General features: G+C 49.3%; 24 protein-coding genes across 24 annotated transcripts; 10 read left to right on the forward strand and 14 right to left on the reverse strand.

Moving 5' to 3' along the window:
- Positions 1-3,308: 3,308 nt before the first annotated feature.
- Positions 3,309-5,448, reverse strand: KVR01_005787 (uncharacterized protein). The gene is made up of 3 exons (XM_044790448.1): positions 5,207-5,448; positions 3,780-5,115; positions 3,309-3,656 (listed from the first exon to the last, which is right to left on the reverse strand). Exons 1-3 carry the CDS (start codon positions 5,322-5,324, stop codon positions 3,467-3,469), a joined length of 1,644 nt encoding a protein of 547 aa, XP_044644590.1. The 5' UTR covers positions 5,325-5,448; the 3' UTR covers positions 3,309-3,466.
- A 978-nt stretch (positions 5,449-6,426) lies between these two features.
- KVR01_005863 (uncharacterized protein) lies at positions 6,427-10,319 on the reverse strand. Its single transcript, XM_044794682.1, has 3 exons — positions 9,735-10,319; positions 9,505-9,685; positions 6,427-9,447 (listed from the first exon to the last, which is right to left on the reverse strand). The coding sequence occupies exons 1-3, from the start codon at positions 10,105-10,107 to the stop codon at positions 6,432-6,434; spliced, it is 3,570 nt and encodes a 1,189-aa protein (XP_044644666.1). The 5' UTR covers positions 10,108-10,319; the 3' UTR covers positions 6,427-6,431.
- A 185-nt stretch (positions 10,320-10,504) lies between these two features.
- Positions 10,505-12,455, forward strand: KVR01_005882 (uncharacterized protein). The gene is made up of 3 exons (XM_044790167.1): positions 10,505-10,689; positions 10,843-11,465; positions 11,657-12,455. Exons 2-3 carry the CDS (start codon positions 10,884-10,886, stop codon positions 11,990-11,992), a joined length of 918 nt encoding a protein of 305 aa, XP_044644685.1. The 5' UTR covers positions 10,505-10,689; positions 10,843-10,883; the 3' UTR covers positions 11,993-12,455.
- A 362-nt stretch (positions 12,456-12,817) lies between these two features.
- Positions 12,818-15,725, reverse strand: KVR01_005771 (uncharacterized protein; the record flags this gene model as incomplete). Its single annotated transcript, XM_044784268.1, has 2 exons — positions 13,572-15,725; positions 12,818-13,416 (listed from the first exon to the last, which is right to left on the reverse strand). Exons 1-2 carry the CDS (start codon positions 13,858-13,860, stop codon positions 12,818-12,820), a joined length of 888 nt encoding a protein of 295 aa, XP_044644574.1. The 5' UTR covers positions 13,861-15,725.
- Positions 15,726-15,894: 169 nt separating this feature from the next.
- KVR01_006363 (uncharacterized protein) lies at positions 15,895-18,129 on the forward strand. Its single transcript, XM_044790343.1, has 3 exons — positions 15,895-16,495; positions 16,560-16,899; positions 16,971-18,129. The coding sequence occupies exons 1-3, from the start codon at positions 16,127-16,129 to the stop codon at positions 17,666-17,668; spliced, it is 1,407 nt and encodes a 468-aa protein (XP_044645166.1). The 5' UTR covers positions 15,895-16,126; the 3' UTR covers positions 17,669-18,129.
- A 644-nt stretch (positions 18,130-18,773) lies between these two features.
- On the reverse strand, positions 18,774-19,316 carry KVR01_005760 (uncharacterized protein; the record flags this gene model as incomplete). The annotated part of the gene is made up of 2 exons (XM_044784365.1): positions 18,774-18,795; positions 18,856-19,316. The coding sequence occupies 2 exons, from the start codon at positions 19,314-19,316 to the stop codon at positions 18,774-18,776; spliced, it is 483 nt and encodes a 160-aa protein (XP_044644563.1).
- A 1,658-nt stretch (positions 19,317-20,974) lies between these two features.
- On the forward strand, positions 20,975-22,220 carry KVR01_005972 (uncharacterized protein; the record flags this gene model as incomplete). Its single annotated transcript, XM_044789766.1, has 2 exons — positions 20,975-21,311; positions 21,388-22,220. 2 exons carry the CDS (start codon positions 20,975-20,977, stop codon positions 22,218-22,220), a joined length of 1,170 nt encoding a protein of 389 aa, XP_044644775.1.
- A 3,643-nt stretch (positions 22,221-25,863) lies between these two features.
- KVR01_005731 (uncharacterized protein) lies at positions 25,864-26,532 on the reverse strand (the record flags this gene model as incomplete). Its single annotated transcript, XM_044786003.1, has 1 exon — positions 25,864-26,532. The coding sequence occupies one exon, from the start codon at positions 26,530-26,532 to the stop codon at positions 25,864-25,866; it is 669 nt and encodes a 222-aa protein (XP_044644534.1).
- Positions 26,533-38,354: 11,822 nt separating this feature from the next.
- KVR01_006063 (uncharacterized protein) lies at positions 38,355-50,231 on the forward strand. The gene is made up of 2 exons (XM_044786638.1): positions 38,355-38,563; positions 38,644-50,231. The coding sequence occupies exon 2, from the start codon at positions 39,117-39,119 to the stop codon at positions 49,653-49,655; it is 10,539 nt and encodes a 3,512-aa protein (XP_044644866.1). The 5' UTR covers positions 38,355-38,563; positions 38,644-39,116; the 3' UTR covers positions 49,656-50,231.
- Positions 50,232-50,561: 330 nt separating this feature from the next.
- Positions 50,562-51,838, forward strand: KVR01_006097 (uncharacterized protein; the record flags this gene model as incomplete). Its single annotated transcript, XM_044790561.1, has 4 exons — positions 50,562-51,016; positions 51,082-51,192; positions 51,286-51,429; positions 51,494-51,838. The coding sequence occupies exons 1-4, from the start codon at positions 50,663-50,665 to the stop codon at positions 51,836-51,838; spliced, it is 954 nt and encodes a 317-aa protein (XP_044644900.1). The 5' UTR covers positions 50,562-50,662.
- Positions 51,839-52,278: 440 nt separating this feature from the next.
- On the reverse strand, positions 52,279-53,419 carry KVR01_006312 (uncharacterized protein; the record flags this gene model as incomplete). Its single annotated transcript, XM_044789382.1, has 2 exons — positions 52,279-52,668; positions 52,730-53,419. 2 exons carry the CDS (start codon positions 53,417-53,419, stop codon positions 52,279-52,281), a joined length of 1,080 nt encoding a protein of 359 aa, XP_044645115.1.
- An 11,722-nt stretch (positions 53,420-65,141) lies between these two features.
- On the forward strand, positions 65,142-65,645 carry KVR01_006299 (uncharacterized protein; the record flags this gene model as incomplete). The annotated part of the gene is made up of 1 exon (XM_044793638.1): positions 65,142-65,645. The coding sequence occupies one exon, from the start codon at positions 65,142-65,144 to the stop codon at positions 65,643-65,645; it is 504 nt and encodes a 167-aa protein (XP_044645102.1).
- A 692-nt stretch (positions 65,646-66,337) lies between these two features.
- On the reverse strand, positions 66,338-68,952 carry KVR01_006365 (uncharacterized protein). The gene is made up of 3 exons (XM_044787618.1): positions 67,817-68,952; positions 66,923-67,739; positions 66,338-66,855 (listed from the first exon to the last, which is right to left on the reverse strand). The coding sequence occupies exons 1-2, from the start codon at positions 68,652-68,654 to the stop codon at positions 67,375-67,377; spliced, it is 1,203 nt and encodes a 400-aa protein (XP_044645168.1). The 5' UTR covers positions 68,655-68,952; the 3' UTR covers positions 66,338-66,855; positions 66,923-67,374.
- Positions 68,953-69,920: 968 nt separating this feature from the next.
- Positions 69,921-71,203, reverse strand: KVR01_006059 (uncharacterized protein; the record flags this gene model as incomplete). The annotated part of the gene is made up of 2 exons (XM_044794562.1): positions 69,921-70,849; positions 70,918-71,203. The coding sequence occupies 2 exons, from the start codon at positions 71,201-71,203 to the stop codon at positions 69,921-69,923; spliced, it is 1,215 nt and encodes a 404-aa protein (XP_044644862.1).
- Positions 71,204-72,810: 1,607 nt separating this feature from the next.
- KVR01_005968 (uncharacterized protein) lies at positions 72,811-73,448 on the reverse strand (the record flags this gene model as incomplete). The annotated part of the gene is made up of 2 exons (XM_044783773.1): positions 72,811-73,260; positions 73,332-73,448. 2 exons carry the CDS (start codon positions 73,446-73,448, stop codon positions 72,811-72,813), a joined length of 567 nt encoding a protein of 188 aa, XP_044644771.1.
- A 1,398-nt stretch (positions 73,449-74,846) lies between these two features.
- KVR01_006319 (uncharacterized protein) lies at positions 74,847-75,667 on the forward strand (the record flags this gene model as incomplete). Its single annotated transcript, XM_044785252.1, has 2 exons — positions 74,847-74,918; positions 74,984-75,667. The coding sequence occupies 2 exons, from the start codon at positions 74,847-74,849 to the stop codon at positions 75,665-75,667; spliced, it is 756 nt and encodes a 251-aa protein (XP_044645122.1).
- Positions 75,668-76,296: 629 nt separating this feature from the next.
- On the reverse strand, positions 76,297-78,160 carry KVR01_006032 (uncharacterized protein; the record flags this gene model as incomplete). The annotated part of the gene is made up of 3 exons (XM_044785208.1): positions 76,297-77,637; positions 77,689-77,723; positions 77,779-78,160. The coding sequence occupies 3 exons, from the start codon at positions 78,158-78,160 to the stop codon at positions 76,297-76,299; spliced, it is 1,758 nt and encodes a 585-aa protein (XP_044644835.1).
- Positions 78,161-79,811: 1,651 nt separating this feature from the next.
- Positions 79,812-80,455, forward strand: KVR01_006393 (uncharacterized protein; the record flags this gene model as incomplete). Its single annotated transcript, XM_044793054.1, has 2 exons — positions 79,812-79,958; positions 80,111-80,455. 2 exons carry the CDS (start codon positions 79,812-79,814, stop codon positions 80,453-80,455), a joined length of 492 nt encoding a protein of 163 aa, XP_044645196.1.
- A 972-nt stretch (positions 80,456-81,427) lies between these two features.
- On the forward strand, positions 81,428-82,981 carry KVR01_006321 (uncharacterized protein; the record flags this gene model as incomplete). Its single annotated transcript, XM_044793350.1, has 5 exons — positions 81,428-82,002; positions 82,083-82,185; positions 82,251-82,419; positions 82,497-82,704; positions 82,747-82,981. 5 exons carry the CDS (start codon positions 81,428-81,430, stop codon positions 82,979-82,981), a joined length of 1,290 nt encoding a protein of 429 aa, XP_044645124.1.
- A 3,393-nt stretch (positions 82,982-86,374) lies between these two features.
- KVR01_006188 (uncharacterized protein) lies at positions 86,375-87,079 on the reverse strand (the record flags this gene model as incomplete). Its single annotated transcript, XM_044781545.1, has 2 exons — positions 86,375-86,774; positions 86,847-87,079. The coding sequence occupies 2 exons, from the start codon at positions 87,077-87,079 to the stop codon at positions 86,375-86,377; spliced, it is 633 nt and encodes a 210-aa protein (XP_044644991.1).
- Positions 87,080-90,810: 3,731 nt separating this feature from the next.
- On the reverse strand, positions 90,811-91,670 carry KVR01_006443 (uncharacterized protein). Its single transcript, XM_044787165.1, has 2 exons — positions 91,323-91,670; positions 90,811-91,232 (listed from the first exon to the last, which is right to left on the reverse strand). Exons 1-2 carry the CDS (start codon positions 91,497-91,499, stop codon positions 90,987-90,989), a joined length of 423 nt encoding a protein of 140 aa, XP_044645246.1. The 5' UTR covers positions 91,500-91,670; the 3' UTR covers positions 90,811-90,986.
- Positions 91,671-92,198: 528 nt separating this feature from the next.
- On the reverse strand, positions 92,199-94,114 carry KVR01_006353 (uncharacterized protein; the record flags this gene model as incomplete). The annotated part of the gene is made up of 2 exons (XM_044790614.1): positions 92,199-92,543; positions 92,633-94,114. The coding sequence occupies 2 exons, from the start codon at positions 94,112-94,114 to the stop codon at positions 92,199-92,201; spliced, it is 1,827 nt and encodes a 608-aa protein (XP_044645156.1).
- Positions 94,115-94,626: 512 nt separating this feature from the next.
- On the reverse strand, positions 94,627-94,968 carry KVR01_005792 (uncharacterized protein; the record flags this gene model as incomplete). The annotated part of the gene is made up of 2 exons (XM_044791797.1): positions 94,627-94,814; positions 94,911-94,968. 2 exons carry the CDS (start codon positions 94,966-94,968, stop codon positions 94,627-94,629), a joined length of 246 nt encoding a protein of 81 aa, XP_044644595.1.
- A 2,370-nt stretch (positions 94,969-97,338) lies between these two features.
- On the forward strand, positions 97,339-98,355 carry KVR01_005789 (uncharacterized protein; the record flags this gene model as incomplete). The annotated part of the gene is made up of 1 exon (XM_044794309.1): positions 97,339-98,355. One exon carries the CDS (start codon positions 97,339-97,341, stop codon positions 98,353-98,355), a length of 1,017 nt encoding a protein of 338 aa, XP_044644592.1.
- Positions 98,356-102,404: the final 4,049 nt, after the last annotated feature.

Consider the following 102,404-nt stretch of genomic DNA (forward strand, 5'->3'; position numbering starts at 1 on the left):
ATAAAACCTATTTAAAATTAAATAGAATTTACTTAAATTAGTTAATATTAAATTAAATTTATTAATATAAATTAAGTATTAAAGTATTTTAAAAGATAATTTTATTATCTTTATTATTAATATCTTTAAATTTATTATTATCTTTATTATTATTCTTAATATTTATAAAAGTATTAATCTTTTATTTAAGATCTTTTAAACTTTCTTACTTATAAGGTTGATAATCTTATAGGCTATTATAGTTAGTTAATTAAAAAAATAAAGATTTAATTAAAATAAATATTTTTATAGCTTTCTTAAGTTATAAAATTAAATAATTTTAAATTAAAATAGTCCTTATAATTTATAATAAAAAAAGGCTTAAATTATTTATAAAGAATTATTAATTTAAAATTAAAGTTATTTAAGGAATAATATAAAGGAAGTAGTAAAGCTATAATCCCACATTATAAGAAGTATAAAGACTACTTAGGCTAATAAGATAAGTAGAGTATATAAACCTATTAATTAGTCCTATAGGTGTTTAGCTTATAGCCCTAACACTAAGTAATAAAGAGGAAAGAAATAGTAAATTACTAAACTAAAAGTAATAATAGAAGGATTAAAAGTATAGTTAATAAGTATAAATTTTAGTTTTATATAGTAAGTAAGTAGTATAAATTAAGGTTAGTATATTAAAGAGTATTTATACTTATATAAAGTAATTAACTTATATTTAAACTACTTCTTTATATAAATTACTTTATATTAATATATATAACTATTTTATATTTATATATAAAATATATTAATTTTATAAAAGAAATTTCTTTTAAAACTTTATATTTATTATAATTATTTATTAATAATAATATATAAAAATAATATATAAATAGTTTTTAAAAATATTATTAATAATATTAAGATTTAAAAATATATTAATATTAAAGTATTTTAAAAACTATTTTTTAATAATTAAAAATATTTAAAGTTATTTTAATATAATAAATTTATAAATAAAATTCTTAATTATTTAAAAATTAATTTACTTTAAGAATATTATTAATTTATTTTAAAATATAAATATTTATTATTTAATTAATTAATCTTTAACTATAATTATTACTTTTAATAAAAATAATTTGAAAACTTTTTAATAAGAAATTTAAATATTTTAAATTATTAAAGTTATTAAATATATTATATAAAGGTTAATAAATTTAAAATAAAAATAATTAAACTTTAATTTAATCTTTTAAACTTTTATTATATTTAATATTCAATTAAAAACTATTATAATATTAATAAAAATATTATTAAAGGTATTAAATTTAATAATATTATTTTAAAACTTAAAATAAAAAGTTTATAATATAAAAAGTAATAAAGGGAGGATATAAACCTTTATTATTATAATATAAAGTATTACTATTAGGTTATATATTTTAACTATCTAACTAAAAAGCTATAATAATAAATCTAAAGAACCTATTATTCTTAATAGTATATAAAAGTTAGTACTTTATTATTACTACCCTTTTTAAGGTCTTCTATAGAGCTTTAAACTTAAAGAAAAAGTAGTACTCTTATTATAAACTTAAAAATTCTAATAGTATAATAAGGTAGAAGATTTATAATTTAGTTAACTAAAAGATATTAAGTATATTTATTTAAATTTATTAATTAAGTAAAGGCTTATATAATTACTCTAAATAATATCTAACCCTTTTATTACTTAAGAAGCTTTATTAAAACCTAAGAGATTTTTAAACATAGGGGCTTGAATTTACACCCTTAGATTTATTATTATAATAGAGGGTATTACTATTAGGTTATATACTTTAACTATTTAACTAAAAGGTTATAATAATAAATTTAAAGGATCTATTATTCCTAATAATATATAAGAGTTAATACTTTATTATTATTATTATAAAGTATATTTTATTATAAATAAAGTTTATTTTTATTAATAATATTTGAAAACCTTTAAAAGTTAAATATTATCAATAAATAATAAATAAATAAATTATAATTTCTTTATAAAAATAAAAGTTAAATTAATTATTTTAATATTAATTATTATAAAAATAATATTATTAATATTTAAATATTTATAAAAATATAATCTTTATATAATATTTTTACTTTAATATATATTTAATTATAACTTAATAATTACTTTTTTAAAAAGTTAAAAAAATATATAATAAAAAAGATTAATAATTAAATATAATAGAGCTAATATCTACTTACTTAGTAATTATATCTACTTACCTAGTTTTTTTTAACTACTTACCTAATATAAGAATTTATATATAGAGCCTATATAAAACTATATATCTAACTAGGATTCTCTAAATTTTCAATACTTTTAGTATAAACCCCTTCTAGTACCCCTTTTAATACCCCTTTTAGCACGCCTTTTAGTACACCTTCTAGGCCGCCTAGCCTACACATATTTAGATACTAACTAAGCGTTTAAATACTAATTAAATACTAAAAGGCTAAAAGTTTAGAGTATTAAAGGGCTAAAAGGGGTATTAGAAAGTTAGAAAGAGTATAGTCTTTACCTTTACCTTTTTAAGTTCTAGCCTTCTAATATTTAATTAGTATCTAAATACTTAGTTAGTACCTAAATATATATAGACTAAATAGTAAAGGTAAAGGTAAAGGTAAAGATAAAGGGGTACTAGAAGGAGTGCTAAAAGGGGTACTAAAAGGTGTACTAAAAGGGGTTTATACTAAAAGTATTAAAAATTAAAGAAGGAAATCATACTATAGGGTCTTTTAGTACTAACTTAAAAGGTACTTATAAATATAAGGGAGTTACTTAAAAAAATTAATACTAAGTAAGTAGTTAGTAGGAACTAAATAAATAGATATAATTACTAGGTAAGTAAATATTAGCTTAATATAATAGTATAAAAAGTTAAATTACTTAAAGTAAAGTTAATAAAGTTAACATTTATTAATAAGTAAAAAGTTAAAATAAATTTTAATTTAAAGTTTATATAAATTAAAGATATATAAAGAATATAAATTATAATTAAAGTAATTTAAGTTAAATAAGTAAATAAAATAAATTTAAAAATATTAAAAATAATAAATACTTATATTATAATAAATAAATTAAGTATATTAAAGGAGGATAAAGAGGGTAGATAATTAATATAAAAGGGTGAATTTAAATAGTTCGAATAGAGGAGTGGTCTAAATGTGGGCCGGTTACCTTACTAGCCGTTTTTTCCTATATAAATATCTCTTCTCTTTTTTTTTTAAAAAAAAAAGAATCCCTGGGTCTTGAGTGTTTCCCACTATATGAAGGCGCCATACACGTTTTATATGTATAGGGATTAGAAACGAAACCACTATAACATGTCGCTGTCACACGAGCTGGCATGCTATGAAGCGAGAATAATCCCATTACCCATGATGAGTGAGAGCCGAGGACCCTCAGTGATATCCTGGTATTCTACACTGTTCCCTATCTAGGAGCACGACCATTGTAATCGTGCCCCGCCTCCGCTGTGTAGTTACCAAAACAGTCGTAGTCATAGTCAATCTCATCAATCCGCTTCTGCAGGACAGACACGACGTTGTCAAAGGAGCAAAGGCCGTCCGCATCGTAGTCACAACCAGGGTATGAGCCATTGACAGGGACCACGGCGTCGTTCCTATCTGATGTGTCAGCGAACGGCAAAGCCCGAATATCTCTCTTTCAAAAGCTTGGCAGAAGAAGGAAGGGTTTGGAGCGGGGAGAAAAGGAGAGGCTCCAAAAATGGGCGGACAATACTCACACAATAAAACGGATCTGCTTCGTAGGCTGATACGCAGGGCACTCGAGCACCTGCACGGTAAAGTGCGTCGCGAACGGCACGACCTTGCTCGCGACAAAGTTGTTCGACCGGCTGTTCCCCGCCGCCGAGAGCGGCTCGCCCTGGAACAGGGCGGTGAGGTTGAACGCGGTCAGCGTGTCGAGAACAACGACCTCGTGCGTCGCGTCGGCGTAGATGCTCTGGTTGAGCGGGAAGTAGGTCGGGTTGTCGTCGTACGTCTCGTTGAGGGCAGACTCGGGCGTTGGGTACCCCCCCGTGAAGCGCGCGACAAACTCCTGCAGGTACCCCTTGCCCTGGGCGGCGGAGACCGGGGACCCGGGCCCGTTGGAGTAGTAGAAGGACAGGTCGTAGTAGTACTCGTAGTTGAGGTAGTCCTGCTGGGTGAAGAGGCCGCAGAAGGCCGAGTAGCCCAGGGCGTTGGTCTCGTACGAGCAGAGCTGCAGCATGGAGATGGCGTCGGCCGGCGTGAACGTGACGCCCGTGACCAGGGAGTTGAGGCGGGCCAGCGTGGCGTTGAACGCGTTGTTTGCAAACCTGGCCGCGACGGCGCTGCCGATGGAGCCCCTGCTGGCCACGTCGGCGTTGGTGCACGTCTCGTAGGGCGCGCCGGAGTTGTTGACGCCGGCGGCCTCGACGATGATCTCGATGTTGACCTGGTCGAGGTACTCGGGCACGCCGAAGAACCCCGCGGCAAAGTTGTTGGCGGTCTTGACCATGCGGTCCTGCGACTGGGTCCGGAACACGGGGATGGTCCCTTGCTCGGTGAAGTTGTTGAGCAGTGATCCGTAGAGCTGGCGGTACTCGATGCCGAGCTGGAAGTTCTGGCTCCGGCCGAAGGGGGTGAGCAGCTCAGCGCCGAGCTTGTAAGTCCAATCAGCCAGGAAGCTCAGGTCTCCGGAGGCGCTGAAGCCGGTCTTGGTGGCGTTGTGAATCTTCTGTGCAAACTGTGCCGGGGCAGCGCCGCTCGTGGGATACCGAGCGCCGTGCCGGTAAAGCAGATGGACCTGGACTATGTCACATCCATCCGGGATGAGCGGGCTAGCATCCGGGAGGCCGTAGTCCGCAGAAGAGACTGAGTACCATGGAGACAGGTTGCCCCAGTACTTCTTGATGTCGAACTCTGACGACTCCGACTCGCCGTGCGGCACCGGGGCGACGAGGGGAAACTGGTTGGCCGGCCCGTCATTATACGGGTAAGAAGGCGCCGTCTCCGCAGCAGCGGGCTCAATGCCAGTGACGGTTGTGCCGGGATATCCGACGACGGGTTCCCCAGGGAAGAGTTCACTGTTGACGGATGCTGACAGAAAGAATTAGCAGCGAGTACCGAAATGCTGTGCCTTTCTAGACGGCCACATCAGACGAAGATCGGACAAGATTAAAGCACTCACTGGCCGAAGGAGGATAGCGATCCGACGTCGTAGAGCCGGCCTCGGGCGAGTTGGTCACCGGGCTCGCACGACTGACAGCAGCCAGGAGCCCTGCGAACGCGAACTGGACAGTCTTCATCCTGACAATGTGAACCTGAGCCGCGACGTCGTAGGCGCTGTCGGAAGTCGAACAAAATGGCGCCCTGGGGACCAAGAGTGCCAAAAAGCTTGTCCATGCTTGGCGATCTGTGGTGCTTAAATACTACCCAAACCCAGTCCCGCGCATTTCGTACCTGGCTTTGGGGAAATGAGGTGGAGTTGAGCCTGGGATGCGTAAGTTCAGTAGAGGGTGCATCCATTGACCTATCAACAGCGCCGGTTGATGCATGTGCCAAGCGGAAATAGGCCAGAACCCCGTGGGGCCCTCCAGTTGACGTAGTGACTCGTTGCTAGCGTCGAGTCGGGGTGCCTTCTACTGTGTTCTGTGTGTAGATACCGAGTGCACTGTTAGTTCCCCTCGTGTGGCTTACCAGGTTCTTGGATCCTACTCCATCACAAACTTCAGCTTGCCTTGACCGGAGCTGTAGGTAGACCCCACGTGCTGTTCCTCCGGCTCTCCGGGAAGAGGGTCGTATCTGTGAAGTTTAATGTGATTTGTCCAGGCTTTCAAATGCCTCTACATTCCGTCCCCAGCTGTCAAGCTAGAGAAATCTTTCGTCTAGCATTCCATAGTTGTCAAGCCATGCAAGATAAGGCCATTTCTTTAAGTTGTCTTGAGGCCACCAGAAGTAACGAGCTGCTGTGTGGAATTAGACTCGGACGTGACGATGATCATATACACCTCTCAGCCGGACAACATGAACTCATCAGTACATTGATCACCTGTCAGTATTCTTATCTAGCGGCATGGTCAGGCAGCAGTCTGAAGACGTGATGCCCTCCTCGCCCGATAGCAACTTGAGAACGGCGATACCCTACGTATCAACCCATTCACACCACAAGACAAGAGACGAAACCCAGATCACAAGGCACACCATAAAGTGTGGCATCTATGACATGGCATATTTAGCCGTCGCCATCGCTCCACGACAAAGTCAGCATATCACAGACCCCAAAGACCAAATTTGTCAAAACCACAACCCAGATGTAACTATTCACGCGTATATAGTGTAATCAATCACCTTACCCACCTACCTAGGTACCCAGCTATGCAACATCTATCCTCGCACCCACACACAAAACCCCCCTAAACATTCCCCCCAATCCACCTCCACATCCTCCCCACGTCCTCCCGCCCCAAAGGCCTCACATCCCGCATGGTCCCAGAGACCCTCTCCGTCCGCCGCGTATCAAACCGCGCCGTCGCAGCCGCCGAGCCCTCCCCGACACCACCTCCAAGACTCCCGCGCCTGCCTCCGTACGCCGCCTTCCACAGGTGCAGGAGCGCCCGCGCCGGGTGGTCCCGCGTCTCGAGCGCGCGCTCGAGCCGCTCCACCCACTCGGCCGCGGGGACGATGCTGACCGCGCCGGCCCCCTCCTCCTGGCCCCCTCCTCCGTCGCCGTCGCGGATCCAACCCAGCATCTCGCCCCACTCCGGCTCCTGGTGCGGGTTGAGCACGTGGTACACGGGCGTCTTGTGCAAGTGCTGCGACCGGGTCTGCGAGTAGCGTTGCCCGGGGGCGCGGGGCGGCTCCGGCGGCTCAGGCGGCGAGGTCGCGATCTCGAGCACGGAGCGCGCGGCGGTGTCGACGGGCAGCCAGCTGAGGGCCTCGCCGGGCAGGTCGGGCAGGCACCCCGACACGCGCGCGGACGAGAGCATGATGGGGTACGCCTCGGCCGCGTTCCACGCGCCGGTCCGGGTGTTCCCGCAGAGCTGCCCGACCCGGATGATGATGATCGGAGTCCTCTCCTCTGCGATCCCGGGCGAGGGGAGGCCCGAGGTGCTCGATGGTATCGGGGTCACAAAGCTGCCGCTCACCCTGGCCGAGGCGAGGATGTTCTCTGCCACCCACTTTGACCGCGAGTACCCCAGGGGCGAGGCGTCGTCTGGCTCGCAGCTCAGCATCTCGCTAATCGGGCGGTCGCCTTTGGCCCCGGAGATGACGGCTGCTGTAGAGGATATGAAGACGAATCGTGCCGCGGACCTGCGCGTTGAGTTGCGTAGCTCGAGGAGGTTGACCAGGCCACTGAGTTGGTCCTGGAAGGATCTGAGCTTGAGGCTGAAGTTCACTGACCAAGCCGAGTGGATGATCAGCGTCACCTCGCCGGCTATCCTTTCCCATTCAGAGCCCGAGAGCCCTAGCTTATCGTCTTGGAGACTGCATGGGAGTGAGATCAGTTTCGAGCCGTTGCCGATCTCGTTCGAGGGCAACAGCAGGTCGCGAGACCGAAGTGACTCCAATATTCTCGCTTGGGCTTGCTCTGGACTTCCGGCTCGCACGAGACAGTACACCCGCGAGACTTTGGGGTCCTGAAGTAAGATTTCCAGAATATGGGCTCCGAGCGCCCCGGTCGCCCCGGTCAAAACAACAACGCGGTCCCTTTGGTGGTCAAACGAGCCCGCGGGTGCATGGATCTCCCGCCGATAGTGCTCCACTAGGTCCAACATGAGCTGCTCATCTGGGTCCTCCTCATTAAGACCATCTGGTATCGCCGCCCCGGACACCCGACACCGCAGGATGTATTTTGATAAGCGTTCTATCGAACCTTGGTCATAAATGACGTTCAATGGTAACGATATATCAGAGTCGGGAAACAAAACCTTGGAGATGGACTTGCGAAGACGTGAACAGGCGAGGGAGTCGACACCCTGCGCGAAGAGGTCAGCTCCAGGGTCGATGTGTCTACCCACAATGTCGTCGAAGAGAAGGCCCAACTCTTCCATAACTTTGCTGTCGGGTATCCTTGTTCTCCTGCCATTGGCCTCGGGAACATGGTCGGCCGCCAGCTCAATTTCTTTTGCGAACATCTTCTCGGCCTGTCCTCTCAGGATAGTGCCTTTGCTGCTTTTTGGCAGCTGTGGTATCTCGCCGTGTTTCCACCTGACGACGACTATGCTTCTTTTGGCCAGGCGTGCATGGTTTTGTGTTTCCGCGTTCATCCTTTCGACAGTGGGCCACAACTCTTCGACGATCTGATCATCGTCGTCGGATTTAGTCCCCTTCTTAGGAAACAGAAGAACCCCAGGCATCTCTCGGCCAGTTCCAAAAATCATGGCATCGCGCAAAACCCTCTTTCCCACGTCTGATGCTAGTAGCTCGCCTTCCACCGGAGACGGGTCAAACTTCTTACCGTTTACAAGGGTTATTTGCGCATCCGCCCGGCTGTGATAGCGCCACGCATTCGCAATCGTTGGGTGCCGCTCGAACAAATCCGACGTGGCAAAGGAACCATCAGGACGATTTGTCTTGCCACGGTGTGGCCACTTTGGCTTGACGACAAACTCAAACAAAGGCAGTTCGCCCTCTTGTTCTGGTTGTGGCTCAAAGTCGTAGTAGTCCGGCTGCAGATCCAGGTCCGCGCGAAGGTAGGACCACCCGCGGTCGGCGCTGTAATCCCGGTGCGAGGAAAGCAGAAAGCCGCATTCTGCACTTCCGAAGCGCGAAACGAGTTTAACATTTTTTGAGGCGAGATAATCACCAAACGAGGCAGGCAGGGCAGCTCCGCCGACGCCGACCAGGTCCATTTCTTGCAGAAGCCGTAAGCCCGACTCATTCTCGGGGTCAGCCGGGTCGCCTGCGAGCATCTGGAGGATATATGGAACACTGGTGAAATATTTGACTGGGCACGCATTGGCGAGGTAACTGTTGGCTCGTTTGACAGCCCGTTGGACATTGGTGGATGTGAGGGGCTGAGTACCAGGGAACAGATGGATAGTAGCTCCGCTTGCCCATGCCCGGAAGCAGTCGGCGATGCCGCCGTGATATAAAGGCGTTGTGGAAAATGTGGCAGCGCTACCGCCGCCTGGAAGACGAGGGAGCACGCCAACTGCAGCGTGATGAGACTGTGGTATGGGCTTTGGAAGGCCGGAAGAGGTGCCTGAGGTGTGGAACAGGTAGGCTATGTCGTTGGGCTTGGCAGGTGAGACTACATTTGTAGGTATCTTCTCAGGCTTGAGGTTGTAGAGTATGTTGCTGATATTGATGGCAAGACTACCGTCTCTCAAGCGCTTGACCCTGTCGTAGTTTCTGGCGTCGGCAAAGATGACCGAGGCATTACATGTTGAACATAGGTGCTTTATAGCCGAGCGTTCTAGCTGGGGACTGCAAAACCTGGGCGATTAGTGGTGTTCGGCTGCGGATGGAGTACATGTCACGTACGCCAGGACCATGACGGAGATGCCCAGTCGCAGGAGGCCCAGCCACGTCAGGATGAACTCGGGAGTGCTCGAGCAGAGCAGGCCAACCGTGCCTGAGGCATTCCGATCCGAGACCTGAAGTCTCCGGCGCAGACGTGCTGCTGTGGCCAGGGAGTATGTCCTCAGCTCACGATAGGTGAAATCTAGAAAGGGGTTAGTCAGGGCCAGGGTGAGAAATGCTTCATCACACACCCGACTTGATCTCCCTCCCGTCCTCGGCAAAGCAGCCGCCTGGGAAGTTGACGGCAGGTCGCTGTCTCAGATCCTCGGCCTGCTCGTCGATAAGGTGGTTGACGGTGTGAAAGGGGTGTGGGTGATGAACGTTCCACGCGGCGGCCTCGCCCAGGGTGCATATGAAATAATTGAGGCCCGAATCGACCTGTGCCATATTGGCAGGTGCTGGGTCCGGCCTCCAAGCATGGACGTTGAACCGCACCCTCTTGATCATGGGCGAGGGCCCTTTTCCTCGGGGCTTGAGGGCGTCGATGTCGGCGGTGGTGTTGTCTCGGGTGCGGTAGCAGTCAAGCACGTCACAGCACTGGGCCATGGATGCGCTCACGGGCATCCACCCATGTCATGTGCTGCTGCCTTTTGCCTTGCTCACGATGGTCAACGGCGTCAACGTTGAAGTCGGACAGACGGGAAGGCGGCAGTCAGTCTTGAATGGGATTGATAGGGAGAGGCAACCACCCTGCCCTCGTGCCCTCCTGGCAACCCCCGGACCTCCCCCCAGCTCGAGGTGGGTGCATTGTGAGGGCTTGGGCCGATGGGCTTCTAGACCACGGGACTTTGGGACGGTGTCGGGCCTATCTTAGCCTGGCCTGCCTGGTGGCAGCTAAGGTGGCGAGTGGCAACTGCTGCTCCCCTTTCCCCCTGTCGACGGGCCGGTCCAGAACTAAAAGGCCAGTCACAGTCTGCCAGTCCATGAGGTCATGCTGTTTGCACTGGGTAAGGGCTGCCCAGCCAAAACCACACCAACCCACGCCAGTCAATGATTCGCATACCCGCAATTGGCAACTGCTGCTGCCCCTCCTTTCCCTCCTCCCCTTGTGAAATCGCAGCAGGCACGCCTGCTTGTGGGAGGAAGGAGGCAGCAGGTCAACATGTAGGCCATGCGCAAGAGTGAATCTCCCCCGTCTTGTTTTTGGTATGCTGCATCCACACTTTCGACTGCTTGCTGGCTCAATCACCCCCACACTCCCCAATCGCCTGCATCATCACACACACACACATTATCGTTGCCTCACATCTCATACCGCGCAGGTACACGCCCTACCCGCCCACACTAACTAATCCAAAGGCGGTCGGGACACCACCACCACCACGGCCCAACCAACCCAAATGGCCTCGACCACCCCAACCGTCGACGAGCCTGTTGAAGCAGGCTCAAACATGCCGCCCCAGTCGCCCAACTCCGTCCGCATCCCCAACACCAGAAGAATCACCGACATGCCCCAGCTCGGCCTGGGGACCTACCTCACCTTGCCCGAGTGGACCTTCTGGGCTTGCACCTCCGCCCTCAACGCCGGCTACCGCCACATCGACACGGCGCAGTACTACGGCAACGAGGCACAGGTGGGCGAGGCCATACGCAAGTCCTGGCTCAACAGGCAGGACATCTTCGTCACCACCAAGATCCTCGAGCCGGGGGACACACCTGAGGCCACCTACAACAAGTGCATCGAGAGCGTCAAAAAGATTGACCAGTGCGGCCGGTGCGGCCGGTGCGGCTGGGTCGACTGCTTCCTGATCCACTCGCCCAACGTCGACGACGCAAAGACGAAGGAGATGTGGCTCGCCCTCGAGAGGCTGTACAACGAGGGCAAGGCCAGGGCCATCGGGGTCAGTAATTTTGGCAAGGGGCAAATCGAGGGTCTCAAGGGCGTCGGCAACGTCTGGCCGCCGCACGTGAATCAGATCGAGGTGCGTCGGGCCCCTTTTGTGACGGACAGACACTTCTGCTGCAGTTGCTGCAGCCGTAGTTGCTGCAGCCGTAGTTGCTGTGCAGAGATGCATTCTTCCTCACCCCCTCCCCCTTTCCTTCGCCACAATGCCGAGACCACCAAGGAAAAACAAAATCAAAAAGGCTAACTCGTTCCTCCCAACCGCCCCAGCTACACCCATGGCACCAGCAGCGCGAGATCGTCCAGTACTGCCGCGACAACGGCATCGTCGTGCAGGCCTACTCCCCCCTCGCCAGGAACGAAAAGGCCGGCAACCGAACCCTCTGCGACATCGCGGCGCGCAACGGCGTCCTGCCCAGCCAGGTCCTGGTCCGGTGGTCCGTGCAGAAGGGCTGGGTGTCGCTGCCCAAGAGTCACCACCCCGGCCGCATCCGCGAGAACGGCGACGTCTTCGGCTTCGAGCTGAGCCCCGAGGACGAGGCGCTGCTGGACGGGCTGGACCAGGGCGCTGCGGGCTGCCTTGTGCATACTGTGGTTAATGAGTGAATGACTGACTTTTTTCGGGGTTGTGTGGTCTGGTCCAGGGACTACTTATTGGCGTGTTATTACCCAGCGGGCGTGAAGGTATGTCGTAAACAAGCATGGCTACCCTGTGTTGGTTTGTTTGTACGAGGTCTCGCCAAGCCAACAGTATCGGGATTCAGCATGGGAAATACCATTTACAAGTCAGAAGAGTAAGACTTGCATAGATAGCGAAGGGCAAAAACAGCACAGCGGTGGGCGTCGGTGATATCGGTCGCTCGGCGGAGAGCATGATTACATGTATCGTAATCATGGCCAGTGGGTTCAGGAAAGCACCGGGCTCACGCACCACAGCGCGTTTCTTGGTCTGTTTCAATATCAGGGGTTAGATGAAGGTGACCCGCCGGGTATTGGTAGGCTTTGTTAGAGGTCAGAAGGCGCCGGACTCATCGCCACATAAATAATCGTATCGCTGCTCATGAACATGGATGACAGACACCTAAGAGAATCCTGGGCGCTGTGAGTGACACTTGCACGCACGGCACACACGGTAGATATCATCGAAGGCCGGACAAGAAAGCAAGCAGCCGTAACCTAGTCAGGTTATTTCTACCCTGGTATCATTGCCATACAACCAACCCAACCCGTTTTCAAGAAACTCCCCTTTCCCACCTCCCACCTCCCAGCCAGCCAGCCGTTTACGCCCCCCCCCCCCTTTTCTCGATCCGACGAACGCACCATCACACGGCCCGACCCGATACGAGAGAACCCACCAAGAACGCCCCCCTCTGCTCTCATCTCCTGTCCTGTCCTGTCCCGACCCGACCCGACCCAACCCAGCCCACCAACCTAATCCTCCTCCACCGCCTCAGCAGGCCACAGCAGCCAGACAACAACAACAAACACCTTCATGGCACTAGCAGTCCACATGGCGCCGGCGATGCCGAACCGCGAGTGCGCAAACAGACCCCCCAGGACGGCGCCGGCGAGGCACATGGAGGGCGCGCCCAGGCGCCTGTTGCGCTCGGGGTTGGCGGCGCGGAACAGCTCCGCGTCGCTGAAGAGGTCGCAGTAGATGCTGGTGAGCACGACGCTGGTGAGGGCGTTGTACTTCAGCGCGCGGGAGGTGACGGCCTGCCCGCAGGCCTGGAAGGCCACGAGGGCGATGGGGACCAGCACGTCCCAGGTGATGGCGTCCTTGCTGTCCGGCCTGCCGCTGCCCCCGGCGCCGGGCCCAAAGGTCACGATGGAGGCGGCGGCGATGCACAGGGCCGCCTGCAGCGTGAAGGAGGCGATCAGGGTCGCGCGGCGCTTGGGGCCGAAGTGCCTGTGGAAGCGGCTGAAGAAGAAGGAGCCTATGCAGAAGAAGCCGAGCGAGGTGCCTGATTTTATCCAGCGGGTCCCTTCCGTCGGGGCTGCTAGGCCTAGACCTATGTAGACGGTGTTGCCTGGGTTTTGTGGGGGTTAGCGGTGATGCACTCTCTCTCGGGTCCGAGCAGGCGGGTGGGTGATTGAGGTTATGGGCTCGGGTTGGGGGACCAAGGCGGTGGTGGTGGGTGCTGTGGTGCTGTGCTTTGATGCATCGTGTTTGTGAACAGCTTACCTGTCTGCATGGAGACGAAGGAGCCCCAGTCAGAGATGGCCGAGCTGTCCAGCATGCCCGTGATGATGTAGCAGAAGATGAGCACGACGTCGGCCCAGTCGCGCCTGACCTCTGCGCCGGCGGCCTTGCGCAGCCGCGAGGTGAGCGACTTGGAGCTGCCGCTCTGCGCCGCGCCGACGCCGTTGAGCAGAGGTTGCTCCTCGTCGGTCGCATTGTGGCCGGCACGCTGGCGGGCGGGACCGTTGGTGGCGCCGGGCCCAGCAGTGCCGTACCCATTGACGGAGCTCATCTTGTCCGGCTGTTTTGGGGGGTTTGTTCCTGAGGAGGGTGTGAGGGGGATGATGTCGCAACCTGGCGATGACAGACTTGAGTTGAACAGCTCAGAGGCCCTTCTTCACATGCAGATGAGACGTGAGAATTCGGACAAGGCACGGCTCGCGGACGGGGGACGTCGTCGTTGGACCCCCGGACGGTCAGACAGTATTATTAGTATGAAGGAGCGCTGACTCGCCGGGGTGCTTGTGTGAAGTGAGAGTGAGCGCCGAGGGTCGAATTGGCGTCACTGCGGGGCCCTGCGCCAGCCTTTGCCCGGGGAGACAGACAGGCATGGCAGGGGTGTGTGAGCACAAGCACCAGCAGAGGACAAGCTTGCAAGTGGCAAGCTAGCAGAAAGTACTCGGACGAAGCAGCACCAAGCAGCAAGATAGGCCGTTGGGGCCGTTGGGCCGGGGACATGGGGGGATGGAGCTTTTTTTCCCCTTCAAAACCCTCGACGATGCTAATATAGCGCGGCCCAGAGTTATCAGATCGGATCTGGACTGCACACAAAAGATGCGCTGCGATTCGGCGGTTTGTCGCAGGACCCAAGGACTTGGCCCGGCGCTGCGTTTTGCTGCTGTAACCACAGCGACGGCTCGCAATGGCTGGACGACGACCGAGAGGTTGCTTCATCCATCGCTCTGCTCGCAAGTGTATCCCAGCTCCGGCTCGATTGGGCGGCGCGGCACCCGGCACTCGTCCTCGTCCGTGCTTGTTGGGGATTGGAGTCGCGGTGGGCAAGTGGCTGAGCAGCCCTGAAAGGGGCAGAAAGGATGTGTCATCGCCTGCCTTGCCTGCCTTGCTGCCCCCCCGACCAGCCCTCCCGGTCTGCCGGGTCTTGGGCGACAATCATTTCTTGGGCGGCCGTCACGGCTTGGCTGCTTGGCCATGCAGGCTGGTGCAGGCGGGTGCGCTCAGGTGGGTGGCGCTTGGTTGTCAGGTTGTGCTGCCCGCGGACCAGCACAAAGCTCAGTCATCTGATGTCCGTAGTCGAGATGGCCTATATCTCTCACACCGCGATTGCGATCTACCAACAAGGGCGCATCGTCCTTCTGCCTCCCCCGCACCTTGCACCTTGCACCCTGGCAGCTTGCACACACCGAGCATCCCCTTCTGTTCTGGCGCGACGGGCTGTTGTTGTCCTGTGGCTTCTGGAAATAGCAGCACACCCAGCCTGCCAGCTCGACAGGGCCTCTCGGACGTGCTAGGCCTGTTTCAGGGCGTCGGCAGTCGCAGCTCGACTGGGAGGCAGAGGGCTAGGGGCCGTTCCTCCAACCGGACGGGCTCGCTCGAGCTCGGTCTTGTCTCGGCAACTCGAAGGGTTGCACGCCACCATCTCCGTCGGCGTTGTTGTTGCTCGCGTGGTCATTCTGACAGGCCGACAGGGCAACCGACATGAACCATTGAATGTGGTCACACTCTGCCGGGGGCTAAAAAGGGCCAGGAGAAATGAGGTTGCAGTCCTGGTCGAGGAGGAAACGAAATGGCTGGCGGATGGCGCGAGCGAGCGTGGCAGGCGTGGTGGGGGTGGTTTTGGCCAACGTCCTTGTCCCGGGGAGAAACCGTGCGTGGGCACAGGCACAAGCGAAAGCTTAGCCATCTGCCTCCCGTCTTTGCCGTCCTGGTCCCACTCGGAGAGTTGGCAGGCCTGGCAGGCTGGCAGTGCAAGGCTGGGCATGGCATGATGAAGGCAAGGCAGGTGCGACTTGTACCTACTGTACATGTAATGGATTGAAACGGGAGGGGTAAACAAGTGCCAGGAGGGCTTGGAGCTTGGAGCTCTGGGGAGTTGGGGGCCCTCGGGTGGGTCGGTCCCCTGTCGACAACAGCTTTGGGTGGCCCTGGTTGGCAGGTTGGAGCTCCCCCTGCAAGGTACATGCAAGAGTTACATGCACAAGGTACATGCATCTGCTGCAAGCACCCAAGCTGGCACGGAAATGGTGACGCTATTAGTCGACATCCCAGACCACAAAGTCCATGCCCTGGTCCAAAGAGGAACATGCACCCGTCCCTTAAGGTCCAACCGTTTTTTTCGGGATTGACTATTGGAGTATTTGTTTTGGCATCCTCGCCTCTGCTTTTCCTCAAGTACACCACTCCCCTCACCTTCTCTACCCTACCCCATCACTACACCTTATCTTCTCCTCTTGCATCATACTCAGCACTTGGTTGTAACCCCACTTTGACTCGCAGGCGATCAAGTTCACTACATACATAAACACACATCATCACACAAGATGCTCCTCCCACAGCTTCTCGTGGTGGCCTTCGCCGCCCTGTCGAATGCCGTGCCACATCGGGACTCCCCCCAGCAGCGTCTCCAGGCAGGCCTCGAGCTGCCTGACAAGTTCCTGACCAGCAAGAAGACCTCCAAGCAGAACCCATATACCCCGGATTTCCGCGACCCATATGACGGCAAGGTCGACCCCGTCAAGGACGAGCTCGACCCCTTGCCGTGGCGCAATGGCCTGGGCGCCTCGGTCCTGGGGCCATGGAACCCGGAGCGCTCTCGCCAGAACCCAGACTTGGTCCGGCCACCAAGCACCGACCATGGCAACATGGCCAACATGCGCTGGAGTTTTGCCGACTCCCACGTGAGAATCGAGGTACGTCTGGTGGCCGACCCCCAGCTCTGAACAGCCAGCTAACATTGCTTGCCCCTGCCAACAGGAAGGGGGATGGACCCGCCAGACCACCGTCCGGGAGCTGCCCACCTCCAGTGAGCTGGCCTCCGTCAACATGCGCCTGGGCGAGGGCGTCATCCGTGAGCTGCACTGGCACAAGGAGGCCGAGTGGGCCTACGTCCTCGACGGATCCGTCCGTGTCACTGCGCTCGACTACGAGGGCGGCAACTTCATTGAGGATCTCGAGAAGGGTGACCTGTGGTACTTCCCCAGCGGTGTGCCCCACAGCTTGCAGGGCCTCAGCCCCAACGGCACAGAGTTCCTGCTTGTTTTCGACGACGGCCGCTTCTCTGAGGAGAGCACTTTCATCCTGACTGACTGGCTCGGTAAGTTTCTGGAGTGCTCACCAGCACCCCCTACTTGCCAGACCCCAACTTGCTAACCCACGAAACCTCAGCCCACACGCCCAAGTCGGTCATCGCAGAGAACTTCCACCTCGCCCCGGAGGTCTTCGCACACCTCCCCGAGGGCGAGAAGTACATCTTCCAGGGCTCCAACCCGGGCTCCATCGACGACGAGAGGCCCACCGGCAAGAACATCAAGAAGTCCAAGTACAACTTCGCCCACAAGATGCTGGCCCAGGAGCCCATCGTCACCTCGGGCGGCGAGGTGCGCATCACCGACTCCAAGAACTTCCCCATCTCCACCACCGTGGCCGCCGCCCACGCCATCATCCAGCCCGGCGCCCTGCGCGAGATGCACTGGCACCCCAACGCCGACGAGTGGAACTTCTTCATCCGCGGCCGAGCGCGCATCACCATCTTCGCCGCCGAGGGCACAGCCCGCACCTTTGACTACGTCCCCGGCGACGTCGGCATCGTCCCGCGCAACATGGGCCACTTTGTCGAGAACATCGGCGACGAGCCCGTCGAGATGCTCGAGGTCTTCCGCGCCGACGAGTTCCGCGACTTCTCCCTGTTCCAGTGGCTCGGCGAGACCCCGCAGCGCATGGTCGCCGACCACCTGTTCCAGGGCGACCCCGAGAACGCAGAGAAGTTCCTCGCCAAGATCAAGAGCGCCGCCAAGGACCCCGTCACCAAGTACTCGGACGACGAGACCTCGGCCGCCGACGGCGGCGAGGAGAAGGAGCTGTAGGGAGGGGGCGTGTCCTTGTTCAGACTGTTCGGACTTGTTCTCAGGAAAAGCAGGGCTATTTGTCGGGTATAACGTTTCATTTGTAGACATCAGGGATTCGCACGCGCAAAAACGGAGGGTGTAGTGTAGGACCACCTTCTCTGGGGCAATCTCCTACAGGATAGCCTCCTGTAAGATAACTGGTTTAGTGTTAATCTGGGAAATTTAACTCGTTCAGTTATCCTGTATCTTCTCCATCTCTTATTTGCTGCATCTACTTGCCTAGGTTGGTAGGCAGTGAGTCTTTTATGCGGGTGCCCTCTGTTTTTGTGGATGCGAATATCCGATCTCCTTATAACCTGTCACGGATTTTTGGGTGTGGTTTTAGGCATATATCTGGGTTATCGATACGGACGTAAAAGTTGTGTGTATACTCGAAGAATGCAGATCGAGAACTGTCTAATCTAACTACACGTGTCGAACAAGGCGTCCCGGAAATGTGAACCATAACGTGCTTTGGTGAGCCAGAGAGGGTCACTATTTAAGTATGAATGAGCACCCAGACCTTTACAACCACCTTGTATTCACCGCACCACTTTTTGCCTTCGAGGGTCTTGCCGTGGCGTTCTTCTCAATTTGAAAGTCAGTCCAACCCTGTGGGGTTGTTCTGAAGGCTGAGGGTGGCCGTGGGGTTGAAACGCCGTTTTAATAAATAAACGGGACCTCTCGGAGAGTCTGAAACTGGTTCCTGTTTAGGAGCTTCCTCCCCCCTACCAGGGTCCCTTTTGCGCTTTTGTCTTTCTGAGTGGTAATTTGGTGGGTTTGGACCGTTAGATCTTGATCTCTCAATCTGAATCCCCTCCCCTATTTAGTACGAGGTGTCTCTCTCCACTGCCGTTGGCGTTGTCTTTTATTTCCCCCCCCCCCCCAAGAAACGCAAGGTCTTGAGCTTTACCACTTGTATGAAGGCGCCACATGCGTTTCATATGTCTGGGGATTAGAAACGAAACCACTTTGAGCGGTCTATCATGAAAGCATTAACACCTAGGCAGATAAAGGCCGTCTCAACGTGATACGTGGTGTGGATTTCCTAGTCCATTAATCAAGATGCTTGAAGGTGAAAGTACTATCTGCCTTGGTCCCCATTGCTGCGCGCATCCAGACACAATTTGTTGTTTCGGTCACTGCCCACGAGTTCGCCCCCTCACTTCGCCTGAACTTTCTTGAGCCCCTTTACTAGGATAGCCCCCTTGGGTTGCCCGTTGATCAAGGCCAGCAGAGACATGACACATTCCGTCTTGCTTCTGATCTCCGTAAGCTCCTTCCGGCCAATCGCGCAGACACTGACATTCTGCGGCTTCCCGTCGCTCCGCATCTGTGGTGCTTCGGGGTTGCCTCCATGGAGGCCTGTGTATGTGGTGTTGATGACCTTCGGGGGCGATGTCATCTTGGCGATCTGCTGCAGCTTCTCGGGCGTGGAGACCAGGCTGTCGGGCGAGATGATCACGTAAAAGCGGGGCTCGGGCTGCCTCCAGCCAGAGTTGAATGCTTTCCGAGCCGCCTCCCAGATCTTGGGATCCTCGAGCGGGCTTCGGCTGTCCTGGTTGGCGGCACGTTGCTTCTCGAGGTTGGCCTTGGCCATGTTCTTGCGTAGGTCTTCAACGGACATGTTGAGACTGGGTTTCGTCCGAGAATGCGAAGGGTGGATTTGCTGCCGGGGGGCGGAGGGGGAATAAAGGCAGTCTGCTTGAAGACCTGAAAGCCCAGGCTCCTCTTGAGCAGCTTTCTTATGTAATCGACGATGGCAGAATGCTATGCAACAGCTAGAACACAACCGTGATGGGGTGGTTTGATGATGCTTGTGGAAAGGGATGGGATTCGGGCGCAAATGTTGTGGGTGATTGATGATGGATGGTACTGAATGACTAATCTTGCCTTGAAATGGATACGGGCCATCGGACAGCCAACACCACTCCAGGCATCAGGCTGCTTAAATACGTGCGTGGTCCAAGCTCGGCTACCTGAAGGCTGCAGCAACTGGCTCTATTTTTATCTATCATATCTCTGTGCCGCTTCCCAAGGGGCCAACGATGAGCAGCCGTTCAACGGCCGGGCCGCTCTTGGAGCCAACACATGGCCCGCATTGTTTCCATTTTCAGCACCACATGCGGAATAATGGGGTTGGGGTGGAGTTCAAGTCGACAATTGGCCAGTATCTGAGTCCCGAGTAGGACAAGAGGTATCCTGTTGCTGCATTCTGGGCCCACATTGATTGGCACGGCCTTGGAATGAAGTCCACCCAACACCGAAGTTGGGTCTGCCTAGAGCCAGCCATGAAACAGACTCACAAGGCGACCGAGTGGATAGTACAAGGACCAGCATATAATTAGATAATATCTGAGATACCTTGCCCAGGTGGGCACAGCCATGAGTTTGAGAAGAGGCATGCATACCTAAGTGCAAGTACCTAGTAGTAAGGGTTGTGAGCTCATACAGTGCATTGCGTCTCGCAATGCCAGCGAGGGAATGATGTACCGCATGTCGAAAACCAGGCACACACAGGAATTTGTTTCACTGCTCCAGTTTGCCTACAAGAACCATCATATGGACGAACTCATGAATTGACACACTGATAATTGTAAGCATTCACTCAAAAAAATGTAGCACGACCCACAAATGCGCCGCTTGCCTGCTTGAAGCTGTCCTTGACCTACCATGCAGACCCAATCCATCCCGTTACAAAAATAACCTTGACCTCGGTCAACTGTGGGGGTTTCATGCGTGCTGGCGGCATTGCGTAGCTGTGCGAAGCCATCCGTTGGTCAGGCTCGATCGTGAATCCTTCACTTTCCTACCAATATGTCAGTTGTTGGGGCGAGGCCTGGGCCATCAACATGTCCACCATGGTCGGCAGACAGGTCACTGTCAAAGGTTTGGTGGGCTGGTTTTGGGTGACGTTAGTGTGTGCAAGACGTGATTTATCCACTCTTACAGCACTGCTTAGAATGCCTTCACTATATGAAGAGGCTTCTCGCCGGATACTATTGCATCTTGAAGCAGACAGACCCCGAATCATAACACAAAGCATCACACAAAGCCATAAACTCTACTTGTACAGCATCATTTTCCACGCCACTCTGACGTTCAAGAACTTGGGCTTCAAATTTCCTGGAACTCACTATTTATCACCTGGCTGAACTCTATCTTTACTTTGTTTGTATTCCAAAGAGACTGCTCGGTTATATTGCAACAATACGTCAAATCTGAGCCATTAGGAACCACCAGCAATCATCAGTCACCAACATATCTTCTAACATACTAACAATCATGTCTTCCAAGGCAAAGCTAGCGTTTGGTGTGGAATTTGAGTTGCTTCTCAAGCCGAGCAGTACAACGCTTCTTGCTAGCCTCGAGAAAAGCTGTCCAGGTTGGGCTGAGAAACTGGAGGGCGCGAAAGCGGCCGAGAAGGCAGCGGAGGTCAAGGGTGACGCAGCAACTGTACGAAAGGCCAAGGAAGAAGTAGGGCGCCTACGGAACCTCTTCCGCGTGGAAATCGCGAACACTCTTTCCCTCATCTATGATGTATCCGCGAGCACCCGAGCCTCAAACTTTCAAGTGTGGTCAGTAATCGACGAACCCACCCTTGACGAGGTTCCGGGGTACTGTAAGTCACCTTCACTTCATCTACGAGGACATAGTTCCGCTGTTTGGCAACCTACTAACCATTTTGGTCAAACCAGGCCGGGTAGAGTTCGTGTCCAAAGTCTTTCGCTCGGATGAAGATTGGCAGTTCGAGCTCGTCCAAGTCTTCAGGTTCCTGAAAGACTGGTGCTATGTTCAGCGTACCCAAGGCTGCTCAATGCATGTCCACGTATCCCCTTCCGCCGAGCAAAGAGGTCAAGAGGACAAATGGACAACCCCGCAACTGAACAGCATAATCAAGGCTCTCTCTTACTTTGACAATCCAATCACTAGTATCATGCCCCCAGAGAGAAAGAACAACCCATTCGCGGCGTCCAACATGTTATCCGACGAAGTTGCGAAGGGGAACCCAAAACTCAAAGCCCTATATGAACAAGTTCCTCAACAGAAATGGCAGCCTCTATTCGAATACTATGACACTGAATTGAAGAGTGCCATACACAGGACAAGAGCACATCCTATCATGGGCTATTGTCGCTATGCTTCTTGGAATTTCGAACACATCACAAATGCATGTGGTACCATTGAGTTCCGAAGAAGCCCCGCGGTTGCGACTGCGGGGTCAGCAACGCATTGGGCGAGCTTTACTCTCGGTTTCATTTATGCTGCGGCCTGTCAGACGGAATCAAGCTATTGGCACGAAAAGTCTGGGACTAACACCCACCCTTCTGTCGGAGATCTTGATTCTTTCGTAAAGAAAGGTCTTCATGGGTTGGAGGCCATTAGCCGAGGAGGCTTGAGGAGCCTCAAGGCGGACACCAGTGAGCCGCGGCTTTGGTCAGCCGCCGAAATGGCCGATTTCTTGAAGAAGAAAGAGAAGCTGGGCAGCTGTGCTGATCCTGATTCTTTCGTCCAAAAGGTATGCTCCTAAGCTTAGATGGTCTGGACTTTGGACCGCAAGCAAGAAGGGAATATGCTAACACCTCGTGTAATGACGCAGTACAATAGAACTCCCGATGGAACCCCCACCACCTCTCCTAGATCTTCGGCCAACAACAGCCCGTCCAGCTCGCCGAGACCACCCAGAGGTTGAAGAAACAGTGCACGGTATGCCGTGGTACATGATGCAGTCATTGTCCATAGGTATTAAATATAAGTTCGTGGTTGGTAGCAGTGTCTGTTTGCACATTTCGGTGGGAATGAGGCTGTACGTAGATGTCATGAGTCCCGCTTTGGGATAATCTCCATTTGTTCTAGAAAGTAGTGTCATTTTTTACAACTACGTACTGTGTTGCAAGTCCTTTTTCTTTTTGCTTATGTCTTGTTTTTCTACAATGCCTATGTTCCATGTCCATCAATGCGATCGTTTTTAGATAGTTGTTTCTCTAGTGCGTCTGGACTTTTCCCACGCTTAAAAGGAGTTGTAGGAAGCCAATTCTGCAAAGCCATTGTTGGATGGAAGACTGCAGCTGGAAATCTATGTCGAACCGTATAATGTGGGCACATGATGCCTGGAACCAGTTGACAGGCATCCTAGAGGAGAGGGTTCGATTAAGAGCTGCCCCCTCAAAACCAGAGTTGAGGTTACATGGGAGTTGGACTTCAATGCCAAGTGACCGCTTCTACTTGTGGAATCTAGGGAAAAGGGCATTTGCACATAAGGAAAGTGTCCCCTTACTGTTAGTGGCCCTGAGCTGGGTTCGAACCGTGTGGTGTGGGCGTAATCGGCATACATCGTACCTAGGTAGGTGCCTAGGTAAGAATACATAACTTGAGACGGCTCATTTGAAGATCGATGGTGATTGTGAGGTCCAGAACACTTGAAATCCCCGCAGGATTTGTGGTTGATGAGCCTAGAGAAGATTGCCTGGTTCAGGGCGAGCGTGAGGACCAGACATCGCAACCTTGGAAGACCCAAAGCCAATTGACCTCCGAGTCGAGCTTGAAGTCGCCATTCACCCCGTGCCCCAACCTGATAAGCCCCGCCATCCCAATACCATACAACAAAAAAGGCAAGCTGGCGCAACGGCAAAGGCGAGCGACTTTATAAGTCCTGGTAAGACCAGCTAACGACAAGGCCCCATGTTCAGATACAGTGCTCACCGTAACGTCAATAAAAACACAGGCAGGTGAGAACAAACACTGCAAATAAATATCCCGCAACCCCTGCCCAAACATGGCAGGGAACACCGAAAGGAGGGAAGCGCTGTAGCACCTTGTAGGGGTGGCAGCGCGTGAGGAAGGGGTTGGCGACTCGTTCCTTTTTGGCTTTTTTGCTCGATTCTGGGATCGAACTCTTTCGACACGATCGATCGATTCTGCAACATGTCGCTCATGATCATACCTTCATCTACAGGTAGGGATATCGAGGGCCTTGGCCATCAGTGTCGTCATTGCTTGAAACATCTTGGAAGTGTGTCTCACAAGTTCATGTGACACCTGGGCAGCATACTCACATTCAATGAGTGCGGACTTTTTAGGCACCACAACTGCTCATAGACTTATGCATCTTATTGAAGGTTTCTCAAAAGTCCTTGAACTGTCTCCTGGAGTCTTCTTCCTGAGCGGTCGGTCAATCAGTGGAACGTGGCAAGCCACTGCCCGATGATCACAGATCAAAGCTACCTATGTTAACTGGTATTTTCCTGCTCAATGAACCTAAACTGTCAACGCGCTGATTTAGCGGCCGCTCTTCGAGCTTCCCTCTTCTTTAAATTGCGTTTTGCTGGTTGCTGATAATTCTGAGAGGAAGATGCACCAATTTGCTAGGAAACCGGCGCTTGCTCATTAATCGGCTGGACAGCACTCATTCAAAGACTCAATGTTACAAATCAAAATGCCGATAACAAGATAAACTTGTTTCGCTTCTATTCCGCATAGGTCCGAAGACATACATGGCGCCTTCATAGGGTCGTAAACGCGCAAGACCATAACAAGAAAAAAATACACAATTATTGGGCACGTGGCCTATCTAGTACTAGTAGATAAAACCTAGAAGTGATATACTGCGTCCCGCGTGGTTATGTAACCATCATCCGACAGATGTGTACTGCGACCAAGAAGGGGAATTTTTCAGTTGCTCAAGGGCCTACCGCAGTGAGGAGGTCGGCTGATCTAAGATCTAAGGCGCGGTAGGATCGAAATTGAAGCGTGTAGTACTCTGAGAATGAGTACTGGCGCTATCTTAGTTGTATCCAGGAGCCATCTGAATGGGGTAATCAAGGCCGAGGAGACAGACGTTTGACGCTCTTTACTTTAGTCAGGCCCATTCACGTTATCAATGTTACATGCCAAGAGTGAATTGAAGGATCTTATCGAGATCTTTTACAGAAGTACATGTGACCGTGTGTCCAACTTCAGAGCTGCCGACTTGCTCGCCTGGACCTATGAACCGTGTTGTAAGTTGGCGTGGTGGGATTGGGCCCACCCCCGGATTCGGTCTAAATTTCCCACTAAAATCTACTAAAATTACGATGTTTATCTCTATTAATTAAAATACTATAAATATATTATAAACATATTAAAGTATATTAATTTTATTATATTATTATATAAATAAGACGGTCTTTATAACTTATAGTAAAAAGAAGGTTTAAATTATTTATAAAGAATTATTAATTTAAAACTAAAGTTACTTAAGGAATAGTATAAAGGAAGTAGCGAAGCTATAATCTCGTGTTGTAAGAGGTAAAGAGGCTCTTTAAGCTAATAAAATAAGTGAAATATATAGACTTATTAGTTAATTCTATAAGTATTTAACTTATAGCTCTAATAATAAATATAGTAAAAAGTTTATTATAAGTTAAGTATTATTAAAAGAATTTTTAAAGTATAAAATGATTAAATATTAAAGATTTTATTTAAATATATAAAAGTTTTTAATATTTTAAAAAATTATTATAAATTTATAATAAAAATATAAATATTTAATTTAATATTTAACTTATATATATTAAAATTATATATATATTAAATAAAAGTTATAAACTTAGATTTTATTAATTAAATAAAATATAATAAATAATATAATTTTTAAATAAACTTTTTATAAATTAATATTTTATATTATAACTTTTTTAATAAATTAAGTAGAATATTTATATTTTTAAATTAAGTTTATATATATATAATTTATATATAGATAAATTCCTAGTATTCTATAATTTTAATTAGTGGAGATAAAAATAGTGATTTTAGTGAATTTTAGTGGGGAATTTAGGCTGAATGGGGGGCGGGTCGAATCCCATTACGGCAACTTATGTATGTGGATGTCAAACGTCAGCTACGCTACCAGAGCACCAGTTCACAATAAAGGGATGACCGTGTAGTAAACCATTGCGTTGCATTGAATTAAGTGCCGTGATTATAGGTTTACTGAGTCCAAGATAAAAGAAGACCGTTGAAATAACGGAATTCGTCCCAAAAATCCAAAAAGTCATTATCATCTGCAAAATGAGCTGCTCTTTCGAGTCCCTTCACTTCGCAAGATTGAAACCAAAATTCCGCTTTCTAACATTGTCTGTGCTGCCCATTCGCACCAAGCAGACGGTTCCAAGGTTTCGACCAGAAACAGATTAAGCGGCGTCGTCACTCGAGCCACAACGATGTGACGGCGCAGTTTTGAAGGATTTGTCAGAAACTTCAGAGGGTGTGGAGGACTGCTGTATGCTGGACGGGCCGGGCTGAAGGAGGGTTTGATAAGTAATTTCATTGATTGGTTGGCCTTGGCCATTGCAAAGCTGTCCAGCAGCGTTGCGGTAGTATCCCTTGGACGTTTCGTAAGCGTTGATATTTGCTCCTTGCTGCGAGTTGAATGTCGAGGCCTGGGAAGTGAAACCGGATGGATATCGCCTGGCTATTCTCATGTCTTCCGTACCGGTACCTAGGGTACCATAGCCTTGGTGGGGCGCAGCGGACCCGGAATGGGTCTCATCCTGGCCTTCCCCCCCAGTGCCATATTTCATAGGCTCTGCGGAGCGGTACTGCTGCTGCTTAGGAATGTTCCGTGGCTGGCTCGGGCCTTGGCCTCCGGAGTCGACGGACTGGAGGGACTCTTGGGAGGGAAGCGGTTGATACCCACTGGCAAGGCTCGGAGTTCTCTGTCCTTCTGAAGTGTCGGACTTTGGGTGGTGGTCACAATCACAACACTCGCCTTCCCCACAATTATGCCAACAAGCCTTGGGGCTGCAGTCACCTTGGCCGCAATTGATAGGTCCGGAGGAGGTTGAGGATGAGTCTGCCATGATTACCTAGGTATTTGGCTTACAACGAGGAGCTCTGCCGGGTACAGGGATCTACCTTCTGGCCAATGGCGAATTTAAAGGGAAGATGGCAAAGGATTGGGCTTCAAGCTGTGTCACTCCTGATGCATAAGCGAAGGTTGGGCTCTGTTTGTTGAAACTGGTGGTAATTAAGGTTCAAGGAAGCGAAAATGGCAATATTGTGTGCAATGCAGTGCATTATTTATACCCGGGCCACTATACGGTCAGAACACATAGAAATCCGGGATAAAACATTCCAGAATCATGACAAGAAGTGAACAATGCGTAGATAGCCTGAGTGTTGGCTTTCGCACTTGCCTAGGTATGTAACATTCCCAGGTGGTCACAACATGAATGGACTTCCCTGATACTGGCAAATTTGAGTGGCTGATCCTATCGGATGACTATAACATGAAGTGTTGGTTGATGAGGTTCACTGAAAGCGGGCTTTCTTCCTGCCCCATCACCGGCTTTGAGTTGGTGGATGTAAAGGCCAGCGACCGACTGGTCAAGCTCAATCACTCGCCCATGCTAACATGTGTGGACGGTTGAGTGGCAACAACTCATCAGGGAAATGTCATCTCACTATTTGATATGAATGCCCGTATAAATTGAGACTCTTTGTTGTTGTGGTTATGGTTGCTGCTGCTGTTTAGCTAAGCACTTTCACACGTTCATACAGGATACACAGACCCATCACAACAACGGCGCTGGTACGAAGCCAAGACCGGAAAACTACAGTGTTGGAAATTCCATCCAACAACAGCCCTTTCCACAAATTTTAGACAGGGCTATTCCTCAAAGGAAGGAGCAACATGTCAAGTCAACAGCAGAACAGCACTCAATCGCCTCAGGCCAACGGTGGTCAGGGACCACAGAAAAGCTTGCAACTAAGAAGAAAATAGGGCAAGGCTCTGGCCAGCGCCCGCCAAACTTCATGCCCCCCTGGGGTGGACAAAGCGGCGTTGGCACAAGAGGACACTCTCGTACTTATGTGACAACAATTCACCCCTTGTATAGGGTGTAGCAGGTGATGCTACTGTTGGCATGATTGTAGGCACAAAGAGCCCACGAGATGACCGAAGGTATGATGCTTTTTGTATTATGAGTAGTTGGATTCTTTCTTTCTGTTACCGGTTCCTTTTATGTTTTGGTTTAACATACACTTTGGATGTCATAAACCGCGAGCTAGGCCATTCTGAGACTTTAACGGGGTGTGGGTTAGTACAGCCGACCAAAATTGTCTGAACTGCTATGATACCCTGGGGTATGGTCGACGGTCCTATCTACCTAGGGTATCTACCCAAAAGCCGAAGGAATCCCCATCAGTAACAACAAGAAATCCAAATCCACCCACCCCTCCATCCGCGACCAAAAGTAACCATCAACCAGGCCCGTCCGTGCCCGTACCCCGCTGCCCGTCTATGCCCACCTGTAGACCCTCCTGCTGAAGGGAGGGGCCGCGCATGTGCACACACAACACAACACAACATCCATCCCGGCAGCCACCATGCGAGGGAATGAGGGCCGTAATAAGCAATTTTGTGAACATGTCAGACCCTCTCCCTCACCCTCTCCCTCACCCTCACCCTCACCCTCGGGTTCTGGCTGCAGACAGGCAGACAGACAGACAGGCAGGGCGCAACGCCCGGCACAACACACACACACAAACGAGGCGCGGCAAGGGAGATGAGATAGGGGAGGGCAGAGGAGAGCTGAGGTGCATGAAGTATGCAGGCAGGCAGGCGGCAGAGGACGACATCAGGAGAAGATCGGACAGGATCATCTGGTAGCCACAAATCACTCAGGCAAGCATTTGATCTGAGACAATCTACTGCCGAAAAGTGGACATTGAGATCGACTATTGCATGTACAGGAAATCCAAATGGAGGTCTCCGTTCATGTACCACTGCAAAATGTGGGCCTTATCTTACAAAGTATGCTTACTGCTTCCTACGTGTCAGCCTCGTATAGTTAGTTTTACATGCGCCTCTGGCCGTCCTTGGCAGGTGAATAGTACAGTATGAATGCTAGGACTAACAGTTCTCACAATACTCATACCATCAAAGGAAGAAGATCTGGATATAAAAGGCAGAGACTTGCCCACTCTATAGCTTTTCATTCTACATATCTATTCAAGACATCATTGAGATCCCATCAAAGCCAATCCTACTATTACATTGCACTCCCCAGCCGCGATTTCCCAACAATGAAGTCCTTCGCCATCACCTCGCTGCTCTTCCTCGGAAGCTTCCTTTCCGGCGCTCTGTCGCTTCCCCAAGATATCGCCGGTGTTGATGCGGTTATTGACAGCACAGCGGCTGCTGCCATTACTTGTCTCTCCGGCCTCGACCACACGCTGGGCGACAGTTGCCACAACAACGCCGGCTCGTTCGCCTGCTCGGGCGCTGACAGGTCCCACGTTGTACGTACTATTCCTTACGCACGGAAATGCTCCGCTTCATTGGCCCCTCACCTCCGCGCCTACACCAGTGTCACTGCCTACTTTTATGTGTACTAAGAATCTTGCAGCAACTCTGTGGGAGCAATGCCATTTGGGGTGTCTATGTCACTTGCCCAACTGGTACTGGGTGCCACAACTGTGCCTGCGCTCCGGGATACTAAGGGCAGAATCGATGGGTGTTCGTGCAAGGTGTCGGTGGCTCGTCAATTCGAGGTACCTGGGACGAGGAGCTCTCAATCTGCAACTTGAGGTGGTGGCCGCAGGAGTGACTGTGCGAACACTTTAGAAAGCAGAAGTCGTGACTCAAGAGGGGAACATGCTCGGACCCGAAGTTGCTGCTGTAGAAAATATCAACTGATCGCAAAAGTTGCAATTGTGAAGATAACCTTGTATTCAATGATCATGTAACATGCACGAAATAATTACCCTGCGCGGCTTCCCGAGGTTAGCGGCATCCATGGATTGTATCGAAATGTTCCTCTCGAGCCTCTACTATCTACCTAGGTTTCTATACAATATCTACTTCACCAATATCCCCCCGCTCCAGAGCCTATATATTAAGTCTGTTTAAGGAACTTATAATTTTCTTCTTCTAAAAACGAGAGGGTTTAGGATATGCATTGTAGGTATGTTATAGCCTAGGTATAAATCGGATATAGAATACTTATAAGAGTACTAGAAACAATATAATCAGGTAATCCCGGGGCTCTAAGTTATCTAGGGTACTAGCAAAATTAGTGATAATGGCGGACTATCATGAGCGGGACGGATCTACTGCTGTGGCCATACTATATCATACATGCTTCCCCCTGTCACTGTTATTAGTTGAGAAATTATTTTCTTGGCTTGACTCTATCTAGCCGGTTCGAATCCATGGAAAGAATACTTGAGACTAAGGATAACAAGTAAGGGTTGGGGGTCTTAGGATATGATTTACTCCAGACGTTTGCAGCCCCAGTCAGCTTAGTAGTCCACGGGTTTGCACGGCGGTCAAGAATCTCATGTAAAATACCAAGTCCATCCAGTATCCCTACTAGGGATTTACACAATAATGTAGTGCTCAAAATCCCCTTCATCCCATTTTGCAACAAGGAATCGGACGCGTCGTATTTGAGCTCCTCCCGCCCATACAGTGCTATGACCGACATGAGCCCAGGAGGCACACGACCCACTGCGCCGTCAGGCATTGACACCGGCAGGAGGTAAAAGGGGTGCTTCACAGCCGCTCAGGGCCGCAGGCACTCAGTCCCCTCGTCTTGCTTTCGTGCGCCTATTGATTCGAGATCAAGACCGTACCTACATCACAGCAGCCGTCGCATTCTCTCAGAGGGCGCGGACGTCGGCCCCAACTTTCTGCTACGCGAGCTTGACAAACATTAATCCTCGCGGTACCGCTTTCTCCAAAGCTGCTAGCCCGTGAATCACCATTGATGCTCGTCGTCTCTCGCCTCAAGGAAGTGGTCACTGGTACAAATTTTCCAAACCCTCGATTTCAGACTCTTTCGTCCAGCCGCCAAAGCCCTGGAGGTCGTCGGCCCACGGTGTGTCGGCCAGCGGTAGCCTCGTTGTCGGCCAGTCAGACACCACCTCTTCGAAGCTGACGTCCCCGGTTCGGGCGACACGACCGAGGAATCCGTGGTGGTGTCTAAGCTGCCCGCGGAAACTGGGATCTAGGATGCCCTTCTCATATAGAGGGGGCAGCGGCTTGTGCCCCGAGACGACCGTTCCAACACCGAAGCCCCCGTGTGATGAGGTTCTGCCCCCACAAACAACACGTTCGACAGGTCTACATCGTTTACAAAATTCAATGCGACGAGCGGAAGTCGGGTACCCACAAGGATCGGTGTATATGCCCTTGGTAGTCATCTATATGTGTCCTGGGTAGTCCATGAACAGCAAGGTATTTCCACGGCCGAGTACACATGTATGACCACACTCCCCGTGGCCTTGACGATACACCTAGCATAGCCCCCACAGACCCGTAGCAACGGTCTCTAAAGGCCGGACACCAGCCCTGGTGGTATCGCCCGCTTCACTGCCGTCGCACAGGCCGATCATGCTGTATAAGTACTTAGCCATGTGAGCGTGTAACTACAAAGGCGTGCTTCTCCCGTTCGTAGCAAGGCCTCGCCGAGCGCCCGCCCAGACGCGAACCCACCGGTCATCAGCCTCTCCTTCGATCTCGGCTGGGAACCTAGCCCTGTGCATGGACCCCGGCCTGCTGGACATCACAGCCCCGAGGGCAGCGAGGTGGTACGCCCCAGGCCGTGACAGCCTGGACAGCTGCATATCTGCAATGACCGGGCACGGGCGGGCGAAGCGTTCAAGGCCGAACATACATACAGCCACCTGCTACTGATGGGCACCGGCTCTGGTGACGCCACCTCCTGGACCGCCCAAGCCAGGGTCGTGTGGCTAGCTGGCTGGCACCACTGGTCCAGAAAGGCGGCAGTACGGGCACAAGAATGCTCCCTAGCAGTCTTCTACATCTCAAAATCATCCTCATTCTTCAAGTCAAAGATGCTTCGAGGGATCAATCTCTTCGCCGACCGTCCCAGATCCGAGCCAGTCCGCGACCTCCTCGAGCGAAACTGCACACCCCGTCGTGGCACTCGCGGATCTCGTCGTCATTCTCGCCTAGTCACGCGCATAACCTCATGTAGTAACCTGTGCACCTCTCATATCCAGGTTATCTCCTTCATCTTCTCCACATCGTCCCTCTGGTTGATGAGGCCGCATACAACAGGGCCCGGCCTGGACAGGCGGGCGGGGGAGGGGGACACACACATACACATACACACACACACACACACAGCGAGAGAGACAGACGCACACGCACACAACAAACCAACAGACACAACCATACAAAGAACACCACAAACCACACAAAACCAACCATAGCCGATAAGCGCCGGGCCAGCGCGGTAAAGCGGGTTGGTTGTTGGGTGGTGTGGTGTGTGTGGTTGCACACAGACACAACACCAACATACACGGGAAGTAGGCGAGGCGAGACATGCAAGTTTTTCCTTGTGCAGCAGGCCTCGCTTCCAAGGTTGCAGGCGGGATGGGATGGCGGGAGGGGCAAGTTGATTCGTCAGCGAGGGCAAGAGGGAATGGGATCCTTCGGCCGGTCTCTGTCCCTGGTCTGGGTGGTTCTCTGCGGTTTCTTTCCTTGCTGCTGCTGCTGCTGCGACCGCGCCGACCCCTCTCCCCCACGTGTCAAATATGCACGTCAAGCGACCTACCTGTGTTCCTTTCCCTTTGACTTCCTTCCCAAGGGTCGCCGCAGGACAAGGAAGGATTGAGGGAACGGCGGGGCTTGTTATCTGTCTGCCTGGAGCCGGGGGGTCGTTGGGAGGGAGGGCATGGACCTTCCTGTTCGGTAGGTCCTTTCTACGGTCGGAGGGGGGACAAAGGGCCCGCTAGGTTGCTGCCAATGCAGCTTTTAAAGTGAAAAAGGATTCGGGATGGGTGTTTCGGTGGGATGAACGGGCGGAACATGGTGGTGGTGGTGGAGGCAGAGATAGATGGGGAGGCTCTTGCGATTGGCCGTGATATCTCGGCAGCACCCGCATCCCCAGCCTGCTCGCAACGGCGCTGCTGGACATGTCGTCCTGCAGGCGAGGTAGAGCATCAACAGCAGCAAGACCGTCTTGTGGCTGCATCAGGTATTACAAAGCTCGCAGACAACACACGACGCACTGCAGTCGTGGCTGAGCCGGCACGACGTGGGAGGGCAAAAAGGGACAGAATGGGGGATATTTGCCAATGTGACGCCTGTGGCGGACCGGTCGCAGCCGAGGTACCACGGAGTACAGTTGGTCGAGTTTGGGGGCCAAATTGCAGAGGTCGTTCTGGGCACAGGGTGAGCTTGCGAATAGCGACGACCTGCGGTGGCCCCCACAACCTCGAGCGGGTTCTTCGCCCGGCAGTGGCCGCCGTGAGGCGATTGTCGTCACAGACAATTTGGTTGGAACTGATGTGCGACACCAAATCTTGCGCAGGGCGGTACAATCAAAGCTTAAAAAGAAGCCATCCACCAAGCAGGCCGTCGGCGGTGAGGCTGGACGATTGTACGCCATGCGCCCGAGGTGTTGGCGCAATCGTTCTCGAAGCGGAAGCATCATTCGGGAAGGGCAGCAAGGGGGCGCGGTGGTAGACCCGGACTTGACAGCCCTTTTGGGCTGACCTGGGCAAGCATCTGGCCAACCACGAGAGATCCCAGCAGAGATCGCGCGGCTGGCTGCAGCAAGGGAATATCGCCGGCCGGCCCTTGCCCAAGTTGCCCTTGCCCCCCAAAAGATTTTGGGCTGAGCGATTTGCTGTGACGTGGGAGAGAGCTTGAGAGGCTGCCGGGTGCTGTTGCTAGTGCATCTGGTCCCGTGCAACCATGACGGCCACTGCATCTTCTCGATATTGGCCTGGGCAGTCAAGACGGCTCACTCGCTCACTCGCTCGCTCGCTGGCAAGGCTAAGGCGTCTATTCCGGCCCCCGTCGCACGAGGGTGCCACAAGCGTGCGCGGCGCCTGCTCGAAGCGTCGGAAAGAGGATCCGACCGGGCGGGCCGGCTCTCCACGCACCGCTGCCCCGCGACCTCGATACCGAAAGCAGTGACCAGGTGCGGGCCTGGTGCAGAATGGGAGAAACCGCGCCTAAGCCCTTCGCAGCCAAATCGGAGCCCAGTGTGGAGATGCGAAGCTGCAAGCTTGGCGGGCCCCCGGAATGGTTCGTCGCGGAGTCGCGGGCTCGTGGTGGGCAAAAGTACCCTGCCTACCCGCTCACCAGCCCGTTGATTGTACAGATGTGATCGATCCACGTGGGAGGCTAGATGAAAGCAACGCCGCGGGCGGCATGTGGCAGTCTGGTAGGGGCCTAAATGTCTTACATATTAATCAAATTATCATAATGGCACGTCGCGGCGGCGGCGGTGGCAGCTTTCATTTGTCGGGAGCCCGTGAGAAACAAGATTGACGGGCTCTACAGGTGCTAGTGGCAATCGACATCGCGAATCCTTCAGAAGTATCCGAATCCTGCGGCGCAGGTACGAGGCTCAAATGCAAGCTCCCTCCGCCTTAGCAGCCGACCTGCCCCGCTCGGTGGGAGTACCAGTGGCGCTGTTGCAGGGGTGTAGAAAGGCCGAGAACACGGCGTTAGATGATCGTGGATGATATTCGCGGACAAAAGTGGATAGATGTCGACGACTACGTTAGTCCTTACCACAGTACATACCAGCCTGGTTGGCTGGCTCACCGACTGACCTGATTGATTTGGGCGCTGCCGAGAGAGGAGCACCGCTGGCCAAGTCGTGTGAGTTTAGACCCAACTGACGGAGGTGTTGGAGAGGGGAGCAGACTGTGATGCCCTCAGCCCTGGGCCCTTGTGGGCTTCCTTCAAGATGTTTGTTGCCTGGACAGGATGGGCAGGGTGACCTTGCCACCGACGGACGAGGGCGGATTCGAGAAAGCCCTGCCTGGTGATTGTGTGCCTTGTGGCGAGATGTTGGGGCCTAGAGGGAAGTTTCACCTTTTAATATCTGCCTCTCGAGTGCCGATCCTGAGGCCAGGGCGGAGAGTGATGCTGCTGCTGATGCTGCTGAGGGCCGCCCGCTGCCGCCCACTGCCGCCGCCGCCGTGGTGCTGCTGCTTGGCCATGGCCCACGGATGGCCCACGGATGGCCCACGGATGGCCTCGAGAGTCGAGACCCGTCTCGAGACCCGTCTCGAGACCCTTCTCGCGACCCTCGAGACCCCCAACTCGCAAGCGGACGGCCCACGATCCATCAACCCCGTTCCCGATGCGACTCGTGCACCGGGCAGCCGGTACGGTGCGGATGTTGTTGCATTCTGCTGTCATCACCTTGATTTTTGCCCAGCAAAGGAAGGGTTTCGGTTGGTGCCCGTGATGGAACGTGTCGTGGGTGTGCAGCTCGCAGGATGGGATGACGACAGGGCCGCAACATGGCAAGCTCTGTCATGGCACGCAACACCATCTCTGATGTGGTGTGTGTCGTGCGGCCCAGGTGCGACTCCGTATTCCGCATCACAGCACGCATACGCAGCGACGACGGGGTTCGGTGGGCAAAAGTCAGCGGGGGGGCAGGTAGCCATACGGCGACCAGGCATGCCCAGGTGTGGTGTAGACACCGATGGAGGTGTCACCGCGTAAGCCAATCTGGGAGGGGACGGCATGGCCGTTGCTGCCGCTGGTCGCTGGTCGCTGGTCGCAGGTCGCAACTCACAGGTATCCGGGCCATGCTGCCATTGCTGCCATTGCTGCCCACCACCGGTGTACATCTGTACCGTACGGCGATTGGGCCGGGCAGATGCTGTCATTGCGCAGGAGGGGCAGGGGGGATCCAGAATCCTTCGCGCAGTTTTGGGTTACCAGCAGACCAGGAGTGCAGCAGCAGAAGCAGCAGGCATTTTGCTGTGTACTCCGTACCTTGCGTGGTGGCCCTGGCTGGCCCTGCTTGCCCTGGCCTGCCTGCCTGCCCTGGCCTGCCCTTGGGTGGCTCGTGTGATTTCGTGTGGTTCCAAGGGGGGGCCCAATGTGCGTGTTGGTTGTTAGTGGCCCCGGCAATGTAGCATCGGATAAGTCAGACGTGATGTGGATTTTTTTTGGGCAAGGGCTGCTGCGCTGCCAGGCGGGAAAACAGCTCGTCAGTGTGCTGGTGTTGGTTGCTCCAAATTTGATATTGGGCTGGACCACGGTGGGGATTGATCATCGCTGTCGCGCAGGGGACTAGCTGCACGGACAATCAGACAAGATACTAATAGTACAAGAGCTGACGAGCAAGAAGACTCGAGCAAGCAGGCAAAAGCACGAGCAGGCAAGGTCGACGATGACCAGTTGGGGCTGCCCAGGGGAGGTAACACAGTACATTGTGGGCCACCACGGTATCTGGGCAAGTGGGGAAGTTCAGGCCGCTAAGGGAACAGCCGAGAAGGGCGCTTTTCTGATTGGCACAAAAGCCTTGCTTAACCGCGCGAGGTACGTACCTCGCCCATTGGCGGCACTGGATTGGGCCGACACAGCCGACCTTCCTGCCACTACTGCAGGCCTGCAGGTCCATAGGTCACTAGGTGCCGAAAGTCAGCAGCAACCTACAGCAGTTGAGCAGCGTGGCAGCCTGGACAAGTAGCATCTGGCTGTTTTTAGCTGGTCTTCAGGGCACTCTAGGCCTGCAGGGGTACTTGGTTGACCCCAGCGTGGGCACGACTGGAGGGCTAAATACAGAAAGGGCAGGGCAGGGCAGGGCAGGGCAGGGGCAGGGCAAGGGTGAGAGGTAGGGCGGGGCGGGTGGGAGACGGGCAGGGAAGGAGCTCACAGCCCCCCCGGCCCGTCATGGTCGCTGGTTGCTGCTGCCCGCTGTTGCTGTTTCTGGGTGTTTCTGTTTCTGATTCGGCTCCTCTTGGCCTCACCACCCGCTCCTCCCTGGAATTGATCACTGCATCATGACCTTACTGCGGCCTCGACGAGAGGGCAGGCACAATCATAATGATGAGTGATCAGAGTCCAGCACGTGCCCCTGCTGGGCTGAACACGAACACACACCGTCGTGGTGCATGGCTGCGACCAACTCATTCCAACAGTCTCAGTCTACCGTTCTATTTTACCACAGCACACTATTCTGGTGATGCCATGGTTGCATCGCGCGTCTAACGAGACCCACGTCCATCTCAGGTGGATGTCGCGACTCGCCACAGCCCACGGTCCACAGGCCACAGTCCACAGCATCAGCACTCGCCCATCAGATGCTGTGGTCATGGAGGCTCAAACGCCCCCCTACGCGGTAGCCGGCCCCGGACGCGGCCCAGGGCTGACTGACATGTTCTTCAGTGATGATGAGCAGCCTGCAGGGCCGTGGAATCGGCCGCCATTCGCCCACCTTCTCCGCCCCCAACCCGATTGCCACGTCCTTCGACACGCACGCCTGCATGTCTGCATCGGCTGGCATGGGGGAGAGATTGTCTGCAGCAGACAGACAGGGTCCGATGGCCCGCCTGGGTGAGATGCAATGCTGCCTCACTGCCACGGCTGTCATCTGCTGCTGCTTCGATGGGTCAACAAGACGGACAGACAGACGGACGGATTGCTGTTTAGAGTGCACACAGCCATCGTCGTCCCTGGCAAGTCGTCGCACAATCGAGGCTGAGGTGAGCTCGGCCTCGATCCCGCTTCTGACTGACTGATTGAGTCCAACTCCTCCTACCAGGCTCGAGCCCGTCTTCCCGTCGGGACAGCCACATCCTGTGCCACATCCATCCATCCTCACCAGTTCACGCCACCAAGCACACGCGGATCATCACATCAGACTTGTTCTGGTCCCTGTGTGCGCATGTCGTGCTTGAGCTTGGGGGTTTGGGTGGTCACAGCAGCGGCTTGGTCTGGGGTCCAAGGCCCAGGTCGTGGACTTTGTTCCATCACGGCGCCACGCATATGCCATGGACAAAAGTCTTCGCGAAGGCGGTGGAATTCCGGTCTTACGTGCATGCTCAGGCCCATTCAGCGTTGAGCCTCCTCCGTCTTACTGGGACTTTCTTCTAATGCCCCTGGACCACACCCGGCAGTGGCATCAGGAGGAGCTGCACCGGTGGCATCGGCGTCAGCAATAGAATAGACCTGCTACCACCGAGTATTGAACGCATCATCAGAGCCCACGCGCCTGAGCAGGCAAGGCAACCTCGTCTCGCTCGCTACTCCATGTCCGTACCCACCAGTGCTACCCACCAGCTCTGCCACCCTGGTGCCTGCTAACCAGCCCGACGCGACCCCATGCCCGGGTATCCCTGCGAAGCCCGCACCACAGCTCCCGCGGTCGGTCCCTCAACGGCCCGCTGCGATTGACCTCGAGGACAGTCGTCTTTGTCCGGCCAGCTCTACCACGCTGCCACGACGTAGCCGCCACCAGCAGATGCTATTGTTGGTGCAGGGGCGCGGCACCAACTGCTCGGCAGAGCGCAGAATTCCACAAAAATTCTGGCTCGCTCCCCACACAGGAACCGCCTTGTGCAGGTGGAGACTGCGGGCTGCAGATGGGTGCAGCGTACTCGATACAATGCGTCTGTGTCTGCGTGGGTTGCGTGGGTTGCGTGTGTGTGTGTGTGTGTGTGTCCTGCACTGCATCGTTCTGCAAGCAGCTCAGCTCAGCACAGCACAGCGCAGCACAGCTCGTTCTTCGTGTCTACTGGGCGTCATGTCATCTTGAGAAATTGAGAGACACCCCCGTGAGGCAGAGCAGCCACCCCGCCCAGCTCAGCAAGCACACTTCCGCCGCTGGGTGTACATACATACGTACATAACACACACATGGCCAGCCCGGATTACATGGTGCCTGGTCTTGTATCACCTCCCGCACACCACTCGAGTGACATTGACACCTCGGGATCCACTTCCACCACCCAACCCACATCGACACCCTAAGACGGATCCTTTCTCACCTCTGCTGTATTCCTGCGCCGCCTGCCGCCTCTCCTTCTCCAAACTGGTCCCTGGAAATCCTCCTGCTCTGCCCTTCCCCTTCCGGCCGGGCCTCTCTCTCATCAGCTGTCAGTCCCTTGTCAGCCTTCTTGTCACTTTCTCTCGCCAACCTACCACCAAACCCAATCTTGCTGACATCCTGCATTAGACTTTTTCCCTCTCTCTCCCACTCCCAACCTTCCTCCCATTCTTCCGACTGCGAGCGACTCTGCTCTGCTTCTCCCCTTACTGCCCGCCTGACGTGCCCACTGACGCCTTTTCCCTATCACTCATGTTGGCCCTATCAAACTGATAGCCGGCCGTCTCCTTTCCGTCATTTTCATTCTGCGCCCGAGGCCGCTGTACTATACCAGAGATACCCAGCCTGTCCGTTTTTGCTTGTCTGCGCCGCTCTGTCTTGCCATGACCTGCCAGTCAATACAAGGCCAGCAGTCCTCGCGTTGCATACCCTAAATTCGCATCACCTCGCCTGCGCTGACACGCGAGTACTGCTCGCCGTCTCGCCGTGGGCATCGCACGTACCCCTCCCTGCACACCCCTGTACCCTATACCCTCGTGCACGGCATTCCTCCACCTCAACACCACCCTCGCCCGAATTCGACAGCGCCGTTCATATTCGTTATGGCAGACGACCGGTCAAGGGCCAAGCGGAGCTCTCTACCCCGGATCGACACCACAGCCTTGCCTGTCAGACCGCACGAACAGCAAGTCGTCGCCGCCGCCACCGCCGACGACAACAGTCAGCAGCAGCAGCAGCAGCAGTCGCGGCCCCGCACCCTGGAGGACCGCATCCTAAACTCCGTTGCCAGCTCCCTTTCATTATCTCCGGACAAGCTGCGCGAGTCCTTCATGCCTGGTCGCAATGGGGATGAAGAGTCAGCTGCGACAAATGGGGGCACGCCCTTCGTCAAAGCTTTCGCGGAGGAAAACGTGACCATCCAGACCAAAGTGATAGCTGGCTCCAAGACACTTGCTGATGTGGAAACCCGCGTGATACCGTACTCTGCACATTCCCTGAAGGGCTCACTTGTTCAGGCCGACGACGACAACGACCAGGACCAGGACTCTTCCTCAGAAGAAGAAGAAGACGACAGCCCAGGTGCTGCGGTTGACGTCCGCTCAGCATCGGTCATGATCGCCCCGGAGCGGATACACCGAGCCAGCCGCATGGATTCGACCCGACTACGACCCAAGAGGCAAGAGCCTCAAGGACACTCGCGGAACCAGAGCGGCGCATCTGCGACGCCCTTAACCACCCTTGACAAGCCAAGCGAGGTCGAGCTTTTCCTGGGCTCAGAAAGTGCCGTATCAAAAGTAGTCGTCCTGAAGCCACGCGCTGGGCTCTTTGATGAGAAGCTTGTCGCCTGTCTGACACTTAGCAGTATCCCACCCCGGGAACCGGACTCCCCCAAGATCGAGCTTGTGTCACCCTCGCAGATGTTCTTTGCCGGATCCCAGATAGCCACTATCAAACACAATCTTATATCACAGCCAACCGTCGAACCCAAGGTCATACCGGAGGTCTGGGTGCCACTGGATGACCTCCCCTCCTTGCCAGACTCTGACGAGATTGACCGGAGGAAACTTCGCACATGGGTGCAGAATGCGAATCAAGACGTCTACGAGAAGGTCATGAGCCTGTGCACTGATCAGCCCCTGCAGCCACCGGCAACCGAGATGGAGAAGAGCATACAGAAGCTGGTCGCAAGGGTCCTGCAGGTGCCACCAGACCAGGTCGGCATGAACTTCACCTTTTCGCAATTTGGAGGTGACGAGGTAACTGCTATGGCCCTCGTCACAAACGCCAGGGTGGAATCGATATTCCTAGAGAGCCACGAGATCCTGCAGTCGAATAACACGCTGGCTCACCTCGCCAACCTGGCAACCCAGAGAGGCGGGCTGGCGCACAAGTGGGCCGCCGAGGAGGAGGAGAAGATCGCCGTCGATGGTGAGGATAGCTCGCCATACCACTACTTCGAGCTCTCTCCGATGCAGAAGCTGTATTTCAACACCGCCATGGGCGGCGATTCGGCCAGTCGTGCTGCCGCCGATGGGAGCTACCGTTTCAACCAATCTCTTCTACTGCGCGTTGCCAAGTGTTTCTCCGTGCAGGATATCTCGGCCGCTACCGATGCAGTCGTCGGTCATCACTCCATGCTGAGAGCAAGGTTTTCCCATGTTCGGAACGAGTGGATCCAGAGAATATTACCCGAGATCGACAGCTCATACGCCTTTACGCACTACACTGTCAGCACGAACGAACAGCTCGAGTCCGCGGTTTACCAGGTTCAGACATCTCTCGATATTGAAGATGGACCCGTCTTTGCTGTAGCGCATTTCTCAACGGCAGACGGGCACCAGATGGTGTACCTTGCTGCACATCATCTCGTTGTCGACCTGGTATCGTGGCGGCTGATCATCCGGGATTTGGACGAGCTCCTCCAAAGCGGCAGCCTACTGTCTCAGAGGTCGATGCCCTTCCAGAAGTGGACAGAATTGCAGAAGCTCGACGCACAAGTGCCCTCTGGCGGGTTGCCTTTCGAGATTTGCCCGGGAGATTTGAATTATTGGGGTCTGTCTGATTCGCCGAATACTTACGGCGATGCCAACGAGGCCAGTTTCTCGCTCACTGCGGAGCTAACGTCCATCTTGGAGACGACATGCTGCCAAGTCTTGCAGACGGATCCAGTGGACATCTATATCGCTGCTCTGATGCTCTCTTTTGCGCAAACATTCCCTGACAGGAGTGTGCCAGATGTCTGGAATCAAGAACATGGACGTGACCTTTGGAGTAATGACCTTGACATCACCGAGACAGTCGGGTGGTTCACAACACTCTGCCCTCTAAATCAGCACATCACTCCGGCCAGCGATTTCATCGACATCCTACGGCGTATGAAGGACACGAGGAGAGCGGTTCCTCACAAGGGCGCTCATTACTTTGCCAGCAAATTCTTCCCCGGCGATAGCGAATCACCCAGCGGACCTGATGGCAACCGGCCGTCGTCTCCGAATTTCATGCAAATTGCAACGCGTGATTGGCCCATTGAGATTCTGTTCAGCTATGCAGGCAGCCTACAGGACCTGGGAAAGGACCCGCTCAACGGCGATGGTGTACTCGAGCAGATGATACTCCCGGGACGCACCCTCGACTCGCGGACATCCGATATTGGCCCCGCAGTTGGACGAATCGCGCTCTTTGAGGTCAACACAACGATTGACCAGGGTTCTGCCAAGATCAAATTCCTGTACAACCGAAACTCGCGCCATTCTGACAAGATCACCTCATGGATCAGCAATTATGAGCACCTCCTCCTCGAGGCAATTGGCCGTCTTCGCTTCCACGAGCCGGAGCTCACACTAGCCGACATTCCGCAGTTGTGGGCAACGGGCGTCAGCTATGAGGGCTTGGACCGGTTGAACCGAGTGATCGTTGCAGATCTCGGGTTGAGCAGTGTCAAGGACATCGAGGCTGTCTTCCCACTCACACCGGTGCAGCAGAGTGTCCTTGTGTCACAGGACCGTCAAATGCGCCTCCAAGCCTCAGATTATGGCAACAATGATGCTTACGGCTACATACCTAGTTCCAGCAGTAGCGGAAACGGGAACGCTTGCCACATTCATACGATGTACGAATTTGCAAGTTCAGATGGCGCGCCAGTTGACCTCGAGCGGATCTGTGCCGCGTGGAGTCAAGTCGTCGCCCGGTATTCTGCGCTCCGAACCGTCTTCATTGATAGTGTCGCCGAGAAAGGGCTCTACAACGCTGTGGTACTGCGGCGATCGAGCCCTAACATGCTATTCCTCGATGCGACACCCAGCGAAGACCCGGTCGACACTCTGAACAACCTTCCTCCATTGACAGCGTTCCCGGCACTGAAGAACATACCACGGCACCGATTGACAGTGTGCCATTCGCCCATGAAGACCGTCATCAAGCTAGATGTCTCTGCGGCGCTCTGCGATATGATGAGTGTGAACACTCTCATTGCTGACTTGAGAAAGGGTTACGCTACAGGCCGAGCATTACCAGTCACAAGTGGCGACGCCTCGATATTTTCATATGCGGGCTATCTTGATATTCTCCGCGGCTTGGACCGGGACAGGAGCATTGGCTGGTGGCGGGATACTTTGGCTAGCATTACCCAGCCGTGCCTTTTCCCGCGGTTGGACTTCTATTATGGCGGCGAAAGCAAGGACTCAGCAGCCTCTCGGCGTTATGACAACGCGCACGTGGAAATCAGCGATGTACCCTTCTTCAAAGTTGCGGAGTTCGGGAGGGCAAACAAGACGACGACAGGTGCGATTTTGAGGCTGGCTTGGGGCTTGGTACTGCGGACCGTCACAGGCAACAGCTCTGTTTGCTTTGGCTACAGGGCCCCTGGACGATCAGCCACTCTGGAGGGAATGAGGGCCGCCGTGGGATGCTTTGCGAACACTATCGCTGTAGCTTTCGACCTGTCGCCCTTCAAGCCTCTCGCCATTGTCTTGAAGCAGATTGAGGACGTGTACAACGCCGCCTTGCCACATCAGCACATCACCATGGCCGAAGTCCGGCACGCACTCGCCGTCGGGAAGAAGGGAGTTGCTGCTGACTTTCAGCTGTTTAATTCCGTCTTGTCTTTCACCGAGGAGCCGTCGGACCTGAACAGTCGCCCCGGGTCTCGGACCAACTTCGAGCTAAGAAACGTACTGAACCACGAAACGAGTGACTACGACTTGACAATCAACACGCGGTTTAGCAATGCCACAGGCAGACTGGTCATTGATGTTGGGCACTCCATCCTGTCTGAGACACAGGCACATAACATCGCGAACACGTTCGGCAGAGCTGTCAGCGCCATCATCAAGTGCACAGTGCCATCTGCGCACATCGGATCCCTTGACCTGTTTTCCGACCGCGATTACGCACAGATCGTCAACTGGACTACCCCGGCTGACAAGGACTACCAGAACCAGCAGAGAACGCTACTGCATGAGTTGGTATTCGCGCAGAGTATCACTCGGCCCGATTCAAAGGCCATCTGTGCCCATGACGGCGACCTCACTTACCTCCAGGTCGAAGTTCTCTCCCACAGGCTGGCTCACGTGCTCCTTGAGGCCGGCGTGCTCCCCAAAGGTAACTCCAAGGCAGCCGTCCCAGTCATCCTTGACAAATCCAAATGGGCCCCTATAGCACTTCTTGCTATTCTCAAGGTCGGTGCTGCTTTCGTGCCCGTCGATGCGGATGAAATGGGCTTTGTTGCGAAGATTTCCGAGCAGCTAGGTTCAAGCAGCCGCGTTGCGGTTGCGTGCGCATCAGCTGCTGAGGCCCTGGACAACTTTACGGAACCAGTGCCCCTGTTTGACCGTGTGGTTCGCCTTGATGATGCCCTAATGAAGCGCCTCGAGAAGGAAGCACCCGTGCCTGGGCAACTGCTCCCGCCCAGCAAGCCCGAGGACGTGGCTTGTGTCTACTTCACAGCAACATCCTCCCGATCAGTCCGCGGTATCAGCTTCACGCACGCCTCGTTGTCAACCGCATTCATCGGGCAGGGCCCTGCAGCAGGAATCAACAACACGACACGTGTACTCCAGCTGTCCAGCTTTAATGTCGACGTTTCTCTGGCTGAGATCTTCACTACACTTGTCAGCGGCGGTACCATCTGCATTCCGACATCGAAAGACAGGTACAACGACTACACCGGCTGTGTGTCCAGATTCAGCGCGACATGGAGTTACATGACGCCTTTGCTCGCCCGAAAGCTCAACGTGGACCTCTTACCGTCCCTGAAGACGGTCTGCTTCCGCACACGTGGGCTCGACGAGGACACCTATGCCCCGTGGCGCGGTAGGAAGAGGGTCGTCATGGCTTATGGTGCGCCAGATGTCTGCCCTCTAGGTATTTCCTTCCTGGAAATTCATGGGCCGCACCACTTGAAAGCCATTGGACGTCCGATCGCTGGATCTGCATGGATTGTCTCCGGCGAGGATCACAGAAACCTCATGCCTGTCGGTGCTGTTGGAGAGATGGTCATCGAAGGTCCGACGCTGGGCAGGACTTTCCGACGATCTTACCTGAGCGGCGACCACGAAGATTCAAGGGACGTGGCAGAGACGCCGGTGTCACCCGAGAGTCGGAGCCCTTTCTCTGCCGCAAATGCGCAAGGTCACAGCCGTCATCGAAGCCTTGATGACGTTGTGGCATCAGACGAGCAGAAAGAGAGCAAGAAGCGCTACTACAAGACTGGTCACAGTGTTCGCTACATTGAAGGCGGACTGATGGAGTACGTCTCGTCTAAGCGCGATGACCTTGAGATCAATGGGCGCGTGGTGAATCTTGCCGATCTTGAACAGCAAATCCGTCGGGCACTGGGACCAGGAGTCGATGTGATGGTTGAGGCGCTCGCTTTCAAGGGCGATCGAAGCAGATCCCCGACCTTGGCGGCATTCCTGGAACTGGGAAGTGATGCCGCCGCATCGCTTGGCCAGCACAGCCTGGACCTTTCCAACCTCACACCTGAGATCAAGCACCGTGTCTTTGTCTCCAGGAACCTGGTCGAAAAGGCCATGTCCGGGGTGGTACCTGACTTCATGATCCCGAAGATCTTCATCCCTGTCCGACACCTGCCGACAACTTATTCCCTCAAGGTCAACCGCCGCAAGCTACAGAAGGTCATCAAAGGCCTCTCCCGGGACCAACTACTGGAGCTCGGGAAGGAGGAGAATGCGAAGCAAGTCGAGAGTGTCAACGCGCTGAAGACACTGCCGCTGAATGAGCTCGCGGACAAGGTCAGGGCCATCTGGGCCAGGGTCCTCGGCGTTGAGCAAAGTGCAATTGACACCGCGAACGGTTTCATCAAGTCAGGTGGCGATGAGGTCTCAGCCGCCGAGGTTGTAGTGCAGTGCAGGAGAGAAGGAGTTCCAGTATTCATCTCGGATCTCCTGAGTGATATCCCGCTGGCTGAAATTTGTAGAGCCGGCAATCGCTATGAACTCGCTGCTGGAGATGTTAACGTTTCTGTGGAGGACAACTCATCCATTGAACAGGCTCCCGAAGCGGTCGCCGAGACAGAATACGACGAAACAAGCGACTCAAGCGCGGCGACGGCCGCAGCTCCTCAGGTCATCGAGAAGAGCTTTATTGAGAGCACTCTCGCACCAAAGCTTGGAATCGAACCCGGCCTGATTAGAGACGTGGCTGAAGCGACATCAACACAGATCCGCCACATCGAAACTGCCATGCTCACCCAGGGCCCTCAACGTTCATCGTCAATCTCGCAAGGACAGGGCCCGGCAAGCATCAACTATTTTGTATTCCACTTCACAGCCGCCAGCTCAACTACCTCTGTGTCAGCACGCCGCATCGAAGAGGTTTGCCAGATCCTAGCCTCCGTGCACCCGATCCTCCGAACTGCCTTTGTCCCTCATGTCGAGGGCCAGACAAGAAAGCTGTACCAGGCTGTCCTGAAACACCACAGCGTTGATTTCAAGAGCATCCCTCGGGTACAGAGCTGGCGCCTCAACGCTGCGGTCGACAAGGAGATCAAACGTGATCGCGAAAAGTTGCAGAGCAGAAACCAGCTAGACCTTTTCTCAAGGCCGATCACCAAGTTCATGTTCCTAGATGCTGGTAAGACAAGCACTCTCGTGCTGAGACTGTCAAGAGCGCAATACGACGACGTGTCTATTGGGCTGCTCGTCAAAGACCTCAAGAAGCTGTATGATGGAGGCCAGAACCCACCCCGCCGACCGGGATTCGCCGATTTCGTCCGCGAGGCAGCACTTGCCAACGTTGGTGGAGAGGCGGAGAGGTACTGGCGCGGATTGTTGGAAGGCGTGCAGCCAACCTCTGTGATCCGGCATCCTAAACCGCCAAGGTTGAGCAGTGGTGTCCGCACCCTGCGAGAGACCGTCCCTGTCAGCTCCACTGCTATGGGTGGCCTTGGCATCGGCTTTGACACAGTACTAAAAGCCGCCTGGGGAATGGTCCTTGCTAGCATTTCGGGCACACCCGATGTCGTCTTCGGAGAGGTCGTGGAGGGTTGCCACTCGCGTCTTCAGCATCATCTCGGCCCGTCAAGCGTCAACCGTGGCGGTGTTCTCGGTCCCACCTCTACCATCCTGCCCGTGCGCGTAAAGTTTGCCGATGCGCGCACCAGTCCACTGAACCTGCTGAAGTGCATTGCTGAGCAGAGATCTTCCGGCGTGCCATACGAGAATCTCGGCATGTTGGATGTGATCGAGAAATGCACGCCATGGCCATACTGGACGCGGCTGAGCACGGTGGTACAGCACCGGACGGACCCCGAGACGGTGTTTGTCGGTGATGGACGGACGAAGAGTTTCAGACTTGGTGCAGCGCTGTGCAGAGTCAGTGTGATTGAAAGTGAAGTTATCGATGTGCCGGACTTCTTTGTCAAGAGTGTGGTTATCAAGAAGAAGGCTGGTGCAGGAGCAGCCGGTGGCGGGACGAGCGGGAGGCTGCCAGGTGCGACAAGCTGGGGGGAGGAAGAGGAGGAGCTCGAGGTGACGGTGTCTTTCCCAGAGCAGTGTGTCCCTGCCACGCTCGCGCAGGAGGTCCTGAATAAGGTATGTGGCTTCGTTGGCATGTTGACGGGCTTCAGCATCATGCAGTCTGTGGTGCCGACTGCGGCCCAATACTCGACTTTGACGAAGCAGATCCCGCTCCCGCTGCCCGTTTTCGCGAACAGCCCTACGTCTGCTACTTTTGGCCACGGAGTCCAGTTCTCGAACCCCTTCGGTGGAGGAGGATCCTCCGGTCTCAATTTCGCCCAGCTCGAGGGCAAAATGTCTCCGGACCAGACCCAGACGATCCAATCAACCATCGAAGAAGCCTGGCGCAGCACACTTGATCCTCGAACTCTCGGTGTGCCGGAGGAGCATGTCACATCCGCAGCGTTCTACGATCTGTGGGGCTCACTGATACCTGCCGCGCAGCTGGCCGACTTCCTGACCGAGACGATCCCCGAGCGCTTGGTTGGCGATCTGACCACGAACGTATTTGGCGGCAATTTGGATGGGTTTCACGTCACCATGCAAGAAATTGTGAACCACCCCACCATGCTAAATCAGTTCGAGCTGGTCGTCCGCAAGGTCTTTGGCGGCGAAGCCCGCGACAGGTCTGGCAGCTTGAGAAGCGCCTCGAGAACCAACAGCCTGCAGCACGCGGTCAGGAAGAGCAACAGCCTGACCAACGTGGCCAACGTGGCCGGGACTGTGCGGAAGAGCACCAGCAACAGTAGCCTCGGACCAGGACAGCTCAACCGTGCGGGCACAGTCGGCACTTTCGAGCCGTCAAAACTAGGACACAGCAGGACTCGAAGTGACTCGACGACAAACACAGCTGCGACAAGCTCCTCCACCGCATCTCCTGCAACGAAATCACACTCGATCTTCCCGAGCCACCCAGCTGTACATCCGCCTATTTCTCAACGAGGGTCTCAACCTGTCCAGCCCGTCCAGCGCCAACATAAGCGGAGCGACAGCAACGCCAGCAACACTACCCACACCACCGCGCTTACCGATGCTGTCAGCACGGCAGGGGGGAGCAGCAGTGGTAGTGTGGTCACAGCACCGACCAGCGTCAGCAACACACCTCCCATGAGCATTACGAGCCCCGGATCGTCGCACCCGAGCGAACTCCCTGGCTCGGCTGTGCATGCGCTGCGTCTGAAGCGGTCGAACAAGAGTCTCAAATCTAGCCAGCCCGAGTCTCCGGTCCTTGGAAACAACATGATTACCAGCCCGCCACTGGTGCAAGCGGGCTTTTCAGCGACCCGGAAGAAGACCAACCTTGGGCTGGGATCGAGTCTACGACGGATGGCAAGTACTCTGAGGCCCGGAAGTGCGGGTGGACACAGCCGAGAGAACAGCAAAGACAACATTCTCTCACGGTCCAACACCGCCCTGCGATCACCGCCGCCTCCGCCACCAATCCCTCAAGACGCTCGGCCGAACCTCAAATCCAATGGTAGATCAACCTCGTCAGGTAGCGACATGAGCAAAGACGTGCCGCTACCACCCGTCTCGCCATGGCTGAGGGTTCAGAGCATGGCGCCACAGTTGCCACCGTTCCCTCCGTTCACACCCGTCACAGAGGACGCCTTCTCTATGGATGGAAGTGCCCGTGACAGCCCGGATTTGAGCCTGGGTCAGACGAGCGTAGGGACTTCGCCGGACCTCAGTGCCGAGGCAGCCGAACCGCAAAGCGACGAAAGCGGAGAGACAATCAAGGAGAGCAAGCCAGCTAGGAACAGCCAAAACAGCCAAAAGAGCCAAGGGGCGCAACAGGATGGGCAGCTCTCAAGGGCGGGGTCCTGTGGGTCGATGACAGAGGGCTCGAGCGCAGAGGACGTGGACGAACACATCGACGACCACCAGGACGCCGAGGCTGAGGAGGAAAGCACTCTCCGGCCGCACCAGGCCCAGAACCTGAAATATCTGTACAGCACGGGTCTGCAGCCACCACAGCCTGTGCAGCTCGAGCAGCCGCCACCCTCGCCTGATGCCCACCGCCAGTCGCAGCAGTCCAGCAAGGCAAGCCCGTACAGAGAGACGTTCTACATGGAAGAGGACGAGGAGACAGACGACGAGGAGGCGGGAGAAGCGCACGAGCAGAAATTGGAGGAGCCGCATGATACTCAGTACGACTCGTACGAGGAGTTTGACGACTCGCCCGAGACGCCGCGGCAGCCGTCGTCCCGGCCCATCACCATGATCCACTCGCCTCTGCAGCCGAGCACCACAAAGAGGGACGAGCCGCCGATGCCGGGGTCGTTCCCGTACCCCCCGCAGCACCATCAGCCGCAGCACCATCACATGCAAGACTCCCCGACGATCGTCGAGCCCGAGGCGGCGGTGGGGGTTGGGGCATCGTCCTCGTCGGGCAGCGGCGGCACGGACGTGATGGACTTTGCGGCCATCGAGGCGGCCGAGATGGACGACATGGTGTCGCCGCTCACGCCCGTCGAGCGGGCGATGCTGTACAAGTCGCAGGGGATGGGGGCGCGGCACCACCGTGGCGGCGGGGGCGGGGGCCGGTTGGCCGCCGGGCAGAACGCCAGTAATGTCAGCCCTATGACGCCTGGGTACGGCGTGCCGACTGCGCAGGCCCAGGGTGCTGATCCGGGGCTGATGGGGGGGTTTCATGCCATGTGATTTATGATGGTGATGATGATGATGATGTGTGGGTTGAGGGGGGAAGAAGATGAAAGAAGAAGGGGGAGGGAGAGGAGGAGTGTTCGTTTCTCGCATATTTGCATGTTGCTCTTACGGCCTCATCCTTTTTGTTTACTAGGGTTGTTTATTGTCTCTTAGTCTCTTGAGTTATCTTGTTCTTTTTTTTTTACATTTTCTGGTATGAGCCTGGACTTTTAGGGATTCTTTTTTTTTTTCTTTAGATATTCTTTTTGCATACCCATGGGAGTTTAGTGGGCTTTTGTGATGTAATTAATGCAATGCATCGATGGGATGATATCAAGTCTCTTTTTGTTTCCTTTTTGGTCTGGAGGTCTGGGGATCTTGGACTCTGTGTGTCTGTCTGTCTGCCTGTCTGTCTTTTGCTTTGTATGACTCATTTTTTCTACGCTGGGTCTTTTTTATATACCTTATTTGCACAAAATACCACTGTTGCTTGCGTCTTGCCATGTGAGAATATGATGTTTATTTTGTGATTTTGGACTGTCTGTTGAGTGTGGCCTCTGTTGGGTTGATGGATGGAGGTTAGGAGAGTATTATATCTATAATGTGAATTTAGAAATATTCTGATAGTTCTATGTCTGCTATGTGCTTAAAGTGAATATGTGATGATTGCAAGCTGGGTTGTTTTGCTGTATGGTTCAATGTCCGGCAGTTGTATGTTGCTAGGTGTCATTCACACAACTTAAAGCCACAAAGATGTTGGTGTTGGTGGGGACCATGTTGTGGGGCCTGCCTAGAAATGTACCTAGGTATGTCTGCCTGGAGCACGTGTCCTTAGGACCTGGTACAGCGTCGGCCCAGATGTAAACTTGCGTTGAAACGCTGGGAACTCTACCTGGCTTGGGATTCTTCCGATCTATGTATCTTTCTTTCATTCATCAGAGAAAGTGGCACTTGCCGGCGAGCGCACATCAGCACCCTCACTTGCATCCAGCCAATCCGAGTCACTCATCGTCAAAACCAAGATGGCTTCCTCCCTCGAGTCACCAACGTTCCGCTGGAAACATGACCCATGGACCACCACGCCCCCACCTGCTAGTATCGATAAAAGCACTGTGGCCGATCTCCTTGACGATACGCATCAAGCCGCCTTCCAGCGGGCCATGACCAACGTGCTCGCCACGGACTTGGCTGAGCTCACGATCGCCCAGCTTGTCGATGGGCTTCCACTCTGGGAGGTCGCTGATAACACATCGAGGCACAAGCATAAAATAGAGGACGCTGTGTACAAGCATAGAGAGTTGTGCCCTGGAGCCATGGATCAGGCCAGAGCCCTTCGCCAGAAATTGGACCTACTGGCTATGGAGATCAGATCAGATGTGAGCGTTATAATTCTATGAAGAGGCCAAACCCTAAGCTAATCGTACATGACAATGATTGTAAGGCTCTCAATCGATATCAATCTGTGCCTGTCGGATCCAAGGCATCCAAATTGCCCCTGATTGAACTCATTGCCGTGGCTGTACATGCGCTTGCCGTGGAGGTCTTTACACAAGTTGATGATGGCTTTCACAAGCCCGAGGAGTGGCTCAGTGACGACAATTACGATGCTGAACCCCTGCTAGTAGGGAGCCCGAGGCGGCATAAGATGGCTACACCCTTCTCTCTGTGGTACAATTTTGATGACCCCAAGCAGTATCCTCACGGAGTCGCCGACGTTGCCGCATACTGGGCGGAGGATAGGATCTTCGGCGGCGTCGTCCTCTTTGGACGAGGGAAATCAGGGAAAGAGGTCTGTTGCTTGGTTCCCGCTACCTCCGAGTCTACTTTGCATGCAAACTCTAACTTTTCAGCAGCAAGACGGCGTCTGGTTCCACAGCCACCGGCGCCGTGTCACGCTTCACATCTATGCGCTGCGTGAGGATCAGGTGGCCTCCCTGACGCAATTCCTGGAATCTGAACCTGGGGAGGCGGCATCTCTGTGCTGTCCGTTCCCGATCCTCGCTAATAGGGAGAACGTACGTCGAGACTACAGACTGTCTATGCCAAAGTATAAGATCTACAGGGATCCTTGGGAGCGAAAGATGTTCTATACGTCGTATCACTCGTATTTCCGCTTGTCGGCAGACTGTAGGGAATTTGAAGTGGATCCAATCGAGCGGCCTGAATGGAATCGTATGTACGACTCGGGCTCTGACTGATAGTCGCCGTGAATTCTAAATGGACTATACATTCTGTACTCTTGTCGGCATTATGTTTCTCACAACTCTGCGCACTGTAGGAGTCACTGTAGGGTCCCATTAGATGGTGGGGTATTTGAGTAGTTGGCTGGATTATTTGGTTATGGAGGGCCATCACAAGGTTCTATGTACGTCGTGGAGTGGCGGACCACCTAGCGATGGACCATTTGGTCCCCCAATCGTCTGCCACAGCCATTGAGCGTTTACCACTGTATGAAGGTATCGTATGCACTCTACAGGTACGGGGAGTAGAAACGAAACCAACCCATTCAATGTAATTTCAGTGGGTATTTACCCCCACCATACCAATTCGGGATGCTCTCAGTCTATCTTTGCTAGCACACACTCATTCAAAAACATTCCAGTTACACTGCACTAGATGGTGAATCGTTGGCTTCAGATCAATAGAGATCCGAAAGTTCATCATCCGGGTCGCAGAACCCCTCAACGTCGTTCCCTCGCTGGGAAAAATCCCAGTCATCTCGCGATTCGAACCTCATCTTGCGCTCCCATCGGTCCCGGTAAATATTGTGCTCGGGAATGCAGTTATCAGCGTCCCTTCGTAGCTTGTAGTGAAACCTAAGCTTGATTGGGAGTGGACAGTCATTCTCGACAGCAGTCTCTTGGGCACTACTACCAGCAGGCTCCGATTCCAGGAAGCTCAGCAGCCTCGTCAGTTGGTCTTCTGTCAGCGCCCTGACCTCATTGCGGTAGGTGGCACCCTCCCTGAATGAATGCAACCATACATCGTTGCACTTTTGTTTCGTGAACCGCGGAGATTCATTGATTAGCTAGCTATCAGACATAGACGTGGATGCATGACAAAAGCGCGCTCGAATGGCACGAACCCACCTCGGCTCCGCTTTCGCCCCGGCTGAAGACGACAACACCGCCGAAAATCCAGTTCTCGGCCCAGTAACCGACAATGTCTGCCACGCCGTCTGGATACTCTGGGTTTGCGTACTCTTTTAGGCAGAACGGCGTCAGGTAGTAGTTCCTATATGGCTCAGAGGAGCCGTCATTGCAGAGGCGGTCTTCCTCGACTGGGAGCTTGTGAACCTTGCCCTGTCCATGGGCGAGGCCCGCAATCCTGTGGATGGCGACGGCAACGAGCTCAATGAAGGGTAGTTTCGATGCCCGTGATCCCGCGGGTATGTTTTGGTATCGCTTCAGAACATCGACGGGCAGGTCGAGATCTGTGCATGGATCGAAGTCGTCGCGGAGTTCTCTTGCCCTGTCCAACGCGCCTGGGCATAGTGTTGTGTGCTCAATGACACATTTGTGGTAGTGACCGCCTACAGTCAAGTTGGCGATTCTCTTCAAGGGCAGTCCGTCTATGATCTGTGCCAGTGTGAACTCCGCAGCTTTCGTGCGAAGAACATTTGTGATGGCGCGGCGGAACATTGCTTGGTGTGGTTGGTCCAGTATCTCGTCAACGGAGCATCGGTAGATGGACGCTGGCGGTGAGACCGTGGTGTACTCCATATCGTCGTCCTCCCAGTCATTGGGGGGATTTGTTGACGATGGCGCTGGCAGAGACATTTGGAGATTCTCAATCTGGATGGTAAAGTTGCAGAAATGCGTAGAGTCTGCCTTGCGTCGTAGAATAACGCCATCTCAGAAGCGATCTTCCAGTGGATGCCTGGCAAAGACCCTCATGTGAGTGGATCGAGTTTGCTTACATAACTTAAAAACTCCATTCTCAGGGAGGAACTGCTTATTTGGGTTGGACGAGATGAAATGTGGAGCATTCATGAGCCCTTGTGCCTGGCTGCTCTTCAAGAATCACCCAGATTCATGGCAATTTTAAAAAGGTCTACTACCGAAGACTGGAGGAGAGATGACTCCACGGCAGTGAGGGTACTCATCAGAATCGTCCCTGCGTTGTCCGTAACAAGTTGATGATGCGGCCAATGTGTCTTGCCGTGGCGTTGAAAAAGAAGTGTATAAATAACTTCAGTGCGCGAAAGATGATCACAACGATACTGATTTCACTTTTTGATAAAATAGAATTGAGTCAACAAAGGAAGCACAAGAACACACTGGCATTAGATACAAGCTTTGTCGGATGTCCGCTACGCAGCTATAGTATATAAGAGGAAAAGTATAGATATAAATAAAGGGGCTGTATAAAAGAAGGGTGGTGGTGGAAATAATAGGCTAGGCTAGAAGTAGTAGGTAGTGGCGTTAGGGTGATAGTAGAATGTGGGGCTATACTCTTAAACAAAAAACTTCTATAGCTAAGCGCTAAGAAGTTTCTCCCTTTCTTTTTTTTTTTTACCCCTAGATCCCCCTTTATCCTAATAAAACATATTATTTATATAGCTCTATATAGCTCTATATAGCTCTATATAACTCTATATAGACCTTAAGGCTTATATAATTTTATACTCTAACTTAATTCTAAAAGAGTTATACTTAGTATTAAGGCTAGATAGCTAGCTATATTATATAACGATATATAATACTAACTTATATCTATATAAATATATTTAACCCCCCCTACTTTAAGCTTTACTTTTAAATTAAATTATAACTTACTATAAGATTATATATCTCTATATAAGTTAGTATAGCTCTTTATAAGATTACCTTTTATAATAAAAAGAAGGGTAAAGCTATATAGAACCACCTTAATAATAGAGAGGTCTTACCTTATAGTATAATAATATATATTATTTAAAAGGCTTAGAACTAATATAATAAAGTAGATACTATTAATATAAGTATATATAATACTATATAAAATTAAGTTAAGGATTTTAATTATAATAATATTTATACCTCTATTATAAATCCTAATAAGTATAAATTAGTCTTTATTTTATTTAGTTTACCTTTATATAACTCTAAGGAGCTTATAAATATATTTATAGGTAGAGTATAAACTTATATAGAATAATAATAAACTTATATAAGATAATAATAGACTTAAATAGAATAATAATAAACTTATAAAAGGTAATAATAAACTTATAAAAGATTTATAGTTAGCACTAATTATATAAACTAATATAAAATTATATAAGTCCTTAGTCTTAACTTTAAAGAATATATAAAATTTTATATAAAACTTTTATAACCCTTTATATATAGAGATATAGGATATTTATATAAATATAAATAAAGTTTAATAATATAAATAATAAGGTTAGTTAAATTAATAATAATTACTTAATATTAAAGAATTATATTAAGAACCTATATAAATTTAATAAAGATAGCACTTCTTATATATACTTAAATAGTACTATTTAAAAGTTTATAAATCCTTTTAACCTTATATATATTATTAATACTATATATAACTCCTAAAAAATAGCTAGCTCTTCCTATATTAGACTATATAAGTATGAGTAAGATATTATAGTAGTTAAATCTAAGCGCTTAAGCTTATACACCCCTCCTAGCTAAAAGTCTTATAAGCCTAAGTCTATTTCCACTTATATAAAGTTAAATAAGACTTATATAACCAACTTTTTAGATCTATATATCAATAAGGCAATTATATTTAAAAAGCAGTGTATAGCTCTAACGAAGCTAAGTATATTTATATATAGAAAGCCTAGATCCCACAATGTTATATATGTTTATATAGCTTAGGGTAAATAGATTTGTAGCTTAGACGGTACTATATAAACTTAATGCAAACTAGTTAAAATTGTGTACTATTCCCTATATAAGGATAATAATATTAACCCTATATACACTTTATAATTAAAGGAGTTTAAGGGTAAGCTTAAGTAGTATAAGTTTATATAGGTAGATTTTAAGTTTAATAAGTAGGATTCTAGGTTTAAATCTAATAATAGATTTTTATATAAGGTTAATTAGCTTAGTAAACTAGCTATATAAGTGTTTACTACTTTTAAGGGTAAGTATATTACTATAATAGAAAAGAATAATATTTTATTTATTATAGCTTTAAGTATAATTATAAGTAGTTATATTCTTTCTTATAGTATTATATAAATACTTATAAAGTTATATAGGTTACTAACTATATATTATACTATTTATATATATTTAAATTTAAATATATAATAAAAATAGTTATATTTAATAATAATTATATATATTTAAATATATATAAAGTTATATATATATATATATACTAATTATATATAGGTTTGTAAGAACTATATAAAGTTTAATATATATAATTAAATTAAGCCTAACTAAAGACTCTAATTTTATATAAAAACTCACACTATGAAATTATTATTAATATAATTATTAAATTCTATAAAGACTTATATAAATAAGTATATAATTATATACTACTATATAGGATTATATTAATATATTTTATATTAAAAATAGTTTATATAACTACTATAAAAGTAGTAAAAGTATTTTTAAGGATTATATTATCCTTTTAAAGTTAAATATAAAAGGGTAGCTATTTTATATATATATAAAAATATCTACTCTTTATATAATATTATACTAATATATATATAGTTACTTAAACTATTAGTTTAAAAATAAGATTAAAAATTATATATTTTATTAATCCTTTATTATATAAATAGCTATAAGTATATATAAGAGTGTATACTAGCTTATAAAGATTAAGAAGGACCCTAAGGGTATTTTATAGGTTATAAACAGCCCTAAGTACACTCTAACTAAGAAATAGAAGCGTTTTTATAAATAATTAAAGAAATTAACTTTAAACATTAAGCTTAAGTATTTCTTAAAGAAGCTTAAAAGGAGCTATCCTAAATATATATAGATCTATATAACTATATATTATATAAAACTAATAATATATAAATATACTTTTAGTTTAATATAAATTAAGTAGGAGCTTTTAGAAATAAATCCTAGTGAATACCTCTAGGCTTATTAGATAATAAAGACTTATAGTAGTAATATATAGGTAGATTCTAAGGACTTTTAAGTTAAATAGGTTTATATAGTATTATATAGATTATATAGACTTATATAAGGGTATACAACTTTTTTTTTAGTTTTTCTTTTTAGTTTCTCTTCTTAGATTCTCTTTTTAAATTCTCTTCTTAATTTCTTTTCTTAAATTTCTCTTATATATAGTAGTATAGAAGTTAATAAGGGCTTTATTAAGCTTAGTTAGTCTATAAATAGACCTTTATATAGGTTTATATAATTTTATATAAGACTTTATTAAACTTTTAGGTTATAGTTTTTAAGTAATATATTTATATAAACTTACTTTATATATTTTATATTTATAATATATAAAGCTTATAAAACTTATATAAAATAATATTATATAGAGGTTATATAATTAACTTATACCTTATATTATAAATATTAATTTAAAATATAATATTTTAATTATTTATTAATTAAATATTATATTAAAAATAATTATATTTAAAATGTAAAGTATATAAAAGAATAAATTAAATATATAATTATAATAAAATAAATATTAAATTAAAAGCTATATAAATAATTTTAAATATATAATATTAATTATTATATTTATATAAAATAATAATAATATATAAAGTTCTTATATAAAAGTAACTTTAAATATAACTATATAGAATTAACTATATATAAAGATAAATATTTTTAAATTTAAACTTATAGCCTTAAATAACTATCTTTATAACTTATTTATAGTTATTATAAAGTAATATTTTATAAGGTATTACTTATATAAAACTATTTATAATAGCTTATCCTTACTTTAATATAATCTTTAATATTAATTAAAACTATTTATTAAAAGGCCACTAAATATATATATTTAAATATAGTTTATCTTTAGCTTTATAATAAATAGGTATATTTTATTATATATCCTTCTTATAATATAAAATTATATAATAGTATTACTAATATTCCAACCTTTAAATAAAGCTTTATAGGTAATAACCTAGGTGTATTAAGGGAGATAATAAATTTAAAGGGTAATATATTTACCTCCTCCCCTTTTAAAACCTTAATAATATTAAATATTAAATACTACTTCTTAAGCCCTTAAATCTTAAAGTATATTAGCTTATTTATCTTTATAATAGTTATATTATAAGGAATAAAAATAGCTATATTTATAAAAAGCTATTACTAACTATCCTTATTTAAAAGAGTTGAATTAAGAAATATAATACTAATAAGCTAAGATATATTAAAATACTAGGTTATATTAGATAATAAATATACTTCCCTTTATATCTCTACCTTATATAAGAGTAACTATAGCTACTTAATAAATATATAGTTTTATATATTTATACTATTAATATATATATTTTTATATAAATATAAGTATTTAAAGTAAGGCTAAATAAAAATAAGTATAGATTTATATTAATAATATTATATTATTTCCTTTAAGGTATAATTAAAGGGATTTATATAAAATCCTCACTTATAAAAATAGGCACTCCTTTAAATAGTATTATATTATATAATATATTATAAATATTTATAAATATCTTATATATAGCCTTAAAGTAATAATAATATTATATAAACACTTTATTTTATATTATTAATACTATATTATATATCTCTTTAATTAAATTTATATTATAACTTATATTATATATACTAAACTTATTAAGGTTAAGTAGGATTTTAAAGGTAATATATAAGGTTATACTTATAAATAATAATAATATAGTAATATTAGAAAATATTATATAGAGGATAACCTTCCTTAAACTTAAAAGTAATTAATTAAAGTTATATAAAAAGGTTTTACTTATACTAATTAAACTTTATAAAAGAAGTATATAAAAGTAAATATATTTATAATAATTTATATAATAGTATTAAAATAAATATACTAATTTATATTTAACTTAATATATTACTTATTTATATTTTATTAAAGCTAAGTATAATTAATAGCTAAGTATTATAGGAGATACCTACTTAGCTCCTTTTAGTTAAATATTAATAAGGGTAGACTAAAGTAGTAAATAGTCTTCCTATAGTTCTATAAGAGCTAATTAATTTTATATAAACTATAATTAATCTTAAGTTACTATATATAATCTAATATACCTTTATAAATAGCTATATATAGAGGTAGGTCATTATATATACTCTTATAAAACTATATTTAAAGATCCTTTAGGCAGTAAACCTCACTAAATATTAACTTATTAATAAATAGAGAGTATAACTAAGCATTATTAGCCTAGATAGACACTTTAAAGAAGTATATAACTTAATACTTATTATTTTAAAGTAGGCCACAAGCTATATAAGCCACCTTAAACATCTTATAAAGTACTTTATTATAGATATATAAGTTCTTATAAAACTTTATACTTAAAATATAATTAAGTAAAAGTTTAAGAAAGAACCTCTTACCTTTTATAGGGTTTATAAAGTAAATATAACCTATAATATTATAAGACCGCTAATATAGCCTTTAAAAGTACTTATAACTATTTATCTTTTAGTTTATTTATATAAAATAAATTAGAAAGTCTTAATATAATATATAATAATTATTAAAATGCTTTATATTATATTAAAACTAGGTATCTAATATTATATAAGAATTATTTAAGTACTATATAAGCTTCTTTAAAGTAATATTATTTTATATATAATTAAATACTACCTTAAAAGATATACTAATATCCTTATAATAATAAAAGAGTGATTATAAGTATTATACTTAAATATTCTTTAAATAGCCTTATATAAACTAATATACCTCCTTAAAGTATTTTTAATCTTATTAATCTATATAATATTATATAAGTTTATAACGTTTTATATAATAACCTTTATTATTACCTTTATAGATACTAAGTTATTACCTTTATAAATATATTTATAAATATATTTAATAACCTTTATAATATTATAGACCTTTATATTAATATAATAGTTATATTTCTATATTAAATATAAGTTATATAATACTACTTATTAATTATTAAAGTTAAAGTTATAACCTTATTTCCTAAATATATCTATTATTTTATACTTATAATATATTAAATATTTATTTAGGTTAATAACTATTTATATAAATTAATCCTTAGGGTACCTCTTTAAATATATTTTTATACAACTTAATATAATAAAAGTTATATAAAGGGAATCTTAAAACCTTTAGCTATAAAGCCTATATATTATTTAAGCTTTAATTATTTTATAAAGTCACCTTATAGGATCTATTTTTAAAGTAGAAAGCTTTATACTAATATATTTATTAATATATATAAGGTCTATTATTACTTAATAATATTTTAAATATTTTAAAAGATTAAATAATATATATATAAAAGTCTATGCTTTTAATACTTAATTAATTAGTAGTATATAATAACCTTTTAAAATATAAGTTCTATATAATATTATATAATAACTCCTTTATCTTCTAGTAGAATATATAAATAATAATATTTAGGTAATTTAAAGGTATTTAGTTAGGTAGTAGCTAAGATTAAATCTTTAACTACTTTAAATTTATAGTTACTATAAGGAAGAAGGTTAGGGCCCTATAGTTTTATATAATTACTATAAAGTTTTAATAAACCTACTTTATATAATAGGTACTATTAATATAGGAAGATAATAGAATAATATAGTAATTTATTATTATAAAAGTTATTAATAGTAATATAGTTATATAGGTTTTAATATAAATTTATACGCATTTCTATCTAATTTATTTAAATATAATAAAGCCTATTTTATTTTATAAATATATATATATCTATAATAAACTATTAAAATAGGTGCCTATAAGTAAATAGTACTATATAGGGGATATTATATATAAATAGGTGGTAATAAACCTATTTTTATAGTATAGGCCTTTACTACTTTCTAGGTTTATTTATAAATATAATATCCTTATTAAATCTATTATCTCTATCTAGAAATATAAAGATATACCTAAGTGGGAAATAGGCTAGGTGTTTTAAATAAATTTATTTAAATCTATATATATTTAAGCTAGTAAGCTTCCACTTAATAAGATAAATATTAAACTAGGAACAGTTAGCGTTGCATCTATAAGGTATAATTCTAATAACTTTATCTATTATAAGGAGATTTATATAGTAACTATTATTAGTAGAGTTAATAATAAACTCTAGCTTAAAGTTTAATAGAATATAATATCTTTTTATATAATCTTATATAGTATTAACTTTAACTATTTACTTCTATATAGTCTTATAAGTCTTTATATATTTATTATATATGTAGAATTAATTTAATATCTATATTATATAGTCTATATTAAAGTTTATTTATTATTATATCTAGAAGTTTATAGTGGTATTAGGGTTATAAAAGTAAAGATAAGTAAACTAAGGCTCCTATAGGTGGGTAATTATATTATTTAGGTCTATATTAAATTATAAATTATTAATATAATAATAGAGTGTACTATAAATCTAATAGTATTAAGGCTTATAACTATATATATATATACTATCTCTAGCCTAAATAGATATAAGGGAGAATATATTATTATACTTTTAAATATCCTTAATAAATTATTTTATATAGGGATTTAAGTTAAGAAGCTAGTCCTATATAAACCTAAGTAAATCTTATAATAAAGGTGGAATATAAGTACCCTTTTTATAATACCTTATTATAATTATATTCTTATATAACTTACTGTATTTATTTAAATAGAATAACATACTATAATAGTTATAACTTCTTAATATACCACTAAGATTATATAAGGTTATATAAATTTAACTATTTAGGTAAAGTAGTATAAAAAGAGTAAAGTTATTAAGTAGGGGTTATAGTACTAATAGTGCTTATATATATATTTATATAGTTATAAATAATATTATATAAGGCTCTTTCTAGGCTATATTAAATTAATTTAAAATTAAATTAAAGTAGTTTTAAACTAAGCTAAATAGGTTTAAATATATAATAAATTAATTTAAAACTAAGCTAAATAGATCTAGATATATAGTAGATTAATCTTAAGCTATATAGAATTATGTAGCTATAGTTAGTAGAGTAAGTAGTTGTAATAATTATAAGATTATAGTTATATAGTGTTATTTATATAGCTAGTGTAAGGAACTTTAAGTTTATTTTATAGGGGACTATATATTGTTTTTATGTAGTTTATACTTTTTAACTTTAGCTTTATATTCTATATAATGTAAATATAATCTACTTTACTTATTATAGGGGAAGGTAGGTGTTAGCTTAACTTAGTAGTACTTTAAGTAGTACTTTTATAGTTTATTTATTATAAAATAATAGTATTTAAAGATAAATAGTAATATATATTATTAAATAGTAAAGGAAAAGGAGAAATATAAGGTATTATAAAAATAGCTTTATATAATTATATATAATTATAATCTATTTTTATAATTCTTACATTAAGTAAGTATAAATTATAAATATAAACTATCTTTTATTTATTTATTTAAAAGTAGAGACCTCTATATATATTTATATAAAATATATAAAAGAGATAGATAAATTATAAACTATATAAAAAATAAAATTTAAATTAATATTAATCTATCTTAATAACCTTTAAATATATAATACTTTTATCTAGATAATTAAATATATATTTATAGATATTCTTTCTAGTAAGTCCCCTAATATAATATAGATCCTCTATATACTTAATAATATCTTATTTATTTATACCTAGATTATTTTATATAAAGGAGAGTAAATATAAAGTTATAGCTATAGTTATAAATTAATATATATCTTATTACTCCTTTTAAAAGAGTTTTTAAATACCTTTATATAATAATAATATATAATAGATTATAAATAAGGATATATATTACTCCTTTATTAATTTATATATCTATAAAAATATTAATCTTATAGTATAGCTTCTTCTTATAGTACTTTACCTAATATAATATTTATAACTAATCTAGCTTTATATAAAGCTCCTTATATATAGGTGAATAAACTTCCTTAAAGCTATTAAAAATTATATTCTAATAGGTATCCTTAAATAAAAGAAATAAATTTAAGGAAAATAACCTTTATATAGGGGATACTAGTACTATTATACCTATATCTACACTACTAAATATATAAAGTATATTATAAACTAATGTAAAGCTATTTTAGTTTATATACTTAGGTATAGGCTAAAGTATAGAGATATAGTACTCCTATACCTTTATATAGGTATAATTTAAGCTATTAACGTTTACTATAAACTCTATAATAAATATTAAAAAGTATAAATTATAGTTACTATTTATTTAATTAATAAATATACTAAAAGGGTTATTTAATTCTATATTATTTAACTTTATATTATATAATACTATATTATTCTATATAATTAATAGTGAACTTAAATAAACTAATAGTATAAAATAAAGGGTAAACCTATTATCTTTAAAAGAGAATAGGGGTGTAAAGAGTAGTAAAAATATTTATAAAGAATGAATAGATAGTAGTAATAATAGACTAAAAATAATAAAAAAGCTAGTAATAATAGAGTTTATAGTATCTAAGTGTAGTTATATAGATATAAATAAAGGTAAATAGGTAAGTATAAAAAAAAGAAAAAGGAAAAGAGGGTGTAATAATATAAATAAGAATATAAGTACTTATATAAAATATATAAAGAAGTTTTTAATACTATAAGGTTATAAATATAATTCTCTATTTATAAATAGGTTTTCACAATGCTATATAAGACACTACAAACAGTGCTTGTACGGAAGATAGATATAATATACCTTATAATAGGGCCTCACAAACTAACCTTAACTTATATAGAAGTATACAAATAAGGGGATTTAAGTAAGTTAGTAGGTAGCTTATTATATAAGTTTATATAAGTCTATATAGGTTTTATAAGGTGGCAATAAGCCATAGGGGTAGTGTATAGAGCGGACTTAAGCCACACCTAGTTTTAATATAACATTATTATAGTTTTAAAGTTGTGGCGGTGTTACGGTAATAAGTGATGTGATATCGGATAGGAGCTTGCCGAGGACTAAAAGCAGATGGAAAAGTGAAGTTGTTTCATTTCTGCCAGCCCCAAACTTGGCTAGGTACCTCAGTATTTTAGCACAATAAGAAATAGCCATTGGGTTACTTACATCAATACTCAACGTCGCCGTCAGGATCAATGCTCCCTAGCCTTGTCTATACGGCACGAGGCTGAGGTGACGATCCACAGATGTCCTGTATTCTCTCTGTATTTCTATAGGTACCAAACTTTTTTGAACACTGGGTCTTGAGCGTTTACCACTATACAAAAGCGCCATTTTCATTCTATGTATGGGGATTAGAAACTAAACCACCCCTATGTAGTTCTAATTACTGCAGTCGGTAGAAGTGCGCAAGGGGCGCGTGTGTTGTCTTTACTAGATTTGATATGAGGACCTCAATTTTCACTCCCACGCCGAAGCAATGATTCCAACCATGTAAAATTAGGGAAACCTGCCGGATTGATTGTAAAGTGGGGAAAAATGACTAGGCACATGAGTTGTGGAACACATCCATCGTAGACAGGTGCGGCAGCATCCTGATACTGGTGTGCAATGATTGGAAGTGGAAGCTTTCTCGGGCAGGCAACAAGACCTATCATAGGAGGCAATTCAAAAGCTACCTTGGATCTCCCTCAGTTATCGAAATTGTGATTCAACTCGTGGTTGTCTGAAGATTTCAGAGGTAAAGCAGTCGGGAGGTGCATCAACAGCTACATATCACCCAGTGTTTCCGTGATCCATGTGTCTGTAATGATGCCATTTGCAGGCCGAACCACCACCCGGAATTTACCTAATCACTTTAGGTTAGAATCCCCTACTCTAGCCAGGAATCAACCTTGGTGAAGTGTCACCATTGGTGAGCCTGCCATGTGTTCTCCATCGCGGCTTGTCTCTTCGTCCCTTTTCTCGCCAGAGCAGGTGAAGAGGTAGTCAGTCATAGATCGCACTTGTTGTCCAACTTGATTTTGCTCCTAGAACAGCGTTTCTCTGATCATTGTCACTATGTCTAAATTAAGTTGTTGATTACAGCATGGTAAGTGATTCGAACCAGGCAAACGACCAGAACCTCGTTTTGTGCGTCCAAGCGAAAGTGGCCGCCCAGGTGTCACTCCTGGGAAGTGTTCATTCACTTCATGATCAGATCAAGGTTTGAATTCCGCCCTTCAGCAACTTCCAATTTCCAAACGATGCTACATCCAACCCACCTCCTCCACTACTCCAAAGCGAGGCCGACTATTCATTCCACCCAGCCGAACGGGCAGCATCAAACAAGCTCAAGCAGTCTAGCCATCACCGCCAAGTCCCGACTCCACTACACCACCATGTACCCAGGCAAGGAGACAGCGATGGATGAGGCCAAACAAGACCACGAGAACGGCCCGGGCCTATACACTCTAGGCCTAGCCTGCTGCATCGGCATCAGCGTATGCGGCACGTACACCCATCACCACCAACGCGCGGGCGAGGAGGCCCGGCCCAACGCGTTCATGGCGCACCTAGCCGACGGCCCAGCCATGGAGAGGACGTGGCAGTCGCTCAAGCGCCAGGTCGACGGCGCCAAGAGGGACGGCCTTGCGCAGCTCAGGATCCAGGTCTGCGTGGTCGACCCGGCCACGCTGGGGGAGGACGAGGCCCCCGGGATGCGATGGTCGCAGGGCATGATGGACGAGCAGGGGAGGCTGAACGATGATTACATCAGAAAGGCTGCCGCGCTGCGGGACGATCGGGGCTCTCGGTTCCGGGTTGCGGTTCACCGGCATCATATCAATGAGGTTGTTGACATGCGGATTACGCGGGATCGGAGGATGCTGGTTGTTAAGGCTTGATGGATGGGTCGTCTCTTGGGGATTGGTCAAACATATATCGGCCACGAGATTGGGGGCTCTCTATTCTGGTGCTGCTATCGGAACAAGAGTGGATCGAAATTGCACTGAAATGGCACCTTGTATCCCCGGCCTCTACACCTGCTGCGCTGCTGATAAGTGGACTGGGTGAAATGAGAGAGCCGCGCACTCAACGTCTTTACAATACTACTGAGAACTTGAGCTGAGTCTCCAAACTGCAAACCCTGCTCTGATACATGATAGCATCGGTTTACATACTTTGTCAAATCACTAGGAGAGGCCAGGGGTTCCCAGCCCGAGTAGATGGCAGACAAATCGGAGCAATAATAAATAAGTACCTTACGCCGTCGTTGATTGGTTCTCACCACATCATGATCCCGGGTCTGTATGTACTTAAGTAACATAGCCACCAGACGGGCCACCATCCCAGGGAAATAAATTGACCTACTCCACAGGATGTGGAGGTGAAAGAGCAGCTTCCAATCCACAAGATTGGCTCTCCCACTATATACTTATCCTCTACACAGGATGGCGCTTCATCAGGCCAAGTCCATCCGTGAGGACAGGAGCAAGAAGCAAGGGCGACACAAAAACAAAGAAGCAAATATCAAGCATACAAGCCTATAATAATCCACAAAAGACCCCCCAGCCCACCTCAACAGTTCCCCAGATACCCCGTACTTCCCCTCGGTACAAAACCTCCAGCACTCCACCGCCGTGGGCCAGGAACAAGCACCCACAAGAATAATACCCCCACCGCCAGACGGACCGTGCCTCATACCGACGGGCAGTGCTTATCTCCAGCTCGTTCTCTATTTCCCGGGCTCGCCGCTTCACCACATGTGGATGTTGACGTAGGACTCCCACGCCGCGGCGTCGGATTTGCACGTGGCGGCGAGGGGCTGCCGGTGGTCGTGTCTGGGGACAGGAGGCCGGCTGCGTCTGCGGTGGTTCTTACTTTTATTGGTGGGCTTGAAGTGGGCGGAGGAGGCTCCCCGGGGCTGGGTTCCGGGTTCTGGTGGCCAGGGGTGGCTTGGTCTGGAGAAGAGTACTCGGATTATGGAGCACACCATGGGTATTTTGCTCAGAAATTATTCTCGAGGTTTGAAACGTATGTATGTATGGCCAGTACGGGAGCGCAAAGACGTCATTATAATAGGATCGCTGACAGGCACCCGAATTATGTGATAACCTGTTGCAAGAGCACATGTGAGTGAGCTGCAGAATGAGAAATATGATGGTATCGTCTGCCTAATTACCCAGTCTCCGTCTTTCTGTAGGTCTGTCTATACATTTCTCGTCGTAATGGACCGCCGGATTCCCCGTCCGGAAGGACATATATATCATAGGTCATCTGTGTCCTCGTGGCTGTCATGACCCCTTAATGTCAGTACGCCACGCTAAGTGCATGCTCTCATACGTGAATCGATGCCCACCCCTCTTCCCTCTTGCCCTCAGGTCGGTCGGCACAAGTCAGGTCGTAGGCCGGCCATCACAATGGAAATCACCTTATGCCATTCCTGCTGCCTGTTTCCTAACGCGTCACTAGACGCGCGACCAGACATCCAGTGTGGCTTGTGGGGCCTGCAAGGCTGCATGTCCGCCGGCCCCACATTACCGACGTGTAAGCCGACGAAATACATACCATACACGCACACCATGCATGCACTTTTCTTCCCAATCTGTTACCCTCCAGCCAGCCGAGCATAGATCACCTCGACGGCAACAGGTGGTACCGGCCCTTCATGACGCCGCCCAGGCCGAAGCGGCCCCTCCGCAGGCGCAGCCACTCGGGCTTCAGGGCGGCGACGAGGACCAGCGAGAACAGGCCCGCGCCGGCGGCGAGGAAGTGGACTGGCGGATTCGGCGGGTGGCCGGCCGCTGCGGCGGAGGAGGAAGCGGGCGAGGAGGAGGCGAGAAAGCCCGGGATTGTCTCGGGGGGCGGCACCTCGAGCGGGGCGGCGCCGTAGTGGAACTTGTCGTGCAGGACCTGGGTGTAGGCGCGGGCGATCTGGAAGTCGCCGAGGGAGTTGGGGTGGAGGCCGTCTATGCCGGCGGGGCAGGCGGTTGTCTGGCCTGTGGAGGGAGGAGGATGTGACGTTAGTATTGATGGTTGCGGATGGAAGAGGGGGGAGGGTAAGGTGCAAACTCACAGTCATAGACCTTGCTGACCTTGACGACCTCGACAGGGCTGCCCTCGGTCCACCAGGCGGCGGCGTTGGTATCGAGCAGGTCGTTGTACTGGTTGGTGGTGCCCTCGATGTCCTCCCTGCCGGCGACGGCGAGGCGGTGGGAGACGTCGGCGATGAGGATCTTGATGTCCGGGCGGGCGAGGCGGGCGTTAAACACGAGGCGCTGGACGCTGAGGAGCAGGTCGGTGGCGTTGTTGCCCCACCAGCCGATGTCGTTGAAGCCGAGGTGCAGGATGAGGACGTCCGGGCGGTGGGTCGTGATCTGGCCGTGCATGGGCTCGATGTCCTGCCAGGCGGGGCGGCCGTAGACGGCGAAGTGGGAGCTGCCGCCGCCGGGGGAGAAGAGCGGCGACACGGTCGGGTGGTAGGCGCCCCAGGTCTGCGGGTTGGTCGGGTCGACGTTGATGGCGTCGACCGAGGCCGGGAGGGTCCCGTTGAAGGGGCCTACGTATTGGATCGTTGGGTAAGTGGTTTTGCCATTGCTTGAGGTTCCTGCACCGGTGGAGGAAGACTGTGGTGCGTCATTCTGTGCCGATGAGGTCATCGTCGATGTCGTCGTCGTCGACATGGTCGGCTGTGCGTTGGAGTTGTTGTGGAACCATTCCCACAGCCGATACCTCCATGTGAAGTCGCCCTCTCTGCCCTGGGAGATGGAGTCGCCGCAGACGAGAATCCTGACCGTTGCAGCCGACGAGGGACCGTCATCGCCCTCGACGTCGGGAACGGGGAGGGTGAGGCCATTGGCGAGACTCGACGCCGTCATGGCCATGACGGCGGAGCGCAGTGCTGAGGCTCGCATCTTGCCGGGACAGCACTTCAGACTCGCTCGATGGCTTGGTGTCTCACATCACCAACACCTGGCAAATCAATGTGCAGGAAAGTGGGCTACATCTAGCATAATTGTCGACATGTGAGAGAGGAATGCCCGGGAGGAGTAAGCAAAGTCAGCAAGGAGGGGGTGATCTCGCCGTCTGGTTGTCTGGTTGTCTATCTTGCAGGGCTAGGACCGATGAGGCATCAAGATTCTTGAGTGCATGTGCATTGGTTATTGATTGCAACCACGGGATCCTTCGCCAGGCTGTGATGAATTGTAGTTGGTGGCGGGGACGGCCAAGCGCCAGCCCATTTTCTAGAGGACCAGAAAACGATAACAACTGCAGGCACGCGGGCCCGCAGGACCTCGGGAGCCACCTCCCCCACGGGGTACCTTCCCAAGGGGGCAGGGGTCCGCTCACCGTATTCGGGCCTCCGTTTCTTGCAGGTCAGTCAATCAACATCGTGCCGAGGCTCAAATCTTGCCAGCTTGGACTGTTTTGCATTCACCACACGCCCAACGAGGAGATGAGATGGCTTGAGCTTGTCGTTGTTGACTCAGCAATTCACCCAGCACACCATCAACAACCTCCGAGTGACGTACGTGCAAATGTGCTGAAGGGCTGAAGCGCAAACCCAAACCCCCAGCCAAGTCCTGTCAATGTCACCGTCAGACACAGAAGCACCAGCCAAGCTCCCGCCGTCATGGTTGTCGGGTGCGGGGAACAACGGCCATCCAACCCCCCACGTTTCCCGAAACGGTTGACCGGTAACGTCTCAATAGGCAGAGTCCATCCAACCACTCTGACTAATCCAACAGCCTGACAGCCACCATAACTCAGTTGAGGAGTCCCCATCAACAAATGCAAAAATAGGCAAAAGACAATGCGGTTGATGTGGTGAACACATGAATTTCAGATTGCCTAGGTACGAACTGAAGTAAGGGTTCAGTCTGACACTCTCCCAACCGACTGACACCCGCATTGAGGAGGCGGTTGAATCCAACAGTGTGGTCTACTGCACGCGCGCTTTCATGAGGTGGGCCGTATGTGCAGGTTAATACCGAGTTTTTTGAGCTGGCTAATGTGGAAAGGCCAAAACAGACAAGGGCTATCTAAGCTATCTAGGCTATCTAGAAGTGGAAAAATGGTGCAAGAGGCTCAAAAGGGGAGAATTGGAGGGGGGGGTCTTTTGCTAAATGAATCTGATCTTTAGCAATACAAACCGCCATCTCCAGCTCTTCTTCTTGACACTACCCGACCAACTCAAGGCCCCTTAACTTCTCACGTGGGCGGAACTTAACCAGCAGTTCTGGTTTCTTCCACATGCCATAGCTCTTGCAAGCTGCGGTCCAGTCGTCGATCTCCGAGACCATTTCCAAGTCAAACACAAAGATTACCTTGGCCAGGGCTATGCGCATCTCTAGGTACGCCAGATTGAGCCCCAGGCAAGCACGTGGACCGGTCGAGAAAGGCTGGAAGGCCCTCTTGTCGTCGCCTAAGCCTTCTCCAATCCACCTCTCCGGCCGGAACGATTCGGGATCAGCCCAGTAGCGCGGGTCACGAGATATGGCATAGTTCTCCGTTGCGACGACAACTCCTTCCGGAATATAGACACCGTCGATAACAGCGCCCGGGCAGTCGCGGGGCAGCCCAAATGCCACCGGCGGGAACAGACGTAGTCCCTCCTCGATGGCCCCGTGGAGGTACGGCAGGGCAGCCGTCGAGTCGCCAGTGATCTGCTCATAGGAGCCGAACGCGGAGCGGACCTCCTCGTACAGCTTCGCGAGGCATGTCGGGTTCCTGAGGAGGTGGTAGGTGATCCCAGCCAGCCCCGACGCCGTGGTCTCGGACCCCGCAACGAGCAGGCTCCGCGCGTTCCCGATCAGGCTCCGCTCGGTCAGGGCGTTCTCCTTGATGAGGTGGCTGAAGAAGTCCTGGCGGTCGAGGCTGGTGCCGAGCTCGAGGCGCTTCTTGGCCTTGCGCACCGCGAGCTCCTTGTGCTTCTGCAGCTTCTCCTCCATGCCCTTTGGCCAGAAGAAGGGGAGGACGAGCTTGAATATCAGGTTGCGCTTCATGAGGCGCACGACGCTGGCCCAGAGGATCGCGTCCAGGATCAGCGATGACCAGTACGAGGACCCTTCCGCTATGGCCCCGAACGACTCCCCGTACGCCAGGTCGCCTGAGATAAACCTCGGTCAGCAACTGGAGAAAAATGCAAGATCACAAGTGCTCCGGGGGTGCACTAACCTATTACATCAAAGGTCAGCCAGTTCCAGGCCGCCGAGACATCCACAGGCCTGCTGCCGCCGCTGCCGAGCTTGTTGAGCTGCTGTACCAGCAGGTCAACGTAGTGGTGGATCACAACCTCCTGGTCCCGCAGGGCCCGGGCGCTGAATGCGTTGGACAGCAGCTTCCGCTGCCGCGCGTGCTCCACGGGGTCTCGCTCGTTGGCGATGCGGCGCTCGCCCTTGTCGTACACCGCCGCCTTGATGAACTTCTTTTGGCCCTGCTTGGGGTGCCCGTAGATGGTCATGTAGGAGTCTGGCGTGGCGAATGACAACGCGTTGGGCCCGACACGGACTATGTCGCCTGGGAGTAGGTCTCTCTTCAGTCACGAGTCCATGTGAGTGGTGTGGATCTGTGGCTACACCGGGGGCTTACCATGCTTGCGGTGCAGGTCTTGCATGACCAGGCAACATCGGCCCGAGGCAGTTAGCCACGCTTGCCATAACTGTCATATTGTCAGCCTGGTTGATAGAGATGGGAGCATCTAAAGCTTCAAGTTGTTCGTGGGGGTTATTGGGGGGGGGTGGTGCTCCTGACCTCAGAGACGGCGGCAAGTCGAGGACCTGGATACTTGGCCAGCGGGTGGAAGAATAGCATGTAGACGCATTTTGCCGTGAGATACAAGGCGAGCTGGGTTTATTCTTGTCAGCTTCGAGAACGGTCTGCGGTCGTCCTACGGCCAGGGATACTTGCACTGAGAAGTCCGCCAAGCAGAACTGACGCTGCCAATTTTACTTGGAGATCTAGACCCAGCATGATTGTCTGTTCTGAAGAGAAGGTGAATTCAATAGGCACATATGTTTTGGTGGGGTACTCCAGACTGGTTCAGGAGAGGGGAGCGCGCGGGTCGAATACCGCTCTTATTATATGGAGCGCGAAGTATTAGTTGCCGCCGATGCAGCGGTTTTCACATAGTCAATGGGAATCACCAACGTATTTCGCAGCCCAAACCGGTCGATACCCCGGCTTCTGGTGGCATTCCCGGCGTTCCGTAGTGCATTGCTGGAAGTTTAACTTACTGCCTATCTCTGTAGTATGCTGCCAAGAAGAGTGCGAGATATACGAGAATGCAGATAAGAGAGGGGAACCCCATTACATAGATGAAGGTTTCAGCGCAGAACTTTATTCTCCATTTTCCCAACGCATTTATATCACATGGTTTCTTAGAACGTACTACGAGACAAATATGTGTCTATCTCAAGTGCTTGGAGTCGACTCCGACACTCCGACACAAGGAACACAAGGAAGCTTCCCGAATCTGTTACTCTTTTTGAACTTTGAATGTATAGAGGAATACAGAGTCTTTCATGCCTAGCATATCTTTGTAGTATGCTTTCAATCTACCAAAGGCTACCCTGTATGTATTTTTAAGCAAGCATGTGACTATGTCGCCGTGTTTTCTAGTCTCTATCGCTATCACTCTTAGGGCATCTCCTGAAGACTACCATTTCAACATTGATACCGGGGCCGTATGAAGCCGAAATGATGTGATTCCTCCCGGCCCCTTTAGAAAGCAGCTGGCTTAGAACTTCCAGAACCGAGACAGAGCCAGAGTTGCCCTTGGACCTGTAGACCTCGTCCGTCACTCGGACATGATGGTCCTCCAGTCCAATCATTTCTTTGATGCCATCAACTATAATAGGAGATCCAGGATGTAACGCCCAGTCAAAATCACATGGACTGATGCCCGCAACCCCAACCGCCTGATGGCAAGAAGCAAGCATGCCTGGAAGCATCAACGCGATAGCTTTCTTGATGTGATTAGCCACCACACCACGCCCCAAAATCGTACGGTAGCCTGACGCGGCGGTCTATTAGCTAAACGATCACGAACAGGGTTCCGGAGAAAGATCATCACATGCCGTTAGGGTCCGCAAAGAAGCCCACATCCGCATGGGTGTTGGGGACAACCATGTTCTCGGACTCAAGCAGCTGCAAGCACTCCCCGCGCACTCCCCGCGCGAGACCCTCGCGTCCCTGGTCATTGCAGAGGATGAAAGCCGCGGCGCCGTCCGAGAGCATCGTCGCGGCCGGGCTCAGCAGCGACATGTCTGCGCTCTCCTCGGCCGTCGCGAGGTCGTAGCGCAGCATCGCCGTGCAGATCTCGCACGTGTACGCCAGGACGCGCGCGGGGCGGTTCCGGGCCGTCGCGGCGGATGCGACTTTGGCCGCCGCGCGCACCAGGGACAGGCCGCCGGAGCAGCCCACGCCCTGCAGGAGCATGCTGTCGACGGACGGCGGCAGGCCCAGCTTGCTGGCGACGAGCACGTCGTAGCCTGGGCAGCCGTGGTTGGTTGCTGTGACCTGTTGGGGCTGGTTAGCTGGGAGCAATGCAGGCTTTTGGGAGACAGAGGCGGTTCTTGGAGCGTGGTTACTGCGACGGTGTGCGTGATGTCGGCCGCGGTGCAGCCGCTCTCACGCATTGCCTTTCTACAGGCACGGACGGCCAGGTCCACTCCCGCTTGACGGAAGAAGGTGTCTATGGCCGTCATGTCTGGCAGCTCGGTCTGGCATCCTAAGCCATGGTCGTAGGAAATGGCCGATTCTGGCTTGCGAAGTACTGTGACTTTGCGCATTTCTGGCGCACACTGTGTGCGATGCTGGACGTTGACCGCTGAGTACTATGTATCACACATTGGCAGCCCAGCCTCCTTGATTTGGCACAAACTATGCTCCTGGATTCTGGAACTATTCAGGTCCCCGACCCGGGCGGCAATTAGGTGCGGACAGAATGAAAACACTCATAGGAGACAGAACATGCTCACAGTGGCTGAGTACTCGCTGGAATAGGCGGGAAATCGTAGCTCCCGGTTGTCAAATTTGATCGGACATGATGCAAGTCGGATAATGACAAACTTTGTTTTCGGGGATCAGCTACTGTCCACCTGGGCATGTTTGGGCGACATGTTGAACCTATGCTTTCCCGGCATCAAATTGCGTCAACTTGCTCTTAGATGACATGGCCGCTTGATATCCCTCTCATCTCAGTAAAACCGAAGAAGAAAACAAGAAGAGAAAAAAGAAAAAAAGTTGGAAACTCGTTACAATCCCTCAAGCCTGCAAACAAGCCTGAGCACTATTACACTTGATCACACACACACGAACAATATGCTCTTGATGCAAAATTTCCAACGACTTTTGACCTTCTTAGCAGCATTTCTGTTCTGTCACATTCTCTTTCTTGTCATCAAATTCTTGATACGAACCCGCCATCAGGCCATCCTGGCGAAAAAATGGGGATGCCTCCCAGCACCATTCGACATCTTCTCTGACAGATTAGGCGTGCTCAATGCGCTTCGCATCATATCAGCCGACAGAGAAAAGAGATGTCCTGAGCATTACATCGAACGCTTTGTCAAGAATTCTGAGAGTTGTGGCCGCGTCGTCTCTACCGTTGCCTGCAGAGTCATGGGCCAAGATGCCTACATTACTTGTGATCCGAAGAATATCCAAGCCATGCTAGCGGCGCAATTCAGTGACTACGGCCTGTAAGTCGTGCCCAATCTGCTCCAGGCTCCTTTCAGCCTCTACCATTCCTGTCCTCCTTTGTTTCCCCCCATATAGTTGTTGACCAAATTGTCTCTGTGCCACATAGCGGCCACAATCGTGCGAGCATTTTCTTTCCCCTTCTTGGACATGGGATCTTCTCTGTCGACGGGCCGAGATGGGAACATGCGCGTGCCCTAATGCGCCCCCAGTTTGCGCGAGAGAGAGTTTCTGAACTCGACCTCGAGGAAAGGCATTTTCAAAATCTTTTGGGTGCCATCGGACCGCCTGGAGATGATGGATGGACGCCCGTTCTTGACCTTCAGCCGCTGTTCTTCCGGTTGACGCTTGACTCTGCGACGGAATTTCTGTTCGGTGAGAGTGTTGACAGCCAGTTGATCGCCATGCCCGGATCCACGTCTAAGGTCATCAATGGTGGAGTTGACGAGCAGACGTTCTCAGAATCCTTTGATGAGGTAAGTTGAACTTGCTCTATGTGCAGTCACAAGCCCACAATCCTGACCAATAGTTCCAATGTTAGGTACAGGATTGGATGGCATTTGCCTCGAGATTTGGCGCGTGGCACAAATTGGGCCACACGAGGCGATTTTACAAGGCTGCGGCGCAACTGCACAAGCACATAGACTACTTTGTCAATCTGGCTCTTCAACAAAAGGCAGAAGACGACGAGGATGAAAACCATGGCTTCAACATTTTGAAAGGATTGGCCAAGGTCGAGAAAGATCCTATCGAGCTCCGTGGCCAATTGCTTTCCATTCTGGTTGCCGGCCGTGACTCGACCGCATCACTGTTGGGCTGGTTCTTCATCATGATGTGCAAAAACACAGACCTCTATGATAAGCTACGCGAGATCGTCATCCGCGACTTTGGCGACTGGGAGACGTGCGATTCTACTGATATCACCTTTTCCTCCCTCAAGTCGTGCACATTCCTTCAGATGTGCATATCTGAAACTTTGCGGCTGTTTCCCCTTGTTCCCATCAATGGTCGCACTGCGATCGTCAAAGACACGACTCTACCCACGGGTGGAGGACCTGACGGAACTGCACCAGTGTTCGTCCCGAAAGGCATGGAGATCCAATATTGTGTTCATGCCATGCACCACCGTAAAGACCTCTGGGGGGAAGACGCGGAAGAATTCAGGCCAGAGAGGTTCAAAGAAGCCAGACCTGGATGGGAATATCTGCCCTTCAATGGTAAGTAAGAGCTTGACACTGAAAGCTTCTCGCGAAATTTCAGCTGACTAGGAAATACCAGGTGGCCCACGAGCCTGCCTTGGCCAGCAGTTCGCACTGACCGAGGTGGCGTACGTCGTTGTCAGATTGCTGCAGCGATTTGATAACCTAGATAGCAGTATTGTGGCGGACAGAAAGATCCGGCATGGGCTCACACTTGCAAACACGCCATATGATGGTGTGCAGGTGAGACTTCATTCAGCAGCACGGGTGATCTGAAATCTTGAGGGGCTCGACCTCAATGGGTCGCTATTACAGTTATTTACAAGCATCCATGTTGCTGTTGCGTTGCCGAAGATACGGATCGAATGGTGTTTAAGAGAAGCGAGATTTCAAGTTTGGATATGATGTCAATTTAAACTTTTCTTTCAAAGGAAGTAGATCCCGAATATGTTCCTGGTTTCGCTCTCGCTTCTATTCCGCCTTCGTCCGAAGACATAGCGCCTTCGTACAGTAGTAAACGCTCAAGACCCAGCGTCCGAGTCTATCAAGTATGCAGTGTCAATAACATTGATAAATTTACGATACGTCATCTGGCCTCACACTTGATTTGTTAGATATAGCGGTTGTCTTTAAAAAGAAGAACAAAGATAAACCATTAAGTAATCCTACGCCAGCGTAGCCAAACTTCATCCGGTCTCAACATTGTAGTTGTCACCCTCACATCAGAGTCCTCCACCACAGAACTGAGTCTCTCCCTGGCTAAGTCAGTGATCTCCATTCCATGCAAGCCTTTGAGCTCCGCCTGATCCTGCAGGGCCGGAGGCAGCGCAGCCTCCACCCGGCTATCTACAAGGAGCGATGCGATGACGCTCACAAACTCGACCTGGGCGAATTTCATTCCGGGACAGTTGCGGGGCCCCATAGCCCATGGGATGAAAGCACCTGGTGGTGGTCGTTCCAGCTTTTCATCTTTCGAGTATCCTGAACCGGAAGAGGTCTCGTGGGAGTCTGGGCTTGCAATCCAGCGGCTTGGGCGAAATTTCAGTGCATTTTTGCCCCACAGCTCATGCGAACAATGTAAGTGCATGAAGTTGACAACAACGTAGCTGTTGGGTGGGATCACGATGTCTCGACGCTGGGAGTCGCCGTCGGTTGCTGACAGGACGGTCGGAGTTGACGACGTCAGCTTCGGCAGGTAGACAATCGGTGGATATAAGCGCAATGTCTCGTACATTAGTGCTCGTACTCGCTTTAAGAGAGGGAAGACCTGGTCGTATTCTTGTGGGTTGTGTTGAGAAAAGACAGCAACTACCTCCTCCCTAACCCATTCCTGAATCTCCGGGTGGATGGCCATGAGCGCGATGGCGTAGGCCATAGTATTTGCGGTGGTGTCTTGTCCCGCAAAATTGAAGATGAACATGTTGCCGTAGACTTCCTCGTCGCTTAAGCCCTTAGCTGAGTCTTTGCCTGCGGTGTTCTTTTCCTCCTCTGACGCTTTGATAAGGGCGCTTGTGAGTGACTCAGATCTGCGGGGTGAGCCCCCTACGGCGATCCCGTTCTCGGTCGTGGTACGCTCTTGCTCAAGGATTTCCTGCATGTACTTGCTGAACTCCCGAAAGGCGAGTCCGACCTTCTGCCAGCGCTTTGGTGCCAACGAAGACGTCAATACGCGTGCTGGCATTACAATAGCCAGGACCATGTTTGCCAGCACAGTACAGAGAGCGTCGTTGTAAGCCAACTGATGGCCAGGGGGGAGGTCCGTAACGTCTATGCCGTGTTGACTGCGCACCCCAAAACCAGCATATGCGAGTACGTGATGCGCGATAGCTTGACAAGTTTCTGTGATGTTCTGTGTGGTTCTGGTCGAAGTGGCATATATCACCTCTAGCAGCAGGCGAGCTTGCGTTGAGCCTTCCTCCCAGACTAGACTGCTCACGCGTTCATTGAAAGCTGGTGCGGTCAATTTGCGGTGCCTCTTCCAGTCATCGCCGTTGAGCTGCAGAAAAGTCAGCTCGGTCAATCAATCTGTCATCATAATTGCGCTTACCGAGTCTAGATTCGGGCCAAAGACCTCAAGACGCCCTAGCCACAGCTGTCAGCCTCTTTCATTATACGCGCGATTCGATGGGTGCTATACGGTATATTTGACGGGGCTTCGGAAAATCATCAATTCTTTGGAAAACTTGCTGGATCAAGTCCGGGTCGGCAATGTTGACGATGTTGTGCGATGGTGTGACCTGCACGAAAACGTTACCGAGGCGTTGGTGTACAGTATTCTTCGCCCTGAACTGCCAGCCGAAAACATTCAGCTTGGAATTTCGCCCAACATCGCCGGGGAGGAGGCTCAGGTATGGGAGAAAGATTCTTTTAGTCAACGCCCACAAGGCACTAGTCGGGTCGATCAGGCTTGTAACGATAGGAAGCCCTGTCTCCCGAGCAGCGACGTAGTTCCTCCATATCGGGATGAATATTTTGGCCAAGAGGCCCAAGAGCACGGTGGTAAAAATGACAAAAGTCATGTCCGTGGGGATTTAGGGCCGGCCGCTATTCCACGGGTACGTCGATTAGCTACAGGAAAGTTATTTGGAAGCGTCTGTTCATTCTGAAAATTCTGAGTCGCAATCCTTTTGCATTGCACAAGATAGGATGGACCACTATGCCCAGGGGTCGGACTTATAGATCATGTAAAGTAAGCGGGTCCGGTAGAAGGTTCACCCTCGGCAAATTCAAGGTTTGCCAATGTTCAAGCACTCTAGCTCCCCACTAACTTACTACGGTAAACTACCTAGGTACCTTAAATGAATAAGATGGGTAATGAATATAACTGTAAGGAGTATAAGTTATATTATATAAAGATTATTTAAACTACTTTATATATATTAATAAATATATTACTTATATTATTTAATATTTTTAAAGTATAATATAATATTAATATATATAAATAAATAAATAAGAAAAATTTATAATATATTATTAAAATACTTTAATATAATATTTACTATTTATTTACTTTATTAAACTTTATTTAATATTTAAAATATAAGTTAAATTAAGATTTCTATTTTTAATCTTTTTATTAACTTATAATAACTCTTTAAATTATAATAATTTATTTTAAAAAATTAAAAATAAAGAAAATTAAATGTAAAGATTAAATATATATAATATATAATTTAATAATATAAATCTCTAATTTATATATAATTTAGTAGCTTAGCTACTAGAGTTTAACTTGTTTTACTTTACCTGAAAACGGGGTGTAGAAGAAGTGGTGGAAAGGTACTCTAGGCCCACTAATCCAGCTAATCCAAGTTGTATTTGTCTCTAGGGGCTGGCTTACCTATTGGAAAATGCACTTAAAAACCTTTCAGATCTCTTCATATTGTGATGTGCGAGTTCTCAGGTAACACATGCCACTAAAGAGGTAGACTTTGCAGTCACAACAACAGAACCATCTTGCACATCGTTAAAGGAAATTCTAACAACTCTTTGATAAGATGACAAAACTCACATGACTGGAATTGGTCCCAGGTTTGTTTGGACCAGAGTCAAACATTCAAGCAAGACTTTCACTGACGCAGGGAAAGCTTCAACATGGACCGTCATATTCAGGTGGACCAATGGTGAGAGTGTGGAGGTAGGTAATACCTCCATTCGGGTGCTCCTGGTAGAATGTTCATACCCTTTATTCTGAGGCCACAAAAGGCCACTCAGTGTCCATTAGTAGATGACAGAATGCCCTTCACTCTTAGGTGCCAACTTGTCTATGCAGCCTATTGGCCAAGTAGCCAGACAAAATCATTGACTGAGATGGAACACATTTACTTCTCCCTAATAAGTCTGTGTTGTGAGTACCCTAGGGTATGCATGTGTACCATCTGATGTTGAAAGTGGCAGCCCTGTTCATCAAGTGTTCAAACGCAGGGCCGATATTCACTCCAAGTTGTGTTTCTGTTTGGTTGTTGCTTCACCTTGTATTTCGTTTGGCAGCAACCAAACGTCGAATTGAGCGACTGCCAGCTCCCATTTTCCGAAAATCTTTTCCAACCCCGTCCCACCCTTCGTCCCTTGCAACGACATTCCCTACACCCTAGACCTCAAGATCAACCGCCACACTCCAGGCCTTCGAGATCAATCGCCATACTCCAGGACTCGAGATAAATCAACATGGACCACACCAACCCCCTTGCTCCACAGGCTGGCAGCACCAGTGAGATGGCCCAGGCCGATGACAGCGAGGCGACCGACACCGGTCGTCAGGTACTGAGCAAAGAGGTCTCTGAAGAGACTGTTGCCTTCATGGTTGATGTTTCTGTATGTTGTGTTTTCTTTTTCCCTATCAACACAAAGCTACGGAACCTAGCCTCTCCACAACCAAAACGGCTTCTCATGACGACTCTGACTTCAGACTTTGTTGTCCGTACCATGGTTATTCCTTACTAACGCTGTCCTCTTGTCGTTTGTAGCGCCAGCTCTTCCCGCACCACTTGCGAGTGAACCACGCAACCGCGGCAGTGACTACTCTGAAAGAGTATCACTTCACCCTCTTGATGAGGGAAACCTTTGAGTCATACGCCACGGACCGCCTCCAGGACTTTGCGGACATCCGCATCTCCCTTCACGAGTTCCTCCAGGAGGACCCCCAGCACAAGCCGCTGGCAGAGCGCTTCTGCCGTCTCATGGGCCTCTGGCTTCTGGATGGACACAACAGGCGCCAGCAGGAGATGTTGGAGTCAGAGCAGCGAATGATTCGTCAGAGGGAGGAGCGGAAGACCAAGGCTGGGAACAAGAAGAACGCCAGGAACAACTAGCAAGATCACGACAAGAAGCATCCCCTCCAAGAACTGGTCTGATTTGGCTTGTTTGCTTGACTGCGGTCGATGGCGTGGACTTGGGCCAGGGAGGCCATACCTAGGAAGCTTGGGCAAGAATGCCAGGTCGGAAAGACAACAGGCGGGGAGTCCTACTGGAGGTTCATGGCAGCACAATCGTTTCACGATACCGAAAGGTCGTTAACAGTACACAAAGAAGTTTTGTTGTGTGATTTGTTTACAGCCTGCCTGTGGTGCCCATCATGATTGCAGAGACAGCCTGCAAGGTGAACTTGCCGTGTTTTTAGAATGTAGGAACTGACGGGCGTTTTCCGAAGATGTACATTCTGACGCACGTGCTTGGAATGCTGCTCCGATCTGCATGTGGCTCTCCGTCCATTTGCCCTGAATCGTAGTGGTTCGTCCGTTATCGCCCGCCGTTGGCAGCATCAACCCTTCCAAGAGTCGGGCCGGGAGTGGGCCGGGGAAGCTCTTGGCGAGAAAATTGGCATCTCTTGACCAAGCTTGACTCGGAGAGAAAGCGTGGGCGGCCTGTGCGCCGAGCGAGGAGTTCTCCGACCGCAAATCCGGGGAAACACACTAGAGAGCATCCAGTGTAAGACGTATTGAATTCCGTTTGGCCTCTTCATGACAGGTTTGTATCAAGTGTGAATGACCTCGACCTCGGCTATGTCCCGCAAGGAACCCAATGCTTCTTGCTCCCTCACGACTGTCACCGGTGCCGTTTAAATGCCTTCCGCTGCCGCACTGGAATAGTGGATACAGCATCCAGGGGCAGGCTGGGATCTGCACAAATACTTGGGAGACCCCCACAGGACACATCCCCCAGACCCCAGAAACGTCTTCCCCAGTGACGACATAGCGGACCCGTGAGCGGTGTATTCACCCCCGAAGGCTCACGACTCTCTCCAGTATAAAAAGCTGCAAGATCCGCGAGCAGCACAGAGCAAGATGTCCCTGAGCAGCAAGGCCCTTGTCATCATGTCTCTCACCATGCGCAAGACCCTAGCCGCCGCGGCGCTCCAGCTGCCCCTCGTTCTCTCGCAGGCTACTCCTGAAGTTTCTGCTGGCAACACCTGTGTCGTGCAGCCCGAGCCCAACGGCACCGACTCGGCGCCGGCCATCATCGAGGCCTTTGAGAAGTGTGGCCACAATGACGCTGCCAACAGAGGCAAGGTGGTGTTCCTGAACCAGACCTACACGGTCAAAACGGTCATGAACACTACAGGTCTGAGCAACGTCGATGTTGACCACCAGGGCACCCTCCTATGGGACAAAAACGTGGAGTACTGGCTGAACAACTCACTCCCGGTGGGCTACCAGAACCAGAGCAGTGCCTGGCTCTTTGGTGGAGAGAGCATCACCTGGGATGGCCACGGCTATGGAACTTTGGACGGCAATGGACAGGTGTGGTATGACTACATCAACGGCACAAACAACTACCCTGGACGCCCACACTCTATCACCTATACCGGCACAAGAGACTCTGTTATTGAGGGCCTTCGATTCGTCCAGAGTCAAATGTGGTAAGTACCTACTCAACGCGCCGAATATGCCCGAATGTTTCCGAGTTTGCCTGGAACGGTCACTTACTCCCAGCGTCTAGGACAATGACGATCATCCACTCCGAGAATGTGCTCCTGGAAAACATCTATGTCAATAGCACAGACTTGGAGCATCCCGTCGGGTTCGACTTTTCCTCCCTGAACGTAAGCTTCCAAACATTACTAGAAATTCGAGAACAAGAGGGCACCAAGACTGAGCAGTATTGCAGACCGACGGGGCCGACACCATCTATGCCAACAACATTACCTTCCGCAACTGGGTTGTCGACAACGGCGATGACAGCATTGCCATGAAGGCCAACAGCACCAACATCCTCATTGAGAACTGTGACTTCTACACTGGCCTGGGAATCGCAATCGGCAGCATCGGGCAGTATGGTGAGTGCAACCTCCCCCCTCCCCCCTTGCTCCAAGGTGAATTTCCAGCAATGTGACTAAAAGAGACACCCCCGAAGACGGCGAGTTCGAAACCATCGAGAACGTGACTATCCGAAACGTCACAATCAACAAGAACATGCGATACGGCGCCTACGTCAAGACATGGACCGGCCAGTCCACAGGCTACCCGCCCAACGGCGGCGGCGGCGGACTGGGCTACGCGGCTAATATCACCTTTGAGGACTTCTACCTCAAGGACTCGGCGGGCATCTTCGCCGTCACACAGTGCACCAGCTACAACGGCGCGTCGGGCGGCTGCGACTCGAGCCAGTTCAACATCCGCGACCTGCGCCTGCTCAACTGGACCGGCACCGCCGCCAGCGACGTCGTCAGCGACATCCAGTGCAGCGCCGCGAGCCCCTGCACGGGCATCGTGGTCGAGGGCATCGACATTGTCGACTCGGTCAATGGCACGCGCCCCGCCAATTACCTCTGTGATAATGTTGTTGACCCGACTGGATTCAACTGCACTGGTCTGCCTTGGGAGGAAAACCCCAGGTGATTGGGAGTGTATGTATTTCAGCTGCAGGTTTGTATATACTCGAGACGACTGCTACTGTAATTTGAATACTTGTCTTCAACAGTGCATACAAGAGCTGTGCACCGCCGTGGAACGACTACGAAAGTCCCAGTGGGCTGAGGTTAGGCTGTTGATCGCCGAAGCCAAGCTGCAATGTCCCACCTCGCCAGAGAAACCCGCCGTCTAGTCTGCCTTTCAACACGAAATGTGGCTGTTGGGCCATGATATGCAGTAAGAAACCCGGATGGTGTTCGAGTCGGCGACCGTTCTAGAGCTGAATGCGCCACTCAGTGCTTGTTCCGGGAGAGAAACGTGTCGATAGGTCCGATGTACAAATTTTAGCTGTGGTACCCCGTCCCTCAAGAGTGTTGGCTTACAGGCGGTGGGTGCCATGTATATAAATGCGTCCTGTATAAAGCAGTGGTTCTCGATGATTCTTTCTCAAGTGGGCGTGCTATTGTCAGCGTTATTGTGTCTCCTTGGGCATTGTACACCCTGACCGATCCGATGGGGAGTTGCCCGCTTGGCCGGCAACAAGACAGCCACCATTAAGGAATGATCGGAAGCAGCTCAGCCAAGGTTTTTGGATTTCCTCGCCACCTCTTGATCGCTGACTGGATACCCTACCGAGTCCCCAGTTGCAGTGGATCCACTGACTAGTCGTGGAGAAAGGTCGAAGACCTTGCTGGGGGTATTCGTTGGGCTGCAGAGCTCATGTAGCCACTCCTAGGTCTCGTCCACTTCAGTACTGGGCCAACGCCCCTACTGGTCCGTGAACTGGGAGCCAATATCCCGGAGAAAAGCCTCTAATTGAAGAGTAGGGTCTGGGTCGAAGGTCATGTATTGGTCGGGAAGGGCGATTCCATCAGAGGGAATCATGGCGGGCATGTGTATATCATCTCTGCCGCCCCTCATTTCTTGCATGCCACCCGACCCTTGTTGGCCAGCTGCGTTCGATGTTCTGGCAGTGGGGCACTGGCGAGTATTGTGGGCAGACCCTCCGTGTTGTCCATTCTGCTGTGATGAATGACGGTTCTGGTTTGATGTACCAGCACAAAAATTGTTGTCGTCCTCGTCGTCGCCGCCGCCGCCGTTGTTGCCGTCAGCATCATAGTAGTCCCCGTAAACTCTGTCATCGCGAGTATTGTTTCTACGTTGCGTTCGAAAATGCTCGGCTTCATAGTGTTTGTCAAGTTCTTGCCCTGACGAGAAGTCGTTGTTGCAATTCCTGCAAGTCGTGTGAACCTGAGGTCTGCTCACCCTCCATGTCTCAAGAACTTGGTCGGAGAAAGTTTCCGGAGCTCTGTCGCGATGTCTTGTCTCTAGGTGGGATCTAAGCTTGTTGCGGTCCTGCCACCATCCATTTTTGTTGCCACCAGTGATTTTGTTGACCTCCCCTTTGTTGGTTTGGACGCAAGTCATCACATGTTCCGCCATAGAGCTGGCCTCAGGGGGCTGCAACGGTGACCGACAAAGCCCGCAGGCTCGTCGTCTCTCGTAGCAGAATGGGCAGCCGTACTTCGTCGGCCAGTGTGCGGTCTTGTGCCTCCTCCATTGCGAGAGGGTCGTGAGTTGGACAGGACACCCAGTGTATGGACAGATAACCGGAAGGCGCGGAGAAATTATGGTGTATGGGGGTAGCGGAGGCTCAGAGCATTGTGGTTGGGCTGCAAGTCGGCTACCGGAGCCAGACAGTCCCGATGTCCTGGCACCACAAGCCGAGTCGCGGCCGTTAGATGCAATTGTGTCGTCTCCCGTACCAGGCGGGCCGTCTCCCGTCTTCGGGTTCTGTCTTGACCGATTCTTTCTCCACCAGTCGAAGACCTGGCTCGATGTGAAAGCCAGGCCGCTCCAGCTGGAGATGAACTCTGACCAATTCTCCATTTCTTCGCCTGTCGGGTTGTGGTTGATGCTGATCATTTTCAATAAGAGTCCGTCTGGAGAGCCCGCAACGATAGTAGGCCGAGCTCCTTGTTTTTCTCGATAGTCTCGGCACCACTTGAAAACGTCATCAGGTGTCACTGCCCGTGGCGGTTTAAGTATCCCGGAAAAGAAGTTGGCACAGCACTCTATCTCTGTAACAGTTGGATTGGATTTCAGCCTGAAAACCTCTATATCAAGTCCACAGAGAGCTTGAAGTGTGTCGGTAAGCTTGAGTCTCCTGGCCTCTGAGCGGTTGGTGGCTTCCGCTGGACGGTTGCTTGCCGCTGAAGCTCGACCAGGAACCGGCTGTTCAACCGCGGGACTGTCAAAGTTACAATCATCTTCGATAAGTGTCGAGTCCTCGTCTTCTCGTCGATACGGTGTGTGATGGGTGTATGGGTTCTCTGGAAGAAAGTGGCTGCCACTGGCTTGGGCTGCATGTTGCTTTCCCTGCGTAATAAGGCGCGAATGAGTTTCTAGTCCAACATGGGCTCATTGCTGCTTGACTTGCATTTATCGTTATGCCATCGGGATTTTGATTCAAGCACGTGTCGAAGAAGAGGTCGTCTTGTGACTCGGTCGCCATTGGAGACCAAGGGCCTGTTGCTTCGGGAGGCACGTGGAAGTGAGACAATAGGCGGTACGCTAGAGTCGCAAAACGAGGGTTAGGTCGGCGTGGATGGACGGATACCTAGGTACTTTGACAAGTTCGTGACGCGGAGCACAACTGGCATAGGTTGACGTAGAAAATTAAGTACGACAAGAGAGCGAGCAAACGGCGTGGGGAAAGGACATAAGTTGATCGTAAGGAAAGCAATGTAGTCTACGAGCGGATCTATAGAAAGTGCGTGACCACGCAGAAAGAGGAAGTACTGCTGTGGTATTCGGAAGCAGGGCAGCCAACGACTCGGAGTGCACGAAAGCGCAAGCAATGGGGAGGGGCTGATAGAGACAGATGGTGGGGGCAGCTGAGCTGTCAAGGCCCCGGGATCCTGGCCAGGAGCGAGAACCACTGGCAAAAGGACCATTTGATAGCGGGTCCATCACGACCATGCTCATCCAAGTATAGCCGTGACGTAGTTCCAATGGTCGGAGGACAGCAGCAGCAGACAGTCGGCGGAGTTCAGACGGAGGCTTGTGTCAAGTGCTTTCTATTTAGCTATCTAAAAACCCATCATGCTGAGAGTATAAGGTAAATACAAGAGAAAAGAACCTGTGCAAGCCCAAAGTGCACAGTATAAATGCACATCTATCTTACACGACCTCAAAGTCCACGCCTTCATCCCCAATGTTGTAGCAGGCCGCCGGGGGGTCCCGGTCTCACTTCTGGGTAAGAAAAGTGCTATAACTTAAGCTTATTCCCAGGAATCCGGGACTGGCGGTAAGGCCTGTCTCGGAATAATTGTGGGGATGGGGGTGGGGTGTGGCTCAGTTCCAAAATCCGGCGCGCCGTCAGAGGTGGACGTTGACCAGCACGCCTAAGCGAGGGCCGACTGCGCCCACCATGTTGCCAACAGTCGTCATCAGATCCCCGACAGCAGCAGCCACGCCCCCAGCAGCCGCAGCAATGTCCCCCGTAGTCTGCAGCACCACCACGACAGCCCCAACCGCGACCTCGACGACGTGGCAGACGACGGTGACCCAGCGGTACACCCACTCCACCACAATGGTAACGGCCAGGGCGTAGCTGGACACGGGCATCCTTTGGGTTATGTTGAGGTCGAGGGCGAGGGCGATGGCCACGACGGAGATGGAGCCGAGCCAGTGGCAGCTTCTGGGGAGCGGCTCCAGCACGCCCCACTGGCCGTGGAAGGCATACAGCCCAAAGGACAGGGCCCAGGCACCGTTCAGTCTGCATGGGCGTGACAGTTAGAGTCTGCTTGCTGGTCCCCTCGGGAGTGATTGTTGGAGAAATCTTACTTACACCCAGTGCACGGTGTTGAGAACCTGCGGGTCGAGAGAGAGAAAGTGCTCCTGGGCATTGAGTTCCGGGCCGAAGAGTATGGTGACGGCAGCAGTCACGACCATGGTGATGCCGGAGATAGTGCCGGCCCAACGCTGTGCCGGGGACCGTTCGGGGGCGCCGTCGTCGCCGTTCAGCCCCCACTCAGCCTCCCCGTCGTCTTCTGCTTCGCCGGCTCTCATGTCGTCGGGCATTTCTCTGCGCTGAAGTAGATAAATGTTAGGGCAAACAGCACTTTGAAGCGAAGCTCTGCACACAGAGACAGTTCCAGTGCCTTGAGCGCCATGGGAATTGTGAATATTTACCGTGTTCGCGCAGCCAAAATAAAAGATTCCTTTGTTTTCTTCCTGTTTTCTCTTCTCGGTTTGAGGGTGACAGTATTTGGAGTGAAGATGAGGTGCAGCAAGTAAGGTGGTAGCGACGGGTTGGATGGGTTGAACGAGCTGCGGCGGCTTGCGAAGGTTTGCGATGGCTCGGCTGTTAAGTCGTAATGAGCTTGTCGGGTCTGGAAAAGTGGTCTGGAGAAGTCAAGAAGAAGAAGTTTTGAATTTGAAGAACGGAGAGTTATTAATTGCCCATCTCCTGTGGTATCGTTCATGGTATTTACGACTTTGGGTGTCGCTTTCCTAGACCCTTGGCGCAGCCCCTGGGAGCTCTTCAGCAACGAGCGAGTCCTGCTGCGTCGCCCATCAACTATTCGCCCACAGCTTCATGGCTCGGCATGTGGGTTTCCTTGGTGGCCGAAGGCTCCGCTTGCTCACAGTGGCTCAATACGTGTTGCGTAGGCCTGGTCGGAGCTCATGATTCATTAAAAGCCAAAACCTATGAGCAACAACGGGCGTCCTCCATGGCCGACCGCAGTCGTTCACCAGCAACAGCAGGGCTTGTTCATGGTCGACGTCGTGGGTCATCATCGGCTGCGGCCAATAGCACCCAAGACCCGTGGCAGGGGTTGGAAGATCAGCCAACCATTTGACTCGTCTGCCACTAACACGGGCAGATGGTCCGCCTTACTTCAAGGCGGGTTATAGGAGACCCGGATATGCTTTCTGCCTAATTCCATTGCTGATGTATAAGAACATGAATCTATTACTGGTCGTACTCTGTTTCTTGTTTTCTGCGTATCTTTCAAAGACATCATTTACCTCAAAGACGTCTCTTTTGTTCCCAAGCACCTCTCCAGTGCAAGTCAACAGTGGAAACCGATAAAGAGCATCATGCCGGGCATTTGGGAGGTTCTCGTCCAGAATTTCGACATTCTTGCTGCAATCTGCTCTACTGCTGTTGCAGCTAGGAGCATTGCACAAAGGCACCCGGAGGTGAGCCTCACGAGCGACACCTTTGCAGTTCAGCTGATAACGGATGTAGTATGTCTATTCGTGCGGCTTACTGGCCTGGGTCACCGACGGAGTCCCTGCTGTCATAAGAGCTCAGGCTCCTTTGAAGAGTTTGAGTGGGGACGTAGGGGCACTTTTGTCGACTTGTGTTGCCAGCGGACTCCTCACCGGGATATACGATCGAGGTCGCCGAGAACTTCATCAAGCTTGGCTTGTTGGCTTGGCGGCGCCAATAACCGCAGCGCTGGTCATAGGAACGGACATTCCTGTAGATCTCATATTGTTGGGGGTATTTCCATGGCTTGTCACCTTTGCCCTCCTGATAAGCAGGGCTTGCGATGGCTTGGGGAACAGGACAAGGGAGGGCTCAGGGGGTGGTGCATCCAGAAACGAAAAGCCTGGCTGGACCAGCAAAGCCGATATGAGAGCCTGACAGATACTCGTTTTTGGCTTGGATAATTAAGTATATGTAGAGAACCTAGATAAACTTGGGACGTTGGCCACCCTGGGGACTGAAGCCTTGTGCAGTCCTATGGAGTGCACGAAAGGTACTCCGGAACTTCGAGGTCTGCGCAGGCATGAGCGCTGAAAAAAATAATTTTAGGGTCGGACGGCTGGTATTCCCGGTTTTGGAAAAGTAAATTAAATGGTTTATTTTAATCTTTCCGGTGTGGTTGCAACCTTGGAAATGAGGCACATGGGTAATTCAAATTATATAGGTACGCTCTCTCTGGAAACTCGATGAACTTCAACAGATTTCAGTGTGGAATTCTGAGAAATGCCTAAATACCACGAAGAACATATTTTAGGTTTGAAATCTATGTATCTGCATTCCGAGCCTCTTTGGAAAATATTCTTCCACTGGTTATGTTATTCAAACCGCCCTACCTAGGTACTTATCGGTCAACAGCTGCTCTCTTCTTGCCCAGAACACAGTATTATAACATGCGTATGCAGAACTAGGCAAAGGAGAACCTGTTTAAGCGAAAAGAAATTCTGGGCGAACCACCATTGTAATAGTAAGGGACAAAATTTGGGGAATCCTTGTTCTTTTCTTATTTTATTCGTCTCTTCTGGATTGTTCAGGACGCCACCTAAAGTGGCAAGTAATGCTGTGCGGGATAGTACCAGCACGGTGAAGATCAAAATTAGTTGCGCCCACCGTAAAAACACCTCTACCTGAATTAGAACTCCGCCTCCAATATCTGTCGAGCTCGCACTAGCACTAAGTATGACCTCCGCAGGAGATATCTATAAACAGAGAGCCGGGCCTCCCCCCTATCGCAAGGCTTCAAATATCCCGCCAGGAAGGTGTTGTTGGAACAGAGCACTGGCAGTTGGCAACTGTCTCACCCCGCACTCACAATCCTTTTCATTCTGTTGAACCATGTCATTGTCTTCAAAACCAGGTAGTACTAACTAGCGGGGCACATCTTACCCCTCGGAGGACTCGCCTGCACTCTGATGGCTAGGAGCCGTAGCAATGGCTTCATCGATACTAGTAGTGGGGAAGAATCGGCTTGTTCCTGGGGGACAGGGGCCTAGGACGGTGGCAAGCTGTTGGAAATGCTGGAGGAAGGGGTCGCTGGAAGAGGGAACGCACTCGTGTACTCCAGATGCATGCCCATTGAAGATGGGATCTTGGTCCTCCTCAGCTGTGGAGCCCTCGATATCGACCGGCTGGGCCTGCTGGAAAGCTGTAGGTCCAAGGAATACCCTGATGGCAGAAGGGCGATCCTGACCGACAGGCTGCTCGAATAGTGTGCAGTAACATTGGGACCGGCCGCACCTCCCAGGGCAAATTAGTTCCCGTGGGTCTGACGCCGGGAGTGGGTAAGAAGAACCTAGACCCGCGGACATCTCAGGAGCTTTTCCACTCATGGGAATATCAGATTCGGTGCCCATTGGCCCATCAAAATCGCCGTGCGAAGTACCTAGCTCCGATTCAGCCGAAGTTAGATGATTGGAAGAAGACTCGACAGCCTCGGAACTTTGACGTTCCACTATAGCCACCACCTCCTCAAGTTCCTGGTCTATTTGGTCCAAAAGCTCTATCATCAACTTCATCTCATGCTTGAAACTCTCTTTCCTGGGATCTTGATCTGACTCTGAATCTTCAGACATTAGGCTGTCCTCGAGAAGGGAGAGGGTTTCTTGATGAAGTTCTGGAATTACTGAGAGCAACTCCAGGATTACAGGATAAAGGGATTCTGGATCAAAGGATGGCACTGGATTACCGGACATTGTGAATGCGAATAGTCAATGGGCCTTATCAATAGGCGATGGTTGGCGATCAGATGTGGTGTGTCCGAATGTGGTGAGTGGTGGTTGAGTAGCGAGGAACGGATGGTGATGAGATGGCCGTAAGCCTATCTGGAATTTATAGACCAAGGTCACCATCATTGGCTGCATGAATATGCAATATTGGTGCCTTTGTAGAGTGCTTCAAGAAGCTCAATGGTATTGTCTTCACTTTCGACCCAGCTTTGAAGGGCTGACCATTACATGAAACAATGCTACCTAAAACCTTTTACATTGGAACCTGACTACAACGTTTTGTCTGTAGTCTAGGTCCGGGGAGGAAGCGACTGGGATAAAAAGAGAACAGCAGCGCCTGTACAAAGAGGCTTGAATGAAACGTGCATGCAAGACACGGGACTTAAGTCGCCTCTTTGTTCATAGTCCAAGCACCTTCCTGCTACGGCACGTCAATAACGACGGAATGGAACAGACATCGGTTCAAGGTACCCAATCGTGCCACACATTAGGTTTTCATGAGCTCAGAATACCTGGGTGGATGTTCGCCGCGCTTCTCCCCAACTTGCACCCCGGACTCTTTCTCATCAGTGTAATCGGAAACCCATTCCTCGTGCCCGTCATCAAAAACAATCTTAACCGGCTGGGCCCTGGAGTGGCCTTGCTGAAGGCCAGCAGGTTCGCGCTTCTCGTCAACGCGCGTTACTGATTGCTGAGGGACCTGGCGTTCACTCTCCAGTTGCTGTCGAGCCTCCTAATATCTGGTGTTAGTAAAGGGTTCTCGCTGAGGTCGGAGCTGCGGTGGGGAATATTGGAATGATAACGGATAGGGTTTGCGACGTACCATCTTCTCGTTCCGCTTCTCGATAGCCTTCGTGACCAGCTTTTGAATCAGTCCTGGCCTACGCTGGCCTGAACCACATCCTCTCCGACCGAAGGGGGGTCCAAACGCGGGACCCCCAGCCTCGAGGCTAGGCGGGTATCCTCTGTAAGCAGCGGCGCGTCTTTTGTTGCAGCACATTGTGCAGGCGGCGTCGTGGTCGGTTAGAAAAGCTGAGAAATGATTGGCCTCGAGGGAAATGGACTGTTGTTATTTTCTGTTCTTTACAGTATTGTAGAAGCTTAAAATCGAAGCATGTCTTCTTGCGATTGCCAAGGGAATGGAACCTGACTAAATATATCTGTCGACTTCCGTGGGAGCCCTCCTCGGATCAATGAAACAACTTCATCTCATCTCGCTGTGCCAGGCGCAGGTCAAGTGTGCTGAAGTCTTGCGGCTTAGGATATTGGATGACGCAAGCAAGCTCATCCTAGCGGGTGCGAGTGTATTTGGCGGCGGAGGGATGTTAGGCCGGACGGGGTTGATGGGGAACGTTTGAGGCAGGGAAAGGCCCGCAGAAGCCAACGAATGTGCCTATTGCGCCTGGCGAATTCGCATTCGCATTGCACAAGGGCGACACTAACCCAAGCAACTTCTGGATGGTGTGTGGCTGGGGGCTATGACGTGTGTTGCTTTTGAATGCTGTATGTAAACGAGGAATACGTCGAAATTCGATGCGATCCAATCCAGAACGGAGCTCAGGGATGCGATACCCAAGCATGTTCCATCCTGTCTCCAATACAACCACCCATTCCCTAGCCAAAATCCATCGTGCACTTCTGCTGACGGGGTGGTAATATAGACAGTACGGAGTATGCCTAGGTCAGCGCTACTTCTTCATCACACCCAGCTATGCCAGCTCCATCCTTTTCGATACTGGTATGGCTCCTGAGGCCCTTCTGCATCGATTATGTAGCCAGGTTCACACCTGTCGTATGCAACCTTCGCCTGGTAACGGTAGAACGAGTCGAAGCGCACGCTTAGTGCGTCTGTGAGGCTGCGCACGTCTCCTCTGGGGTGCAAGACTTTCCACGGATCCGTGCACGTGTCTCCTTTACAGGACTTGAGAACCATCATGAGGGCATCTAGACGGCCAATTACCAGGTCAACGTTGGTTCCCATAACTTTCTTGTTCTTGGGCCTGGACTCGGTCGAGTAGAAATTATGCAGCTGCCCAGGGTCCGTCTGATATCCGGGACTGGTCAGCTTCTTGTTTTGGGAGGAGAGTGGACCACCAGTGTGGATGTAGAAATTGACGAGACACGTCCACTTACCTCGAGGTCGTACAGCTCGTGCTCACCGTCGCACCAGACTGAGTAGTACAAATTGTAGCCTTGGCCAATGATTCTTACGGCCTTGTAGGTGTTATTCTGCACCACAATTTGGCCCTGACCATCGAAACCTCCGCCTTCGCCTTCCGCCAGCGCAAAACCCCAGTACTCGACAGCGACATGTTCGTGCCTTTTCACCGCGAACGAGCCACTGCCTTGCTCCTCGTTCGCATTGCCTGCCGCAGTATCTGCGCCTAGCGGAATAGGCATTCCATCAAAATCAAGCCGTAGCTCCGACCCAGCTATCTTTAGGATTGTGGGTGCGAGGTCAATGTGGGTAGTCACGGCATCCTCGACGTGCCCTTGTGGGACTCCCGGGCCGCGAATGATCAACGGGACGCGGATGTCCTCGTCATACCCACACTCCTTCCCCGGCGGTAAGCGATGCTGACCAAGGTGGAAGCCATTATCAGAGCTGAATATAATGTATGTGTCCTCCAGGACTCCGGCCTCGTCCAGCTGCACAACAATCTTCTCCACCAGCTCATCCACGGCTTGCAGAGCCCGCAGCCTCTGGCGGTAGTAGTGGTCCAGGTACTCAACAGCAGAGGCGTTATGTTGAGCCAGCTTCCGCACCCACGAGGCACCGCTTGGCGAGTCCGGGTTGAAGTTGTCCGTCCTCGGAATCTTCACGTCTTGGAACAATCCGGCATGGCGTTCTGCAGGGACTGGCTCCGTCATCTGTGGCAGGGACGAGCTATCATGATCAGGACTAACGTCTGAGTGCGGTGCCACGGGTGCCACCCCGAGGAAGAAAGGCTTGTCCGATGCGATTGCTTCCTGAAGAAGGCCCTGCGCCTTTTTGGTGATGAGGTCAGAGGTGTGTTCATTTCGGTGGTAGATCGGTGTGTCTTGGTTGGCTTGGTAAATGGGGTGCAGGTAAGAATATGTCCCTGGGTCGAGGAGGAAGTCTGTAGCCGTCCACGCTGCCGGATACGGACTGTCGTAGTTCCAGATTGTGTGGGCGTTGAAAAGCTTGCCAGTATAATATGTGTTGTAGCCTGAATTCTGGAGCCAGACTGGAAGATAGTTTTCGTTTAGCCCCTGCGAGACGAACTTTGGATACCCTCCGTAGGGTGGATGGACATCGGTTACGTTTGTGTTATGCGGCTGTTTTCCTGTCCAGAGAGATACCCGAGAGGGACAGCAAATCGCGGTGGTTGTAAAATGGTTCGCATAAGTGGTACCTTTCGCTGAGAGATGTTTCTGGACTAAGGGCATGTATGCTATCGAGTTCATGGCTGCATCTTGATCATCTGTGAGGACGAACACGACATTCTTGGGCTTTGTCGTAGGGCTCGGGGCCGTCGTCTCGCCGCCAAGCACTGCCTGGGCATCATCTTGGGGTGGCAGGTTGGCACGAGCAATGCCTGCACGCATCAGGGCAGCTAGCCAAGCTGACCAGAATATGGGCTGCAAATGCATTATAATCAGCCAAATATCAGATGGTGTCTTGTCGTTTTGTACTAAACTTCAACACATGTGGTCTTTGAACGGAACATGAACCAAGCCATTAACTTAAGAGGACCCTCCGGATTACGCCATACACAGTAAATATGCCGCAAAATAGGGGTGGGTTCAGGGTGGGGTAGGACGACTCATTGGCCAATCCAAGTACATTGAAACCAAAGGTGCTGCCAGTGGATGCCAAACCCCCTACCAACCCGTGGACCCTTTGCACCGGCGCGACGCTGATTTATTTCAAATAGCGACCATGTTTTCTTTTTGACGAAAGTAAATTTCCATTTTCAGTCTGGAATACGGGTATATTTGGATAAATATAAGGCCACCCAATCTGCCAGGTAAATTCTGCACAGAAATTGGGTAGTATTGACAACTCCCATGCTGCTCCTACATCCCACTATGATTCCGCACAGTGGCATGCATGTTGAGCATTGGCCATTGATAACCCTCATCCAGCATGTTATGCAGTGCGCTCAAGCACACTGGTCATTCTCGAACCGCTGCTCGATGTTGGGCGGCGACTGCACGACACACTGGCCGATGTCGTTGCAAGTGCCATCAGCTTCGGTTCCCGAGATTCTCTGGGTACAGGCCTGACCCTCAGTTGAGGCGGCAGCATTGTTGTTGTTGTTGTTGTTGTTATTGTTGCCCCTGGCTGGGACTGTGAAGCGTTAGCTCAGCCTGTGCTTGAAATTGACGTCTAGAATCTGGCGTCCAAATTCAGGTGCACTTTTTGGAGAATGGTGTAGTCACTTACCAGCAATGGCCTGGCCAGCGAGGACGGCGAAGAGAGTGACAATGGCAGCGAAACGCATTTTGGAAGTCTGCACGTAAACGTGGCTGTCGTAAAGTGATGGTCGGAAAAGTATATACTTGGAAAACTAGGTGGTTGTGCCTGACAACTGGACGAATAATAGGTAGGCTAATGAAAGATGCTGGAACGTGTTCGGATGGTCGCTTCAAATCAGACCAAACCCGGAGATGATATTGATTTATATATTCGGTGTTGTTGTGTGTATTGACTTCAACCGTTGGCCACATATAACTGCGAAACAGGAGAAGCTTCCTCCCCCACAGGCGCTTCAAACGGGTTTTGGCTGTGGGGCCCATGGGCACATATGATCGACGTCTTGATGCTAAGGCTGCTGTCACGACCGTTCAGCTCCTCAAACAAAGGTTGACTAAATTTCAGAGTGCATCTGTTTGGGGTGCGATACGCTAGGGACGATCTTTTAGCCCCACTGGAAGCGTACCTGGGTATCCGCCCACAAAATAAACGTTGGATCGCCATCCCGAGACACCCAGGGGCGTTCGGTGATCCCTAAACAACCAATGTCAACCACGATACACCTTGCTGGTATCCCAAATACAGCCACACATATGGATCTGAATGCAAAATAGGGAGATCTGCCGAGGTCAGATGCATCATAGCCAAGACAAAAACAGGTGCTTTCTTGTTCGAGGTTGCGGCCGAGGCAGCCTCCCCGTCCATTCAGCCCAGTCGCGGCGTGCATGGCATTCGCAAAGGGGTAACCCACCGCCAAGAGTTTGGGGAGGTTTTGGGACAGGCCCAGATCCCTCTGTTACAGTTTTACCTCGAGGCGCATGGGTCATGCCATGGCGGGGTGCAGCCGCGCGCGCTTCCACACCCTTGTTTTTAGTCATCGGTATTGAGCCGTAGACCTCGGAAGACGTCTTGTAGGTTTTGGCCTAGCCTTCTGTTTTGGGCACTTTTGGTATTGGCTGCAGCTTGAGGGGTCTGTGGTGGCCATGTGTAATCGCATGATGCGATCGCCTGATGCGGGAGGCTGTTCTATAACCGATGAGTTGCACATATACGTGGGGACATAATCATACATGACCAGGCGATATATTGTCTTCGTTTTGTTTCAGTCTGCCCAAGATTTTGGAAGACTTTGGTGTGCAGATCGCAGGCGTTATGATGGGTGCTGTCAACTTGAACTGGTCTTTGATCCCAGTTGTTGCCCCGGCTAAGGGCTTTTCCACTGCCATCGGAGCAAGACTTTAGGTCAAGGAGCCTTATAAGTATATCATAATCGCAGAGTCGCAGCTGGCCTGCGTCTACACTCTGTGAAGTTCATGCCAGATAAAAACAATTCCACTTTCAAGTAGAGCTAGCTAGGCCAAGACCGCTCTGTTAGACGCATTGTGGATAATTATCGACATTGGTCTTAACGCTCCATTGTCTTGCCAATACCGTAGGCCTGAGGCATTTTTTGATGGTCATTCTTCCTTCATTGTCTTGAGAAACGAACGCTTAGGTGATGCTAACTCGGTACCCAGGGTTACAGGGTGTTGTCTGATTTTAATTCTGTATAGATTCGCAAGGATCATTTCAGCGAGTATGTGCAATATCGTATACTGTCGAATGTTCATATTCGATATAAAACTGTTATGAGAGCTTAGAAGAGTTTGGCTATTCCAATAAAAGTCTTTCACGACAAAGCTACTGGGCTTATGTCACTTGGTCGCAGCATCATAAGTACATTCAAAATGGATATCAGTGCAAGATGTGGCCGAACGATGGGTGCTAAGAGCAAGTGATGCCCGACACAGTTTGAAAATGATAATTGCGAGCAGACATTCATTCACACTTCCTTCAATATTCGAATAGCCAACTAGCATACTACCAATACTTAGCTTTACCCTAGTATACCTTAGTACCTGGGTAGATAATGAGCGGATGAACATAGTATTCTCATAAAATTGCTGGCTATAGACCCAGTCCGGAGCCTCACCAGACTAAAGGCACCAGTGTGCGATAGTGCGACATGGCGTGAGTCGAGATAGAGTCCGTCTACTGGAACTTTGAAAAGTATGTGGGCTTCTTTTGTCCCAAATGAAGAAATCCATCCCGCTAGTAGTAGTTGATCAATTTCTGAAATTGCTGGATTTCCTCCTATCGTCTATAACATAAATTGAAGTACTCTGACAGCAAATTTAGTGGTTTAACGAAACCCTCTTCATCACGAAAAGATCCAATTGATCCTACTTCCTGATATTAAGCCACTTCATACTGCCGATGAAACATGTACACAATGGCAACCAGACAACGCGCGGATGCTAAAGAGCAACTCATCAACACTTTCAGTCGGATTTGTTACCCGCATTGGAACATCAGAACTAGAACACGCATACTACGCCCTGAAAGACCTGAGTATTCTATGATCACAGGCGACGAAAACGACAGTGCAACTACCAGGCGACAGACTGTTTACCGACTCCTCCATAACAGCCTCGTGGGCGAAAATGTATTCCGTAATTACCTATCTTTTGCCGAAAACAAATGCATCCTCACCGCTGTCACCGCAATACTGTTTGACCAAGAATCGAGCACTCGGGGGAGTATTCCCAGTCAAATGGTCCAGACGACGGACCCGGCCCCGTTGCAAAGCCTTACACCTCTTTCAGCTTTGACAGTGTCAAGCCAGTCGGGGAGGCGTATGATCAACTCACTGATCGAGCACATGCTTCTGATAGACTACAACATCGAAGAGCGGCCCCTGCGGCCCCTGGACCCCGAGCCGGCATGGATAACACACTACATGAGCAGGGTTGTCTGTCATGGGGTCTGCAAGAGACTGGTTCAGTTCACGGATGAGTGCAGAAACGGGAAGGACATCCCATACCGCCGGCTCGCATGGATGGATACTTTGATTCAGAGATACGAGGACAGTACCGTTGCCGACGACTACTCAGACATCGGCCTCATGCTTTATTTCTTCTGGACCCGCCGACGCGAGATCACCAGAGAGGAGTACTTGGCTGGTATGACGGGATACACTGGTGTTCTACATGAGATGCTGTGCGAGATCCCCGTTGTCGGCAAGGACCGGGTGATACGGAAGCTTTCTGTCGACGTGCACAAGCTTATCCCACACTGCGTTCATGACGAGAGCAGTAGGACCCAGCTGATTTCGAAGGCTAGGTGGATGGCGCGGGAGCTTGAGATAGAGATACAGGTACCGCAATTTGCGTTCTCGGGCCTGTCAAGGCCCGGTACTACAAGGGCTGGAGGGTCTGCCTCAAATGTCCACCGACAGACCGTCCGCAGCAACAACAACAACGATGACGACCGCGACGACCGCGACGACCGCGACTACGACCAAAGGAGCGCGGCATCGGTCGAAACTCTGCCACCCACCTATGAAGAGGCAGTGATGGAGAACATGTCCTTGTGATGGTGACTATAAAACGTGGAAGTTGCACGCGCGGTGACTCTAGTCTGGTGGTCGTGGAAAATCAAGTGTTGGAACACTGGAGGGGATTGACTTGGCTGGCTTCCCCAGTGTTGCTGTGCACGCACACTGCCTTCTGTCGTGGGCTTAGCGATCGATAGCAGACAGCCTTCAAATGTTGAAAGTCTTCGTGGCCATGTGTCCAATAAAATTCATTAGTAATTCCGAAGTGCATGTATCATTGACAGTACCAGTAGTGCCTCCATTTTGTCCAGGCCTCTGCTGACGACATGGACAAGCAGCTTTCACCAGGCAATCCAACTTCGAGGTTGATCTTCCTCATCCCACACTAACTCCCTGACTGGAGGCGCGAAGTCTTCGGATTTTCCCCATCTTTCAAACATCCAGTCCTGCAAGGGCCGTAGCCTCTTCTCCCACCTATCCGGCAACCATTCAAAAAAGCCTCCGTACCAGCCTCCTCCCCACCACCAGTCGAGCGGATTAGCCGGCTTGTCAGGCCCGGGCTCCCTGGGACCATACTGCTCCTCAAAATCGTCCAGCCGCTCCACAGTTGACATGTTGAAGTCTATCAGCGCTATCCTTCCGACTGTTCCCGCTTTCTCGCCCTCACAGATCATGATGTTTCGTTGGGAGATGTCGTGGTGGCGGACGCCGATGAAGGCGATCCTTGATATGAGTTCTGCAAGCCGTGCCAATGTCTCTAAACGCTCTGATTCGGGTAACGCATGCTGATCAAACTCAAGCATCGAATTGCCGGGAATTCGCTCGATGAGAATCATCCGAACGTCTCTCATTATGTTTCGTCCACTCGGCAAGCTCAGTGGCAGTTGAAAGGTCCACGAGCCGTGGAATTTAGGGACTGATGTCCCGCCAACCCACTGATCCAGCTCCTCATATGCGCCTACCTCTCTACAATAGTCCATGTCTGACTGGAACGTAACGTCTCGAGGCAAATCTGACCACATTGTGTCGCTGAAGCCATAATACAAAGGATCATATATCTTTGCCACGTAGTTTTCGTCCTTTTCGTCCTTTTCGTCGTGCTTGTCAAGGCGGCATACAACTAGTTGTGCACCGGCGTCGCTTTTCACACGCAGCTCTTCCACGATTTCCAGCTTTCGTATATCCTTGTAGTCGGTCTCGCCTTCCATTGGAGGGTTTTCGACGCACAGGTCGACAAGTGTCTTCTGCCGTAGGTCCTTTTCCAATACTCTATCCCGCAAATCATCATAAACTCCATAATCTGGACCAAAAGGCGGACATGCCTCGTGCCTGCAGATTGTTAGGCTGAGACTCCTTGTGTAAGGGTTTGGTGGTCGAAGTGGCTCCGGTGGTGGGCTCCAAGGCCCAGGTTGCACAAGCGTGTCCGTATTCGGAGCCTCATAAACAGTGGTAGGTTCCTCCACCTCAAATTTAATCGACTCATGGTCGGGAGAAGGGACGTCTTGGGCAGGTTTGGTAGAGGTCAAATGCATCTTCAGACGACCGCAAGGCGCAGCAACGCGCTCCAAGTCCCGCTCCGCTGGAGAAGAGACATCGCTTTTGTCCTCTCCAGTTTCTTTGTGTGAAGAAGATATTTCGCAGCCGTGATATTCATCATTGTCGTCCTGTCCGCATTGCGATGGCCGCTCATTCGCCTCAGAATGGGTTACATCTTCGACGAGGGGGGCAGAAGGGCCATCAGATGCAGTCTCTGGCTCCCCATCCCTGTCATTGGACTCGACATCTGGGAGATGCGTCGTAGACCTTCTTTGTGGGCCCAGGTTCCATTTTATCTCATCTTTTCGTGGGATTTCCAGATCGGCCTCGTTTCTAGAGATGGGGAAGGTGTTAGCGCGCTTCTGCGAGCGTAACTCAGGATCCAACTTTGGAGATCTCTTGTCCGCCATCAGTGATATTGAGCGCCCTGGTAGCAGTCTTTCTTGGGATCGAGAGCACCCAACCAGAATGAGACCAAATCAGCACACCCGGGCTGCCGTCATTAAGTCAGTAAGCCTACTGTCAGGCTCATGAAAGATCTCAATGATCCACGTTTCCAAGAACGTGACGCGTCGTCGATGCGCAGGTGCTGCAATGCAACACTGCTGTCGCTTAGCAATGTGCAGGCGGCTACGCAGACCAACGGCAGTGATCGAGAACCCCTGGAGATTTCCAGGCCCCTTGGCAAAAGCCAAGCTACCCAAGTATGTAGGTAAGCGCCTACAGTAGACGGGGCTCAAATCCCGGGCTGCCGATCAAACGATTGCTTCTCGTCCTTTACCTCTGAAAACCCGATAGCGTTTTCTTGAGCGACTGAGGTGCTATGTATGTTTTCAGAATTAAGTCTTCAGATGTCACCGAGATTTCAGTGCAACGGTGATGGATGGCGTCTATAGCTTGGACGACGCCATGTACCAGCGGGACTTCTCTTCATGCTAAATCAGATGCTCAGGTGGTGCCGCCGATCTGCAGTTGGTTCTTTATAATCATGTCCGATTTTATGAACCTTTTTTCAACGATCCAGCTGCCTGTTCAGCTCACTATGTAGGTTGATTCTTGGTGTCAAGGCCGGCAGATAGACCTACCCAACCAAGCTTTTATGGTCAGATGCCAAATCGAACTCGTCAAAACTGAGAGTTGCGTGTATCATTTGTAAATCTAGTCCTCTGATGTTGCCCATCGCTCGCCGCTACCAAAGACGTGTACTTCAGTGTTCACTACCTACATGAGCAGGTATCAATCCCATCTGGCTTCCTCATCGTACCATCTCAATTCTCTCCACGGAGGCTCGAAGCGATCATCTTTGCTCCACCTTTCGTGCATCCATTCCTGCAAAGGCCGAATTCTGCGGTCCCAACTCGCAGGCAGCCACTCCGAAAAGTACCTAGGGAAGAAGTCATTGATTCCCATGAACCACCGGTCAAGCGGGTTGGCGGGCTTGTCAGGCCACGGATCTGGAATGAATCTCGTGTCGTCCTCCTCCCACGTCACCACCGACCCCGAGAACCCTACTATTACCATTCTCCCGACCTCCCCAGGTACCTCGCTGTCACAAAGCATGATATTTGACGGGCGGGTAAGTTCGTGGCGCACGCCGTACCACGATGTCAGTTCCAGGATTTGTGCCATGCGGCCCAGCGTTAGCAGGCGCTCCGATTCGGATATCGTGTTCTTGTTGAACTCGACCATTGACCTCCCATGAATTCTCTCGATGAGAATCATTCGCACGTCTCTCGTCCTTTTTTCTGTTGGGAGAATCAGAGGAATCTGGAAGGTCCAAGAGCCGTGGAAGTACGGGACCCCAGGGTCTTCCTGTCTGACGACGAATTTATGCATTTCGTTGTATGCAGCCGCTTCCCTGGTGTACTCCATGTCGGAAGTCCATGTGACGTCTGCAAACAAGTCATCCTCGGGATCGTAATATAAGGGATCATATATCTTTGCAACGTAGTCCTGCGAATCATCGTCCAAGCGGCAAACGACAAGCTGGGCTCCGCCGCCACTCTTCACATGGAGCTCTTGCACAATGAGGAGCGTTCTGCTCTCTTCCTGCTCTGTTTTTCCTTCTAGCGGTGGGTTCTCTAGGCACAGATCGACAAGTGTTTTTTCTTCTACTTCCTCTCTCGGTATTGGCCGCCGTGTGTCGTCTTTATGGGGGTAGTAGGCGCCAAAAGGTGGGCTGGCCTCATGCTTGTGAATTTTGAGGCTCAAGCCTGTCCTGTATGGGTTCTCCGGACGATTGGGTTGCGGTCGCGGTTTAGCACGCCAGTATTGCCCACAGTGCATGCAGGTGTCCGTGTTGGGATCATTTTGGACCAACACGGATGCGTCCGACCCATGGCAACTCAATTCAGTCTGGGTAGAAGAGCTTATTGTCGAATGCGTGATCAAACCCGAAGGGAATGTTGGAGCGGCCGCAGGAGACAGCACATTGATCTTGTCCTCTAAGCTCTGGCCGTGGCAAGTGGAAGGCTTCTCTTGGGTAGATATGTGCTCTTCAGGAGCGCGGTCTTGCCCAGTTTGCCGCTCACTGGCCTCTGCCCGAGCCGTGT

The sequence above is a fragment of the Diaporthe batatas genome, assembly GCF_019321695.1.
Source record: "Diaporthe batatas strain CRI 302-4 chromosome Unknown Contig00006, whole genome shotgun sequence".
NCBI lineage: Eukaryota > Fungi > Ascomycota > Sordariomycetes > Diaporthales > Diaporthaceae > Diaporthe > Diaporthe batatas.

What these genes read in the sequence shown, in the direction of transcription:
- KVR01_005787 (XM_044790448.1), bottom strand. Translation starts at nt 5,324, where the DNA reads ATGAAGACTGTCCAGTTCGCGTTCGCAGGGCTCCTGGCTGCTGTCAGT. An exon ending in TCGCTATCCTCCTTCGGCCA is followed by an intron (nt 5,116 to 5,206) that starts GTGAGTGCTTTA and finishes TCTTTCTGTCAG; the next exon opens with CATCCGTCAACAGTGAACTC. An exon ending in AAGCAGATCCGTTTTATTGT is followed by an intron (nt 3,657 to 3,779) that starts GTGAGTATTGTC and finishes CACATCAGATAG; the next exon opens with GAACGACGCCGTGGTCCCTG.
- KVR01_005863 (XM_044794682.1), bottom strand. Translation starts at nt 10,107, where the DNA reads ATGCCCGTGAGCGCATCCATGGCCCAGTGCTGTGACGTGCTTGACTGC. An exon ending in CGGGAGGGAGATCAAGTCGG is followed by an intron (nt 9,686 to 9,734) that starts GTGTGTGATGAA and finishes ACCCCTTTCTAG; the next exon opens with ATTTCACCTATCGTGAGCTG. An exon ending in ATCTCCGTCATGGTCCTGGC is followed by an intron (nt 9,448 to 9,504) that starts GTACGTGACATG and finishes CAGGTTTTGCAG; the next exon opens with TCCCCAGCTAGAACGCTCGG.
- KVR01_005882 (XM_044790167.1), top strand. Translation starts at nt 10,884, where the DNA reads ATGGCCTCGACCACCCCAACCGTCGACGAGCCTGTTGAAGCAGGCTCA. An exon ending in CGCACGTGAATCAGATCGAG is followed by an intron (nt 11,466 to 11,656) that starts GTGCGTCGGGCC and finishes CAACCGCCCCAG; the next exon opens with CTACACCCATGGCACCAGCA.
- KVR01_006363 (XM_044790343.1), top strand. Translation starts at nt 16,127, where the DNA reads ATGCTCCTCCCACAGCTTCTCGTGGTGGCCTTCGCCGCCCTGTCGAAT. An exon ending in ACTCCCACGTGAGAATCGAG is followed by an intron (nt 16,496 to 16,559) that starts GTACGTCTGGTG and finishes CCCTGCCAACAG; the next exon opens with GAAGGGGGATGGACCCGCCA. An exon ending in CATCCTGACTGACTGGCTCG is followed by an intron (nt 16,900 to 16,970) that starts GTAAGTTTCTGG and finishes ACGAAACCTCAG; the next exon opens with CCCACACGCCCAAGTCGGTC.
- KVR01_006063 (XM_044786638.1), top strand. Translation starts at nt 39,117, where the DNA reads ATGGCAGACGACCGGTCAAGGGCCAAGCGGAGCTCTCTACCCCGGATC.
- KVR01_006365 (XM_044787618.1), bottom strand. Translation starts at nt 68,654, where the DNA reads ATGCGAGCCTCAGCACTGCGCTCCGCCGTCATGGCCATGACGGCGTCG. An exon ending in GGTCAGCAAGGTCTATGACT is followed by an intron (nt 67,740 to 67,816) that starts GTGAGTTTGCAC and finishes CTCCCTCCACAG; the next exon opens with GCCAGACAACCGCCTGCCCC.
- KVR01_006443 (XM_044787165.1), bottom strand. Translation starts at nt 91,499, where the DNA reads ATGTGCTGCAACAAAAGACGCGCCGCTGCTTACAGAGGATACCCGCCT. An exon ending in AGAAGCGGAACGAGAAGATG is followed by an intron (nt 91,233 to 91,322) that starts GTACGTCGCAAA and finishes ACCAGATATTAG; the next exon opens with GAGGCTCGACAGCAACTGGA.